Consider the following 144,179-nt stretch of genomic DNA (forward strand, 5'->3'; position numbering starts at 1 on the left):
ATGTTGTGGGGCTATGTATGTTGTGGGGCTATGTATGTTGTGGAACTGTTGGGTAACTGGGGTATGTTGTGGGGCTATGTATGTTGTGGAACTGTTGGATAACTGGGGTATGTTGTGGGGCTATGTGTGTTGTGGAACTGTTGGGTAACTGGGGTATATTGTGGGGCTATTTTTGTTGTGGAACTGTTGGGTAACTGGGGTATATTGTGGGGCAATGTATGTTGTGGAAATTGTTGGGTAACCGGGGTATGTTGTGGGGCTATGTATGTTGTGGGGCTATGTATGTTGTGGGGCTATGTATGTTGTGGAACTGTTGGGTAACTGGGGTATGTTGTGGGGCTATGTATGTTGTGAAAATTGTTGGGTAACCGGGGTATGTTGTGGGGCTATGTATGTTGTGGAATTTTTGGGTAACTGGGTATATTGTGGGGCTATGTATGTCGTGGAACTGTGGTATGTTGTGGGGCTATGTATGTTGTGGAACTGTTGGGTAACTGGGGTATGTTGTGGGGCAATGTATGTTGTGGAATTGTTGGGAAACCGGGGTATGTTGTGGGGCTATGTATGTTGTGGGGCTATGTATGTTGTGGGGCTATGTATGTCGTGGAACTGTGGTATGTTGTGGGGCTATGTATGTTGTGGAACTGTTTGGAAACTGGGATATATTGTCGGGCTATGTTTGTTGTGGAACTGTTGGGTAACTGGGGTATGTTGTGGGGTAATGTATGTTGTGGAACTGTTGGATAACTGGGGTATGTTGTGGGGCTATTTGTGTTGTGGAACTGTTGGGTAACTGGGGTATATTGTGGGGCTATGTATGTTGTGGAATTGTTGGGCAACCGGGGTATGTTGTGAGGCCTTGTTTGTTGTGGAACTGTTGGGTAACTGGGGTATGTTGTGGGGCTATGTATGTTGTGGAATTGTTGGGTAGCGGGGGTTTCTTGTGGGGCTATGTATGTTGTGGAACTGTTGGGTAACTGGGGTATATTGTGGGGCTATGTATGTTGTGGAATTGTTGGGAAACCGGGGTATGTTGTGGGGCTATGTATGTTGTGGTTCTGTTGGGTAACTGGGGTATGTTGTGGGGCTATGTATGTCGTGGAATTGTTGGGTAACCGGGGTATGTTTTGGGGCTATGTATGTTGTGGAACTGTTGGGTAACTGGGGTATGTTGTGGGGCTTTGTATGTTGGGTAACCGGGGTATGTTGTGAAGCTATGTATGTTGTGGGGCTATGTATGTTGTGGAACTGTTAAGTAACTGGGGTATATTGTGGGGCTTTGTATGTTGTGTAACTGTTGGGTAACTGGGGTATGTTGTGGGGCTATGTATGTTGTGGAACTGTTGGATAACTGGGGTATGTTGTGGAGCTATGTGTGTTGTGGAACTGTTGGGTAACTGGGGTATATTATGGGGCTATGTATGTTGGATAACTGGGGTATATTGTGGGGCTATGTGTGTTGTGCAACTGTTGGGTAACTGGGGTATATTGTGGGGCTATGTATGTTGTGGAATTGTTGGGTAACCGGGGTATGTTGTGGGGCTATGTATGTTGTGGAATTGTTGGGTAACCGGGGTATATTGTGGGGCTTTGTGTGTTGTGCAACTGTTGGGTAACTGGGGTATATTGTGGGGCTATGTATGTTGTGGAATTGTTGGGTAACCGGGGTATATTGTGGGGCTTTGTGTGTTGTGCAACTGTTGGGTAACTGGGGTATATTGTGGGGCTATGTATGTTGTGGAATTGTTGGGTAACCGGGGTATGTTGTGGGGCTATGTATGTTGTGGAACTGTTGGGTAACTGGGGTATGTTGTGGGGCTATGTATGTTGTGGAATTGTTGGGAAACCGGGGTATGTTGTGGGGCTATGTATGTTGTGGAATTTTTGGGTAACTGGGTATATTGTGGGGCTATGTATGTCGTGGAACTGTGGTATGTTGTGGGGCTATGTATGTTAAGGAACTGTTTGGTAACTGGGATATATTGTCGGGCTATGTTTGTTGTGGAACTGTTGGGTAACTGGGGTATGTTGTGGGGTTATGTATGTTGTGGAACTGTTGGATAACTGGGGTATGTTGTGGGGCTATTTGTGTTGTGGAACTGTTGGGTAACTGGGGTATATTTTGGGGCTATGTATGTTGTGGAATTGTTTGGTAACCGGGGTATGTTGTGGGGCTATGTTTGTTGTGGAACTGTTGGGTAACTGGGGTATATTGTGGGGCTATGTATGTTGTGGAATTGTTGGGTAACCGGGTATGTTGTGGGGCTATGTATGTTGTGGTACTGTTGGGTAACTGGGGTATGTTGTGGGGCTATGTATGTCGTGGAATTGTTGGGTAACCGGGGTATGTTTTGGGGCTATGTATGTTGTGGAACTGTTGGGTAACTGGGGTATATTGTGGGGCTATGTATGTTGTGGAACTGTTGGGTAACTGATGTATATTGTGGGGCTATGTATGTTGTGGAACTGTTGGGTAACTGGGGTATATTGTGGGGCTATGTATGTTGTGGAAATTGTTGGGTAACTGGGGTATGTTGTGGGGCTATGTATGTTGTGGAACTGTTGGATAACTGGGGTATATTGTGGGGCTATGTATGTTGTGGAATTGTTGGGTAACCGGGGTATGTTGTGGGGCTATGTATGTTGTGGAACTGTTGGGTAACTGGGGTATGTTGTGGGGCTATGTATGTTGTGGAATTGTTGGGAAACCGGGGTATGTTGTGGGGCTATGTATGTTGTGGAATTTTTGGGTAACTGGGTATATTGTGGGGCTATGTATGTCGTGGAACTGTGGTATGTTGTGGGGCTATGTATGTTGTGGAACTGTTGGGTAACTGGGGTATGTTGTGGGGCAATGTATGTTGTGGAATTGTTGGGAAACCGGGGTATGTTGTGGGGCTATGTATGTTGTGGGGCTATGTATGTTGTGGGGCTATGTATGTTGTGGGGCTATGTATGTTGTGGAACTGTTGGGTAACTGGGGTATGTTGTGGGGCTGTGTATGTTGTGGAATTGTTGGGTAACCGGGGTATGTTGTGGTGCTATGTATGTTGTGGAACTGTTTGGTAACTGGGGTATGTTGTGGGGCTATGTATGTTGTGGAACTGTTGGGTAACTGTGGTATGTTGTGGGGCTTTGTATGTTGGGTAACCGGGGTATGTTGTGAAGCTATGTATGTTGTGGGGCTATGTTTGTTGTGGAACTGTTGGGTAACTGGGGTATATTGTGGGGCTATGTATGTTGTGTAACTGTTGGGTAACTGGGGTATGTTGTGGGGGTATGTATGTTGTGGAACTGTTGGATAACTGGGGTATGTTGTGGGGCTATGTGTGTTGTGGAACTGTTGGGTAACTGGGGTATATAATGGGGCTATGTATGTTGGATAACTGGGGTATATTGTGGGGCTATGTGTGTTGTGCAACTGTTGGGTAACTGGGGTATATTGTGGGGCAATGTATGTTGTGGAATTGTTGGGTAACCGGGGTATGTTGTGGGGCTATGTATGTTGTGGAACTGTTGGGTAACTGGGGTATGTTGTGGGGCTATGTATGTTGTGGAATTGTTGGGAAACCGGGGTATGTTGTGGGGCTATGTATGTTGTGGGGCTATGTATGTTGTGGGGCTATGTATGTTGTGGGGCTATGTATGTTGTGGAACTGTTGGGTAACTGGGGTATGTTGTGGGGCTGTGTATGTTGTGGAATTGTTGGGTAACCGGGGTATGTTGTGGTGCTATGTATGTTGTGGAACTGTTTGGTAACTGGGGTATGTTGTGGGGCTATGTATGTTGTGGAACTGTTGGGTAACTGGGGTATGTTGTGGGGCTGTGTATGTTGTGGAATTGTTGGGTAACCGGGGTATGTTGTGGTGCTATGTATGTTGTGGAACTGTTTGGTAACTGGGGTATGTTGTGAAGCTATGTTTGTTGTGGAACTGTTGGGTTACTGGGGTATATTGTGGGGCTATGTATGTTGTGTAACTGTTGGGTAACTGGGGTATGTTGTGGGGCTATGTATGTTGTGGAACTGTTGGATAACTGGGGTATGTTGTGGGGCTATGTGTGTTGTGGAACTGTTGGGTAACTGGGGTATATTATGGGGCTATGTATGTTGGATAACTGGGGTATATTGTGGGGCTATGTGTGCTGTGCAACTGTTGGGTAACTGGGGTATATTGTGGGGCTATGTATGTTGTGGAATTGTTGGGTAACCGGGGTATGTTGTGGGGCTATGTATGTTGTGGAACTGTTGGGTAACTGGGGTATGTTGTGGGGCTATGTATGTTGTGGAATTGTTGGGAAACCGGGGTATGTTGTGGGGCTATGTATGTTGTGGGGCTATGTATGTTGTGGGGCTATGTATGTTGTGGGGCTATGTATGTTGTGGGGCTATGTATGTTGTGGGGCTATGTATGTTGTGGAACTGTTGGGTAACTGGGGTATGTTGTGGGGCTGTGTATGTTGTGGAATTGTTGGGTAACCGGGGTATGTTGTGGGGCTATGTATGTTGTGGAACTGTTGGGTAACTGGGGTATGTTGTGGGGCTATGTATGTTGTGGAATTTTTGGGTAACTGGGTATATTGTGGGGCTATGTATGTCGTGGAACTGTGGTATGTTGTGGGGCTATGTATGTTGTGGAACTGTTAAGTAACTGGGGTATATTGTGGGGCTTTGTATGTTGTGTAACTGTTGGGTAACTGGGGTATGTTGTGGGGCTATGTATGTTGTGGAACTGTTGGATAACTGGGGTATGTTGTGGAGCTATGTGTGTTGTGGAACTGTTGGGTAACTGGGGTATATTATGGGGCTATGTATGTTGGATAACTGGGGTATATTGTGGGGCTATGTGTGTTGTGCAACTGTTGGGTAACTGGGGTATATTGTGGGGCTATGTATGTTGTGGAATTGTTGGGTAACCGGGGTATGTTGTGGGGCTATGTATGTTGTGGAACTGTTGGGTAACTGAGGTATGTTGTGGGGCTATGTATGTTGTGGAATTGTTGGGTAACCGGGGTATGTTGTGGTGCTATGTATGTTGTGGAACTGTTTGGTAACTGGGGTATGTTGTGGGGCTATGTATGTTGTGGGGCTATGTATGTTGTGGAACTGTTGGGTAACTGGGGTATGTTGTGGGGCTGTGTATGTTGTGGAATTGTTGGGTAACCGGGGTATGTTGTGGTGCTATGTATGTTGTGGAACTGTTTGGTAACTGGGGTATGTTGTGAAGCTATGTTTGTTGTGGAACTGTTGGGTTACTGGGGTATATTGTGGGGCTATGTATGTTGTGTAACTGTTGGGTAACTGGGGTATGTTGTGGGGCTATGTATGTTGTGGAACTGTTGGATAACTGGGGTATGTTGTGGGGCTATGTGTGTTGTGGAACTGTTGGGTAACTGGGGTATATTATGGGGCTATGTATGTTGGATAACTGGGGTATATTGTGGGGCTATGTGTGCTGTGCAACTGTTGGGTAACTGGGGTATATTGTGGGGCTATGTATGTTGTGGAATTGTTGGGTAACCGGGGTATGTTGTGGGGCTATGTATGTTGTGGAACTGTTGGGTAACCGGGGTATGTTGTGGGGCTATGTATGTTGTGGAACTGTTGGGTAACTGGGGTATGTTGTGGGGCTATGTATGTTGTGGAATTGTTGGGAAACCGGGGTATGTTGTGGGGCTATGTATGTTGTGGGGCTATGTATGTTGTGGGGCTATGTATGTTGTGGGGCTATGTATGTTGTGGGGCTATGTATGTTGTGGAACTGTTGGGTAACTGGGGTATGTTGTGGGGCTGTGTATGTTGTGGAATTGTTGGGTAACCGGGGTATGTTGTGGTGCTATGTATGTTGTGGAACTGTTTGGTAACTGGGGTATGTTGTGGGGCTATGTATGTTGTGGAACTGTTGGGTAACTGGGGTATGTTGTGGGGCTATGTATGTTGTGGAATTTTTGGGTAACTGGGTATATTGTGGGGCTATGTATGTCGTGGAACTGTGGTATGTTGTGGGGCTATGTATGTTGTGGAACTGTTTGGAAACTGGGATATATTGTCGGGCTATGTTTGTTGTGGAACTGTTGGGTAACTGGGGTATGTTGTGGGGTTATGTATGTTGTGGAACTGTTGGATAACTGGGGTATGTTGTGGGGCTATTTGTGTTGTGGAACTGTTGGGTAACTGGGGTATATTGTGGGGCTATGTATGTTGTGGAATTGTTGGGCAACCGGGGTATGTTGTGAGGCCTTGTTTGTTGTGGAACTGTTGGGTAACTGGGGTATGTTGTGGGGCTATGTATGTTGTGGAATTGTTGGGTAGCGGGGGTTTCTTGTGGGGCTATGTATGTTGTGGAACTGTTGGGTAACTGAGGTATATTGTGGGGCTATGTATGTTGTGGAACTGTTGGGTAACTGGGGTATATTGTGGGGCTATGTATGTTGTGGAAATTGTTGGGTAACCGGGGTATGTTGTGGGGCTATGTATGTTGTGGAACTGTTGGGTAACTGGGGTTTATTGTGGGGCTATGTATGTTGTGGAATTGTTGGGCAACCGGGGTATGTTGTGAGGCCTTGTTTGTTGTGGAACTGTTGGGTAACTGGGGTATGTTGTGGGGCTATGTGTGTTGTAGAACTGTTGGGTAACTGGGGTATATTGTGGGGCTATGTATGTTGTGGAATTGTTGGGAAACCGGGGTATGTTGTGGGGCTATGTATGTTGTGGTTCTGTTGGGTAACTGGGGTATGTTGTGGGGCTATGTATGTCGTGGAATTGTTGGGTAACCGGGGTATGTTTTGGGGCTATGTATGTTGTGGAACTGTTGGGTAACTGGGGTATGTTGTGGGGCTTTGTATGTTGGGTAACCGGGGTATGTTGTGAAGCTATGTATGTTGTGGGGCTATGTATGTTGTGGAACTGTTAAGTAACTGGGGTATATTGTGGGGCTTTGTATGTTGTGTAACTGTTGGGTAACTGGGGTATGTTGTGGGGCTATGTATGTTGTGGAACTGTTGGATAACTGGGGTATGTTGTGGAGCTATGTGTGTTGTGGAACTGTTGGGTTACTGGGGTATATTATGGGGCTATGTATGTTGGATAACTGGGGTATATTGTGGGGCTATGTGTGTTGTGCAACTGTTGGGTAACTGGGGTATATTGTGGGGCTATGTATGTTGTGGAATTGTTGGGTAACCGGGGTATGTTGTGGGGCTATGTATGTTGTGGAACTGTTGGGTAACTGAGGTATGTTGTGGGGCTATGTATGTTGTGGAATTGTTGGGAAACCGGGGTATGTTGTGGGGCTATGTATGTTGTGGGGCTATGTATGTTGTGGAACTGTTGGGTAACTGGGGTATGTTGTGGGGCTGTGTATGTTGTGGAATTGTTGGGTAACCGGGGTATGTTGTGGTGCTATGTATGTTGTGGAACTGTTTGGTAACTGGGGTATGTTGTGGGGCTATGTATGTTGTGGGGCTATGTATGTTGTGGAACTGTTGGGTAACTGGGGTATGTTGTGGGGCTGTGTATGTTGTGGAATTGTTGGGTAACCGGGGTATGTTGTGGTGCTATGTATGTTGTGGAACTGTTTGGTAACTGGGGTATGTTGTGGGGCTATGTATGTTGTGGAACTGTTGGGTAACTGGGGTATGTTGTGGGGCTATGTATGTTATGGAATTTTTGGGTAACTGGGTATATTGTGGGGCTATGTATGTCGTGGAACTGTGGTATGTTGTGGGGCTATGTATGTTGTGGAACTGTTTGGAAACTGGGATATATTGTCGGGCTATGTTTGTTGTGGAACTGTTGGGTAACTGGGGTATGTTGTGGGGTTATGTATGTTGTGGAACTGTTGGATAACTGGGGTATGTTGTGGGGCTATTTGTGTTGTGGAACTGTTGGGTAACTGGGGTATATTGTGGGGCTATGTATGTTGTGGAATTGTTGGGCAACCGGGGTATGTTGTGAGGCCTTGTTTGTTGTGGAACTGTTGGGTTACTGGGGTATGTTGTGGGGCTATGTATGTTGTGGAATTGTTGGGTAGCGGGGGTTTCTTGTGGGGCTATGTATGTTGTGGAACTGTTGGGTAACTGAGGTATTTTGTGGGGCTATGTATGTTGTGGAACTGTTGGGTAACTGGGGTATATTGTGGGGCTATGTATGTTGTGGAAATTGTTGGGTAACCGGGGTATGTTGTGGGGCTATGTATGTTGTGGAACTGTTGGGTAACTGGGGTATATTGTGGGGCTATGTATGTTGTGGAATTGTTGGGTAACCGGGTATGTTGTGGGGCTATGTATGTTGTGGTACTGTTGGGTAACTGGGGTATGTTGTGGGGCTATGTATGTCGAGGAATTGTTGGGTAACCGGGGTATTTTTTGGGGCTATGTATGTTGTAGAACTGTAGGGTAACTGGGGTATGTTGTGGGGCTTTGTATGTTGGGTAACCGGGGTATGTTGTGAAGCTATGTATGTTGTGGGGCTATGTATGTTGTGGAACTGTTGGGTAACTGGGGTATATTGTAGGGCTATGTATGTTGTGTAACTGTTGGGTAACTGGGGTATGTTGTGGGGCTATGTATGTTGTGGAACTGTTGGATAACTGGGGTATGTTGTGGGGCTATGTGTGTTGTGGAACTGTTGGGTAACTGGGGTATATTGTGGGGCTATGTATGTTTTGGAATTGTTGGGAAACCGGGGTATGTTGTGGGGCTATGTATGTTGTGGTACTGTTGGGTAACTGGGGTATGTTGTGGGGAAATGTATGTCGTGGAATTGTTGGGTAACCGGGGTATGTTTTGGGGCTATGTATGTTGTGGAACTGTTGGGTAACTGGGGTATATTGTGGGACTATGTATGTTGTGGAACTGTTAGGTAACTGAGGTATATTGTGGGGCTATGTATAGTGTGGAACTGTTGGGTAACTGAGGTATATTGTGGGGCTATGTATGTTGTGGAAATTGTTGGGTAACCGGGGTATGTTGTGGGGCTATGTATGTTGTGGAACTGTTGGGTAACTGGGGTATGTTGTGGGGCTATGTTTGTTGTGGAACTGTTCGGTAACTGGGGTATGTTGTGGGGCTTTGTATGTTGGGTAACCGGGGTATGTTGTGGGGCTATGTATGTTGTGGAACTGTTGGGTAATTGGTGTATGTTGTGGAACTGTTGGGTAACTGGGGTATATTATGGGGCTATGTATGTTGGATAACTGGGGTATATTGTGGGGCTATGTGTGTTGTGCAACTGTTGGGTAACTGGGGTATATTGTGGGGCTATGTATGTTGTGGAATTGTTGGGTAACCGGGGTATGTTGTGGGGCTATGTACGTTGTGGAACTGTTGGGTAACTGGGGTATGTTGTGGGGCTATGTATGTTGTAGAATTGTTGGGAAACCGGGGTATGTTGTGGGGCTATGTATGTTGTGGGGCTATGTATGTTGTGGGGCTATGTATGTTGTGGGGCTATGTATGTTGTGGAACTGTTGGGTAACTGGGGTATGTTGTGGGGCTGTGTATGTTGTGGAATTGTTTGGTACCCGGGGTATGTTGTGGTGCTATGTATGTTGTGGAACTGTTTGGTAACTGGGGTATGTTGTGGGGCTATGTATGTTGTGGGGCTATGTATGTTGTGGAACTGTTGGGTAACTGGGGTATGTTGTGGGGCTATGTATGTTGTGAAAATTGTTGGGTAACCGGGGTATGTTGTGGGGCTATGTATGTTGTGGAATTTTTGGGTAACTGGGTATATTGTGGGGCTATGTATGTCGTGGAACTGTGGTATGTTGTGGGGCTATGTATGTTGTGGAACTGTTTGGTAACTGGGATATATTGTCGGGCTATGTTTGTTGTGGAACTGTTGGGTTACTGGGGTATGTTGTGGGGTTATGTATGTTGTGGAGTTGTTGGATAACTGGGGTATGTTGTGGGGCTATTTGTGTTGTGGAACTGTTGGGTAACTGGGGTATATTGTGGGGCTATGAATGTTGTGGAATTGTTGGGTAACCGGGGTTTGTTGTGGGGCTATGTTTGTTGTGGAACTGTTGGGTAACTGGGGTATGTTGTGGGGCTATGTATGTTGTGGAATTGTTGGGTAACGGGTTTTCTTGTGGGGCTATGTATGTTGTGGAACTGTTGGGTAACTGGGGTATATTGTGGGGCTATGTATGTTGTGGAAATTGTTGGGTAACCGGGGTATGTTGTGGGGCTATGTATGTTGTGGGGCTATGTATGTTGTGGAACTGTTGGGTAACTGGGGTATATTGTGGGGCTTTGTATGTTGTGGAACTGTTGGGTAACTGGGGTATGTTGTGGGGCTATGTATGTTGTGGAACTGTTGGATAACTGGGGTATGTTGTGGGGCTATGTGTGTTGTGGAACTGTTGGGTAACTGGGGTATATTGTGGGGCTTTGTATGTTGTGGAATTGTTGGGTAACCGGGGTATTTTGTGGGGCTTTGTATGTTGTGGAATTGTTGGGTAACTGGGGTATGTTGTGGGGCTATGTATGTTGTGGAATTGTTGGGTAACCGGGGTATGTTGTGGGGCTATGTATGTTGTGGAACTGTTTGGTAACTGGGGTATGTTGTGGGGCTATGTATGTTGTGAAACTGTTGGGTAACTGGGGTATGTTGTGGGGCTATGTATGTTGTGGAATTGTTGGGTAACTGGGGTATGTTGTGGGGCTATGTATGTTGTGGAATTGTTGGGTAACCGGGGTATGTTGTGGGGCTATGTATGTTGTGGAACTGTTGGGTAACTGGGGTATGTTGTGGGGCTATGTATGTTGTGGAACTGTTGGATAACTGGGGTATGTTGTGGGGCTATGTGTGTTGTGGAACTGTTGGGTAACTGGGGTTTGTTGTGGGGCTATGTATATTGTGGAACTGTTGGGTAACTGGGGTATATTGTGGTGCTATGTTTGTTGTGGAACTGTTGGGTAACTGGGGTATGTTGTGGGGCTTTGTATGTTGGGTAACCGGGGTATGTTGTGGGGCTATGTATGTTGTGGAACTGTTTGGTAACTGGGGTATGTTGTGGGGCTATGTATGTTGTGGAACTGTTGGGTAACTGGTGTATATTATGTGGCTATGTATGTTGGATAACTGGGGTATATTGTGGGGCTATGTGTGTTGTGGAACTGTTGGGTAACTGGGGTATATTTTGGGGCTATGTATGTTGTGGAATTGTTGGGTTACCGGGGTATGTTATGGGGCTATGTTTTTTGTGGAACTGTTGGGTAACTGGGGTATGTTGTGGGGCTATGTATGTTGTGGAATTGTTGGGTAACCGGGGTATGTTGTGGGGCTATGTATGAAGTGGAACTGTTTGGTAACTGGGGTATGTTGTGGGGCTATGTATGTTGTGGGGCTATGTATGTTGTGGAACTGTTGGGTAACTGGGGTATATTGTGGGGCTATGTATGTTGTGGAAATTGTTGGGTAACCGGGGTATGTTGTGGGGCTATGTATGTTGTGGAACTGTTGGGTAACTGGGGTATATTGTGGGGCTATGTATGTTGTGGAATTGTTGGGTAACCGGGTATGTTGTGGGGCTATGTATGTTGTGGTACTGTTGGGTAACTGGGGTATGTTGTGGGGCTATGTATGTCGTGGAATTGTTGGGTAACCGGGGTATGTTTTGGGGCTATGTATGTTGTAGAACTTTTGGGTAACTGGGGTATGTTGTGGGGCTTTGTATGTTGGGTAACCGGGGTATGTTGTGAAGCTATGTATGTTGTGGGGCTATGTATGTTGTGGAACTGTTGGGTAACTGGGGTATATTGTGGGGCTATGTATGTTGTGTAACTGTTGGGTAACTGGGGTATGTTGTGGGGCTATGTATGTTGTGGAACTGTTGGATAACTGGGGTATGTTGTGGGGCTATGTGTGTTGTGGAACTGTTGGGTAACTGGGCTATGTTGTGGGGCTATGTATGTTGTGGAACTGTTGGGTAACTGGGGTATGTTGTGGGGCTATGTATGTTGTGGAACTGTTGGATAACTGGGGTATGTTGTGGGGCTATGTGTGTTGTGGAACTGTTGGGTAACTGGGGTATATTGTGGGGCTATTTTTGTTGTGGAACTGTTGGGTAACTGGGGTATGTTGTGGGGCTATGTATGTCGTGGAATTGTTGGGTAACCGGGGTATGTTTTGGGGCTATGTATGTTGTGGAACTTTTCGGTAACTGGGGTATGTTGTGGGGCTTTGAATGTTGGGTAACCGGGGTATGTTGTGGGGCTTTGTATGTTGTGGGGCTATGTATGTTGTGGAACTGTTGGGTAACTGGGGTGTATTGTGGGGCTATGTATGTTGTGGAACTGTTGGGTAACTGGGGTATGTTGTGGGGCTATGTATGTTGTGGAACTGTTGGATAACTGGGGTATGTTGTGGGGCTATGTGTGTTGTGGAACTGTTGGGTAACTGGGGTATATTGTGGGGCTATTTTTGTTGTGGAACTGTTGGGTAACTGGGGTATATTGTGGGGCAATGTATGTTGTGGAAATTGTTGGGTAACCGGGGTATGTTGTGGGGCTATGTATGTTGTGGGGCTATGTATGTTGTGGGGCTATGTATTTTGTGGAACTGTTGGGTAACTGGGGTATGTTGTGGGGCTATGTATGTTGTGAAAATTGTTGGGTAACCGGGGTATGTTGTGGGGCTATGTATGTTGTGGAATTTTTGGGTAACTGGGTATATTGTGGGGCTATGTATGTCGTGGAACTGTGGTATGTTGTGGGGCTATGTATGTTGTGGAACTGTTGGGTAACTGGGGTATGTTGTGGGGCAATGTATGTTGTGGAATTGTTGGGAAACCGGGGTATGTTGTGGGGCTATGTATGTTGTGGGGCTATGTATGTTGTGGGGCTATGTATGTCGTGGAACTGTGGTATGTTGTGGGGCTATGTATGTTGTGGAACTGTTTGGAAACTGGGATATATTGTCGGGCTATGTTTGTTGTGGAACTGTTGGGTAACTGGGGTATGTTGTGGGGTAATGTATGTTGTGGAACTGTTGGATAACTGGGGTATGTTGTGGGGCTATTTGTGTTGTGGAACTGTTGGGTAACTGGGGTATATTGTGGGGCTATGTATGTTGTGGAATTGTTGGGCAACCGGGGTATGTTGTGAGGCCTTGTTTGTTGTGGAACTGTTGGGTAACTGGGGTATGTTGTGGGGCTATGTATGTTGTGGAATTGTTGGGTAGCGGGGGTTTCTTGTGGGGCTATGTATGTTGTGGAACTGTTGGGTAACTGAGGTATATTGTGGGGCTATGTATGTTGTGGAACTGTTGGGTAACTGGGGTATATTGTGGGGCTATGTATGTTGTGGAAATTGTTGGGTAACCGGGGTATGTTGTGGGGCTATGTATGTTGTGGAACTGTTGGGTAACTGGGGTTTATTGTGGGGCTATGTATGTTGTGGAATTGTTGGGCAACCGGGGTATGTTGTGAGGCCTTGTTTGTTGTGGAACTGTTGGGTAACTGGGGTATGTTGTGGGGCTATGTGTGTTGTAGAACTGTTGGGTAACTGGGGTATATTGTGGGGCTATGTATGTTGTGGAATTGTTGGGAAACCGGGGTATGTTGTGGGGCTATGTATGTTGTGGTTCTGTTGGGTAACTGGGGTATGTTGTGGGGCTATGTATGTCGTGGAATTGTTGGGTAACCGGGGTATGTTTTGGGGCTATGTATGTTGTGGAACTGTTGGGTAACTGGGGTATGTTGTGGGGCTTTGTATGTTGGGTAACCGGGGTATGTTGTGAAGCTATGTATGTTGTGGGGCTATGTATGTTGTGGAACTGTTAAGTAACTGGGGTATATTGTGGGGCTTTGTATGTTGTGTAACTGTTGGGTAACTGGGGTATGTTGTGGGGCTATGTATGTTGTGGAACTGTTGGATAACTGGGGTATGTTGTGGAGCTATGTGTGTTGTGGAACTGTTGGGTAACTGGGGTATATTATGGGGCTATGTATGTTGGATAACTGGGGTATATTGTGGGGCTATGTGTGTTGTGCAACTGTTGGGTAACTGGGGTATATTGTGGGGCTATGTATGTTGTGGAATTGTTGGGTAACCGGGGTATGTTGTGGGGCTATGTATGTTGTGGAACTGTTGGGTAACTGAGGTATGTTGTGGGGCTATGTATGTTGTGGAATTGTTGGGAAACCGGGGTATGTTGTGGGGCTATGTATGTTGTGGGGCTATGTATGTTGTGGAACTGTTGGGTAACTGGGGTATGTTGTGGGGCTGTGTATGTTGTGGAATTGTTGGGTAACCGGGGTATGTTGTGGTGCTATGTATGTTGTGGAACTGTTTGGTAACTGGGGTATGTTGTGGGGCTATGTATGTTGTGGGGCTATGTATGTTGTGGGGCTATGTATGTTGTGGAACTGTTGGGTAACTGGGGTATGTTGTGGGGCTGTGTATGTTGTGGAATTGTTGGGTAACCGGGGTATGTTGTGGGGCTATGTATGTTGTGGAACTGTTGGGTAACTGGGGTATGTTGTGGGGCTATGTATGTTGTGAAAATTGTTGGGTAACCGGGGTATGTTGTGGGGCTATGTATGTTGTGGAATTTTTGGGTAACTGGGTATATTGTGGGGCTATGTATGTCGTGGAACTGTGGTATGTTGTGGGGCTATCTATGTATGTTGTGGAACTGTTGGGTAACTGGGGTATGTTGTGGGGCAATGTATGTTGTGGAATTGTTGGGAAACCGGGGTATGTTGTGGGGCTATGTATGTTGTGGGGCTATGTATGTTGTGGGGCTATGTATGTTGTGGGGCTATGTATGTTGTGGAACTGTTGGGTAACTGGGGTATGTTGTGGGGCTGTGTATGTTGTGGAATTGTTGGGTAACCGGGGTATGTTGTGGTGCTATGTATGTTGTGGAACTGTTTGGTAACTGGGGTATGTTGTGGGGCTATGTATGTTGTGGAACTGTTGGGAAACTGTGGTATGTTGTGGGGCTTTGTATGTTGGGTAACCGGGGTATGTTGTGAAGCTATGTATGTTGTGGGGCTATGTTTGTTGTGGAACTGTTGGGTAACTGGGGTATATTGTGGGGCTATGTATGTTGTGTAACTGTTGGGTAACTGGGGTATGTTGTGGGGGTATGTATGTTGTGGAACTGTTGGATAACTGGGGTATGTTGTGGGGCTATGTGTGTTGTGGAACTGTTGGGTAACTGGGGTATATAATGGGGCTATGTATGTTGGATAACTGGGGTATATTGTGGGGCTATGTGTGTTGTGCAACTGTTGGGTAACTGGGGTATATTGTGGGGCAATGTATGTTGTGGAATTGTTGGGTAACCGGGGTATGTTGTGGGGCTATGTATGTTGTGGAACTGTTGGGTAACTGGGGTATGTTGTGGGGCTATGTATGTTGTGGAATTGTTGGGAAACCGGGGTATGTTGTGGGGCTATGTATGTTGTGGGGCTATGTATGTTGTGGGGCTATATATGTTGTGGGGCTATGTATGTTGTGGAACTGTTGGGTAACTGGGGTATGTTGTGGGGCTGTGTATGTTGTGGAATTGTTGGGTAACCGGGGTATGTTGTGGTGCTATGTATGTTGTGGAACTGTTTGGTAACTGGGGTATGTTGTGGGGCTATGTATGTTGTGGGGCTATGTATGTTGTGGAACTGTTGGGTAACTGGGGTATGTTGTGGGGCTGTGTATGTTGTGGAATTGTTGGGTAACCGGGGTATGTTGTGGTGCTATGTATGTTGTGGAACTGTTTGGTAACTGGGGTATGTTGTGAAGCTATGTTTGTTGTGGAACTGTTGGGTTACTGGGGTATATTGTGGGGCTATGTATATTGTGTAACTGTTGGGTAACTGGGGTATGTTGTGGGGCTATGTATGTTGTGGAACTGTTGGATAACTGGGGTATATTGTGGGGCTATGTGTGTTGTGGAACTGTTGGGTAACTGGGGTATATTATGGGGCTATGTATGTTGGATAACTGGGGTATATTGTGGGGCTATGTGTGCTGTGCAACTGTTGGGTAACTGGGGTATATTGTGGGGCTATGTATGTTGTGGAATTGTTGGGTAACCGGGGTATGTTGTGGGGCTATGTATGTTGTGGAACTGTTGGGTAACCGGGGTATGTTGTGGGGCTATGTATGTTGTGGAACTGTTGGGTAACTGGGGTATGTTGTGGGGCTATGTATGTTGTGGAATTGTTGGGAAACCGGGGTATGTTGTGGGGCTATGTATGTTGTGGGGCTATGTATGTTGTGGGGCTATGTATGTTGTGGGGCTATGTATGTTGTGGGGCTATGTATGTTGTGGAACTGTTGGGTAACTGGGGTATGTTGTGGGGCTGTGTATGTTGTGGAATTGTTGGGTAACCGGGGTATGTTGTGGTGCTATGTATGTTGTGGAACTGTTTGGTAACTGGGGTATGTTGTGGGGCTATGTATGTTGTGGAACTGTTGGGTAACTGGGGTATGTTGTGGGGCTATGTATGTTGTGGAATTTTTGGGTAACTGGGTATATTGTGGGGCTATGTATGTCGTGGAACTGTGGTATGTTGTGGGGCTATGTATGTTGTGGAACTGTTTGGAAACTGGGATATATTGTCGGGCTATGTTTGTTGTGGAACTGTTGGGTAACTGGGGTATGTTGTGGGGTTATGTATGTTGTGGAACTGTTGGATAACTGGGGTATGTTGTGGGGCTATTTGTGTTGTGGAACTGTTGGGTAACTGGGGTATATTGTGGGGCTATGTATGTTGTGGAATTGTTGGGCAACCGGGGTATGTTGTGAGGCCTTGTTTGTTGTGGAACTGTTGGGTAACTGGGGTATGTTGTGGGGCTATGTATGTTGTGGAATTGTTGGGTAGCGGGGGTTTCTTGTGGGGCTATGTATGTTGTGGAACTGTTGGGTAACTGAGGTATATTGTGGGGCTATGTATGTTGTGGAACTGTTGGGTAACTGGGGTATATTGTGGGGCTATGTATGTTGTGGAAATTGTTGGGTAACCGGGGTTTGTTGTGGGGCTATGTATGTTGTGGAACTGTTGGGTAACTGGGGTTTATTGTGGGGCTATGTATGTTGTGGAATTGTTGGGCAACCGGGGTATGTTGTGAGGCCTTGTTTGTTGTGGAACTGTTGGGTAACTGGGGTATGTTGTGGGGCTATGTGTGTTGTAGAACTGTTGGGTAACTGGGGTATATTGTGGGGCTATGTATGTTGTGGAATTGTTGGGAAACCGGGGTATGTTGTGGGGCTATGTATGTTGTGGTTCTGTTGGGTAACTGGGGTATGTTGTGGGGCTATGTATGTCGTGGAATTGTTGGGTAACCGGGGTATGTTTTGGGGCTATGTATGTTGTGGAACTGTTGGGTAACTGGGGTATGTTGTGGGGCTTTGTATGTTGGGTAACCGGGGTATGTTGTGAAGCTATGTATGTTGTGGGGCTATGTATGTTGTGGAACTGTTAAGTAACTGGGGTATATTGTGGGGCTTTGTATGTTGTGTAACTGTTGGGTAACTGGGGTATGTTGTGGGGCTATGTATGTTGTGGAACTGTTGGATAACTGGGGTATGTTGTGGAGCTATGTGTGTTGTGGAACTGTTGGGTAACTGGGGTATATTATGGGGCTATGTATGTTGGATAACTGGGGTATATTGTGGGGCTATGTGTGTTGTGCAACTGTTGGGTAACTGGGGTATATTGTGGGGCTATGTATGTTGTGGAATTGTTGGGTAACCGGGGTATGTTGTGGGGCTATGTATGTTGTGGAACTGTTGGGTAACTGAGGTATGTTGTGGGGCTATGTATGTTGTGGAATTGTTGGGAAACCGGGGTATGTTGTGGGGCTATGTATGTTGTGGGGCTATGTATGTTGTGGAACTGTTGGGTAACTGGGGTATGTTGTGGGGCTATGTATGTTGTGGAACTGTTGGATAACTGGGGTATGTTGTGGGGCTATGTGTGTTGTGGAACTGTTGGGTAACTGGGGTATATTGTGGGGCTATTTTTGTTGTGGAACTGTTGGGTAACTGGGGTATATTGTGGGGCAATGTATGTTGTGGAAATTGTTGGGTAACCGGGGTATGTTGTGGGGCTATGTATGTTGTGGGGCTATGTATGTTGTGGGGCTATGTATGTTGTGGAACTGTTGGGTAACTGGGGTATGTTGTGGGGCTATGTATGTTGTGAAAATTGTTGGGTAACCGGGGTATGTTGTGGGGCTATGTATGTTGTGGAATTTTTGGGTAACTGGGTATATTGTGGGGCTATGTATGTCGTGGAACTGTGGTATGTTGTGGGGCTATGTATGTTGTGGAACTGTTGGGTAACTGGGGTATGTTGTGGGGCAATGTATGTTGTGGAATTGTTGGGAAACCGGGGTATGTTGTGGGGCTATGTATGTTGTGGGGCTATGTATGTTGTGGGGCTATGTATGTCGTGGAACTGTGGTATGTTGTGGGGCTATGTATGTTGTGGAACTGTTTGGAAACTGGGATATATTGTCGGGCTATGTTTGTTGTGGAACTGTTGGGTAACTGGGGTATGTTGTGGGGTAATGTATGTTGTGGAACTGTTGGATAACTGGGGTATGTTGTGGGGCTATTTGTGTTGTGGAACTGTTGGGTAACTGGGGTATATTGTGGGGCTATGTATGTTGTGGAATTGTTGGGCAACCGGGGTATGTTGTGAGGCCTTGTTTGTTGTGGAACTGTTGGGTAACTGGGGTATGTTGTGGGGCTATGTATGTTGTGGAATTGTTGGGTAGCGGGGGTTTCTTGTGGGGCTATGTATGTTGTGGAACTGTTGGGTAACTGGGGTATATTGTGGGGCTATGTATGTTGTGGAATTGTTGGGAAACCGGGGTATGTTGTGGGGCTATGTATGTTGTGGTTCTGTTGGGTAACTGGGGTATGTTGTGGGGCTATGTATGTCGTGGAATTGTTGGGTAACCGGGGTATGTTTTGGGGCTATGTATGTTGTGGAACTGTTGGGTAACTGGGGTATGTTGTGGGGCTTTGTATGTTGGGTAACCGGGGTATGTTGTGAAGCTATGTATGTTGTGGGGCTATGTATGTTGTGGAACTGTTAAGTAACTGGGGTATATTGTGGGGCTTTGTATGTTGTGTAACTGTTGGGTAACTGGGGTATGTTGTGGGGCTATGTATGTTGTGGAACTGTTGGATAACTGGGGTATGTTGTGGAGCTATGTGTGTTGTGGAACTGTTGGGTAACTGGGGTATATTATGGGGCTATGTATGTTGGATAACTGGGGTATATTGTGGGGCTATGTGTGTTGTGCAACTGTTGGGTAACTGGGGTATATTGTGGGGCTATGTATGTTGTGGAATTGTTGGGTAACCGGGGTATGTTGTGGGGCTATGTATGTTGTGGAATTGTTGGGTAACCGGGGTATATTGTGGGGCTTTGTGTGTTGTGCAACTGTTGGGTAACTGGGGTATATTGTGGGGCTATGTATGTTGTGGAATTGTTGGGTAACCGGGGTATATTGTGGGGCTTTGTGTGTTGTGCAACTGTTGGGTAACTGGGGTATATTGTGGGGCTATGTATGTTGTGGAATTGTTGGGTAACCGGGGTATGTTGTGGGGCTATGTATGTTGTGGAACTGTTGGGTAACTGGGGTATGTTGTGGGGCTATGTATGTTGTGGAATTGTTGGGAAACCGGGGTATGTTGTGGGGCTATGTATGTTGTGGAATTTTTGGGTAACTGGGTATATTGTGGGGCTATGTATGTCGTGGAACTGTGGTATGTTGTGGGGCTATGTATGTTAAGGAACTGTTTGGTAACTGGGATATATTGTCGGGCTATGTTTGTTGTGGAACTGTTGGGTAACTGGGGTATGTTGTGGGGTTATGTATGTTGTGGAACTGTTGGATAACTGGGGTATGTTGTGGGGCTATTTGTGTTGTGGAACTGTTGGGTAACTGGGGTATATTTTGGGGCTATGTATGTTGTGGAATTGTTTGGTAACCGGGGTATGTTGTGGGGCTATGTTTGTTGTGGAACTGTTGGGTAACTGGGGTATATTGTGGGGCTATGTATGTTGTGGAATTGTTGGGTAACCGGGTATGTTGTGGGGCTATGTATGTTGTGGTACTGTTGGGTAACTGGGGTATGTTGTGGGGCTATGTATGTCGTGGAATTGTTGGGTAACCGGGGTATGTTTTGGGGCTATGTATGTTGTGGAACTGTTGGGTAACTGGGGTATATTGTGGGGCTATGTATGTTGTGGAACTGTTGGGTAACTGATGTATATTGTGGGGCTATGTATGTTGTGGAACTGTTGGGTAACTGGGGTATATTGTGGGGCTATGTATGTTGTGGAAATTGTTGGGTAACTGGGGTATGTTGTGGGGCTATGTATGTTGTGGAACTGTTGGATAACTGGGGTATATTGTGGGGCTATGTATGTTGTGGAATTGTTGGGTAACCGGGGTATGTTGTGGGGCTATGTATGTTGTGGAACTGTTGGGTAACTGGGGTATGTTGTGGGGCTATGTATGTTGTGGAATTGTTGGGAAACCGGGGTATGTTGTGGGGCTATGTATGTTGTGGAATTTTTGGGTAACTGGGTATATTGTGGGGCTATGTATGTCGTGGAACTGTGGTATGTTGTGGGGCTATGTATGTTAAGGAACTGTTTGGTAACTGGGATATATTGTCGGGCTATGTTTGTTGTGGAACTGTTGGGTAACTGGGGTATGTTGTGGGGTTATGTATGTTGTGAAACTGTTGGATAACTGGGGTCTGTTGTGGGGCTATTTGTGTTGTGGAACTGTTGGGTAACTGGGGTATATTTTGGGGCTATGTATGTTGTGGAATTGTTTGGTAACCGGGGTATGTTGTGGGGCTATGTTTGTTGTGGAACTGTTGGGTAACTGGGGTATGTTGTGGGGCTATGTATGTTGTGGAATTGTTGGGTAACGGGGGTTTCTTGTGGGGCTATGTATGTTGTGGAACTGTTGGGTAACTGAGGTATATTGTGGGGCTATGTATGTTGTGGAACTGTTGGGTAACTGGGGTATATTGTGGGGCTATGTATGTTGTGGAAATTGTTGGGTAACCGGGGTATGTTGTGGGGCTATGTATGTTGTGGAACTGTTGGGTAACTGGGGTTTATTGTGGGGCTATGTATGTTGTGGAATTGTTGGGTAACCGGGGTATGTTGCGGGGCTATGTTTGTTGTAATACTGTTGGGTAACTGGGGTATGTTGTGGGGCTATGTATGTCGTGGAATTGTTGGGTAACCGGGGTATGTTTTGGGGCTATGTATGTTGTGGAACTGTTGGGTAACTGGGGTATGTTGTGGGGCTTTGTATGTTGGGTAACCGGGGTATGTTGTGGGGCAATGTATGTTGTGGGGCTATGTATGTTGTGGAACTGTTGGGTAACTGGGGTATATTGTGGGGCTATGTATGTTGTGGAACTGTTGGGTAACTGGGGTATGTTGTGGGGCTATGTATGTTGTGGAACTGTTGGATAACTGGGGTATATTGTGGGGCTTTGTATGTTGGGTAACCGGGGTATGTTGTGGGGCTATGTATGTTGTGGAACTGTTGGGTAATTGGTGTATGTTGTGGAACTGTTGGGTAACTGGGGTATATTATGGGGCTATGTATGTTGTATAACTGGGGTATATTGTGGGGCTATGTGTGTTGTTCAACTGTTGGGTAACTGGGGTATATTGTGGGGCTATGTATGTTGTGGAATTGTTGGGTAACCGGTGTATGTTGTGGGGCTATGTATGTTGTGGAACTGTTGGGTAACTGGGGTATGTTGTGGGGCTATGTATGTTGTGGAATTGTTGGGAAACCGTGGTATGTTGTGGGGCTATGTATGTTGTGGGGCTATGTATGTTGTGGGGCTATGTATGTTGTGGGGCTATGTATGTTGTGGAACTGTTGGGTAACTGGGGTATACTGTGGGGCTATGTATGTTGATGAACTGTCTGGTAACTGGGGTATATTGTGGGGCTATGTATGTTGTGGAAATTGTTGGGTAACCGGGGTATGTTGTGGGGCTATGTATGTTGTGGAACTGTTGGGTAACTGGGGTATATTGTGGGGCTATATGTATGTTGTGGAATTGTTGGCTAACCGGGGTATGTTGTGGGGCTATGTTTGTTGTGGTACTGTTGGGTAACTGGGGTATGTTGTGGGGCTATGTATGTCGTGGAATTGTTGGGTAACCGGGGTATGTTTTGGGGCTATGTATGTTGTGGAACTTTTCGGTAACTGGGGTATGTTGTGGGGCTTTGAATGTTGGGTAACCGGGGTATGTTGTGGGGCTTTGTATGTTGTGGGGCTATGTATGTTGTGGAACTGTTGGGTAACTGGGGTATATTGTGGGGCTATGTATGTTGTGGAACTGTTGGGTAACTGGGGTATGTTGTGGGGCTATGTATGTTGTGGAACTGTTGGATAACTGGGGTATGTTGTGGGGCTATGTGTGTTGTGGAACTGTTGGGTAACTGGGGTATATTGTGGGGCTATGTATGTTGTGGAATTGTTGGGTAACCGGGGTATGTTGTGGGGCTATGTATGTTGTGGTACTGTTGGGTAACTGGGGTATGTTGTGGGGCTATGTATGTCGTGGAATTGTTGGGTAACCGGGGTATGTTTTGGGGCTATGTATGTTGTGGAACTGTTGGGTAACTGGGGTATATTGTGGGGCTATGTATGTTGTGGAACTGTTGGGTAACTGAGGTATATTGTGGGGCTATTTTTGTTTTGGAACTGTTGGGTAACTGGGGTATATTGTGGTGCGATGTATGTTGTGGAAATTGTTGGGTAACCGGGGTATGTTGTGGGGCTATGTTTGTTGTGGGGCTATGTTTGTTGTGGGGCTATGTATGTTGTGGAACTGTTGGGTAACTGAAGTATGTTGTGGGGCTTTGTATGTTGGGTAACCGGGGTATGTTGTGGGGCTATGTATGTTGTGGAACTGTTGGGAAATTGGTGTATGTTGTGGAACTGCTGGGTAACTGGGTATATTATGGGGCTATGTATGTTGGATAACTGGGGTATATTGTGGGGCTTTGTGTGTTGTGCAACTGTTGGGTAACTGGGGTATATTGTGGGGCTATGTATGTTGTGGAATTGTTGGGTAACCGGGGTATGTTTTGGGGCTATGTATGTTGTGGAACTGTTGGGTAACTGGGGTATGTTGTGGGGCTATGTATGTTGTGGAATTATTGGGAAACCGGGGTATGTTGTGGGGCTATGTATGTTGTGGGGCTATGTATGTTGTGGGGCTATGTATGTTGTGGGGCTATGTATGTTGTGGAACTGTTGGGTAACTGGGGTATGTTGTGGGGCTGTGTATGTTGTGGAATTGTTGGGTAACCGGGGTATGTTGTGGTGCTATGTATGTTGTGGAACTGTTTGGTAACTGGGGTATGTTGTGGGGCTATGTATGTTGTGGAACTGTTGGGTAACTGGGGTATGTTGTGGGGCTATGTATGTTGTGAAAATTGTTGGGTAACCGGGGTATGTTGTGGGGCTATGTATGTTGTGGAATTTTTGGATAACTGGGTATATTGTGGGGCTATGTATGTCGTGGAACTGTGGTATGTTGTGGGGCTATGTATGTTGTGGAACTGTTTGGTAACTGGGATATATTGTCGGGCTATGTTTGTTGTGGAACTGTTGGGTAACTGGGGTATGTTGTGGGGTAATGTATGTTGTGGAACTGTTGGATAACTGGGGTATGTTGTGGGGCTATTTGTGTTGTGGAACTGTTGGGTAACTGGGGTATATTGTGGGGCTATGTATGTTGTGGAATTGTTGGGTAACTGGGGTATGTTGTGGGGCTATGTATGTTGTGGAATTGTTGGGTAACGGGGGTATGTTGTGGGGTTATGTATGTTGTGGAACTGTTGGGTAACTGGGGTATATTGTGGGGCTATGTATGTTGTGGAACTGTTGGGTAACTGGGGTATGTTGTGGGGCTATGTATGTTGTGGAATTGTTGGGTAACCGGTGTATGTTGTGGGGCTATGTATGTTGTGGAACTATTGGGTAACTGGGGTATGTTGTGGGACTGTTTGGTAACTGGGGTATGTTGTGGGGCTATGTATGTTGTGGAAATTTTTGGGTAACCGGGGTATGTTGTGGGGCTATGTATGTTGCTGGGCTATGTATGTTGTGGAACTGTTGGGTTACTGGGGTATATTATGGGGCTATGTATGTTGTGGAACTGTTGGGTAACTGAGGTATGTCGTGGGGCTATGTACGTTGTGGAACTGTTGGGTAACTGGGGTATGTTGTGGGGCTATGTATGTTGTGGAATTGTTGGGTAACGGGGGTATGTTGTGGGGTTATGTATGTTGTGGAACTGTTGGGTAACTGGGGTATATTGTGGGGCTATGTATGTTGTGGAACTGTTGGGTAACTGGGGTATGTTGTGGGGCTATGTATGTTGTGGAATTGTTGGGTAACCGGTGTATGTTGTGGGGCTATGTATGTTGTGGAACTATTGGGTAACTGGGGTATGTTGTGGGTCTATGTATGTTGTGGAGCTTTTGGGTAACTGGGGTATGATGTGGGGCTGAGGGAAGGAGTAGGGGATAAGAAGGATTTGTAAATAATTGACTTATCAGAGCAGAATTTTATTTATAACATTTTTACTATAAACAATATAACATTAGTAATATTATTTTAATAATACTTGCACATAATTTATCACACCAGTGTAAGCTGGTAATAGCTACGACTAGAATAAGAATATCAAAAGAAACAAAGGTTACCCTCATTCAACATAAATATAATTACATAACATATAATTTTGAAATATACATGTATATACAGTGTACTTATAAGTTCCAAAGTGTGATCTAAAAAAAATTTAAGTTTTGAGTTGAGTATGAGGAAATGGTTAGAATACGGATATGTTCCAATTCAAAAATGTTCCAAGTGGTAAACTGTAGTTATTTTAGAATGACAGTAATTACTATCATTTAGAATTATAAGTTTAAACATGTATTATTTACCAGTTCCATACTATAATAATTCTAAATCACCACCATACACCAAACTAAAACCTCCGAAAACTCATTATACAAAAATAAACACAGGGTGTTAAGGAACGTATTTGACTTAATTATTGAAGACAATATTAGCGATTTCTAAACGAAAATCTGAAACAAAAAAATCAGAAAAGGATACGGTCACATCTAGGACTAGATGTGACCGTATACTTTTCTGATTTTTCTGTTTCAGATTTTCATTTAGAAATCGCTAATATTGTCTTCAATAATTAAATATTACAATTTGAGGTTTTACTCAATAAAGTTATTCCGAAAAATAAGTATTTGACTTACTTTAACCAGTGATTCCTGACATTATTTGGAGTAAAAAATGTTAAAGGAATTTTGGAATCCGGTCACTATTTTGATTATTTTTTATCGAAACCAAATTTTAATAAAATAACTCGTCATCATTGGTAACCGTCCAATCCTCACCATGCCTCAACTATCCAACACCTACTGTTTTTTTATGATTCAATATTTATGTTACCTGAGACCAACATTTTTTTAGTCCAAATTAGGTTGGGAATCACTGGTTAAAGTAAGTCAAGTATGTCCCTTAACACCCTGTATATTTATAATATTATATATTTTTTTAGAAAACCTATCATAGAAAAAAATAGATGTACAGCAGAAGATTAAACATGTTTAAAATCGTGTTTCCTAATTATTTCAGGACTACGATTTTTGAGTGGTTACACTTTGGAACTGAGGTATCGCTATGTATGTATATACAAATTCATGTGCACATTTGGGCATGTTGCAAATATGTATTGTGTATAAAACGAAAATAGTTAATAAATGAGCAATTGGAGAGACTGGCTGAGGGAGATCTTTTTACTTCTCGATCAGGACTCTCGACCCATCGCCTTGCACCGCAGCGGGAGAGATGAATTCAAACATCCGTGACTCCTGGACACACTGACCCCCAGATTTCTACCCACCCCTCATACCTTCTTCCTTCCCAGATCTTCTGTCTGAAATGAAAAAATCTGCACGACAAGACTTCCATTGACGTCCTCGGGAGCAAAATATATCTTTACACCCTCAGGCCGTCGGAAGGTCAGAAAATTCGTGTGTATTTCTGCTTTACAATAAAATCCGAAAAAATGGAATATTTCAGAATGAAACACATTTCATTAGACAAATGTTTTATAAACATTATTGTCACCTTACTATTTTGTCATTTCATATAAAAATAATTAATAAACAATTTACCTTCATAAATTTTTCACAAATTGTTGTTGAAATCTTTGGTTTCATAAATGTTCACATTTTAATTCTTTTTAACTTAACTTCTAGATTTAAACACAAAGCGTGTTGTTGTCTCTTTCTAACACTCTTTAGATAGTATTTCTCACCATGACAGTATGGGAGACACAACCCTTTCCATGAGACTATATGAGATGTTCCCAAAAGCGAACAAATTGACAACGGTTAATAACTGTTTGTACGAAAAAATTATCCCGAGCGGTTAAATATGTAGTAAACATGTAGTATATGTATATTTTTTTTATTTTTTCAAAGAAAGACAAACATTCCCGGGTTACGAATAACCTGATAATATTTGAAAATCTCCTACTACCACCACGGCAAGCTGAAAATGTTGCTTGTGTTGTGATGGAGGACTTAACCAGCCGAGGAATTGAACACACTACGCCTGGGTGGGACCCAAACGCGATGTCAACTCGGCCACCGACTATTATATATTATTAGTTATGGTTACATAATGCAAATATGTATCAATATAATATCCAAAAGAGTAATGCACGTCGAATTATGTTTCCTACAAATTACATAAACTGGATTATTTATAAATCCGTCGAACTGAAGAAAACTTCTCGAGAACATAAATAAAAACAATAATTCCGATGGAACTCATTAAAAAAAAAAGTGGGTGTGTCAAGCCTACGCAAGACAGAAGTGAAACTTCTAGTATTCCTCTCTCTCTATTTTCAAATTTAATTTATTCCTCTCTCTCTATTTTCAAATTAACCGTATGAACCACAATCAATTACGTATTTCACTCGTATTACACTCACGACGCAGTATACTAACCAAGCAGCTGATGCTTGGCGTGGCGCAGTTCGCTGGTGTCTGAGAGAGAGGAAAGAAGAGAAGAGAGAGAACGTTCGTGAGCGGCTCCCCCACCTCAACAAGCGCATATGGTGAGAGAGGGACAGTGAACGGTGAGCGGTGGTGGGGGTACCCGCATTTTCGTGTCGATCCTGACTCGGTTTTACTCCGTCCCCGAATCCATTACGCGCCTAAAGAAGTTTCACTTCAAAAAAATATATATATTTTTGCTTTATTGAAAAATGCACTTTATTTTAATATTATAAAATATTTGTAAGCTAGTCTGTCTCGGCACAGAATTTCTAGTGAGACAGGCAAAGCCAAAAAAAATATATAAACCTTTTTATATAGATGCACATAATAAATAAAAATATCACCTGAAATAATCAAAACACAAATTAAATAAAACAGTATCTCAGAAAATTGACCAAAAATAATTTCCGGTACCGGGAATCGAACCCGAGCCTCCTGGGTGAGAGCCAGGTATCCACTATGAGAGCCAGCTAGCCACTAGACCATACTGGACTTGCGAAATTGTGCGAAAATACGTTATTTAACTTGTTTAATAATTACAACGAATTTTGTACACCATTTTTCTGAACGGTGAGCGGTGGTGGGGGTATATGAATATAATATGAAATAAAAATTTATTTCATACTACTGGAGCTAAAATACAATATCAAAAATATCCTTCCTTTGAAAAATAATGATTCTCCATAAAAAAGGAGTGCACTGCCCGGGAATCGAACCCGGGTCGCAAGAATGGGAATCTTGCATGATGTGCTTCCGCATTCCTAAAATAATTGTGAAATTATAAATACATCCCGGCTGCCAAAAGTCCATATTGAAAAATTAACAATTTTATGATTTTTTTCAAGTCACTGCTTGTATTTAATAAAATGAATTCTTAAAAATATCACCTGAAATAATCAAAACACAAATTAAATAAAACAGTATCTCAGAAAATTGACCAAAAATAATTTCCGGTACCGGGAATCGAACCCGAGCCTCCTGGGTGAGAGCCAGGTATCCTAGCCACTAGACCATACTGGACTTGCGAAATTGTGCGAAAATACGTTATTTAACTTGTTTAATAATTACAACGAATTTTGTACACCATTTTTCTGAACGGTGAGCGGTGGTGGGGGTACCCGCTTTTTCGTTTCGATCTTGACTCGGTTTTACTACGTTCCCGAAAATTCATTACGCGGCTAAAGAAGTTTCACTTCAAAAAGTAATTGATTGTGAAAAATCCACAATCATCACTCATTAAGGACGGGTTGTTTCGGAGAATTTGAATAATTCATCAAATTTCAACGTTCATTTCCGGGTTCTGTGAAAGTCCTGTTCAAGTTCTGTTATTATATCATTATAGGCTAGTTGCTTGACAAAACTGAAATTAAAACAGAACTTGAAAAAATCTTTCACAGAACTGGAAAATGAACGTTGAAATTTGATGAATTTGTCAAATTCTCCGAAACAACCCGTCCTTAATCTCTCGGAAAGTGATTCCGAGTCCCGACTGCATGAAGCCAGTGGGACTGTGGCATCCCCAATCTGGGCTATGTTGTAAGGCTGAAGCAAGTGAGGAGGAAAATTATGGGGGAAAAAGGAAGTACCTCTGGCTATTCGATTTAATCACTAAATGCGACTAATGTAGTTTTAAATCTTAACCGGTCAGCAACGTAAGCAGATATACACGATAAAATAACGATAGCAGTCAAGTACAATAAGCGTGTTTACACGTCAACGCGTGTGTTTCCACAAAAATCGTCATAACTCCGTTATTCTTCTAGTGACATCCCTAAAACAAGAAGTAGAATATTCGTATTGAATGAAGCTTCACATCTCTATTCAAAGTTATCCATAGAAACCCGTAAAAAGACCTACTCAGTGGAAGCAAATTTTACCCGCCAAATCGTAAAACGACGCCAAGAAAGCCGTTTGACGTGCCGACCCGCCTCGCAAGTTTAATTATTTTTTTAAAAATATATTTTGTATGAAATGGTCAAAAAGTGAAGTGACAGAATTGTTTATTGTACATGTGTACGATGAAATAAGTGTTTTTTTTTTACATTATCCGTGATTTTAGTATCGTTTTTACATAAAACATTACAGGTGAGTCATTTTTACAATTTTTTCATGTTTCCATTCTAAATTTAAATATTTACAAATGTTAATATTTATTTATGATACAACAATTTGAAAGCCTATTTTGTAACCTTTCTAAAACAGTTTTTACTATTCGGCTCCGTTCAGTAATGTTTCATTTATAGAGCTTTGATTGTGAGGCGGTAATAACACAACGTTTTCGTGAAATTGACATTTCAATAAAGACATCTTAGCTTCAAGTTCGCGAAAAGTCGGAGGGGTTAATGGTGGTCTGGAACCATGGAACGTGCTACAAATTCTATACTAAGTATTATTTTATTAGAAATAACATATATTTTATTATATAAATTGAATTTATTTGGAACGGAGGTCGTCTAACCCAAGTTAACTTATTGAGATTACAACGATATTGGATTCCTCATCTGCAGCATGTTACTGATGACTTCTGAAGAGATCGTTGAATCTCCTTGTGTCATCTGGCGACTTGGATGCATCCGCAGTTCTCCAATCTCCACCAAACTCCCCCCCTTTCATCATTATATCGTCATACCGCTCACACTCCATCTCCTTACCGACTTCCATCACAATATCTCCATTACCGTTCGACTCTTCACTTACAATGTCCCCGACCTTTCCATCGATAATTCCATCACTTCTCTGCACCACCAACATGGTGCCTTGATCATTCAATTCTCCAATAATTTCCTCGCCATCGTTCAAGATAAACTCGCCAGAAACCACAACGTCTTCGTCCTGTAAAAATACAGCGTCGTTTATTTCAATTGTATTTGATTTATTTTCATATTGGTTTCTTCCATTATCGAATATCGCCGTGTATATTTCGACATCATTTTGCAACATCAAATCATTGCTTTTGTGTGCTTTCAATGTCATTTCTGAATTTGATATAGAAGAGCTGATTTCTATGGAGTTATTTGTTTCTCTAGTTTCAATTCCATTTTCGTTAAACATTACTATTTCATCGCCTCCCTCGGAGTACAAAATTGTCTCTGAATTCTGCTCGGGTGTACATTGTACAAAGTTATCTTTTTGTTTGTTTTCAACGACTGGTTCTGTGGAGAAAAAGAAAAAAATGTCAATTTAATGGTGGTAAATGGTTATATATGAAATTGTGCCCCAATTGGTGCTGTATTTTTGTGTGCAAAAATTTATAAAATATAAAAGGTTTATACTAGGTGAACTGCGGGGTAGTGAAATTTGCACAGGTTTATTTGTCTTGAATCTTGTAATTAGTTTCAGTTTGTCGGCTATTTCCACCATGAGCTATGGAGCCTTAAATGAAAATTTCGCTATCAAAAAATAAGACAAAAGCCATTTAGTTTGTTATATATTAACCAGTTGAACGATGGCTACCCAAATTTAGGTCTCATCGCTCAAGGCCTTGAGCGATGGCTGCCTAAATTTAGGTAGACAATTTTTTCAATTAAATTCCCGCAAACAACTCGTTCGTAAAACCTATAAATATGGGATAAACAAAAACATAATGGTAGATTCATTGGCCTTAAACAACGGTAAGCAGTTTATATGTTTCCATATTAATATTAGGAGATATGAGTTTTTGAATAAGCGAGGCCGAATCAAAAAACCGAAATCTTTTTGTAAATACCCCATCGCTCAAGTGACTTTGATAAATCTGGGCAGTTACTACAAGTATTGAATTAAAATAAAATTTTATAATATTTAAACTGCTGGAACTATTAGTCGATCCACTCAGGGGGAGACTGAAAAAAAAAACCAGTTGGCTCGTCTCCTGTATGTTACTATCCTGTGTATTTCAATGGCGTTCCGCACAAGGCGCAACTTACCAAAAACCAGTTTTCAACGGCGATGCAACCAGTCCCTTGCAACTCTGTCTACGTGTTTTCAGTTGCCCATAGATATGTGAGTTTTCAAGAAATTTGCGATTTGTCCATACCCCAAGAGCTGTCAGATTACGATATGTCCGAGCAGGAAAACATTAAATTTGTTCAGGAGGTAGAAAAATTATGATGATAGATTTATTTGTAACTAATTTAATTTTTTTTTAAAGCGGAGACGGTTTACACGTAGTTCCCGTGAGCACTTAGGCCATAGGCCCATTGTACTATCTCCCATTTTACCTCAATCCTTTAACAACAACCCAGTCCCTTTAATAAAGTTCACCAGGGTTGTTATTGGGTATGTGGCTATGTCTTCTGGTTCTACTGTATGTCTCCCCAGGTATCTGAGCCTAGTTCCCACCAGGGCGGGACATTGGCACCATAGGTGAATTGGAGTCTCTTCATCCTCTTTACATTTCCTGCATCTGTTGGTGTTTTCCACTCCCAATATCTGCATGTGTCTCCTGAGATGGCAGTGTCCTGTTAGTAGTCCTACCAGTTCCCTCAGCGAGTTTCTGTCCATATCGAGTAGTTTCTTGGTTCGTTTAGGGTCTGGTCCTTTTATGAGTACTTTGGATTGTCTCATTCCAGGTGCCCTCTCCCATTCTTTGCGGAAGGATATATAAAATAATGACTTTTATTCAAGATTTCACAGTATACATTCGTTTTTCTATGGATACAAATAAATCACAGTGCGTTGTCTTTTGACATATTACGATGTTTATGAATGAAAAAGTAACCGCAGTTTTTTAAATTTTTTAACATAACTAATTTTTAAATTTTTAAATGGCGAAGAATGCCACACGTTTTTATTGTACGCAGTTTCCTATTTTTATAATTTTCTGCTTCATTACCTACTATTATTATTCCAGCTCTGCACTTTTTATGTTAGTCACTCTTCTGGTGTATTTTTAATAAACAAGTTTGTTTCTTCAATGTAGTTTAAAAAAAATGTAACCAATTATAAGAGTAAAACTTTATATGGCCAAGATTACCTCTAAACAACTCACACTCACACTCCTTGCTATATTGCATTCAAATATAATTTGGAAAAATTAACTAACATGCGGGATTGAATGCCGTACGACAATGTGAAATCTATAATGTACTTACCAAGACCGTGAGTGTGGCGCAGATGGGTGTTCAGCTCGGCTCTCAGCCGGAAGGGCCTTGCGCACGCGGGGCACGTGTGCTTCCTGCCCCCCTGGTGGATCAGCAGGTGGCTCTTAAGGGCGTAGGGGCGGCGGAAGGCCAGACCGCACACGGTGCAGGGGAAGGGGCGCTCGCCTGTGTGGATTCTGGAAAACAGAATGGGATGGCGCATTAGTGGTGATATTCTGGATCTAATGGACTATAAAGTTCTGTTTTAACTTGACCATTTTGCATTTCGTCCATCTGTAAATTTGTTAACACACCGTTTCCGTTTCAATATTAACTAATATCTAATAAGTATGGTGGCTGAACGCTGGAATATTGTGTTCCAGTGATATTTAATAATATAACAAATAACTTGGCACTTGAGGAAAATGAACAACCTACAACACTAAAAAAGTTAAAATGTGGATATTAAATGTATCTGCAATATTATTTTTTTAATATTATCACAATCTAAAACATAAATTGATAACTTTTAATATGTAGACTGTTAGTTTTCTGATGTTACCACAGTACAAACAAAATTTTTCACATTTCTATGAATGTAATATGTAAAATTCTGCTTTAATAATTAAGACAAAATGTTAAGGGAGAACTGGGAGACAAGCATAAATAAACCACTCACTAGATCGATAACTTCGGGCTTTTTGTGTGAAAAAAATTGGTCCTAAAAAAACCATAGATATGCGAATATATAGACAGTCAAATTCTCATTCGGAGCCTACTTATTATACTATACACCAATGAAAAACTCTGAAAGTTTATTCCATAGACTTTCAGAGTTTTTCATTGGTGGTTATAGTTAGGCAATTATATGACGTTGCAATATTTCGGTTCAAATTTTCGATCATAGTTATGCCCCCCTGCAGACAAGCAGCCATGTGGCAGCTTTGCTGGACTACCTCTATTTTGTATTACACATTTATGTATTATTATTAAATAAATAAATAAAAATAAAGACTGGCAGTTTTAATGGTTCAGTAAAGATTCTTTTTTCAATTATTGTGAAATAATTATATATATGTTTTATGTACTTTCTTATTTGCATTTTTTCAATATTATGGTACCTACCCACCTAAAGAAAATTTGAAAAAAGAATTGTCATTGAGATAGTGCCGATAGCGACATTTCTTTGGTCAAATACATAGTATGATTCCTTATTTGAAATAAAACAATGTAACATTAAATATATGATTTAAAATTAAGTAGATAAGTATTAAAGAACCTACTTATAAATCTTATGATTTCAGGGGAAATTTTGAATTTGATTAATTAAAATTGGAACATTTGGACGTGGGGCCTACTGTACATAGAACAACTAGTAATATGTTCCATGTCATTTAATGGAAGGTCGCCAACACAGCCTTTTGATACGTCAGGGACCTTGGACAAACCATCGATAATACCTGTAACTTTTCATCAATCCCAAGCACGACTGCAGATAATATTTTTGAGGAAAAGAAGGTGTGAACTTGGGTCTTGAGGAGACCCATGTTGTAAGAAGGAGGAAACACAGATGTCGGCACAAGAACTATTCGTAAGCGACCTGTTCTCATATGACAAATGTCAACTATATACAAATTTTGGGAGCGGGTTTGGCGTCAATCCTAGTTCTTCGGAGGATCTTCCACTGAAATACTGAAATTAATTTATAAAAATTGTGAATCTATCCGACAGACTACCTGTCGCCTGATAGGCCCGGGAGGCTTGATCGATAAAACCTCCATCGATGTTTTGTGCTAGGGGGCAGGTAGGAAAAAGTTACATAGAATAAACAATACCTTAGGTGTTCATTACGCATGCCCTTAGTCCTGAAGCACCGTCCGCACGCTTCACAGGGGAAGGGCCTCTCCCCCGTGTGCCGCCGTGCGTGACTCTGCAGGTCGCTGGCCGAGTAGAAGGCCTTGTCGCACTGCACGCACGAGAAGTTTGTCTCGCGCATGTGGACACGTCTGTCAAAATTAATAAAATCATTGTTTGTCAGTTTAAATGGCGAGAGTGACAGATAAAAATGCTTATTTTAAGGTACAGATTATAATTATTAGCTTTAGAATGGTTTCATTTCTTCATTTGTCTAGAATAATAGAACATGTTGTGTGTTTGAATTCACCCCAAGTTGGGCAGCTATTTCTTTCATGACCTATATCATCTTTGGGAATGCTGTGTGAAAAAGGAAACAGCACAACTGTTTAACATTATATAAGTTCAGTTGTAGAAGAGACCCTTTTCTATGTGACAACTGTATGCAAAAGTTGGGTGCGTGTTTGACGCCTTTTCCGATTGTGACCCTTTCCTTCACTTGCTTCGAATAACACTTGCGTGCCGATAATTGCTCTACAGCAAAGGACCACAATAAGTGTTAGACATTGTTGGAAATACTGGGAATATTTATTTTTCGGAATAACTTTGTTGAGTAAAACCTCAAATTGTAATATTTAAATATTGAAGACAATATTAGTGATTTCTAAGCGAAAATCTGAAACAGAAAAATCAGAAAAGGAAACGGTCACATCTGGGACTCAAACCCAGGAGTTCGAGTTGTTCGAGTCCCAGATGTGACCGTTTCCTTTTCTGATTTTTCTGTTTCAGATTTTCGTTTAGAAATCACTAATATTGTCTTCAATATTTAAATACTGGGAAGTTTGTAATATCAATTTGTTGGGAACAAGGCTCAGATACCTTGGAAGACATACTGTAGAACCAGAAGACATAGGCACATATCCAATGACAACCCTGGTGAACTTTATCAAAGGGATCCGGCTACTGTTAAAGGAATGAGGTGAAATTTTTTGAAAACCTCACTAATGCATAACATTTAAAATTCATTGAGAGCCAGAAAATACTTTCAAAAAATCAATATGGTTTTCAAAAAAAACAAAAGTACCTCAAATGCCATTGCCAGTGTGACAGACGACATTGTAAAAAGCCTTGATAAAGGAAATAAATGTATTTCAATCTTTTTAGACCTCTCTAAGGCTTTTGATACAATATCACACATTAAACTAATTCAAAAACTTGAAAAAATCGGCATTACGGACAAAGAGCTAAACTTCTTTAAAAGCTACCTAAATGGACGCAAACAACAGGTTGAAATACAGAATACCCTCAGTAACCAGCGCTCAACTGACTATGGAATTTCACAAGGAAGCGTATTGGGACCAACTCTGTTCTTACTGTATATAACTTTTGCAACCTTGAAATTGAGGGAAGCATTGTTAGCTTTGCTGACGATATGTCTTACTGTTTGAAGGCAACAATTGGTCAGCTTTATTTTAAAAAGCTGAAAAAAATATTAACTTGAAAAATGGTTAGATATAAACACGCTTACCCTTAAAACGAAAAAAAAAAAAAAAATGAAATAGATTGACGGGAACTATATGTAAACCGTCTCCGCTTTATAATAAAAAAAATATCAATTCATATAGACACCAGGCAGGCGGCGTGGATATGACTTATATTTACAGTTTTATTCCGAGACTGAAAACAAGAGAAAGGTCGTTGTCTAGATTAGAATTCAAAAAACTCTGAAAAAAGTTTACCTTGTGTGAGTATTAAGCCCAGTAGCATGAGCGAAGGTCTTCCCACATTCCTCACAATGGTGATGTTTGTCTTTCAATGGTTTTTCATGGGTCCTGCGATAAACAACACATGGGTTAGTGTCGCGAAGCATTTTTATAACATAGAATGATAGTAGAATCTGTGGCTCTATCCCACTGACTTTCTTTTGGGTATGCTCGGAATGAACTATCTACGAGTTAGGAGAGATGTGCGCATTGCTACACATTTCTTTAGACTGATTCGTGGATGGTTTGAGAAAACTCGGTCATCATGGAGAGCATTCATTTCTATATTCCCGATGGTTATCTACGTCACCGACAACAGACTATTTTATCTCCCGGCCTGCAGAACTAATTTGCCAATGGTCATGCCTGTGGGGAGGGCAATCTTGCTACTGAACAGAATCAATTCGGATATCGACATATTTAGCATCAATGAAGCTTACTTTAAAACGCAAGCTCTATTATTACTGGTATAGTTGATATACACACTGTTAACCTCTCAGACAAAGACTTTTATTTACTGTGTGTTCCTTTGAGAACTGTCAAATAGTGAAAATTTGTGTTATTTACGAGTTTTGCTAAAAGCTTCATAACTCACGTTTTGGGAAACGTAGCCTCATTCTAAAAAATGTTTTGGAAAGATTATGAAATTCACTATCATATTGTGTTGTTATACGTAAATATTTGCGTTTCTAAATATACATTTTATGAAAACGTCAAAAATATGTAAAAATCGCTGACCATTATTTCAAAGCCGTGAAAAATGTACTTTTTTCTGAGTATCATAAAGAAATAACACTTTATATATTGAAGAAATATAATTAAAAACTATTAGTCACCTCAAAATATTAACCGTCCAAACTAAAATATTTTTAATAAATTATTTAGAAACGCAATAAATTATGAACGAATAAGATGACGGATCCAATCGGCTTAGATAATGCACCTCTACGTTCCATAGATATTCTTGAATACAGACGCGTAGCGTTATTCATTATCGATACTCTGTTTTTTAAATCATGGCAATCCGTATACTAGTGATGGAAATAAATCGATTTTTGTAAAATCTCGCGCGTTTACGTGAAAAGACGTTCTAATGTCTTGACCGCTATTATCATATTTACGTCTTTTGACGTTCTAATGTTCTGAGTGGTTAATATTAATCTAAGAATTCTTATTACAAAAATATTTTAAAAACGCATTGAAATTAACAATTTTGTAATGTTTTTGAAATGAATAAACAGAATTGAATTAAGTATAGAAATATTATAAAATAAACGAAACTCACTTCATATGTCCTTTCAGACCGACTTTGGTTAAATATCGTTTATCACACTGGGCACAGGAATACAAGCCTAGAACAAACAGGTTTATATGGTTAAAGGTATCACAGCCAGAGCTGACACCAACACAGTACTCTGCGTACATAAAGCATGTGTCAAACTTGTTATTCGACATCAGAAAAGAAAATTTCAGTCAAAAATTGAAAAAAAAATCATTTTTAATATGCACGGTGTCCAAGAACTCTAGAACAAGAGGAAAACCGGTGAATCTAAATCACATTTGGAGTCGATTTTGTAGAATAACTTTTTTTTATTTGAGCTTTTGTTTTCGAGTAAATCTAACTGACAAAAATCGACCGCAAGGGTTAATATGTATCAGTGGTTTAATGTCTTTTAAAATGCGTCGAATACGACCCGGCTCCGAGGGTTTAGTTAACACTTGGGAAGTTTTTTTTTTTTTTTTTTAATTATGTATATCGAAATATACAAAGAATGTTGATTAGCAATGCCCTAATGGTGTTATCTATACATACCTTGTTTTGGAGGAGACGAAGGAGGTGGATGCTCCGCTCTTCTATGAAGAAATAATTGCGCTTTTGTTTTTAAAACTACACCGCACTCAGGACATGAATAGTGAAATCTATAAATTAAATAACAAATAAATATAAGTGAAATTCATACATACTAATTTCAGTTGTCTTTGATGGTGGGTTTAATGTGAAATATTCCTGTGCAATGCGATGTAATGCATAAAATTATTCATGTTCAAGATTGAAAGTGATTGTGCGAACCAAACGACAAAGCAGGTACCAAAATTATTTTATTTTAACCCTCCGAAGAGCGCCAAGGTCTGGCCAGACCGATTTTAAAAGTTGCATTACTTTTTTTTGGCTTGTTAGAATGGAACAAAGGCGTTGCGTGGTGAACGTAACGGCCGCAGAAACAGCTCGATTTTGTTTATTTCTTAGTGGATATTTTTTATCAAAACCGGTTTCATATAGAAACTCAACAAGGTCTGACTTAACAAATATTTTGCAGGTACTTGGTGTTGGATTCACGTGATAGGATGCTTGATAGAATGTGTTTTAGAGATAGTTGTTTTGGTTGTGTATAAAATTGAATTGAGTTTAGTTTTGCAGTTCATCTTAACAACAGCGTTCAAGCTATTCTCAGGTATCAGCAAACCATCCGTTGTGTGCATTGTGCAAAAATGAAGGTAAAAAGCAACGCAAAGCATTTTTACTAAACACACTCAAGCGCAGACATACATACACTCAGGCGCACACATCCATACACTCATACACATACCCACACATCATAGTAAACATATGCGCACCTAAATTCACACCTTTGGCATACCTGGCCCTACCTAATGCGAAATTATAAGGTCTGCACAGACCTTGTTGCACCACTTTCAGCTTCCTGGATGTCACTCGTATGTAAAAATTTTCAGTTATCATTATTTTTCACAAATTCACTATAGTCCAGTCAAGATGTACATCCGTGCTTGCAAAAGGTCCAGTCATTCTGAATTTTTTATATGTTGTTAGGACCTAAACCAGTATTAAAAAAAAAAAATTGCAACTTCGAAAGTGCTGTGCGAGCGGCGGTGGACCTAAAAAACCAGAAAATTTTCGGATTTTTTTCAGTTTTTGCTCAATATCTCAGTAAAGGAAGGGTCTGACCGGTGTAGTCGTTAAACATACTTTTAAAGTAGACTAAATTTGCTATAATTTGAGATCAAAGCAAGCTATATAAAGCCATTGGTTTTCAAGATACAGTTCTTCAAAAATAGGCAATTTTTTCCAAAAAGTGAAATTTTTTCGAAATGGTCACTTATTTTGTAAAATAATTTCTAAAATACGCATCTCACGTCAAATATTATATGAAATAAAGTTGTTGTAAATTTAATAAGCTTTTATTTGAGACTAGATTGATATCTGTAGACTAAACGGTTATCTCAAAAATGGCAGATAACCAAAAACAGTCATAAGTGGGTTTTGGGTGAAATGCAAATAAACTGTTCTCGCGTCTTTTTATGGTTTTATTGGGCTGTGAAGTAAATCCATTAATCATCGTGGGTTTATCCTAGGGTTATAATATAATTACGACTATTTCAAATTTCAAGTACCCATTAGTACCTATACCCATGGGTACCCATATGAATGGGCACGCATATTCACGAGCTGTTCGAGCCCACATTTTGGCAAACCTCACACTGGCCAGCATTGTTTTTTATGAGGTTGACATAACTCCTGAGGAGCGAGACGAGACTGAAAAATTGCTGCGAGACACTGAAAGGTCTCTCACTATATCAGCAGAAGAAATTGATACCTACCAAATACTAAAGGCAAAATTTAAAAGTGCCTTGGAGAAAATTAAAGTGAATGGTCCAACATCACAGTTGTGGGTCCAATACTTTCGTATGACCACTTTGATAAAACTATTCATCCAGGCAGAGCGTGCTGGTTATTGGAACCTTTATTTGTACACTGTCCACAAGATGCTCCCTTTTTTCCACGCAGCTGGACATTTTTTGTATGCTAAGAGCGCGCACCTCTATCTTCAGGATATGATGGCTCTATAAGATCGGATGGATAAAAGTGAATACGACATGTTCACAAAAGGATCCTTCACCATTTGCCGGTCTGACAAATTTCGGTCTGGGTTGTGGTCAGACCTAACAATTGAGCAGAAGCTGATGCGATCCATGAAAACCTATGGTGGGTTGACCCAAGGAAGAAGAATCTCCGAAAGTGTTCTGGCAAGGTGGACAACAGGAATGGTGTTTATGTTGAACATTTGTGAAGAACTGGAAAGTTTTTGCAGCTTATCATGTCATACTGGAGAGCAGCATGTAGACATGAGACCTTCTCGAATCATCCGAGATAATAGTGATGTGGAAAAACTAAAAAAACTGGTTTGCTCTCCACCCTCCATTTCCCAAAACTGACAGTTTAATTTCTATCAGTAGTGGTTTACTGACAGGTCCTGAAATTAATTGCCACACAGCCCAGAGAGTTGGAACGGAAGGAGTAATGAAAATTGTGGGGAAAATCTACGACAAGGTAGTAATAAAACAGAAAAATAAAGTTACCACGCTGGCATCGATCACCTCAACCGTTAAACTGCCGGACAAAAACAGAAGAGTGGATGTGGATCCGCTCACAATTTTTCAGCGAGTGTGTATTGCAAAGAAATCTGAACAGGATTTACAGGATGACTTCAAGTATGACTTGGCCCCGTTCCCGATGTCTCTGTTCAATGAACAAGGGATGCGCAAGGGCACAAAATCTACTCTGCACTCTCCCTTCACTCCTCTTTCCAGCCACACGCCGATAGATGCCAGCACTCACGTCATTTTGGATGTTGGCTACCTCTTGCACAAGGTCGTGTGGCAGCGGAAAAGCACGGTTCGAGCACTTTTGGCGCGTTATACCACCTACGTCCGAAACCACTTTGGGAAGAACGTCTCCATCGTTTTTGATGGCTACCCGAAGATGCTACCAAAAAAAACACCAAAACAGCGGAACGACTCCGGCGCTAAGCAGCTCATTCCAGCTACGAATTGACTTTCGATGAATCCACAGTAATTCAAATTGCTCAAGAGCATGTTTTGGGCAATGAAAACAATAAGAGACGCCTTATAACCCTTCTCTGTGACGCCTTTCAGAAGGAGGGAGTAGAAGTGGCTGTTGCCGAAGAAGATGCTGATCGAGAGATCGTCATGATGGCGTTATCAAAAATAGCAGATGCCGATCGGGTCGTCATAGTGGGAGAAGATGTCGACCTGCTCGTTCTTCTCAATGGTTTAGGCGCTGAAGAGACAAACGTCTATCTTCAGAAGAGCACGAAGGGTGAAGCTGGTTGCTGTCACTACTCTACGACCTCCTACAACAACCAGGACTCCCGACAATTACCAGGAACGGTACTATTTACACACGCGTTTGCCGGGTGCGATACCACCTCAGCACCGTTTGGCCAAGGAAAGACCAAAATCAGCACACTTCTGAGCAAGAGTGAACCACTTGCTGAGCAAGTGGAGGTCTTCCTTCGGCCAGACTCTACCCCACAAGTCGTGAGTGAAGCAGGCATCAAGTGCTTCGTGGCTCTATATGGGGGTGACATCGCGAGGGATACTTTGGATTTCCTGAGGTATAAGACGTTTGTCACTACAACAAACATAAAGCTCGCCCGTTTGCCACCGACGGAAGATGCTGCAGGCCACCATGCAGCAAGGTGCTACCTCCAAGTGCAGAAGTGGCGGGGAGTCAACTTGAATCCCACTGAATGGGGGTGGAAGCTGTCTTCTCAAGGACTCACCCCCATCCCCACCACGATGGATCCCGCACCTCCTGCCTTTTTGCGAAAAATTTCGTGTAAATGCAATAAAGGATGCTCTGGGAGCTGCTCGTGTAGAAAGGCTGGGCTCCACTGCTCAGTCCTCTGTCAGTCATGCGGTGGCAAATTTTGCATTAACGTCCCAGATGTGGAATGCTCGGACGATGAAGATGACCCGACTACAGACTGGGCGCCTCTCCCAGCTAAGATAAAAAGAAATACATGATTTGGCAACCAAAACACAATACCTACATGATTTATATTAGTTTTATTTTTTGTGTACATGTAATTTGTCCTTATAGTAGGTACCATGATGTTTGTACAAGCATTTTGGTATGTAGGTATATAAAACAATGTTTGAAGATGACGTAATTCCCGATAGATGTAATATCTTTTCTTTTTTCATCAAAAATCTGTTAACTGTTTGATACATAAAACCATAAAAAGACGTGAGAACAGTTTATTTGCATTTCACCCAAAACCCACTTATGACTGTTTTTGGTTATCTGCCATTTTTGAGATAACCGTTTAGTCTACAGATATCAATCTAATCTTAAATAAAAGCTTAATAAATTTACAACAACTTTATTACATACAATATTTGACGTGAGATGCGTATTTTAGAAATTATTTTACAAAATAAGTGACCATTTCGAAAAAAATTCACTTTTTGGAAAAAGTTGCCTATTTTTGAAGAACTGTATCTTGAAAACCAATGGCTTTATATAGCTTGCTTTGGTCTCAAATTATATCAAATTTAGTCTACTTTAAAAGTATGTTTAACGACTACACCGGTCAGACCCTTCCTTTACTGAGGTATTGAGCAAAAACTGAAAAAAATCCGAAATTTTCGTGGTTTTTTAGGTCCACCGCCGCTCGCACAGCACTTTCGAAGTTGCAAATTTTTTTTTTTAATACTGGTTTAGGTCCTTACATCATATTAAAAATTCAGAATGACTGGACCTTTTGCAAGCACAACCCCCTTTTCATGTTTAACTTGACTGGACTACTAATGGTGTTTATACGAAAGGTTAATTTCTGACGTCTCTCTAATTTGTCAACAAAAAATAGTTGATTTTCAAAGACAATGATCCTGAGACAAATATTTTAAACATACTTTTAGCCTCACAATTCCCACAATTATATAATATCCTGTTATTTTTCACGGGTCTGCACTAGTGTGATGTACACTTAATTGTTCGAGCCAAAATGGATTTAATTGACTCACTTTTCTACTGCAGGAAGAACAAGTTCGCCCGTGGGTGCTGAGCCGCTCCTCTGGCCATGAACCTTCTTTCTGTGGTAGGCAATACCCCAACTAGAAGAAGAAAAAAAAAGTACAAACTTCAATGTCAAGCACATGGTCGAAAGAAATATTTTTACATTAAATATAAAATAAAACAAATACCTGTTAGGAAATTCGTCACCACAAGAGTTACACTTGTACATGTGGACATTGTCCGAGTGTTTTTGTCTCCGGTGCACTTGAAGATAAGTCCAATGCAGGTAAGATTTTCCACACACCTGCAATACATATTTTTTTAACCTTTATCATTTCTCTAAATAGTATGAAATAAAGTTGCTATCCGTGTCTGTCTGTTTGTGCGCTTAGTTCTTCTAAGCTATGCAACACATTTTGATGGGGTTTTCACAATCATTTAGAGATTTTCTCGGATTTTCCATGATAACTCAACACAGTGACAATTCAACACACTTTTAAAAAGTGATATAGTTATTAGAAACGATGAAAAAAAAATAAAATTTTAACCTAACATACTTAACCCAGTTAATAAAGTTTTTGTTTCATCACTTTCCATGATTTTATATAACTTTTTAAAGATGTGATGAATTATCATTGTGATGATTTATCCCGTCACCCTACTTACATATTCATATTGATAGAATTTTTTAAAATTAATTTTAATGATAAACTAATGTTTATAAGACAAGGTTTTTTTATGCATAACACAAAGAATAAGAAATTATTATAATAATTTGTTATGTTTTTTGCTCTCTAATGTTATAAAAAAATATAATATAATGAAGAAATACGAAAATATTCTTGAGTTTTATTATATTTTCCACCTAAATAAGTATAATGAGAATTTGCGACATACTTTTTCACGGATAAAAAATCAACGATTGCAAGTGACGAAACGGCAAACACGAATAATATGTAGATGCATTATTTCCTTGCTAAGTGAATAAAATTTATTTTAGTGTACTAGGAGCATTTTTAAGGTTCAAAATACCGTAAAATCGAGACAATTGCGGGTGAGTTATTAGAAAATCCAAAGTTGATTTCTTGGCACACTAGAAGTTAGGCCACATACATTTTTCAATCACTTTCCACACATTTCCTTCATGCTGAACTTCTATTCTATTTCCTTCTATTCCGAATAACTTCTTCTTTCTCACGTTCTTTAATTTGTTGCGCTCTAACTATGTCCTTTTATTTACCTCACAAAGAAAATGCTTCACCACTGGGAAACTGTCGTATTTGGGAGGGGAATGCTTGGAGCGATAGAAGCCATGGGTTGTTTTATGTGTTGTGCAGCTGAGGAAAAAAGGAAAATGTACATAAAATTAGTATGATTTCTACATTACAAAATTAGCATACAAGATGTGCAAGACGTAGGTACCAGACAAATTTAAATAAAAAGCGATTTCGGAATTTATTTGAAATAAATAATGGCATTTTGGCCTACAGCAAGGGTAGCCAACCCGCGACCCGCGGGCATATGCACACATTTTCTTCTTTTAGTGTTCATAAAACCACCAAAAAAACATTCCAACATTCGTAGTTCGTATCATATCTCGTATATGGAAGTATTTCAGTATATTGATTCAACTATCAGTATTGCCCATTGTCTTGCGAATATTGTGCTTCTTGCGAATATTGCGAGTCTTAGGAGTATTGTATGTTTTGCGAGCATTGCGCTTCTTGTGAGTACTGCGAGTCTTTCTAGTGTTGGACGTCTTTGCGTCCCGCATATGCAATACTTGCCAGTCGCAAGATGCTGAGAAGAGTGTTCCTCTGTTGTGGGGAATCATACATCCGAAATGTTTGTGGGGAATTACCCTTCACAGAAATTCTCTAACAACCCCTCTCCCCCATGGATTCGAAAAAAAATAGTGAGGAATCCAGCAGCGAGTAAGCAATACCCCCATATAATAATTCCTTTCGGCACACCATTACTTGTAAAAGTAAGTACAAGTGCGAAATAATAGGGAACCATAGACATATGAATATTAGTAGACCTGCCCTAAGTGATTAAAAGCGTATTATCCCCACTCCCCATACCGGTTCCATTAAGCCGGCTGGGGGCCTCAAGTGAAATTTGAAAACGTGACGTCATCATTCTTGTGCGAACTATGGTCGAGGCATCATCGGTTCATTTTACGAAATAACACGGCAAAATGTTGACTTGTGATATGAAAACTTGTAAAAATAGATGTGAAAAAGAGAATAAACCCAATTGTCGTATTACATTCCATAAGTAAGCATTATTTTACTTTATTTTAAGCTTATTCACACCGTATTATATGGATCAGTTTTAGAAACATATACTATCACATCACAATGTAGCGATTCTCAAGTGTGCTCATCTTTGTTTACTGGGGTAAGTAAATTATGAGACATTTGTAAAAGTGTCTTAACTAAATACTCTGAAACTAACTACGACTCTGAAAATAGAAGCTGCCTTACTTTGCCGAATTTGGACTTCGCAAATTAGTTCATAACGTGGCGAGTAATTTGCGCTCCCTTGTAGAAATGTCTATTCATTCAAAAGCAGATTTTACTTTTAAGAACTAAATGGTGATATTATAATGCGAGATGCCTATTTACTGTCAGATTGATTTATTGACGAATCACAGTCAGCCTTACTCCCTTCGTTCTTCAACAGTTGATTTTACCCCTCGCCATTATCTTCTCGTCTATTAATTCCTATGTCTGTGTAGGGAACAGATATTTATTCATACTTGTACCAGTTGTTCCAAGTTTCAAGACGAGCTAGTACGACTCACCTCTAGTACGGCCTGGTAGGAAATCTCATTTCATCACGGAAAAGGTTGGCCACCCACGGTCTACAGTGTTTACAGATATTTTTTTACAACAAAAACTTAATTTCTTTTATATATGTCATTGTTGACAAAAACATAAAGCCAGCATGATTGTACCATGTGATATGAAATGTCCCGTTTCCACAGCATCTGATAGAAAGGGCTTGGGAACATTGATCCAAATATAGCAAACAAGTTAAATTGTTACAAAAGTGACCACTTACCGGGAGTACGTAGTGAAGGTGGCCCCACACACGTGGCAAATAAATGGTTCAGTCTGTCCCTGGTGACTTCCTCGGTGCAGGTTCAAGGATTGCTGGCTCGAGTACACCCTGAACAGAAAATTATCATATTATCTCATCACTATAGAAAAATAAAGATAATGATTTGCTTGACATCTAGTGAATTCTTTAACCTTGACATAGCTGAAGATAAAAATCACATATCAAACGAAGTGGGGTCACTAGTGTCCCCCGTATATTGCGGAGCGATCATATCTGTTTACAATCCTAGTAAGGCGTAGAGATATCTACATACTCATGCATATATTTTACGACCGGAATGTCAAGTGTTTGTTAAAATTATTAAATGTGCATAATAATGTTCACCGTGAAACATGAGCATAATTGACTGAGCGTAGCGAAGTCGGTTTTTAACCCGACTATTTGGCATGATATCAATTTGTTTGTTATATTCCGTTTCAGGTTCGTTTCTTGTTGCCGTGTTGGATACTACCTTTTTATCTTATCAGCTGTCAAAAAAGGAATAGTTGATATTATGGTACTTACTGGTCTGAAGAAAGTTTGAAAAAAGAATTATTTGAGATGGTGAAATTTCTTTGGACAAATTGTATAATTCCTTATTTGAAGTGAAAAATGTAACGTAAAATAATTATGGTTTATAATTATATTATGTAGGTATCTAAATATGTACCTACTTACAAATCTTAATTATGATTTCACAGGAAATTTTGGTTTAAATATATATAAATAAATAAAAATTGGAAACACATTTGGACGCGATGTCTACTGTTCACAGAACTACTCGTTTATAACTCGTTACAAATTGTCATCCACTGCGGAACTTTATTATTAAAAAACAGCAGTTACAATATGATTATTTCTTACCTTTCGCAATATTCGCACCGATAGGCTTTATCAAGTTCCACGATAGTCATACAACTCTTCACACTGTCGGAAAGATTGTCCAGCAAATCTTCATCAGTTGGATTCTGAACCAGGACTTGAACTGACAGATCCTGCCTGTCAGTCCAGCCATTTTCATCAAAATTCAAACTCTCCAAAATGATTTCTGATCCATTCTGACCGGAACGCATGATGTTTTGTTGAACCAAATGGTCTCCATTTTTTGATTCCACATCTTCCAAAGTTTTTAATTGTAAAATGTGATTATTTGAAGAATTTTCAATTGGTGATATATTTTCATCAGCGTCAGTGTTAATTTTCATTTTTATGCAAGGATCATCTGCATTAATTTCAGTGTTTTCGGGACACACTCCTGCATCGTTTATGTGTTGCTGAAATAAAAATACTATATTTTTAAATCGTTAAGAAAAAAATCATAATTATTACCTACACTTGTGCCGTATCAATCACCTTTGCAGTAGACAAGAAGAAATTGTATTTTCCTTCAGAAACAAAAGAGCCTGCAATTCAATTTATACTATGATACTGCACTACGAATGCACTCTGTCTTTTTTGAAGTATGTTTCAAAATTAAACCGTTTTCCAGAGTAATGGTTTGCAGCTTGCACACGTCACTATTTTTTTCTCATATGCAAAAAAAGCCAGTACTCTGGGTGATGATGCAACACTGAACTCACCATGTCCTTAGGAATGTGTTTATCAAAATTATATTATTTTCACCGACCGCCGTGGCCGCATCAGTAATGAATCGAGAGTTGCACTGAGTGGCAGCCAAATTTTGATATAAGACTATTCATAATTAATAACATACGTATTATTCATTTCATTATTTGGTTTTTAAACTGGCATTCGCAAATATCAAATTACATCTTTTTGCAATAATGTTGCACAAAAAACAAAAATTGGTTGCTTTATACAGGGTTTTCCAATAACAGGTGTTATTTTGAATAGCCCGCTATTTCGGTAGATGTTACTTTTGAAGCTGTCATTTTTTGACATTTGAAAAGTAGAAACTACTCCATTAATAAAAATGGAACGATACACGCTTCAACAACGCATTGAAATTATTAAAATTCACTTGAGTGAATCAAATGCAAATCATCTTGAGTGATGAGGCCCATTTCGACCTCGGTGGCTTCGTCAACAAGCAAAATTGTCGCATCTGGGGCTTGGAAAACCCAAGAGTTATTGTTGAAAAGCCTCTCTATTCTCAACGTGTGACTGTTTGGTGCGGTTTATGGTCCGGCGGAGTCATTGGACCTTACTTTTTCGAAAATGAGGCTGGAGCAACAGTTGCGGTGAATGGATCGCTATCGAGAGATGATTAATGATTTTTTTATGGCCGGAATTGGATGGTATTGATCTGGAAAGGGTTTATTTTCAACAAGATGGCACTACGTGCCACACAAGCAACGAAACCATTGATATTTTACGATTGAATATCAAAATAACACCTCTTATTGGAAAACCCTGTATTGAGCGCTCCTGAGGTGATGTCTCACAAAATCGGCGCTGTACAAATTATCCAAGAAATAAATAAATATGCAAGAAGTTTTTAGTTTTGAATTTGTGATCTTTTTAACATGAACATGACTCCTACAAACCACCGCAAAATATACGCAGCCGCGGCTACCACGAAATTTCGCATTTGTGTTGGCAATGAAATTCAACTCACTTCAGCTTGTGATTGGTCCTTGAAGGCCATGTGACAGTGGGTGCAGGCCAGCAAGCGCGCCGCGATGGGCTCAGATTGGTGCGTCAGAAGGTGCATCCTCAGGCGGGACCGCCTGTTCAGATATTTCAGGCAAATGTGGCACTGGAAGGGTTTGACCTGGAAAGAAAAATATTGATTATTTTACGCTCTTTCATGGACTGCTGCAGTGTTTCCCAAACTTACAGGGGTCACCGCCCACTTTAAAGCACATTTTTCTTCAACTCCCCTTCTCCACAATTGAATGAATGGAGTGAATAACGGGTTGAAACATGCTGTATGCAAGCAATTCATGTGTGAGTAGGTATTGTGTTCGTATCAACTCTGGCTGTGATACCTATACAAAAGTTTGCAGTATCTACAAACTTTTCCTTTAACCTCTAAGTTTCTGAAGGTAAAAATCACGTATCACCCGAAGGGGGGTCAAAAGGGTCCCCCATATACAGGATGTCCAAAAAAAATGTATACACACTTTAATACCTCATTCTTCGTAATTTATTTTTTCTTTCCAAGTACAGCCCATTAAAAATAATGTCTGATATTAGGATAGGCTTTGTGATCGTGATGTCAGAGCTTATCTCCGTGAAAATCTGCCGAACAGATGGATTAGGTGAGGAGGTGCCGAATGGCCCCTGCGGTCACCATACCTCACGCCACTGGAAGGCGGAAATAGATTAAAATTGCAACAAAACTTCCAAGTAAATCATTTGCCTCGCTTGCAATTCCATTGCTTCGCATTATCAGCAATGTTTGGATAAAAATAGGCATCAATTTAAACATTTGTCCTGATTAAAAGAATTCTACATCTGTTTTCTTTAATTTGTATTTTTAATCTGTAATACATCTAAATCAATACTGTCCTTACAACCGCGCAGTGTATATATTTTTTTTGGACAGCCTGTATTGAGGAGCGTTTGTGTTTCTTAATACTATTTTTTTTTTACTAACAGTCATCTTCGCCCAGCAATCAATCATTAAGTAATGCAAAATGGTAAACGATAGCACAAAACGGAGCATAACTCAAAACACATATTTTTGTAGCCCTTTCCAGTAAAATGCACTTGTTACATCCGCACCCGCAGCTTGTTTGCGGCGAGGATTTTCTAAAATAAGTAATTTTGTCCCAATTGGATAGAGATATTATTTAATATCTTAAAAATAGTAACGGGGAAATTTATTTTTTAACCTCTTGTGTATAAACATATTATCAATAAATCATTTCTCTGAATAACTAGCTATTCTGGGGAAACCACTTATGGCAGATTAGATCCTATTTTTTTAAATATACTAGCTGAAACCAAAACCAGCCACGACTTGCTGTGGCTCTGTCGTTCTGTGCAGATAGAGAAACAATAGCTCATGTTACTTTTACGTCCAACAGATGGCGCTGTTTTAAAACAAAAGCATTTTTGTCCAACAAAGGGCGCTGTTTTTCAAAAATAGTATGTTTAAACTTATCACTGATAATAAAGGTATATAAAAACACACACATATTCAAATGCAAAGTTGTGTCAACATTTCAAAGCAACCGGTGAATATCTTTAGGTCAATTTAAGATTTTGAACAAATGAACATTTAGATTTTTGTTTATATATATAAACACATTATCTATTGTTATTGTTACCCAGAATTCAATCACATTTATAGGCGCGTACACGCACGGTTCAGACTCTCAGCAACAAAATTATTACCATTTGGTTGTGAAATTAAAGGATGACATTGGCATTTACGCAAAGATCACGCAAGTAAAAAAACAACGTAGATATCGCATAAAACTCTACTTTCGAGGATGTATGTTATTATCCTTCAAATCGGGAGGGTTAAGGAGCAAAGAGTGGTACATACCGAAATTAGTGAAACGGGTGTGAAAGTCTGAAGATGTATGAGATATTTGTGGCTGACGACGTGAGGACAAGGAGAAATTTGATGGTCACCATAATTCTTTGAAGGTAAAAAAAAATTGGGATTACCTTGAGATGGGTGACTCTATGTTCCATCAGTGTTTGTCTGTCGAGGAACATCTTCCCGCACTCCTCACACTTGTGGCTCCTCTCTCCAGCGTGGCAGCGCAAGTGGGTAGTAAGAGAGGCTCTGCAATGACAATATGTACATAATAATGCATGGGCATGTTGTCTATGGACAAGTGAAAACAACAGCTGATTCTGACAGATCCATATTTAATGACAAAAGTAGTGAAATTTAAGCAAATTTAGCAAGTAATCAAAGTTGAAACATATAAACTAGTGAAAAATTAATCAAAATAATAGTGTATTTCGTGTTGACAGTGCGAAACAACTTTACATATTGCCCTGAAAAATTACGCATAACGAATTCACTGTCATTGTAAGCTATAACCACAGACAATTTATGTTTTTGAATTTTTGAAATCTTTTTGAATTTGTGAAGAGGTTTTTTTTTGTCATAGACAAATAAGTTAAATTAGTTTTAACTCAATAAGGGGTATTTCTGAACAACTATAAGAAACCTACCTACAAACTAAGATATAAATCAACCAAAATGTCTAAAACTCGCAAGGTTTGCAGTGCAAAGAAAGATACATCTTCACCTTTAGCAACCACGTCTGGCCCTATTGATTCACCGTCGGCGCATCAGTCAATGATTAACATTGACACTGACTCATTAATCAATTTTTTTGAGTCGAAACTTGAAATCATGCGCACTGAAAACAAGAAAGCAATTGACGCTGTTCAGTTAAAATTAGATGCGCTATCTAACGAGTGGAAGGACCAATACACAAAAATTCTGGGATGTGTGAGCGTTCTCCAAGAAGAAAACTCAAACCTCCGGCAAGAAGTCCAGTCACTCCGAGATGCACAAGATGAGATGGAGCAGCGCAGCAGAATATGCAATGTAGACATCCATGGGATTCCCGAAGCAAAGGGCGAAAATTTGATGACATTAATAGAGAAAATAGGATCCAACATTAACGTCCCGCTTCCAAGTAGCTATGTGGTTTCTGCGCATCGCGTCGCTCGCGGCCACTCCTCGCCCTCCAACCGTCCGCGCAATATAGTCGTACAGCTATCCACAAAACGACTTCGTGATGATGTCATCGCTGCAGCAAGGACTCGCCGCGGCCTTACCACGGAACAATTAGGATTTGGTGCTCCCACCACCAATTTTTATATAAACGAGCACCTTACATTGAAAAATAAAATCCTATTTGCCAAAACACGAGCCGCCGGAAAAGCTAACGGCTTTAAATACATATGGGTGCGGAACGGCAGTATTCTGGCGAAGAGAAACGATCTCTCTCGGGTTTTCACCATTCGCCGTGAGGGAGACCTTCAAAAGATAATCACACATGATCAGCAAAACATGTGACTACAAACATGTTACTGCTGTCTTTGGTATCCGCTTTCTCACAGTATTCTGTATCCTGTAATTTGTTTCTTTCAAAGCTACTTTATATTTTTGTTTAGCGCGCAATATCCCTATAACTTTAAACCAATACCATGTTTCTCACATATTCATTCACATTCTAAAATGTCAACATATTTCACATTCATTGATCTAATAAGTAGTCTATGTTTTTTATGTAATTTCGAAGCCTCATATGCCCTGCATAATGTATCACTCGTGCGATTGTGGAATATGTCAAACGGCACTCCCACTCTGGTGAAATGATCTCATCATCATCTATAACCGTTTATTACCAGAACTGTGGTGGTATTAGGACCAAAACCCAGGAGCTACTAATTAATGTATTATCGAATAACTACGACGTTATAGTTATAGTTGAAACATGGCTTGTAGCAAATATAAATACTGCTGAATTCATAGATTCGCGTTACACGGTATTCCGACGTGACAGGGACCGTACACTCACTGGTAAAATGGATGGAGGCGGTGTTTTGGTAGCAGTGCGCAAGGAGCTTGCATCTTCCCGGCTCGATGACTGGGAAAATGGTCAAATCGAACAAATCTTCATTTCTATTCCGGTAAGGTCTTTCAATCTCATCATATGTGCAGTATACATACCTCCTGCCTCACAACCTACGGTCTATGATACGTTCTCCAAAAACCTGGAATCTGTATATTCATCACAACCAAATAATACTTTTTGTGTACTAGGAGATATGAATCTACCAACTCTGACTTGGTCATTTTCCGAAAACAGCAGTCAAGGTCTCGCCTCCTCAAATACGGCTGCATCGAAAACGTTGCTTCAAGCAATGTCATTGATGGACTTATTCCAATATAACTGTATACCTAACCATAATGAAAAATACTTAGACCTCGTATTCTACAGTCGTGAAACAAATGTTACACGTAGCAACAACCCTCTCATCTCAGAGGATAGACACCACCCAGCCCTTGAATTTGATATATCCTTCGTAATTCAACCAAAAATCAAAAACAAAATACAGCGTAGGCGCAATTTCAGGAAAGCTAATTATGCTCAGATTAATGAGGACATTAATTGTATTGATTGGTTATCTGAAATCGCAAATTTATCAGCCGAAAAAGCAGTAGATCGATTCTATTTAAAAATAAACAATGTAATTGATAAGCTTATTCCAGTATTGGCACGACGAAATGACAAATTCCCCATATGGTTTACTCCAGAACTTATTAGGTTATCAAGGAAAAAAGATAAAGTCTGGCTCAAATGGAAGACATATAAAGGTCTTTCTGATTATCGTGAATTTTCCTTCTTACGTGCTACATACAAAAAATTGACTTATGAAACCCGAAGGTTATTTTTTGACAACATCGAAAGTTCATTTCAAAATAACATCAAAAGCTTTTGGTCATACATATCCTCATTAAAATCGTCTGATGGATACCCTGCTGCAATGTCCTTCGAAGGGCGCAAATCTGACGATGCCCAGGAAATTTGTGATATGTTCTCTGAATTCTTTAAGTCAACATTTGAACCTTCCTCTATCAATGACCCAATTATTAACATTGACCAACTTGAGGAAGTTCAGGACTCTGGACTTGCGCACATTCACACAATTAAACTAACGGAAAAAGAAGTGCACTCGAGTTTAAAATCGATGGACATAAACAAGGGTGCGGGTCACGATGGAATACCGGCGTTTTTCCTTAGATCTGCTGCGTCGTCACTGTGTGTGCCGCTTACCATAATATTTAATAAATGCCTGAGTGATGGAGTTTTCCCTGATAGGTGGAAGTTGGCATATATTATACCGGTCCACAAGGGTGACTCGCGTCAAAGAGTGGAAAACTATAGACCAATATCCATTCTCTCGGCGATCCCTAAACTATTGGAAAGACTTGTCCATAACAATATATATCCCCAGCTTGCTGCCAAAATTACTGAACAACAACACGGGTTTGTAAAAGGCAAATCTACCATGAGTAATTTACTTATTTACTCAAATTTCTTATTTACTAGTATGGATCGAGGCCACCAGGTAGATGCAATATATTGCGATTTCAAAAAAGCTTTTGACAAGGTTGACCACCTTATTCTTATCAAAAAAATTATGTACAACGGAATTAGAGGAAATTTATTACGTTGGTTTATCTCATATTTAACAAAAAGACAACAAGCCGTATCATTACGAGGACACACTTCTACATGGGAACCAGTTACTTCTGGCGTGCCTCAGGGGTCAATCCTGGGTCCGCTGTTGTTTATTCTTTTTATTAACACTGTTACTAAATGTTTCGTGCATTGTTTATATCTTTTGTACGCTGATGACATAAAAATATTTGCCATTGTTCGGAATCTAAACGATTGTCTGCTCATACAAAGCGACTTAGTAAGGTTCGAAACGTTTTGCAATGAAAACAAAATTTACCTAAGCTACAATAAATGTAAACAAATAAGTTTTACTAAAAACCACAACGCTATCAAACACAATTATTGTATTGGTAATTATTTACTCGAGCGCGTTTACTGTATAAGAGATCTAGGCGTTCTTTTTGATTCCAAACTCCACTTCGATGCGCACATTGATAATATTGTGAATAAAGCTTACAGCATGCTAGGATTTGTCATCAGAAACAGCCGTGAATTTCGAAAACCTGAAACATATCTTCTTCTTTACCACACTCTGGTCCGTTCTCAACTTGAATACTGCACCTCCATATGGAATCCACTTTACGATATCTATAAAGAAAATATTGAAAGTATTCAAAAGAAATTTCTGCGTTGCCTCAATTACAGAATGAGCGCACCCAAACGCGGGTACATAAATATGCTCTCGAGTTATAAAGTCTCCACTCTATCTAACCGGCGAACATACCTTGATCTCATGACTCTGTATAAAATCTGTAACAACGTTATTGACTGTCCCGACTTACTGAAATTAATAAACTTCAAAGTACCACCCAGAGTAACAAGGCTTAACGACTTATTCCACATTAGCAGGACGCGTACAAATGCTGGTGTCAGGGATCCAATCAGAAGAATGTGCGAATCACTTAATCAGAACCAAAACCTCAAGGACTCTGACTTATTCTTTGATACACGCACTACTTTTAGTAGAAAAATGAAGACTGTTTTCCTACAAAGTTCACAGTAAAAAACTTAGACATACTTGTTTAAATATGTATATATTTTTTAATTTCTGTTTAACATTGTTTATCTATTTATATATATATATATATTTTTTTTTTTTTTTTTGTTTTACTCTCTAAATTTTTTCAAAAATAATTTGTAAATTCTTATAAGGATATTGCGCATTTCTTTCATATCTCTATTGTAAAATAATATTCTTATGTATATATTTTTCCCCTATTTATAAGTCAAAATATTTGTAAATGTTTTTAACTGCTGTTTAAGTTAATTCGTGAGAAATAGTTTGGATGCAGGTAAATTCTCTAGTTGATGTTTTGTATATTCTTGTCAATTGATATCTGTATCTGTTTTTTCTCCTAAATAAAAAAAAAAAAAAAAAAAAAAAAAATAATGAAATACTATCATTCAAAATATCACATCTAATTTATCCATGTAGTGCTCCATCAAAGTCAAGTCAGAGCCTCTCAGAAGCTGGGCGTACAGTACAGGGCATGCGGATACTTTAATAGTACACAACTGCTGACCCTGTACAAATCCCAAGTGCGCCCCACTGTTGAATTTGGCTGCCAACTCTGGTCTGGAGCCCCAAAATACATGAAAAAACCCTCGACTCTGTGCAGAAACGGGCGGTCTGTTTGATAGATTCCCCTCTCTTAACAAACGGGTTGCAACCCTTAGAGCACAGGTATCAGGTGGATAGAAGATGCTTTGAGGAATTAGAGTCAATGATCCCTTCGACACCAGTGCATAGTCAGGAAACACGCCAAACGCGCGCCCAACATACACGGTTGACGTTTGTCATACGAGAATGAGTAGCTTCTACGACTTGTTCTTGAGTTTAACAGCTCTGCTGTGGTACGATTTTTCGGCCTCTGTATTTCATCCCTCCTACAACACTCTTTCCTCTCCTTAAAAAGCCCCACACAGCATCCCCAAAGATGACATAGGCCCCGAGGGAAGTTATTTTCCTCAGGGCCTATTGTGTGGAGTTGATGAAAGCATCTCATCATCATCATTAGAGTGCTACATCCAAGGGTGGAATATAACCAGTGGCGGCTGGTGGTCAAAATATGTAGGTGTTCGCCATGTCAGACAATAAACTGAATATTATGTACCTACATACCTATTTATAAAGAAGTTCTGATAAGATTGCCTGAAAAAGAGTATTGGAGTCACAATATCGACAACCGTACCGTTTAACATGCCATTAAATCCGTTCCTTCCGATGTGGTGGTAAAAGTTCTAATGCTGAGGGTAATAAGGTAAATTTTGCAAAGCAATGTATGTACCTATGCTTTTGAATGTTCACATAATATGCAAACATTCTCGTAAAATGTAAGCGATATATAAATCGAACTGCTGCTCTGAATATAGCTACAAGTCGCTCTGAATTTGTTACACACGCATATACAGATACCTATTGCAATGCGTTATATAATAACAGGATCGAGTTTCGTATTTTGATGAGGCATGTCGGATTTTGTAGGTTCTTCGGCGCTTGGGAATTTTAAGATTGTCCTAAATTCACCGAGTGCGTAGCTCCACCGCTCCTTAGAGCTAGACGCCACTGGATATGATCTGCTACATAAATGTTTTCCATTGGCCATGGCCTTTAATCATTCGTTTCCAGTCCTCAGGCCTTCCCGTCCTGCTCCAATCTTCATCTGGGTACAATGGGGAGTCAAGGACGTGAATTTTAAAAAGGTGGGAAGGAACGGAACAATGTCCGATCCTCATTCGTTATTCAGCAAAATTAATTTATTGTGAAGAAATTTCTTTTTTGGAAAAATGGGGGAATTTTTGAAACCACAGTTTTGATGGGAGAGTCCTTTGTATTGAGGCATAGTAGGCTCCCTTGGATTGAGTAGCAATGTGCCAATACTCTGCCCAAACATTGCAGGATCTATCTTTGATGTTGGAAAAAATGTCAGATAGGGGAATGTGGTTTACGAGGGTAACAACAGGGTTGGACGCTCCTTGTTTTGCCAAGGCATCCGCAATATCATTACCCATGACACCAACATGTCCAGGAATCCAAATCAGAGTTACACTTTTTCCAGAGCTTTGAATGGAGACTATCATCTCTCGAATAAGGCATACAAAATGATCATCAGGATGAAGAAGGGGACTGGATTTAAGTTTTTGGAGGGAACTGAGAGAGTCAGAGAGAACGAGGGAATGTTCAAAATTATTTTTGATTATGTATTTGAGAGATTCTAATATTGCAATGCTGAGAATATTGAAAATTGATTTGAAATTGAATGAAATATTCTGTCATTAGAATTATTGTGGTAAACGTTAATACCTATACCACAGTTAGGAGAGTCGGGAGATTTGGATCCATCAGTATATTATTGACAATACGGGCCGGGAGATTGGAATGACTTTTAAGGATTCCGATCCCTTCTAAAATTGTTGGGGATAGGGTGACGAGACCATATTTTAATTTGTACAAGGGAAGTAGATCATTTTGGATAATTTGAAGCTCTGAGAGAGACATAAAATTTTTACAGATGGCAGGAAGAGGTTTAGTTGAAGCTCAGATTGTAGATGAATGGGTTAAGTCAATGAATAACAAGACTCTGGGGATAATCTGATGACATTTAGAATTTAAACATTTAAGAACAAATTTGTCAGCAAATAGTTGACACTGTTAAGATTTCAGGTACTGAAATCTTAATATTGGTGCTTGTCACCCTAATGGGTGTGGCAACATTTATTTTGTGTTAGCGATTGCCGGGGCAATTTCGTATTGCCACGGATTTTTAATCCTTCTTCTCTTGTTACCATCCGTCTTGGGCGGGTCGTTTTTGGCAAAACGGCAGAGCTGCCAGGTTTTCACTTACATGTGGTTTATAAAACCGCGGAGAGAGATAGCAATATTGGGCTCACCAAATGAGACCAATATTCAAGAGCGGGAGTTATTATTGAAGAGTTACTCCAGTCACACTTCCCTTTGGAATCTGGTGGTACCACGCCGGATTGCTCTGTCAGGAGAGTGAAGTTGAGATCCTGAACAGACGCCTTAAATAAAGAGGAGGATCAGAGCATTCTACTTGAAGGGAATTGATGGGTGACGGTTGCATCGCTCCAGTTATTATTCGCAAAGATTTAGATTGAATTTTGTCTAATTTATCAAGTACATTTTTTGAAGCAGTACTAAAAAGTGGGCAGGCATAGTCGAGATGGCTTCGAATAAGTGCGTTGTAAAGCAACTTAATGCAAGTAGGGTGAGCTCCCCACCAAACGCCAGATAATGATCTGATGATATTTAAATTTTTTTCACTGTGATGTTAGGTGTCATAATATTGGCTGGCATTTTCCTCGATGAGCAAATTATGAAAACTTTTAAGTATACCCTTAAGGCTAACATGATGCTTCTAATACGACATGATAATCTGATAACTGTACAAATTTGGTGTACATAATAATATTATGCATGTTTCACCAAAATGTAGGTAAAAAGGAGAACTTCAATCACGTTTGGTTAGTTATTCTACCGTTAGAGCGCAGTAGCGCTGCTTTCACTATTGTCAGAAAAAAGGACAACTCTGTTAGTATAAAGGAGGACTACATTAACTTTAATTCAATCCAAACCATCCATAACCCTGAGCAATGCCTGGTCCACAACAGCTGGTCTATTATTTATCAGGAGATCGTGAAATATTGTATATATATCAGAGCACACTGACTTGAGTAAGAACTCCCTGGTGCAGCCCTCGACGGTGCACGGATGTCGCCGTACTCGGGGGTGCGCAAAATGGATGTGATCGTACAGCTCCGCCTCAGTAGGGAAGGACAGTGCCGGGCAGGCGGAGCACCGCAGGATCTTAGTAGAGGAGTCACAGTGGAGGTGACGCCTGGAGGACAACATAAAACACACTTTATATGGGTGGAAAAATAAGATAAAAAAAGGTTACTGTTTAGAGTTTTGGAGGGATTGTTTTACTAAAAGCATGTCAAACTCAGAGACTTTTATAGGCCAAAATAACAACGTCTAAGTTTATTAACTTCTAATGTGGACAGCATAGTAACCTGAAAATCTATTATGATAATATTTTGGCCGTAAAAATTTCAAATCATATCTCACTTAGGTATTATGTTAATTATTTTACAATATTTCCATGTTGAAGATCTTTACAGTCGTCGAAGTGCTGTGCCCTATGCCTTCATGTGAGTGGAATCAGATGGAGCCAAGTCCGGGCTGTACGGGGGACGGGGGATGATTTCCATATGTTCATTCACATGAAGAAGTAGCTTGGGGCCAAGCACTTCGATGACGATGAATATCTTCAAGATGCTATGACAGGTTGGCTACATTCATTGGTGGCCGAAATGTATGCAAGGATTTGCAAATTGGTGAAACGATATCACAAGCACTTGAATTTAAATGGCGACTATGTTGAAAAATAGTTGAAAGCTGTAGTTTTAAGAAAACCCACTTACTTGCAAATGAATCTACAGATATATTATCTTGATGAGGAGTATTTGCTGGTACATGAATCACAAAACACATCGTTTTTAAAACTGGCACCAAGAGTAAGCCATGTTGAACTCCAGTTCCCGGTTCAAAAATAAATCTACTCACACATGAAACTGTAGCCGTTTATAAGCTGAGCATGTAAAAGTTAATAAATTTTAAAAGTGGTCCCAAGACAGAGCCTTGTTGTACATCGAGGTCAAAATTGAATTCGCTTACATATGAAACTGTAGGCGTATCTTAGTATGGAAAGTCTGCTGGCACGTGGGGCAGGCGTATTGGCCTCCTTGTAAAGAACCAGCAGAGTCCTCGGGCTTCTTTCTAATCCTCTGCTGTCGATTGTTGCAGGCATGACGGGCTAAACGGGAAGGGGAACCGTAGCGTTTTCTGTAGAATAGATGAATAAGAAATGTTATAAAAGTTACAGAACCAAAACTAATATTCTTAGGTAGCTAACTAACCAACTCTTCATGTATTATTTCCAGAACAAAAGTTACAGAGGAAAAAGGAGAACCAAAGCTAATATTCTTACCTAGTTAACTACCTGTACCATTCATGCATTCTTTCCGGATCTCTTCATTTGTAACATGGTCAAACATATGGTTGTACATACAATGTGGGAGCAATTTTAGGATGTAAATTTGTATTTTTGAAGAAGTTTTGGATAGTGAATTATCAAAATTCTCTCGATCTGTCGGCAATACATGGTATATAAAACAAAGTGTACATCCATTAGTATAAACTACAAGACATAATTCACCAATAGTTCACAAATCAAAGAAACCAAATTAGCAGACTGAGATTGCGATGGAATGAATGATATGGAAAGAATGTCAGATGACAGGACACTTAAAATTATGACCAAATAGGTGTAGGAGTAAAAGCGACCCAGAAGAAAAGAAAAGGCGGAAGAATTGGTTGACTGACAGCATGGAAGAATACTGGAGCAGGATGGGAAGGCTTGAGGACTGGAGGTGAATGACGAGGGACTACTTACTTGCACACATCGCACTGAAACATTCGAGGAGAGACAAATGTTCCATCCAGTTCTTCAACCGTTCCAATAATGGGCTGCGTATCCTCATCAACATCTCCATACTCAGCCTGGACTATCCACAATCCGCCTTCAGAGTCAGAATCATCATCCTAGAATTAGAGTTTAGGATTTTTAGTGAAGTTTTGAACCTTTCAAGAAGGGGGTAATTAAAATGCTCAATAAACGTACCTTCTGATAGTTGAATTCAGGGCGTGATTGTGTTCTGTTAGGCTGATCTGGAATAATATAAATTTGAGGACTTTTAATAAAAACAGAACGCTATAGACTTAAAAGGGAAGATAGGTGACAAAAGCGTGGTTTCACTATAGTATCGCACATTAGTTCGTCGGTCAGTCAAGCTGTTACCAGCTGCCACAAACAAGGCGCTCTAGTTGCAGTGATTTGTTTTTGGGGTATTATGCTGTGTTAGGGTCGCTCTTAAGTCGCTCTAGGGTCTTTTTTGTATAAAAATGCCTTCCTATGCTTTTGAGATATGCTAAAATCATTCTTGAGCAAAAACAAAATGTGACTTTCTTTCCACACAAAAATTGCTTATTATTTCAATAAATACTATAATTATTCACAATGCTTTTTGCTACTCGAAATCATTAAATGTCAAATGAAATAAAGTGAGATAGCGAATGCAGAAACACATAAGTGAATGAAGGACAACATAGTGACAGTACGTAGGTCGTATTTTACTACTTTGCTCGCTCGTTTGTTTATCGAAAAGTAGGGTAAAAGCGGCCTACTGACGGGCGAGCAATGCGAGCATGTCCGTAGCGAGCAGTCTGAGCATGACGTCAAGCGATTTATCCAGTGGATATCCATACAAAAATGCTAGTCGTTCGTCTGTGACATGCTTGCCCGTCAGTGGGCCGTTTAAGCTCGCAACTGGTGTCGTGAAGAACAATTAAAAACGAAGGACGTTCATAATAATATAGCTGCTTCATCCGTACACATATTCTTTAAATGGCTCTCTCTAATGCGTTCCGTTCCATTTAGCTATGAATGACGTTATTTGTAGCCATTTGATTCATTCACGCATATTCGTTGTGGGTATTCTTTTCTTATGTGTTTCGTTATTCGATTTCAATCTATATACAGGAACGTGCTATAATTTTTTTTCGATTAGTATGAACATAACACGTCTTTGTATTTATGTCAATGGTTATGGATGATAAATTGTACAATGAGTCAGTGATACAGCTGGGAAAAAATCATTCTAGCTTCTTTTTTATATAAAAAAAATCAGAATGTTTCACTACACAAAAATAAAAATAAATTGTAAGAATAACCCAAGGAGTCCCAACTGCTCCCAGTGGATGTGTCTATCCAGTGAGACTATGGCATCCCAATTAAGGTATGTTTTGAGGCTCAAGGTAGTGGGGAGGGGAAGTAAGGGGAAGAGGAAGGTTGGGAAGGACCTGGCTATTCAGATCTGATTACCAAACATGGCCAAAGCCATTTAAAGTAACGTTTTGATTCCGAACAGTGGTCTTGGTCATTTGAGAGTATCTATCCCTAGAATAAATAATATTAAAAAAATCTTAAAACAGAGTTCCACCGCATTATAGCATAACTATCCCCACCTTCCTTCCTGGAAACGGTGAGGAAGACCCCGGTGCCCTCGTCTAGCCACACCTGCTCCCCGGTCTGCTGCTCCCCTGCCCCCGCCCCCGCCTGGGCGCTCAGCACCCTCTGCAGCAGCTCCAGATCCTCGCGGTTGTCTCCGTGGTTGGAGTGCATGTGCTCCTCCAACTCTCTGTAGGAGGTGTATCCTATGGAAAAAAAGGTGTGAAATTTTGCAGGAAATTGAAATAATAACACACCAAAATGAATGAAGAAAATGGACATACAAGAATAAATTCAATCCACGAAATAGTTAAGTAATGCCAATTTCCTGTCCATTATCAAACTGGCATGTTCAGGAGTAAATCATAACCTCACATTCGAATCTACTATATTTGTTCTAAAATCGCTTTTGCCATAGAAATGAAAAAAAATTGTTTCATTTTGGACATTCTGTACTTTCTTAACGTATTTGTTAAATATGCACCATTACACCTAACGCGTTGATTCATAAAGACAAGGTTTAAAAAATTACAGAGTTATAAATATTTGAAAAATTTATTAAAAAAGTATTTTATTTAAACTAAAAAAAACATATCTGAATACTCCACTGCGAAACATAAATACTCAAGCAGAGTAATAAGCCATAAAATACTGGTTATTCCCAGTTCGAATACATCTTTTGGACAGAGAAATATTAAATTCCATGCCATGAAATTATACAATGCTCTACAAAATCAAACAAAAAATAATGGAAATGAATATATTTGAAACAAAAGTAAAAGCATGGCTGAGAGTGAAAGTGATATTCAACTTACAAAACATTATGAAGACAAGTTGAAACTAAATACAAAAGTTAAAAAAACTACAGGCAGCCTCAGAACAGGAAACGTATGGTTATATTATACTTTATACCTATATCATGTAAAAACTTTGCCATTGAAACTAATTAAAAAATATATATATTTTGCTAAATATAAATTTGCCAAAAACCTTGGCTTTAAGCTCTACCCCTGATAAAACAAGTGGGCCCAAATGTAGAGAAATGGAAAAGAATGTTACAGATAGTAGTTAAAAATAGGTATTTGTACAACATTCAACAGGAATTCTTCAAGGGAAGGAAAAGAACTTACCGAATTCACACAATACACAAGGGAATATCTTTTGATCTGCTGTAGTGAGGATATGTTCCAAACTATGGAGTAACGGAAGCTGGTTTGATTCCAGACCGCATAACCTACAAAACAATTATGACACATTAAAGATGGTGCAATCGATTGATTAAATGCCTGTGTTGAACACGAATGAAACGATCGGCAAACAAAATTATCACAGGTGCTAAAAGTTTGGGGAACTACAAAGAAACATTTTTCTCACCTACAAGAATAGAGAGATCCTTCTTCTTTGACTATGACTTCAACATTTTCTCTTTTAACAAGTTCAGGGATCCCTTTAAAAGATTGCTTGATGTTCTGATCAACGACAATATCAAAGTTTCCATCTTCCTTCTGCACAATAAAAGGCTCATTTTCTTCCATCAGGTCTTCGTCTCTTTCCCGGACCAATTCATTTAAATACTTTGGAATCGTCATTGCTTCCTTTGCATTTCTATTTGCAAGAACTCTTTTATAAATCATTTGTATATTGTTTTTGATAACCAGGTAGTCGTTTTCTCCTAAGGCTTTTGGCATTTGGTCATATTTGGTATAGTCTCTATTCAAGCAAGCGGAACAGATGATTTTTGGAGGTTCTGTTGATTTTTTGGACTTCTGAATTTTACGCATGTCTTTCTGGTCACTAGCGTCGAAAATATATGTCAGAAATGCACTGGACGGGAAGAGCACACAGCAAAAATGACATTTGTTTGAGTTCTTATTGTTTTTCTTAGCCAGATGTTTATCTTTTGATGGCATTCCTTGCAAACCGATATCTCCATTTACAGCTGGATGATTTGAATGACCAAGTTTTACAACTACGCATTCTTTGGATTCGGTGACATTGTAATGCGATATCTCATCGTTAACAATCTCAAACATGTTATGTTTTTGCATTGCAGATACGATGGCGGTCTCTGTGTTTTGCCTTATACCATTATCAACTATATCATCATAACATTCGCTTTTAGAAATTTGCTGAATATTTGATTCTTGGAATTCTGTAGAATCTGGACAATATGCAAAAATTTCATTGCAGTCATCATTGACATACAATGCTTGTCCATCACTCACTACGTAGACGATTTCTTCTACATTTTGGTTTGGGACATGTTCTTCATCTGGTAGTAACAGCTGTTGCGACTGCATTGTGAAATTATGCATGCCGGCAGGGTTCTGTATTTCTGAATTTACAATAAGTTGAGAGTGCAGAATGAATTGGTGGATATTGTCGCTTAAGGAGACATCCTCGCCCCCTGTGATGGTGGATATGTCAACATCTTTACCGAGAACAGATCTGTGGAAAAAAATATTGTTAGAAATACGAAGTACAACTCATTAACCTTTATTTAATGACCAGTCATGTTTGTTGGTCTAATGACAATGAAAACAATGTTGGTCATTATAGGTTATACCAAATACCATATAATATTGATAAAACGCCCACCACCAGTAAAATACTGGCAGGATCATAAACGCTGGCTGCTAGAGGTGCTAGCATAGCATGTTGTCGTTGACATTCCTTTCAATGGCGAGAAATTGAATTATGTAGTTCTTGGTGTCAATGTTTTGCACTTTCTAATTTGTATTTTGATCAATATTGATAAAAAAATATATATACGTTCTGTTCTGTTCTGTGTGTGCAGTTTACAGATGTAATAATTATAAACAACAAAAAGACTCTTAAGGCGATGCCATACGTAGTAATGCAAAATCATGTGTTATTGGTTTGAAAATTTGGTCGCCTAGAAATGTTTCAGATGCTTTAATTAAATACTGCGAGTAGAATACATCTTGACCTTTGAAATAATTGAGTATTTTTTGAATAAGTTTTTTTATAAGCCCAGAAAAAAATAATGTATAAGGCCTATGAAAACTGCTTTAAAGTTCAAAATCTACTACTTACGAACCCATTTTCGGTTATGATTTTATTGTATAATGTGGCAAATTAAGTTATCTATAAAATGATCGAAAAAAAAATTAAATATTTATGCCTGAACATCCACAAAATAAAAAAATAAAAACACTTTTTAGCCATGTTTTTTTCTTGCATAAATCAAAACAGGCGGATGGTGTTAAGCGGGAATTTAAACCTTATCGCCATCTACGTAAGGGTTGTTATTGATAGCGGCTCAATTTAAAATATTACACGATGTAGTGCATCGCCTTAAGTCATTTCTCAGGATGCCACAAAATTTTGATAAGTTAATTGGTGGTTATAATTAATTTAATTAATTATAATTATAGTTAAATTAAAAATATACGTTCGTTAAATTCTTTACATATTTTTGTGTAAAACTATATATTCATATTCTGTACTTACATGGGCAAAAAAAACAAACCATCTTAATTATTTTAAAGGATAACATGAAAGAAAACCAAGCCGCACAACTCGCCCTATTAGGAGGCGCTAGTGTAGCACAATAGCATCAGAATGTTTGAGGATTTTTCGAAGTTGAAGGTATTATTATTATATTAGGGGGTAGGTATTTGGTTTTACCATTTTAACTTTGTTGCCTTTTCTATTCATAGGATTTATTTGACAGGTTTGTCTCACTTTGGTTGGTTACAAAAATAAAAATCTTTGCCGAAGCAGATCTCTTTATATGACTGCTAAACTAACTCTTTTACCTGCTAAGTAAATGTGGTCCTGTCACTGAGAACTCAGTTCTTTCTGATACATGCTTTGTTCATGAGAAAGAGGGAGGTAACAACAGATCCTTCAGCTGTATCAATTTATGTAGTGACATTTACAATGACCATGAAACTGAGAGTTGGGGAAAGCAAAGTCAGAGGCTGTGCGGGGAGAAACGGGGCCCGCAAAATGGATGGAGGCTGCTGAAGTAGCCCAGGTCGGGTATGTCTGGAGGTGCCGTATCGAAACAATAGGTATCCGAATAGGACAAGGGGGAGGAGAAGAGAAAATGGTAAAGTTACCTTAACCTTCTTACTTCTTAAGATTCTGCGGAGAAAAGTTCCACAATGAAGTGCGCTGTAACCGTTACCTTAAAAAAGGGCGAACTTAATTTTCTTCACAGCGTCTTACAGCACTCGGTTTATGTCGATTGCTTACCGACACGTAGAACGGGTTGAGTTAACAAATTACTGCAGTAAAATTGCATTATTCCGATGCATGCTTAGTAAGAAACCTTTTTTTAGTAACATTTGATTTCAGATCAAACTAACATTACTATGGAGATGAAAAAATATGCGCACAAAAAAGATGATTAGGTTCTTACTTTGGGTTATTTTAACTAAAAATTATTGCATATTTCCAAACCTTAAAACTTAACCTACAAACCTACAAACCTACTGAACCTACTACTTAACCGACAAATGTCGGATCAAAAATATGGTGATTGAATCTCTCAATAATACATATGAAATTTTGAACTTTGAAAAAAAACGAACTTTAATGCATCTTTTACCATCTCCCCCTAAATAAATAGTCATATCTTGTAGTAATGAAGCTGAAACAAAGTGTTATTTATTTTTAATTTCTTACTAAGAGTGCAGCTGAATTCTGCAATTATACCTAAGAAACAACTATTTATGTCGGAGGACATGATAAAATATGCATTAAATTATAATCAAATGATAATACAGGGGAGGAATAGTGGAAAATGATAAAGGAAGCTGCAATCAGAAGGGACCAGTGCATTACAGATAGGCACTGTCGTGAAATTAAATTGAAGTAAATTTGCTAACAAAATGTGTTGTGAAATTAAATTGAAATAAATTTACTAACAAAATGTGTTATGTTTATAAAATTAGAAAAATGGTAGAACCTGCAGACAAACTGCCTTGTGGCAGCACAGCATGACTACTTTTTTGTTATTATTAACATTCTAGTAATATCAATGTTTTATAACAAAAATAATAAATAAATAAAATAAAAAGTTTTACATTTGTTGTTGTAAAATTCTCTTAATTTTTTTCTTTTCCCTCCATCGCGGAACCATGTTTACAGCATTATTTTTTTTAATGATAAACTAATGTTTATAAGACAAGGTTTTTTATGCATAGCACAAAGGATAATAAATTAGTATAAGCAATTATTAGTCGCCTGTAATATCAATACAAATTGAAAATATTTTTGTTGTTTGTTTTTGGGGTGTTATGCCGTGTTGCGCTAACTCCTTCTTTAGCCGACGTTTCGGACGGCGTTGCAGTGTCCATCATCAGGGCAGATCCGATAGATCCGAAGATGTAATAGAATCTAAAAACAAATTGAAAATATCTCCCTAGTAAAAATAAATGCCGCCGACGGGAATTGAACCCGCGCCTTCTGATGTCAGGTCAGACGCTCTGGACCAATGAGTCAAAATATTTCACCAACAAATGTAGATATAATATGTCTCGACGCCATCTAGTGGGAAATTTAGCAATAACAAAGCCTCTCCTACAAAAATAAAGTTGGTTGTTTACAGGTGGAAAAAAAAAATAATAAGCAGTAATTGTTGATAGAAGTACTAGTACATTTTTGTTGTTTGTTTTTGGGGTGTTATGCCGTGTTGCGCTAACTCCTTCTTTAGCCGACGTTTCGGACAGCGTTGCAGTGTCCATCATCAGGGCAGATCCGGTAGATCCGAAGATGTGTTATGAATATTAAAAATATTGAATTATTTGGCGGGTTGGAAATAAGCCGACGTGGCTTATTGCTAAGACTGTTTACAGCACTTTAAACTAATTTCAATGAACTGACTCGCCCACTTTCTCTGCTACATGTGATCACCTCTACTATCAGTAAAATGCTCGGTCGAGTAACAAAGGAGTGACACGGCCGAGCACTCGGCAGATGTAATTCAGCCTTAAGGAAACTTTACCGAGAAGAGACAAAACTGGTCTTACCTGGCATTTTCCAAGAATGTATGGAAATCATCGCCCGGTTCCACAGGAATGAGGGTATCCTCACCCAGGTTATTTTGGAGGCACAGGATTATTGAAGATGAAGAAGTCATGATGAACCACCCGTCGTACAACGTTTATTGTACAAAACTGATGGTGATTATTTGTCTGTAACAAAAGTACACCATTAGGCATAGATGAATTAATAGAGCAAGATACGTTACAGAGTCCAGTGGACATACTTTAGCGGGCCGTTCATATAGCTGTTTCATTTGTACACACATTCTTCGAATGGCCATCCTTATCACAAGCGGTGTAACATTTTTTGTTCGATTAGTATGAATATAATGTGTCTTGTATTTTTATAAATGCCGTTAGGTATTATTTAATTTTTTTAAAAATGTGAATATCGCACAAGGGTCCTAACTGACCGGAGCCAATGGGACTATGTCAACATATGGTATGTTGTGAGACTGAAGATACTGGGGAAGGGAAGAAGGTGGGACAGCACCAGGCTATTGAGATCTGGTCTCCAAAAACGGGCAAAGTTAGTGAGCGGTATTAAAAAAAATAAAAATAGAAATAGGCCTTTCAATAGGGTGATACTGAGAGTATATTTCTCTCTGCTTATATACTATTAGTATTTATACCACTCCGGACACTAAACTCGGCGTAGAATTAACGAAAAACGAAATATGTAGATATTATTTGAGATTTTCACAGCCAAGTATTATAAAAAACCTCACAATACTACTAAATAATATTGAAATCATCGTTTTTATTGTCCACCCGTCAATTTGTGTATTCTGCAACTTTACTAAATTTTCTACTACATAGATAATTTTGTTGATTTCTTTCATTTTGTGCAAACTTCAAGTACAGAGAAAATATTTTTCATTGCTAGAAAAATACATAAGTAGGTAGATGGGAAAATATTGACAGATCATTTTATTCCAAACAGAAATTATGTTTTACAAAATATTAGTATTTCATAAAAGTATTATGGCAAAAACAAACATATAATATACAATAGAATATATTATATACTACAACATCATAAACATGTACCTATACACATGTTTTCAAATTTCGGAAACGAAATGAAAATTTTGTTAGCGGCCTGTTATAGACCATCGCCTGTCATGGCTGACATTAGACGGCCTGTGCATTCAACATTATTATGGCGGCAGGCATTGAGCGCGAAAACACCGCACTCACAATTCAACTAACTCAATTATTGGACATGATACTTACCCCGTTAGTAGGCTACATTGTTTTATTTAGACACTGCCAATAATTACATGACCAGGAAGCCGTAAGTCGTAAAACAATAATTTAGCGAAAAATTGTGATCATTTTGAAAATGAATCAAGTACAGTGCTTAGATTTTCTCAGGAGTAATCAACCAAGTTTGACAAAAATGTTAAATAGAAAAAGTACTAAACGAAGAATAGAAAAATAATTGATAACATCTTCAGTATTTTTTATGGATTTTAAATAAAGATTTTATTCTAAACGATGTAAATAATTCATATTTTTTGTTTGTACGAATACTTAAAATGACTCTGTGCCTATTACTTAACTGGTAAATCGACGTGATTAATTTGACGTTGATACTGTGTTTCACTTTTTTGGGTACAAAGAGGGAGATGCATTCATAAAACGTACGCGTGCTCTTGTTTTGTACATGAGAAACGTCATATTATTTTGACGCTTGCGCATTGTAAACACAAACACTGTCTTTCGGCCGTCGCAGCCGGTAAAATGTTTGGGTGTATTTATAAACAAACGAGCAAAAATGATTCCCGTGACATATTATTATTGGTAATAATTTAAATGTCTTCGAATTCTAACTGCTAATCGAATCAATCGAGATGGTTGACCTGGGGAGTGCAAGGGACGATGGTCTTTTCGAGCACGCATTTTCCAACTCCGTCTTCATCGTTCCGGGGATCATCGTATTGGGACTTTCAGGTGATTATTTCAATTAGCACCAATTAAATTATTCTTTGAATCCCCCTTTCCACTTGAACGTTTACGGGTTCAGACGTATTATGTTCTACAATGGGTTTTTTTCGATGTTATTTGCTGCAATATGTTTCGATGTTTTCTAACATAAGGATGACCTATCTGTTAATTGCACTAACTAACCATCACGCCGTTTCGGAGAGGTATGCATAGAGGATGGACAGCGACTCGACTCTGTCTTGGCACACACTCCTTGCTTCGGTAATTATTCACCTAACCACCGCACTTTTAAGCATAGATTATGGAAATTACACTTCATTCAACAATTTCTACAAGAAACTACTATTTATATGCTCAAAATAGATTCTTAGAGTGGGTTAATTGAGTAATTTGTTCGTATTTAGGTACCACTCTTCTGTTATTCTGACGCAACTATACAGGGTGTATCGGCACGTACCCGACAAACTTTAACCAGCTATTCCTTAGCATATTTGGAGTAAAAAATCTTATGTGCACTTTGCTGTCCGGTAACGTTTTTTAATAAAAAAAATATTATTTATATTTTCACCACATGTCACCACTGTTTTATCCTTTGAAAACCCATCTGACAATATTTTATTCGAATTTCATTGAATAATGCACGTGTGTACCTATATTGGCGCACTTTTACAATCACAACGAAATGGCACGGCACCATTCGTCTCATTTTTAACTATTATTATTTAGTGTGTGCGAAAGAGCGAAGACGCTTTTCGACATACTTGCTTATAACAGCTGTTGAACACGAAAAGCAAAGCCAATGACAGTGATGTAGTGTGGAAATTTTTAATTTTTTTGTTTTTAATTGAAAAAAAAAATGCTACCGGACAGCAAAGTGCCCATAACATTTTTTACTCCAAATATGCTAAGGAATAGCTGGTTATAGTTTGTCGGGTTAGTGCCGATACACCCTGTATAGAGAGTGGGAGGGAAAGGATATGGGGGAGAGGAAGGTTGGGAAATTCCAATAATATTTATAATAATATTTGGCTAATTTATATAGCGCCGTTTTCGTGAGAAATCACCTCAAGGGCGTTCAACATGGCTAAAGCCATTCCAAGCAAAGTTTTGAATCTGAATGGTAATCTTTAGCCAGGGTGATACTGAGATTGTCTACCACTCTGTTGCAAATATACCATATTATGTTAATTTATACTAATTAACCCATTGGGCAATTTTGCGAGATATTCTTCATAGACAGCCAACAACTGTAGTCTTTAAGGAAGATATATATCCCAGCCTTACATGGTCTCGTAAAAGTTATGCCATCTCATTTTGTATTACGGTGAGAAATATGATTTAAACAGTATTAGAAAGAGAGAATACCGCGCTTTCAGTTTGCATTATAAAAATTACAATAAAAGCTCCCGAAAAAATAAAAATCATTCTTTGACCCAATATTATGCATTTGAATAATATTTTTCAAGGCTTGAAAATTTATTTAAATATTTTTATATTAACCGTTAGAGTGCTATTCTCGCCAGCTTGTGCTGCAAGAGTTACTCACGAAAATTGCTATACGGCGCTTTAAATCGCATTTGTCGGTCCTCGGAAGAGCGCATGTTTTATTTGAGTGCGGTGTATTGCGTTTGGCGCGTGTCTTGATAACTGTATTTTCACCACCTATTTATACCACCTATACAGGGTGTATCGGCAAGTACCCGACAAACTTTAACCAGCTATTCCTCAGCACATTTGGAGTAAAAAATGTTATGGGCACTTTGCTGTCCGGTAACATTTTTTTTCCATTAAAAACAAAAAATAAATAAAAAATCCACACTCCGTCACTGTCATTTGCATTGTTTCTCGTGTTCAACAGCTGTTATTAGCAAGTGTGTCAAAAAGTGTCCTCGCTCTTTCGTACACACTAAATAATAATAGTTAAAAATGAGACGAATGGTGCCGTGCCATTTCGTTGTGATTGTAAAAGCGCGCCAACGTAGGTACGTACGTACATTATTCAACAAAACTCGAACAAAATATTGCCAGACGGGTTTTCAAACTTTGACAAAGGATAAAACATTGGTGACATGTGGTGAAAATATGAATAGTAAATTTTTTATTAAAAAAAAATGTTACAGGACAGCAAAGTGCCCATAACATTTTTTACACCAAATGTGCTAAGGAATAGGTGGTTAAAGTTTGTCGGGTACGTGCCGATACACCCTGTATATTGTTCGCGCAATGTATCAAATGACAGCGACACTACGGACGACAAAACCTTTGTGCGACAAAAAAACAGCCTATTTCAATTTATTTTTCACCTCGTTACTTCTTGAAAATATTGTCAAAGAAATCAATCGTTATGCTGCACAATTTTTGAACACAGGAAATTTGAAGCCGAATTCACAGGCAAAAAAGTGGACACCAACAACTGTCAATGAATTAAAGCAATCATTGCCATTTTACTGGAAATGGGGATAGCAAGACGAGCCAACATTTTTTTTATTAGAAATGGATTCCAATGAGATAAGGCGAACCAACCTCATATGCCCTCGCTTTAAAAGGGGACAACATGGATTTTGTACGGGAAATCACGATTGTGAAGAGACAGTTTTTTATATATAAATATTTTTTGTAGTTATAAATGTGTAATTTTTCAACTTTTACTAGGCAAAATAAGTTGGTGACGCCCGAGAAAGACTACGGTCGAGTGAAGTCAAATACTTGAGCCGTGGCGGTCGTGCCGAGTCAGGCCATGTCAAGAGTCAGAATAACAGATGGATATGTATGAATGTGAATGAAGCAAGAAGTATGTGCCAAGACCGAGTTGGTTGGCAGTTCGTCCTCTCTACCTACCCGTGTGGATAAATGACGTGATGATTACTTAGTTTAGTTGTGTTAGAATTATGCATTTGCATTTTGAAAACATAAAGCAAAATATTGTATGCCTCATTTGTCTTGGATTAGTTCCGCAAAAGGCTTTGTCCTTCAAGTCTTTGTTATCAGATCATTTGCCGCCAGCCTCTGTAGCGAAATAATCTGCACATTTGATAATTTCTCAAGAGTGAAATATACTCCCAGTATCGCCCTGGTGAAAGACCACCTTCAGAATCGAAAAGTTCTTTGAAATAGTTTTAGCTGTGTTTGGTGAACAGATTTGAATAGCCAGGTAATTCCCCACCTTACTCTTCTCCATCTCTTTCCCCTCCCCACCAACGTTCCATCTAATTTTTCATCGTTGTGTGCGGCACATCAACTGATCTACGCAAGATATTATAGAAAGAAAGAAGCGAGTGCGCAAATATGAACATTTGTGTAAGTGTATCACCAAATAATAAATTACATTTTTAAAATATGTAGGTTATAAAAAACTATTTTAACCCAAATATTATTATAACAAAAATCCTGTTTTATTCGAATATTCCATCAATAACATAGCTTTAGAAAGAGTCACGGAAATGAGAGATCTTGGAATTATTTTGGACGAAAAACTAAGTTTGACCAATCATATCCATCAAATTGTGAACAAAGGTATGAAAACACTAGGCTTCGTATTAAGAACAACTAACAACTTTAATTCTTTACAAGCCATTAAACTATTATACGTATCTCTAGTAAGAAGTCTAATTGAATATAACTCAGTAGTTTGGTCTCCATCTTATAAAATTCACATTAACAACATTGAGCGAATACAAATAAAATTTCTACGTTTTATAAATTTTAAATTAAATATCCCTGCCGAAGACTTAAAATACAATTTCTTATTAAATACTCCAAAAATACATACATTAGAAGATAGACGTAAAATAAACGATTTAACGTTCTTATTCAAAATACTTAACTTTAAATTCGACTGTTGTGAACTCCTGCAACTTATAAACATACATACAACCACAGTATCAACACGACAAAATACAATATTCTACAGCAGCACACATAAGCGTAACTACATTGCCCACTCTCTGATACAACGACTTCACACCATGGGAAATCATTACTTGGGTGATGTTGACATATTCAATACCAACTTAGCAAGTTTTGTGGATCATTTAAAACATTTATTTCAACAATACTCCTAAACCACAGACATAGGAATTAATAGACGAGAAGATAATGGCGAGGGGTAAAATCAACTGTTGAAGAACGAAGGGGGTGAAGCTGACTGTGATTCGTCAATAAATCAATCTGACAGTAAATAGGCATCTCGCATTATAATATCACCATTTACTTCTTAAAAGTAAAATCTGCTTTTGAATGAATAGACATTTTTACATGGGAGCGCAAATTACTCGCCACGTTATGAACTAATTTGCGAAGTCCAAATTCGGCAAAGTAAATTTCTTCTGTTTGCAGAGTCGTAGTTAGTTTCAGAGTATTTAGTTAAGACACTTTTACAAATGTTTCATAATTTACTAACACCAGTAAACAACGATGAGCACACTTGAGAATCGCTACATTGTGATGTGATAGTATATGTTTCTAAAACTGATCCATATAATACGGTGTGAATAAGCTTAAAATAGAGTAAAATAATGCTTACTTATGGAATGTAATACGACAATTGGGTTTATTCTCTTTTTCACATCTATTTTTTCATATCACAAGTCAACATTTTGCCGTGTTATTTCGTAAAATGAACCGATGATGCCTCGACCATAGTTCGCACAAGAATGATGACGTCACGTTTTCAAATTTCACTTGAGGCCATACGCGAGCCCAGCCGGCTCCAATGGAACCGGTATGGGGAGTGGGGATAATACGCTTTTAATCACTTAGGGCAGGTCTACTAATATTCATATGTCTATGTCCTAAACACATCATGTAAACCAACAAATAGCTGTAATTTTCTGTTTTTGTTTCTTGTGTTTGTATGACTTGTTGCATAGCTTTTATCAAATGTAATTTTATTTTTATTTTGTATGTTTCAAAGTATTTGTCAAATTAAAATTATACTACCAACCATGTAAAAGCCCTCTGGGCGTTAAATAAATAAATAAATAAATAAAATATTGTTCCTTCATTAGAGTTCGTTAGGTTAATAAATGGTGATATACATAGACAGGTCAATGAATTTGATAATCTGTTTGATAAAGAATTCTGGTATTTGAAAATATCTAATAAGATTAAATTAACCATATTTCGGTTGGGCCGAAACTTCCACAATATACTTCTATCTGTTCTTTTCTTCACTGGTTTTTAATTTTAATTTTTTTTTGCTCTTATTAACACCACGCTTTAAAATATCCATTCAACTCTAAAAAAATAAGATATGTTTTCAATATTGTTGTTTGTTCCATATTTTTTAATAAAATAACACAACAATATAAAAATAACATAACACAAATACTCACACCATTCAGAATCGAAAAAATTGAAATAGCTGTGTTTAGTTGACCAGATCTGAATAGCCGGATACTTCCCAACCTTCCTCTAACCCATCTCCTTCTCCTCTTTCCTCTCCCCCATCTTTTTCCCTCCCGCCTCCCTTGAGCCTCACAACATTACATCGCACAATCGGGCGATGTAATAGTCCCACTGACTATTGTGCGGTATTCACCTCAGGATCCCAAGTCAATTGTTTTAACCACTACTCCACTTAGATACATCCCATATGGTGGCAGGTGGCACTGTCAACATTGTACGCGTGGAACATGTTTGTATTATGTATCGTCACCTTTATACAAAGTGTGTTACGTAGGTACATATTGCTATCTACAATTTGAGATAAACTCCCTATCAGTGAAGTATAGACACATTCACACTATATTTTTCCATACCGGGGCGATACTGGATTTACTTACATTTTTTTTATTTAATGTTTGAATATATATGCCTAAAATGTGTATATTGTTAGTGTTAATTCTTAGTGTGCCTTGTATCACCATGAATCTATATTCATATACACCTATGTAATATACATGAAAATTGATTGGTTCTAGAAACAATCGATATAAAGTACAAATGTGGTTTTTATTTATTTTGTTAATGTTCGTTTGTTCAAAATCCGAATGTTCTTCACCAATTGTTTTTATATACTTATACTATATAGATGTCGTCTGTGACAGGTAAAAACATGCTTTTTTATGCAACACTAAAACAACCGGGTACTGCTCCATACCTATAAAGACTGCGACCGTCGTATTGACGGCTGATTACACGTGAGTGTAATTTTTGGTATAATATAAAACAATAATTAATGAAATAATGCTTACTTTATTCAATTAGATCCACATTTGGTAGAATACAATCTACAAAATCACAAACAAAACGAATATTCGGCGACTTGAAATACGTTAGCAGAGATTAGAATATTAACCGTTTGAGTGCCGAAAAAATTCATACAGTTGCTTGTAAAATGCCACCAAAAAAACATTATTTTTTATGAAACTATATATTTTTTTAAAACCCCATAAATTCTTTGAATTTTCAAGGATTTCGATGATTTTTTCGGTGTTTTATTAAAGAATATTGGTTTAGAATCACGCGGAGGAGGATCCTGAAGTCCAGGCGTTTCGAAAAAATGAGAATTTTACGTACCGACGTACGCGCGAATCAGAACACGACTGACGCAATCGACGGAAATTGACGATCGGCAATCTTCGTTAAAACACGAATCGACGAAAATCGACGATTGGCAACCAAACGGTTAATAACTGACACCAAACGACATTGACCAATCAACATAAAGATCTAGTTCGAATGATGTGCGATACTGAAAGAAAGAGACAGACAGATTAGTACTATCATTTTGGGAGGTGGAATGGATACTCAATGTCCCTGATTATCACATTGACGGCGCGGTCTTTGTAGGTATAAATCATTATATTTCGTTACATGCAGGTTCTTTTTTCACCATAGTCGTTAAATCAAGAATCGCGGAAAGTAAAAAAAAAAATTCAATAAACTTTAAGCAAAATATCGTCACATTACATCGGGCAGCCGTCAAAATGACGGCTACGGTCTTTCTAGTTTTAAGATAGGAGAATCCATCAAACGGACCGCCCATTTCTTTTTCATTTGTTAAATTTTAATTTGTTAAATTTTAATTTGTTACATTTTAATTTGTTAAATTTTTTATTTTGCTAATTTTTAATTTGTTAAATTTTAATTGTTAAATTTTAATTTGTTACATTTTAATTTGTAAAATTTTTTATTTTGCTAAATTTTAATTTGTTAAATTTTAATTTGTTAAATTTTAATTTTTTAAATTTTATATGTTAAATTTTAATTAATTAAATTTTTAGTTGTTAAATTTTAATTTGTTAAATTTTAACTTGTTAAATTTTAATTTAATTTGTCAAAAATACTTTTACTTGTATACTATTTATTAATATGATAATATATAAGTTATATGTAACAAGTAATTTGGTTTTCAAAATACAGAGTTCATTTATTTATTTTTCTTTGTTCAGGTTCTGAAAGTGTTATCGCCCACATTGATAAACTTTGTATTGAGTACTTCATACCTTTTTAGTTGAAGTCTTGGCTTCACTAGACACACTGTAATTTATTTAGTGAAATAGTGACTGCATAAATATTTAATTAATCGGTAAATTGTTAATTCATGAATGAAATAAAAATAATATTCACCTTCACATTTAAAAAAATATAATCAATAATAATTAAAGTTCGTAAATGTCATTTTTACATAAAAAATTGTGATGAAATAAATACATAATAATATTCAAATCCTTAGGCTGTGTTTTCAAAGGGATTCAGCCATAGTGAAATTTTTTTTCTTATTATTTATATATTTACAATAGTGTTAGGGGGTATTTCACTATCTCTGATTATGTTCTGACTAAGCACTAATCCGCGGATTAGTCATTTTTTCGTTTTCACTATATCTGAATAACGCTAACGCTCGGGTTAAAGTTCGATTTGACTAATCAGTGCTCGAACCTCACGTTAGGCGCTATTCCTCGAATCAAAGTAATATGGCGTCAAAACATTCCGAGTTTGACAGCGGAGAAGTGAGTCGAATTTTGTTGAATGAATTTGAATGCTTGTATGATCCATCCTGAATTATTTGATTGTGTTCAAAATAAGAAACAATGTATTAATTCGACACGAATCTATCTAAAATGACCTGATAATCAACATAACATAACCAAACAAATGCACACTTTGCAGTGTGCGGACTGTGACGCATGACAGCCGTGGCAGTAGATGGAGTAACTGCAAACATTTTGCGATGTTGCCAGACTATTTCGAGTGTTATCTATCCGGAAGCTCGGAAACAATGGTGAAACGGTCGCCGTTGAATAACGAAGTTATTCTGATCTTTAAAGCCAGCCAACGGATAGCTAGTCAGATATTTAGCCTGACATAATGAAATACCCCCTTATAGTGATAAGTAGCGCCCTGGTGAAAGACCACTATTCAGTATCGAAAGGTTGCTTGAAATGGCTTAAGCTATGTTTTAAAAAAAAAAAATTGTAGAGCGGAGACGGTTTACACGTAGTTCCCCTGAGCACTTATGCCATAGGCCCATTGTGCTTTCTCCCATTTTACCTCAATCCTTTAACAGTAATCCGGTCCTTTTAATGAAGTTCGTCAGGGTTGTCATTGGATATGTGGCTATGTCTTCTGGTTGTACAGTGTGTCTTCCCAGGTATCTGAGCCTTGTTCCCAACAGTGCGGGACAATGGCACCAAAGGTGAATTGGAGTCTCTTCATCCTCTTCACATTTCCTGCATCTGTTGGTGTTTTCCATCAAGCTATGTTTAATGACTAAATCTGACTAGTTAGATAGAATTCTAAACCCCCCTCTTATCCAGTTCATTCCTCTCCTTACTTTCTTCGAACTTGCAAAATACCCTAGTTGGAGATGCCATATGTTTCGATTCTGAATAGTGGTCTTTGACCAAGGCTATACTGAGACTATCGCTATCGCTATCTATCGCTATGGAAAGCCACAAATATAATACATCTTGGATTATTTAAATTTTATGTGAAATAAGAAATAATTTTAATAAAATTAGTTGCACTCGCCATGTATTGAATCGGAGACTTCTAGTTCCGTAACTGAGGATCCTAAATGCTCCACCTTGGAGCATTTGATTGTGTTTTTTAATGATAGTCAATAGAAAATGAAAATAGAATAATTAATGAATGGGTACTTCACGATAGACGAGGAAAATGCAATTGACATAATAATGGCTGAACTGTGATTTTTGGCGCTCTATTCCTACTGCTTATCGTTTTGGAGACTCTACTTTGGAATATAAGTCTTCTGCACGTCATTGATAATAGAAACAAAGGGAGAAGTGGCATGGAAGTGTGCCGACTATCAAAGCGACTATGCAATCAAAGCTGCGTATTTTGTGTGTGAAAACTCATCTCGCACATGACCCCACTGAGAGACAGCCTGGATTCTCACTGCTTTGTTAATTCTGGTCCGCCATCAATAGGATAAGGTGCCCCCATAGCTGCTGTACCCACATGATGCATAGGTGTGGCCTCAAAGAGTCGGTGATGTGTGAATGTATGCGGTGCAGATCACCGACATGTTGTCAACGAATGCCCGCTCCATTCATTCTCCGGCTGGATTGATGAGGTCACTAGGTCTAGACTGGCTCTCAGACCTAGACGTCCCCCTTGACCCTCCCAACATACAAAAGAAGAAGAAAAAACTGTGCAAAGACGCGATTGGCAATAGGGTTGAACAATGTTAGCGGCAACCTTTTTGTGCATGCGGTTTCATACTAATAATGGCTCATGGTTCGCGGCCCATCTCCTTTCTTTCTGTTATTTGTGCCTGGCGTAGCTTACACGTTTTTTGTTCTCTTATCTGTAATGTACATTCGTATTTCGACATCATGTCTTTACGTTGAAGATAAAGTAATATAATCTTCATTGGATTATCTCTGTCGAGGATGTGAATCTAAAGCCTTTCTGATCCCATATTAAATGTTTGGTTAAACTATGGCACTCTTGTACCCTGGTAGCCGGAAAGTTGTAACAAGTTATCTAGATTTTACAACAAGGTATCAAGTTATTCAGTGCCTTTGTGTAAAAGGAGTAACAATATAAAAAAAAAAAAATTGTGCTATAGCTACCATTAGATCATATTTTGATAATTTATAATGTAACATCAGTAGATAAAAAAAATATGAAGGCAACAATATGGCAAAGATAAATTGATATTCCATAGCTCCGCAGCACATTATTGAAAATGTTGAGTTTTTACTGCTTAACTTTAAAATAATTTTTTTTGGATTTCTTATTTTATCAAAAAAAATTGCTCGTTGGGGAACACTTTTATGAGACCTTCCAAGAGCGCCCTTGTCTGTACGGTGTACAGACAGGTGAACTATATTGCCACCCGGATGGGCAACTTTCTGAGTCAGGTTAAAGAAGGGGCTGTAGGAATACACTGTTACCAAATTCTTGATAGCCTGTGACAATTTTCCGATAGCCGGAGAGAAAACACATGAAAATTTATGATCTTAACTTTTTTTAAATCTAAAATAGCGTGTTTAGCGAAAAAAAAACATTTTAACATAAAACAAAGTGAAACAAACGAAAAAGTTCCAAAATGTCTGAAGAAGCCGATACTATCGCAAAGGTGATTGAGGATTCATCGGAGATGCCAATGGACATGCCGGATTTCGATCCCTCGAAGATGCCCACCCGAGACCAACTCCTCGAGATGCTGGACTCGATGGGGCTCGGGGACCAGGAGAAGGAAGAGCTGAGGGCTGCCTTGATGGAAGATGACCCCTTCTTGGCCCCCGCCGTTTCCATCTTCAGCTCGCAGTTTCTGATCCTGGCCTCATTCCTGCTGCTGATCGCTTTGATCTTTGGTTATTACTATTTTTGCGTTCTTTCATTCACACATTTCAAATCTTAACTTTTTAAAATTTTTCTTTATTCAGTCCATCGTTCATTACAGTCATTCAGAATTATTCGACTGCCATGCTAGGCACATGCCCGTGTTGTGGTGGTTTAACTAACTAAACATCACGCCTTTTTCACTGTAGGGGTTGGCAGAGAGGACGGACCACTAAACAACACATTCCTCGCTTCATTTACATTTATTTATCGTCCCATACACACCTTTCTGTTATTCTGACTCTTGACATGGCCCGACCCAAGTATTTGGTTCACTTGATCATGCCATGTCTTACAAGGACATTCCCTACTTCTTCTACCGCTCCCATTCGCGTTGTATACTCTCCTTACACTCCTTTCTTCGTTCATTCATTCTAGATACCTAAACCATCTATGCGTCCCTTTTTTAATCTTAATTATTACGCTTATCATCCTTGCATTCTTTCTCTAGATTTCTCACTCAGGCTTCACTACACATACGCCTCAGGGATCTCATTTATTCTAAGTCATCCAAAAGGGTTCCATGACAAAACAATAAACAAAAAAAAAATGCACACTTAACCTAACCTAACCTAAATTAACCCAATCAATCTATCTTTAACGAACATAACGTAACCTAACCCAATCAATATTAACCTATTATTTTATCATTTTCTGTTTTGTCACTGTTCTGTTGAGACCAAAAGTGCCAACATAATTTTTTTAATATATTAACTCCAAATGTTGGGTGCGTATTAAGCTGCATACTCATCTGCGTGCTGTAACCATTGCCGTTGCAGACACAGTAAGGTGTAAGAAGTTTACGGAACGGCGACACTAACGAATCATGATTTTTGGTTACGGTAACATGTTACGGTTAAGGTTACAGCTACAATCATGATTTTTGGTTACGGTAACATGTTACGGTTAAGGTTACAGCTACAGCTCGCAGATAAGTACGTGGTGTGTTTCCCGACTATGCAACGATGCCAAAGGGATCAGTGACGCTAGTTCCTCGCAGCATCTTCCATTGAAATACCAGTAGAACAAGGATAGTAGTCTGACCTTGAGGACATCAATCTGTCTTTTTTCGACGGTATTTCAATGGAAGATGCTCTGAATAACTGGCGTCATTCAGCACCAGTGCACACCTGGGGAACACGACAAACGCATACCCGAAATCTGCAACATGTGTATTTGTGTTTTATTTTTTACACTTTATAGCTTAGATTTTCTTTTCACAAGAATCTGCTATTATATAGTGTGGCACGTGAATAATGTGCAAGGTTACATAATGTTAAGTTGACCGTTTCAAATATAAGTGTGGTTTTAAAGATTATGCAGTTTCTATATAATTTCTTTTGATAAGACTCTCTGATAACTTATTAAGTCCTCTGGTGTTAGTAGCCGTTATCACAACTCTTAAAATGTTTTTTTTAGTTATTCATAATACAAACCAAATTGTGAACTCGTCTTTTATCAAATTATTTCTTTATCTTATAATAATATATTATGAAGGAAGATAATCTCGAAGCAGCGTTTCTCAATATATTTTTTGTATTATCTATCTTCTATATAAATAAAAATGTTCGTTTGTTCGAAATCTTAAATCTCTGAAAGTTCTTCGCCGAACGCTTTGAAATTTTGACACAACGTTGCATTCGAATATGCATGTGTTTTTATATACCTATGGATGTCACCTGTGATAGGTAAAAACATGTTTTTTTTTATTTTTTAAACAATGCCATCTGTTGGACATAAAAGCAACAAGTGCTATTGTTTCTCTATTTGCACAGACAGACAAATCCACAGCAACGTGTGTCGGGGAACAGCTAGTTCAAAATAAATTCACTCCATTCAGCTATTGTACAAAGTTAATTTAACCTTCCAGCAGACGCGCCTTATCGCTTCCCCCACTCTTACCACTTAGTGGTAAGCATCGAGCTTTGAGCTATGCTATAGTCAAATCAAATCAAATGTCAAACATTTACCGCAAGATAGAAGTGCTTTTCTCCAAGTGAATTACGGTCGGGAAGTTGAACCGATAACAGAAGAAGAAAATAGAAGCCTTCCAAAACGCGGTGTTTGTCGGTTATGTGCACTGGATAAGAAAAGATCCTCAGCATCAATGAAGTGTTGCCGTTGCCAGTCCTTTACATGCAAGAACCATTCTTCAGTTGAGGTGGTTTGTAATAATTGTAAGGATGAGAATATTGATTCTGACTAAACAGGTTGATAAAATATTTTGTTTTGAAATTCTAACATGTTAAGAGTGTTGCTTCGTTTTTTTAAAGAAAGTCAAATTTTTTTTTTTAAGTACTGCCTATTATCATTTTTCATAACCTTAAAGAAATTCCCTAACATTTATATAAAGTAAACACCACTTACATGGAGAAAACTCGATGACGTAAAATTTACGACAAGCGCCCGCTCAAGGAAAATTTCTCTACGCGCCCGCTGGAAGGTTAAAAAAGAGAAATTCGTGATCACACTTTGGAAACGGCTTTTATTTTTTTTTTGGTGAAACATCACAAAGCTTTGCTACAAAAATGAAATTTTATTTCACTATTCCTCTCTTGAGTTATTCTCTGTAGATATTACACTTTCCCAACAATTCAGAATAGAAATGTTGCTTGAAAAGGCTTTAGCTGTGTTTGATGACCAGATTTGAACAGCCAGGTACTTTTCCCACCTTCCTTCTCCCACCAGGCGCGTTCGCTGCTTGAAATGTTTGATGGTTCACTGAGCACCAAATCAAAAACATAATATTGTGTCGAAGCTACTTACAATAAATCGTTTTTACAAAGGTCAAGGATATTCAACTACATAATATCAAAAGCCTAAAACAAACGATAAATGTTGTACTTTGCGATGCGCAAGTGTTTGAAGTTTGCAAATGAGAAACGCACCCAAAAGATCACCACTGTTAAAAAAAATAGCTACAATGAAAAAATAGGTTCCCTAAATATAATACGTGCATGATAATAACGCAAGAGATATTAGCTGACCTGATGATGGTTGCATTTTGCAAGCAAAATATTATTATCTCGTTCAAACTCTATGTTAATTTGAGTTCTTTCTCCGGAATGGTTCGAATAATTCCGACGCTGTTCGTATTATCCCACGGCGTTGTAAGGTTGCCGCGTTTGTTTATCGTTTGTCTATGTTTGCCATGTTATCATACAAAATGACACAATCCAGCCGTGCGTTTCACTCCATCGCTCGGATTGGAACCTACCTCGGTTCTGCCAGTATAGCTCTTGCTCAGGAGGCCACTCTTCAAATCCAGCCGTGCGTTTCACTCCATCGCCCGGATCGGAACCTACTTTGGTTCTGCCGGTACAGCTCTTGCTCTCTCTTTGAGGCCACTATTCAAAATTAATATCTATCTATTTTAATACATTAAAAATACTGTCTAAGATTGTGATGAGATTTAAAATATTTAAATAAAATAATTTTGTTGACGATTCGGTGCACGAGTGAACGTTAAGACGAGCCACACCTGATTCCCACTCCCATCAGCATCACAACATCCCACAAATTGAGTAAGTCCCATTAATTCCAAGCAGTTGGATTCAGTTTCAGTAGAAGTAGTTTGTTGAGCTGCAGGTACCTATCAATAAATCCGTTAACTGACATGTATCCATTAACCAATTGTATGTGCACAGATAGGGGCAATACAATTAAACTGTTTGGGAAAGTACACACTCCGTTATCTCGTTCACCTGTCTTTATAAAGTAATCTATCATTACTAAATTTATATCTCTTTTTAAGTCAATATTTAATTTATAATACATATAATAATAATTATTGCCGTTTGTATCTTTACAACGTGGCAATAGACGACAACGAGTCGGTGTTGGCATTTGTCTTGTTAGATAACAAAAAAATCAATACGTATTGAAGAATCGGCTTAAAAATTCTTTGTAGAAAGTTTAGTGATAATAGTATAGGGTATAGTACGATTAGTGAGTAGATTTTACTGCATAAACAACCGTTAAGTTAAACCTGTTTTCTGTGACATTGTCACTATGGAGGACGACGCCAAACTAACCGTCGACACATTGGTCAACGTGGTCAGCAAGATGGGAGAAGAGGCGCAAAGACTGAAGGTGATATCCAATCAGATGCAGATCGAAAAGGAGAACGGAGATCCCGCAGCGAGCATGAAGACCCTCGAAGGTTTGGTCCAGCAGCTCGGCGGCGAAAACAAACTGTTCGACCTGTCGGACAAGCTTAAGTCCATATCGGCCAAGTACGATCTGCTGACGCCCGAGGAGAAAAAAGAGTTTGAGCAGAAGGCCCGTAGTCAGCTCGGAAGCAGGATGGAACAGATCAAGAAGTTGGCTGGAGGACTCATGGATCAGGTGCAAGAAAAGCTACAGGAGGAAAAGGAGGGAGTTCTTCAGCCATACAGTTATCTTACCATCGGGATTTGTACTCTGGTTGTGCTGGCAATATTTGGTAATTTATATACATATCAAGATTTGGAGTGTTTTCAATTCTGTTTTTACACTGCCTGTACACGATTTTGAACAAGAATAAGAATAAGCTATTAGAATCCTATATTATTCCCACCTCATACAGACTCCAATAATATTGAAGAAATAAATCACAATGTGTTTTATTGTTTGACATACGGGACTGATTTTCATACAATAGAACCAAAGATATTATAAGAACGAGATGTGCTATGAGCAGTTCATACTGTGTGAAATTGTTTTGCCCAGTGTCGCCGGTTTTGTTCAACAATACTACTGCACACTTTCGCTTACGCTAAGGTATCCGCACTAATACATAGAACAGATTTCTGTGCGTACACGTCCCGATAGTATTCAAAGTACTCTAATTAGGTAGTACTCCGCCTACGGTCCGGCGGCCAACATAGCATATCTCGTTCTTCCAATATCTTTGAATAGAACCTATCTTTTATTTTCCTGTGTTCTCCATTCTAATTTCCATTCTGTAGTACTGTATTTTTTTACATGGTATTTGTGGAGCATATCCCTGTGTAAAAACAATGAAGTGTATTGTTGTCTATTTTTGTGTACTAAACTAGTTTTGGGTAGTGATGATTTTTTTATAATAAAGTCTGGAGTTGTGCAAAAAAAATGTTATCAGTGTAAATAAAACTGTGGGAAATGTATTTTAAACAGATAATTCAAACAAAGACCAATCTGCATCGACTATCAAATCAGTTATGCAATGCGTTTGGTGTGTTTGTGGCATAGACATATGAATATTAGTAGACCTGCCCTAAGTGATTAGAAGCATATTATTCCCCACTCCCCATACCGGTTCCATTGGAGCCGGCTGGGCTCGCGTATGGCCTCAAGTGAATTTAGAAAACGTGACGTCATCATTCTTGTGCGAACTATGGTCGAGGCATCATCGGTTCATTTTACAAAATAACACGGCAAAATGGTGGCTTGTGGTATGAAAACTTGTAAAAATAGATGTGAAAAAGAGAATAAACCCAATTGTCGTATTAAATTCCATATATAAGCATTATTTTACTTTATTTTAAGCATAATCATATCGTATAATATGGATCAGTTGTAGAAACATATATACTATCACATCGAGATACGTCTGGACGCGAAACACAAAACTGGTTGGTTGCTGGGAAGTAAATTATGAACATTTATAAAAGTGTCTTAACTAAATACGTAAACGAAATATTCGACTCTGAAAATAGAAGAAATTTATTTTGCCGAATTTGGACTTCGCAAATTTGTTCATAACGTGGCGAGTAATTTGCGCTCCCATGTAAAAATGTCTGTTCATTCAAAAGCAGATTTTACTTTTAAGAACTAATTGGTGATATTATAATGCGAGATGCCTATATACTGTCAGATTGATTTATTGACGAATCACAGTCAGCTTTACCCCCTTCGTTCTTCAACAGTTGATTTTACCCCTCATCTTTAATTTCTAATCTATATATTCATATGTCTGTGGTTAGTGGCATGTTTGGTAGAACAGGCATGGATGCAATCTGCAGATGTTCTGGTGGACGATATTGGCAACACTGTTATATTTTATGTTTCTGTTACTGTCACACTGTTATATTTTATGTTTCTGTTACTGTCACACTGTTATATTTTATGTTTCTGTTACTGTCACACTGTTATATTTTATGTTTCTGTTACTGTCACACTGTTATATTTTATGTTTCTGTTACTGTCACACTGTTATATTTTATGTTTCTGTTACTGTCACACTGTTATATTTTATGTTTCTGTTACTGTCACACTGTTATATTTTATGTTTCTGTTACTGTCACACTGTTATATTTTATGTTTCTGTTACTGTCACACTGTTATATTTTACCTTTGTTAGGAGACAGCTCGAGTACATTTCTCCCGTCTAACGTTTCTAACTCTAATTCTAACGTTTTTCTATGTTTTAAAACAGGTATTCCAGCGATTTTGTTGGACTATAAAAGTCTTTTAAATGATTTGAATATGCTTAAATTGAGCAGAATTTTTTTTACTGAATTGTTATTTTTATATAAAATTCTAAATGATGCATTTAATAGTCCAGAATTTCTTGCATTGATTAAACTTTCAGATTCCACTACGTATAACTAGAGGCCGGAATTTTTTCCGGTGAAGAAATTCTGGAACTAACTACCATATGTATTCCTCATTGCCTTGAATGCTTCAATTTATAACTAAAAAGGGCTTACTAAATCAACACATTTGTGTGAGGTTTCATAATGATAATGGTTCATAGTACATCTCCGTTGTTTCAAATATTTATGGTGCGATCCAACCCATAATGTGATTTTCTCATTACTGTGCTTTATATGTCATTTCTTACACAAAAGACATTTTTATGCTGTGCGTGTGTATTTTTTTATTTGGCATTTTCTCAAACATTTTTGTTTTTCTCAATTTTCAGTATTCTTTGGCTACAAGCTGTACAAATCCCTGAGGGACAAGGAGGTGAAGAGAGAAGAAAAGAGGAGATTGAAACAGCTGAAGAAGAAGAAGTAGAGGGACAACATTGTGAGAAAGAGAAGAAGAGTGAGGATGGTGCAGTTACAAGAGGGGGGAGAGAAAAAAGGACCAACGTGAAGGATGAAGAATGACAAGATAAAGCACGGTGGAAAGTGAAAGAGAAATTAAGAAGGAAAAACATTTTCAAATAAAGCAAATTTTGTGCAACAGATTTAAAAATCTGTAAAGATATTATATAGTATATGAAGTATATTGTTAATTTAGGGAGAAAAACATATATTTAAAATATTGAAACAATATTAATACAAATCAAATATTTTAAAAACGCACAGAAAATAAAAATGTCCGGACACATTGATAGGTAAACTAATAAATTAGTGGCAGAAAATTAAAGCAGTATCACCCTGGTGAAAGGCCGCCAATTAGAATCGAAACGTTGCTTTAAAAGGCATTTACCTAAATTTTTTCTTTCCCATCTCCTTCACACTTTCTTCATCCTTGCAGCGTAACCCCAATTGAGGATGCCGTAATCGCACTGTAATCGTATTATCGTGTTAATCATAAAGATTTGATTATGATTAATATTATTTCAATATTTAATATCATCATGGAGCTCTCTGTGCTTTAAAAATCTTGTCGGTGAAAAGATAACTTTACTATAAGGGAGTATCTTTAGTAAATTGCCGATAAGCACTACTCATTGAGTAGCGTATGTTGTCTGTTTCGTCACCGCTGAGTAATGCTATCTATCTATTAAAATTTCTGTTTTTACCGCCATGTTAATCTTATGATTAAAGTTATTTAAAGAATAGTTACTCGAAAGTTTAACCAGGGGTGGTGAAATAGGTACATACTAAGTCAAATATAATTTTCTTCTAAGACTCGATTCTTCCGACTGATTTTAACCAAACGTTATCTTATTATAAATGTTTTAGGATGATGACTTCTGTATTTTGTTGTGAAAAGTGTCTAATTTTAATTTGTCTATCTCGTGACAAATAATACCTGTATATATATCGATGTTGTTTGTTAAAATGCATAATATTTGATAACATCTCTCTTTGAAAAGGTCATGATCCCAAATGATGACTTTCTGACCTCAAAAGAGATCAGTTTTTAATTATTTTAAACATTATCATTCGAGAAATTGTCTTTTTATAACTGTCATTACGTAACCTCAAAAAAAAAAATTTTTTTTTTTTTACTAAACATAATGTACATTCCAAATCTTATTGTTTTTCTTTCTGAATCATTTCGATTTAGGGTTATTACTTCACATTTTCTGATTAAACTGTCGATTAGTACTAATCGTCCAGTAGCGTATATTATCTATTTCACCACCGCTGAGTAATGCTACCCAAGTAGCTTGCTACTGCAAGTAGATGACTGTACATTGTAATCCTATGATTAAAGTTACTTGATGAGCAGTTACTCGACAGTTTACAGATTTTTGAAATACCCCTGTATATTTTAATTTACACTAGACTCTACTTCTTCAGGGTGATGCGCAAACAAATTGATATTAATGTACTATGAAATCTGGAAAATAAAAACCCCAAATCATTCTCCATCTTTTTACTTACAATAAAGTCTCTAATAAATCAAACTTTACGCACACATACGCATAAATAAATAAATAATATTATTTTGAGATATAATTTTTTTTGCTGTCAAATAAAATAATCTCCCCTTTGATTGATTCCTATACACGGTGTCCGGAAACTCGTAGTACAAGCGGGAAACTGGAGAATCTACACCACATGGGGAACCCAAAAAAACATAAAGTTTTTTGATTTGAGCATTTTCAAAAAAAAAAAAAAATCAAAAAAATATATTTTTCGGCTATTTTAGGGTTAAAGTTTTTTCTGGTGTTTAGGGTTGAATAACAGATGTTTTAACCCTGCAGAGCAGAAATATTTTATGATTACACCGGGTTAAATGCAGGATGATTTCAAAATAATGCTTCAAATCCGAGTTTCTTCATTTGTTTTACTTTCAAATAGTTTTAATTAGGTGGGCACTTTGATCTTCAGTAATAATTTATAAGAATTTGATTAAAAAAAAAAAAAAAAAAAATCAACTTCAAACTCGATTTACTCGATAACGAAAGCTCAAATAAAAAAAATATATACTACAAAATCGACTCCAAATGTGATGTAGATTCACCAGTTTCCCGCTTGTACTACGAGTTTCCGGACACCCTGTATAATTGGTTTTTGTAAATTAACAGATTTTGGCATTGTGTTTATCGTAATCGTTACCTTTTCATACATTAATTAAGACCTTTTGTAAAATCAAGCAAAAGCAAGCATTTTTTAAAATTATCAATATACAGGGTTTTCCAATAAGAGGTGTTATTTTGATATTCAATCGTAAAAGATCAATGGTTTCATTGCTTGTGTGGCACGTAGCGCTGTCTTGTTGAAAGTAAACGTTGTCCAGATCAATACCATCCAATTCCGGCCATAAAAAATCATTAATCATCTCTCGATAGCGCAATCCATTCACCGTAACTGTTGCTCCAGCCTCATTTTCGAAAAAGTAAGGTCCAATGACTCCGCCGGACCATAAACCGCACCAAACAGTCACACGTTGAGGATAGAGAGGCTTTTCAACAATAACTCTTGGGTTTTCCGAGCCCCAGATGCGACAATTTTGCTTGTTGACGAAGCTACCGAGGTGGAAATGGGCCTCATCACTCAAGATGATTTTCATTTGATTAACTCAAGTGAATTTTAATAATTTCAATGCGTTGTTGAAGCGTGTATCGTTCCATTTTTATTAATGGCGTAGTTTCTACTTGTCAAATGTCAAAAAATGACAGCTTCAAAAGTAACATCTACCGAAATAGCGGGCTATTCAAAATAACACCTCTTATTGGAAAACCCTGTATAATTAGGATGCTCCAGAAAATTGGGTGGGCGGGTGGGCGGGTGGTTAGTGGAACAAATATTTAATTGCTTTAAATTACTCAACTGGGAAATATATCTTTTAAAAATGACGTCATACAGAAGTGAACCATCACGACGTAAACACTTTAATCCTGGACTAGCAGTGATTTAGAAGCTGTTTCTTCCCGAATGCAACTGGGAAATTGTGGTTGGATTATTTCAGTAAACTCAACTTTTAATATATCGCCAGAAAAAAAATTTGTCAGGGATAGTCAGGTCTGGACTTCTGGGGGGCCATGGTCAAACATCTTGTAAATGACTGCCAATGACACATTCGACAGATGACAAGTCGCGCCGTCTTGTTGAAATCAAGTCCTGCTTCAAATTCTTGCACCTTGGGAAGAAAAAATTTCGTAACATTGTTGTGTAGAATTTACGGTTACAGATTGACCTCACCAATAGCAGTAATAATACCAATCTTCAGTACTGGTGCACCGCTCACACCATACTGTCCGGGTGCAGTGGTGATTTTAAAATTGCACACCCTATATAAGTCCAACCGACAAAACATCGTTATGTGGGTACAGGGAGTATTTCACTATGTCGGGCTAAATATCTGACTAGCTATCCGTTGGCTGGCTTTAAAGATCAGAATAACTTCGTTATTCAACGGCAACCGTTTCACCATTGTTTCGAGCTTCCGGATAGATAACACTCGAAATAGTCTGGCAACATCGCAAAATGTTTGCAGTTACTCCATCTACTGCCACGGCTGTCATGCGTCACAGTCCGCACACCGCAAAGTGTGCATTTTTTTGGTTATGTTATGTTGATTATCAGGTCATTTTAGATAGATTCGTGTCGAATTAATACATTGTTTCTTATTTTGAACACAATCAAATAATTCAGGATGGATCATAGAGGCATTCAAATTCATTCAACAAAATTCGACTCACTTCTCAGCTGTCAAACTCGGAATGTTTTGACGCCATCTTTGATTCGAGGAATAGCGCCTAACGTGAAGTTCGAGCACTGATTAGTCAAATCGAACTTTAACCCGAGCGTTAGCGTTATTCAGATATAGTGAAAACGAAAAAATGACTAATCGGCGGATTAGTGCTTAGTCAGAACATAATCAGAGATAGTGAAATACCCCCACAGTCTGTTAAAAATTGTAGTATTAAATATAGGGTTATCATTTAAATGGCAACACCAAGATGGTTCAAAGGAAATAATAATTTTTAAAAACTGGTGTTGCCATAGTAAAAAAAGTTCAATTTTATTAAATTTCTACTCTTTCACAACAGATTGCACCTTAATTGTCAATATGGTAACTGTAGAATATATAGAAATAAATTTTCTATCCTTACCCGACCTAACCTATCCTAACATCCATCTCTTCGCTCCAGCACAAGCAGATCCTAATTTTTAAATAATATTATTTATGTTTTACCTAAATTATTTTTATACATTATTTTACCAAACAAAACTATTGTGCGAGACTTTCGCCAGCCAAAATAGTATTAATGTCTATATGTTATAGCATATTGTTAATAATTTAAATAAATATGTATTCTATTGATTAATAAAATATCTTTGTTTGAATACCACTTTATTATATATATTTCTAACCAACCGGTTTCAGTACAACGCGAACCTTCATCAGGGTTTATAAAAATATATTAAATTAATTATAGAGGTGTATGGGGGTGTGAGGTAAGAGAGAGTAAACATAGGTGCGGGAAGGGAAAAGTCTTCTAAATTGTTGAGACGTAGACCTATCCCGTTTCTACGTAATACATCTATACCTGAAGACTGCTTAAATTAGTGATCTGAGAGATGAGAGACTTGGGTTCGAAATTTAAAAGCAATTTTTTCAGGCTCTATATTGAAATCGTGGTAAGAATTATGGTCTTAAGCGAAATCAGTAACAAAATCTGCATGAAGCTGAATTTCTGGAAAAATTGTCTTATGGGCATTAATGCAAGACTTGGGTTCGGACTTTGATAGCCATCTTTTAAGGCTCTATGGCGCCAGACGGGCTGAAATTATGGAATCGTGAATAAGAATCATGATCTTAAGCGAAATCAGTAACAAAATCTACATAAGGTTGCATTTCTGGAAAAATCATCATTCCTATGGACACTAATTTCAGACTTGGGTTCGAACTTGTAAAGCCATTTTTTCAGGGTCTATGGTACCATACGGGCTGAAATCTTGGAATCGTTATAAAAATCATGGTCCAAAACGAAATCAGTTACCAAATCATCATAAAGTTGTATTTTTAGAAAAATCGTTATTCCTATGGACGCTAATTTCAGACTTGGGTTCGAATTTTTAAAGCCATTTTTTCAGTCTCTATGTTACCAAACAGGCTGAAATCTTAGAATCGTGATAAAAATAAGGGTACAAAACGAAATCAGTCATTAAATCTGCATAAAGTTATAATTTTAGAAAAATCATCATTCCTATGGACACTTATTTCAGACTTGGGTTCGAACTTTAAAAGCCATTTTATCATTCTCTCGGTACTTAACGGGCAGATATCTTGGAAACGTTATAAAAATAATGGTCCAAAACGAAATCACTCATAAAATCTGCTTTTAATTGTATTTTTAGAAAAATCATCATTCCTATGGACACTAATTACGGACTTGGGTTCGAACTTTTAAAGTCATTTTTTCAGGCTCTTGTACCAAACGAGCTGTAATTTTAAAATCGTGATAAGAATCAGGGTCCAAAACGAAATCATTCACCAATTGCATTTAATTCTATTTTTAGAAAAATCATCATTCCTAAAAATACTCATTTCAGACTTGGTTTCAAATTTCAAGCCATTTTTTCAGGCTCTATGGTACCAAACCGACTGAAATTTTGGAATCGGGATAATAATTATGGTTCAAACCGAAATCAGTCACAAAATCTGCGTAGAGTTGCATTTGTGGAAAACTCATCATTCCTGTGGACATATTAATTTAAGACTTGGGTGCGAACTTTAAAAGCCATTTTTTCAGGGTCTATGGTATCAAAAGGACTGAGATTTTTGAATCGTGATGAGAAACATAGTCCAAAACCAAATCAGTCAATAAATCTTCGTAATGTTGCCTATCTGGAAAAATCATTATTCTTATGGGCACTAATTTCAGACTTGGTTTCGAACTTTTAAAGCCATTTTTTAGCACACCGAAAAAATTCAGTTGTGATTCTTAAAATATTTTTTGTGACATTTTTTAAATTATTATTTTTTTGATTGGGAATCAAATGATAAGAGTAAGTTTTTTCCAATATTTACGTCGTAAAATCATAATAGAAAACTTACCTTTTCAGACGTCCAAAAAATAATATATCAGGCGGCGTTGCATTTATCGGGCGATTCATTGCATTTGATTGACGAGCAGCAACCGAGTGCGGATGAATGCAATCAGTGTATCAAGTAGGTCAACAATCGTTAACTAGATCTTACTTAAGCCTGTGTTTTCATTATTATTGTAAAACGCCTTAAAGGTAATTTTACACTTAAACGGCGCCACACAAATTTTCAAAATTTTATTATTTTGATCATATTATGGCATATAAATATTCTTTGGAGCTTTAAAAATAGTAAGATAATTCAAAGGATCTCGAAACACAATAGATACCTACAAGGTCTTCAGAAATGTGTAAAACAATATACGACGAGTCCTTTTTAAAAATGATTTGACATTAGAAAACATGGAGTAGGATTTATATCTATTACACAATAAAGGCTACCTTGTAAAAGGAGGTCATAAAACCTTCTAACCACATTTAGCTCCGTTACAAGTGTTCCAGAGTTTGGGATATCGGCTAACCATTGTGTATTACCATTACCATTCTGTTGGGCATGGGTTACAAAAGTGTCTGAATGAAGGGATTGGAAATAGATGTAGGTAAATAAACAAAATACGAAAAAAAAACGTTTTTCTGAAATTATATTAGCTCTGCGATAAATACTTTTTATAAATCACAATTCCTGAACAACAAAAAAGGAACAGGTAAGAAACAAACTAACCCATGAGAAATGTTAGGTACTAAATGAGAAAAACCTTTCATTGTCATTCCATTACGTTTTTGATAATAACTGTCTTGTTTTAAACATCACAAGTACAATCTCTCATTAAGAATTATTTATTGCATGGTTTAAACAAACAGCAGCTTCGTCTGCTGCTATGTCAAAGATCCAAATCCTTTTTACTTTTTCAACTCTATAACAAACAACAACACAACTTTTCACTTCTTCAATAATTGCAAAATTATTCTGTTGTTTTAAAATTTCAATTAAATTATATTAAAATCATTTTTATAGTAAAATAAATCATTGTTTACAATATACCTTTACCGTTCTTTGATGTACATTTATTTATTTATAAGTACATGTTACATGATTAATAAATTTATTTAGAGAAGATACATTAGAACACCATACTAGGCAGCTGCCTGTTTCATGGTGCCCAATGCAGGAATGGTTAGTTAGAATTTAAGTCTAGTGTAAACATATTTTGGTAGAATTATTAAAAAAAAGAATTTGAAAATTGGTAAAAAAATGTTTTCAATAACTCACAAAGTTTTCTATATATATAGATATAGACAAATATATAAAATAGTACACATATGTACATACATACACATGTACAGGCAAGTATATATACATACATACATGTATATATGCATATACATATACATACACATACACAACATACATATACTTACATACATGTATCTTATTCCTCACACATGTAAACAATATATATACACCTCTATCTAGAGTACGAGAAGCAGGTTACCGACACTATCCCATTTACTCATCAAGAAATCCCCAAGCGCCTTCCTGAAACTGTCGTATTTGTCAATTGATTTTATTTCTATTGGTAAATTGTTGACGATTTTAGGAGCAAGAAAATTAAATAAGGAAGTTGAGTGAAAAATATTTTGACTTATAAAAAATATGTTCGTGTAAATAAAAAAATATCGATTCTAAATATATAAATATATTTCTATATTATTATTCTTAGAATTAGTTAAACGTTCTTGAAAAAGCATTCAATAGCAATAGACTGTATACGCTCCACGATTGGTCGAAAGAATTCTGACGTCACATGTGTCGTGGCTTGTACGTACAACGGATCACCTATGGTGCATCTCTTTCTATTACATGAGAGATGGTCGGTTTAGATGAGAGAGGTGTATAGGCCAAAGGTTTATTTGGGTTTGTCAAATATATGTACGTATTTGTTGTTATTATTATACGAAATGGATTTCTAAAGATACATATTCGTATAGTGCTTTATAATAATATGTTGTTTATTGCATAACTTAGAAGTTTTTATTATTATACATGTCACATAGCATGTGATACACTTCAGGCCGCCGGCCGCCCAGAAAAGTCTCACAGTGAACTGGGCTGTAAACCGTTATTTTACTTTTGGTCTTTACTTTTCTGCGCGGTGGTCCTGAATTCGCGCGGGGAACGTCAACAAGTAGCGACGGCAATACCGTACAAGTACCGTACCGGGCGGGAAAAGCAAATATTCTAACTTAAAATATTAATTTAACTATGAAATCTTAATCAATTTTCTTTTTTTTTAATAACATCAATTCTAATAGACGGTTAACATTGGTAAAAAAATTACTGGAATTCCTTGTTGAAGAATTAAAATTTTTTCCATACAAAATGCTTGAGCGTCGTGGTTTTCACAGTTCTAATGACGTCACACCACACCCCGCCTCTTACCGCTCGGATTCCGCTCGTTTTGGCGGGCTTAGTAAAATTTAAACTTTGAGAATTAATTTAATTATGAAAACAAACTTTAAAAAAAAAAATACCAGTATTTAAGTTTGAATGCGAACATTGATAAAAAAAAATAAAAAAAATGGACTCAACTTCCTTATTGTGACTGCACCATTGAGGTTCTTGTTGTTGGAATAGTATAGTTGGATTGGTTGGAATTTCTTGTGTTATAGGTTGATTCAAAAATGTTTTTTTTTCGTATGTTTGAATTTGTAGTAGGAGGATAAGTGTTTGATGTATAGGGATTTTATATGTAGTACTTTGAAGTCCTTAAATAAGTCCTTCGTGGGGTGAATGTAGTGTACTTTGTAGATTGTCCGCATAATCAATTTATGAGCTTTAATTAATGTATCTTATATAGTTTTAGAGCATCCACCCCAGACTACTATACCGTAAGATATGCGAGTAATTGATTGACATAAGGAAAAGTATACCGTCTTTAGTGTGTTTTTATTCAGAATATTTCGTAATGATCTGAATGATTATGGACCATTAAATTACTTATAATACGATGACTAAGATTCTCTAACTATAATGATGATAAATGAACCATCACGCCGTTGCTCCTCAGGAGTAAGTAGAGTGGATGGATGGACAAGCAATTGTGTTTTGGCCCCCAATCCTTGCTCCATCCATATTCGAACATCATCTCAGAAACTCTTTCATTATTACAACTTTTAACATGATCCACAACAAGTGTTCATTTTTGCGTCATACATTCTCCCTGACACAGCATGTGGCCAAGTATTTTCACCCCTTTCCTTATATTTTTCACTATCGGCAATGCATTCCTTTTATAAGTCTTGCTGAACTGCCAGTGGATGGGTGTAATACTCTCCGGTAAAATTAATATATCTCCAAATGTAGATTCCTACAGTGTCATGAATGTATGTAATGTGTTTTCTTTTTCATTATAATTATTTTTTGTTATATCTACTTAAGAAGCTGTTTCGTTCTTCATTATTTTTAGATTTTTTTTTTATTTTAACCTTACCTGTTGTGTTTTTGTGTATATTGTAGGCATCCTGCAGCCTAACCACTATGCAGGGATATTGGAGATCAAGATTATATGTTTGGGGATCTTGGTGAGGAGGCACGAAATGAAAGAGGTCGTGAAGGTCACAGAGTTTTATTGAGTCAGGTTGCCGTGTGAGATGACTTAGGACCGATGTTGAACACTCCGGATGCAGGCGGTGATGAGTTGGTCAAGCGCGGGTCAGTGAGTCGACGCCGCTGCTGGTGACCGGACTCGTTGACGGTCAGGAACTGGTGAAGAACGTGGGTTTTCAGATACTCCAGTGCTGACAGGAAATCCTAAGGTGTGGTGGACCTTGTAGGCGGTTGTACGGGAGGTGCATAGACCAGGAAGGATGCTGCGTGGTCTAGGGTGCTATGATGACATCCCGATGGAGTCGATGGTTGAATCCGTGCGGAGCCGGGAATGTTGTCCTGGTACACATTGAATTCAATCACAAAATTTTAATAAAATTGGATTTTTAGAAAAATAATGATTCTTATGGACGCTAATTTAAGACTTGGGTTCGAACTTTCGATGCAGTTTTTTCAGGCTTTATGTGACCTAACGGGCTGAAAATCTGGAATAATGATAAGAATCGGTGACCAAATTGAATTCAGTAACTAAATCTACAAAAAGATGGATTTTCAAAAAAATAATCTTTTTCATGGACGTTAATGTCTGACTCGGGTTCGAACTTTAGATGCAGTTTTTTCAGGCTCTATGTGACCAATCGGGCTGAAATTTTGGAAAAATCATAAGAATCGGTGACCAAATTGAATTCAGTCACAAAATCTGCAATAAGATGGATTTTCAGAAAAATCATGATTTTTATGTACGCTTATTTCAGACTTGGGTTCGAAACCATGACCAAACGGGCAGAAATTTTGGAATAATGATCCAAAACGAATTTCTTCACAAAATCTGCATAAAGATGGATTTTAAGAAAATAATCATTTTTATTAGCGCTATATTAAGACTTGGGTTCGAACGTTTAAAGGCAGTTTTCAGGTTCTATAATACCAAACTGGCTGAAATTTTCAAAAAGTGATAAGAATTTTGGTAAACGTCGAATTCAATCACAAAATTTCAATAAAATTGGCTTTTTAGAAAAATCATGATTTTTATGGACGCTAATTTAAGACTTGGGTTCGAACGTTAGAAGCAGTTTTTTCAGGCTCTATGTTAACAAACGGGCTGAAATTATGGAATAGTGATAAGAATCGGTGACCAAATCGAATTCAGTCACAAAATCTGCAAAAAGATGGATTTTCAGAAAAAATATGATTTTTATGGACGCTTATTTCAGACTTGTGTTCGAACTTTTGATGCAGATTTTTCAGGTTCCATGTGACCAAACGGGCTGAAACTTTGGAATTATGATAAGAATCCTGCGAGAAAACGATTTTCTTCGCAAAATCTTCATAAAGATGGATTTTAAGAAAATAATCATTTTTATTAGCGCTATTTTAAGACTTGGGTTCGAACGTTTAAAGGCATTTTTCAGGCTCTATCGTACAAAACTGGCTGAAATTTTCAAAAAGTGATAAGAATTGTGGTACACATTGAATTCAATCACAAAATTTCAATAAAATTGGATTTTAGGAAAAATAATGATTCTTATGGACGCTAATTTAAGACTTGGGTTCGAACTTTCGATGCAGTTTTTTCAGGCTTTATGTGACCTATCGGGCTGAAACTCTGGAACAATGATAAGAATCGGTGACCAAATTGAATTCAGTAACTAAATCTACAAAAAGATGGATTTTCAAAAAAATAATCTTATTCATGGACGCTAATTTCTGACTTGGGTTCGAACTTTAGATGCAGTTTTTTCAGGCTCTATGTGACCAATCGGGCTGAAATTATGGAATAATGATAAGAATCGGTGACCAATTCGAATACAGTCACAAAATCTGCAAAAATATGGATTTTCAGATAAATAATGCTTTTTATGGACACTAATTTCAGACTTGGGTTCGAAATTTAGATGCATTTTTTTCTCGATCTATGGGACCAAATTGGCTGAAATTTTCAAAAAGTGATAAAAATTGTGGTACACATTAAATTCAATTAAAAAATTTCAATAAAATTGGATTTTAAAAAAATCACGATTTTTATGGACGCTAATTTAAGACTTGGGTTCGAACGTTAGAAGCAGTTTTTTCAGGCTGTATGTTACCAAACGGGCTGAAATTATGGAAAAGTGATAAGAATCGGTGACCAAATCGGATTCAGTCACAAAATCTGCAAAAAGATGGATTTTCAGAAAAAATATGATTTTTATGGCCGCTTATTTCAGACTTGGGTTCGAACTTTTGATGCAGCTTTTTCAGGTTCCATGTGACCAAACGGGCTGAAACTTTGGAATTATGATAAGAATCCTGTGAGAAAACGATTTTTTTCACAAAATCATCATGAAGATGGATTTTTAGAAAATAATCGTTTTTATTAGCGCTATTTTAAGACTTGGGTTCGAACGTTTAAAGGCATTTTTCAGGCTCTATCGTACAAAACTGGCTGAAATTTTCAAAAAGTGATAAGAATTGTGGTAAACGTCGAATTCAATCGCAAAATTTCAATAAAATTGGCTTTTTAGAAAAATCATGATTTCGAAATTATGGAATAGTGATAAGAATCGGTGACCAAATCGAATTCAGTCACAAAATCTGCAAAAAGATGGATTTTCAGAAAAAATATGATTTTTATGGACGCTTATTTCAGACTAAGGTTCGAACTTTTGATGCAGCTTTTTCAGGTTCCATGTGACCAAACGGGCTGAAACTTTGGAATTATGATAAGAATCCTGTGAGAAAACGATTTTTTTCACAAAATCATCATGAAGATGGATTTTTAGAAAATAATCGTTTTTATTAGCGCTAATTTAAGACTTGGGTTCGAACTTTCGATGCAGTTTTTTCAGGCTTTATGTGACCTAACGGGCTGAAACTCTGGAATAATGATAAGAATCGGTGACCAAATTGAATTCAGTAACTAAATCTACAAAAAGATGGATTTTCAAAAAAATAATCTTTTTCATGGACGTTAATTTCTGACTTGGGTTCGAACTTTAGATGCAGTTTTTTCAGGCTCTATGTGACCAATCGGGCTGAAATTATGGAATAATGATAAGAATCGGTGACCAATTCAAATTCAGTCACAAAATCTGCAAAAATATGGATTTTCAGATAAATAATGCTTTTTATGGACACTAATTTCAGACTTGGGTTCGAAATTTAGATGCATTTTTTTCTCGATCTATGGGACCAAATTGGCTGAAAGTTTCAAAAAGTGATAAAAATTGTGGTACACATTAAATTCAATTAAAAAATTTCAATAAAATTGGATTTTTAAAAAATCACGATTTTTATGGACGCTAATTTAAGACTTGGGTTCGAACGTTAGAAGCAGTTTTTTCAGGCTGTATGTTACCAAACGGGCTGAAATTATGGAAAAGTGATAAGAATCGGTGACCAAATCGAATTCAGTCACAAAATCTGCAAAAAGATGGATTTTCAGAAAAAATATGATTTTTATGGACGCTTATTTCAGACTTGGGTTCGAACTTTTGATGCAGCTTTTTCAGGTTCCATGTGACCAAACGGGCTGAAACTTTGGAATTATGATAAGAATCCTGTGAGAAAACGATTTTCTTCACAAAATCATCATGAAGATGGATATTTAGAAAATAATCGTTTTTATTAGCGCTATTTTAAGACTTGGGTTCGAACGTTTAAAGGCATTTTTCAGGCTCTATCGTACAAAACTGGCTGAAATTTTCAAAAAGTGATAAGAATTGTGGTAAACGTCGAATTCAATCACAAAATTTCAATAAAATTGGCTTTTTAGAATAATCATGATTTTTATGGACGCTAATTTAAGACTTGGGTTCGAACGTTAGAAGCAGTTTTTTCAGGCTCTATGTTAAAAAACGGGCTGAAATTATGGAATAATGATAAGAATCGGTGACCAAATCGAATTCAGTCACAAAATCTGCAAAAAGATGGATTTTCATAAAAAATATGATTTTTATGGACGCTTATTTCAGACTTGTGTTCGAACTTTTGATGCAGATTTTTCAGGTTCCATGTGACCAAACGGGCTGAAACTTTGGAATTATGATAAGAATCCTGCGAGAAAACGATTTTCTTCGCAAAATCTTCATAAAGATGGATTTTAAGAAAATAATCATTTTTATTAGCGCTATTTTAAGACTTGGGTTCGAACGTTTAAAGGCATTTTTCAGGCTCTATCGTACAAAACTGGCTGAAATTTTCAAAAAGTGATAAGAATTGTGGTACACATTGAATTCAATCACAAAATTTCAATAAAATTGGATTTTAGGAAAAATAATGATTCTTATGGACGCTAATTTAAGACTTGGGTTCGAACTTTCGATGCAGTTTTTTCAGGCTTTATGTGACCTATCGGGCTGAAACTCTGGAATAATGATAAGAATCGGTGACCAAATTGAATTCAGTAACTAAATCTACAAAAAGATGGATTTTCAAAAAAATAATCTTATTCATGGACGCTAATTTCTGACTTGGGTTCGAACTTTAGATGCAGTTTTTTCAGGCTCTATGTGACCAATCGGGCTGAAATTATGGAATAATGATAAGAATCGGTGACCAATTCGAATACAGTCACAAAATCTGCAAAAATATGGATTTTCAGATAAATAATGCTTTTTATGGACACTAATTTCAGACTTGGGTTAGAAATTTAGATGCATTTTTTTCTCGATCTATGGGACCAAATTGGCTGAAATTTTCAAAAAGTGATAAAAATTGTGGTACACATTAAATTCAATTAAAAAATTTCAATAAAATTGGATTTTTAAAAAATCACGATTTTTATGGACGCTAATTTAAGACTTGGGTTCGAACGTTAGAAGCAGTTTTTTCAGGCTGTATGTTACCAAACGGGCTGAAATTATGGAAAAGTGATAAGAATCGGTGACCAAATCGAATTCAGTCACAAAATCTGCAAAAAGATGGATTTTCAGAAAAAATATGATTTTTATGGACGCTTATTTCAGACTTGGGTTCGAACTTTTGATGCAGCTTTTTCAGGTTCCATGTGACCAAACGGGCTGAAACTTTGGAATTATGATAAGAATCCTGTGAGAAAACGATTTTTTTCACAAAATCATCATGAAGATGGATTTTTAGAAAATAATCGTTTTTATTAGCGCTATTTTAAGACTTGGGTTCGAACGTTTAAAGGCATTTTTCAGGCTCTTTCGTACCAAACTGCTGAAATTTTCAAAAAGTGATAAGAATTGTGGTACACATTGAATTCAATCACAAAATTTTAATAAAATTGGATTTTTAGAAAAATAATGATTCTTATGGACGCTAATTTAAGACTTGGGTTCGAACTTTCGATGCAGTTTTTTCAGGCTTTATGTGACCTAACGGGCTGAAAATCTGGAATAATGATAAGAATCGGTGACCAAATTGAATTCAGTAACTAAATCTACAAAAAGGTGGATTTTCAAAAAAATAATCTTTTTCATGGACGTTTTAATGTCTGACTCGGGTTCGAACTTTAGATGCAGTTTTTTCAGGCTCTATGTGACCAATCGGGCTGAAATTTTGGAAAAATCATAAGAATCGGTGACCAAATTGAATTCAGTCACAAAATCTGCAATAAGATGGATTTTCAGAAAAATCATGATTTTTATGTACGCTTATTTCAGACTTGGGTTCGAAACCATGACCAAACGGGCAGAAATTTTGGAATAATGATCCAAAACGAATTTCTTCACAAAATCTGCATAAAGATGGATTTTAAGAAAATAATCATTTTTATTAGCGCTATATTAAGACTTGGGTTCGAACGTTTAAAGGCAGTTTTCAGGTTCTATAATACCAAACTGGCTGAAATTTTCAAAAAGTGATAAGAATTTTGGTAAACGTCGAATTCAATCACAAAATTTCAATAAAATTGGCTTTTTAGAAAAATCATGATTTTTATGGACGCTAATTTAAGACTTGGGTTCGAACGTTAGAAGCAGTTTTTTCAGGCTCTATGTTAACAAACGGGCTGAAATTATGGAATAGTGATAAGAATCGGTGACCAAATCGAATTCAGTCACAAAATCTGCAAAAAGATGGATTTTCATAAAAAATATGATTTTTATGGACGCTTATTTCAGACTTGTGTTCGAACTTTTGATGCAGATTTTTCAGGTTCCATGTGACCAAACGGGCTGAAACTTTGGAATTATGATAAGAATCCTGCGAGAAAACGATTTTCTTCGCAAAATCTTCATAAAGATGGATTTTAAGAAAATAATCATTTTTATTAGCGCTATTTTAAGACTTGGGTTCGAACGTTTAAAGGCAGTTTTCAGGTTCTATAATACCAAACTGGCTGAAATTTTCAAAAAGTGATAAGAATTTTGGTAAACGTCGAATTCAATCACAAAATTTCAATAAAATTGGCTTTTTAGAAAAATCATGATTTTTATGGACGCTAATTTAAGACTTGGGTTCGAACGTTAGAAGCAGTTTTTTCAGGCTCTATGTTAAAAAACGGGCTGAAATTATGGAATAATGATAAGAATCGGTCACCAAATCGAATTCAGTCACAAAATCTGCATAAAGATGGATTTTCATAAAAAATATGATTTTTATGGACGCTTATTTCAGACTTGTGTTCGAACTTTTGATGCAGCTTTTTCAGGTTCCATGTGACCAAACGGGCTGAAACTTTGGAATTATGATAAGAATCCCGTGAGAAAACGATTTTCTTCACAAAATCATCATGAAGATGGATTTTTAGAAAAAAATCATTTTTATTAGCGCTATAAGAATCCTGTGAGAAAACGATTTTCTTCACAAAATCATCATGAAGATGGATATTTAGAAAATAATCGTTTTTATTAGCGCTATTTTAAGACTTGGGTTCGAACGTTTAAAGGCATTTTTCAGGCTCTATCGTACAAAACTGGCTGAAATTTTCAAAAAGTGATAAGAATTGTGGTAAACGTCGAATTCAATCGCAAAATTTCAATAAAATTGGCTTTTTAGAAAAATCATGATTTCGAAATTATGGAATAGTGATAAGAATCGGTGACCAAATCGAATTCAGTCACAAAATCTGCAAAAAGATGGATTTTCAGAAAAAATATGATTTTTATGGACGCTTATTTCAGACTTGGGTTCGAACTTTCGATGCAGCTTTTTCAGGTTCCATGTGACCAAACGGGCTGAAACTTTGGAATTATGATAAGAATCCTGTGAGAAAACGATTTTCTTCACAAAATCATCATGAAGATGGATATTTAGAAAATAATCGTTTTTATTAGCGCTATTTTAAGACTTGGGTTCGACGTTTAAAGGCATTTTTCAGGCTCTATCGTACAAAACTGGCTGAAATTTTCAAAAAGTGATAAGAATTGTGGTAAACGTCGAATTCAATCACAAAATTTCAATAAAATTGGCTTTTTAGAAAAATCATGATTTTTATGGACGCTAATTTAAGACTTGGGTTCGAACGTTAGAAGCAGTTTTTTCAGGCTCTATGTTAAAAAACGGGCTGAAATTATGGAATAATGATAAGAATCGGTCACCAAATCGAATTCAGTCACAAAATCTGCATAAAGATGGATTTTCATAAAAAATATGATTTTTATGGACGCTTATTTCAGACTTGTGTTCGAACTTTTGATGCAGCTTTTTCAGGTTCCATGTGACCAAACGGGCTGAAACTTTGGAATTATGATAAGAATCCCGTGAGAAAACGATTTTCTTCACAAAATCATCATGAAGATGGATTTTTAGAAAAAAATCATTTTTATTAGCGCTATAAGAATCCTGTGAGAAAACGATTTTCTTCACAAAATCATCATGAAGATGGATATTTAGAAAATAATCGTTTTTATTAGCGCTATTTTAAGACTTGGGTTCGAACGTTTAAAGGCATTTTTCAGGCTCTATCGTACAAAACTGGCTGAAATTTTCAAAAAGTGATAAGAATTGTGGTAAACGTCGAATTCAATCGCAAAATTTCAATAAAATTGGCTTTTTAGAAAAATCATGATTTCGAAATTATGGAATAGTGATAAGAATCGGTGACCAAATCGAATTCAGTCACAAAATCTGCAAAAAGATGGATTTTCAGAAAAAATATGATTTTTATGGACGCTTATTTCAGACTTGGGTTCGAACTTTCGATGCAGCTTTTTCAGGTTCCATGTGACCAAACGGGCTGAAACTTTGGAATTATGATAAGAATCCTGTGAGAAAACGATTTTCTTCACAAAATCATCATGAAGATGGATATTTAGAAAATAATCGTTTTTATTAGCGCTATTTTAAGACTTGGGTTCGACGTTTAAAGGCATTTTTCAGGCTCTATCGTACAAAACTGGCTGAAATTTTCAAAAAGTGATAAGAATTGTGGTAAACGTCGAATTCAATCACAAAATTTCAATAAAATTGGCTTTTTAGAAAAATCATGATTTTTATGGACGCTAATTTAAGACTTGGGTTCGAACGTTAGAAGCAGTTTTTTCAGGCTCTATGTTAAAAAACGGGCTGAAATTATGGAATAATGATAAGAATCGGTCACCAAATCGAATTCAGTCACAAAATCTGCATAAAGATGGATTTTCATAAAAAATATGATTTTTATGGACGCTTATTTCAGACTTGTGTTCGAACTTTTGATGCAGCTTTTTCAGGTTCCATGTGACCAAACGGGCTGAAACTTTGGAATTATGATAAGAATCCCGTGAGAAAACGATTTTCTTCACAAAATCATCATGAAGATGGATTTTTAGAAAATAATCGTTTTTATTAGCGCTATTTTAAGACTTGGTTTCGAACGTTTAAAGGCATTTTTCAGGCTCTATCGTACAAAACTGGCTGAAATTTTCAAAAAGTGATAAGAATTGTGGTACACATTGAATTCAATCATAAAATTTCAATAAAATTGGATTTTTAGAAAAATAATGATTCTTATGGACGCTAATTTAAGACTTGGGTTCGAACTTTCGATGCAGTTTTTTCAGGCTTTATGTGACCTAACGGGCTGAAACTCTGGAATAATGATAAGAATCGGTGACCAAATTGAATTCAGTAACTAAATCTACAAAAAGATGGATTTTCAAAAAAATAATCTTTTTCATGGACGTGAATTTCTGACTTGGGTTCGAACTTTAGATGCAGTTTTTTCAGGCTCTATGTGACCAATCGGGCTGAAATTATGGAATAATGATAAGAATCGGTGACCAATTCAAATTCAGTCACAAAATCTGCAAAAATATGGATTTTCAGATAAATAATGCTTTTTATGGACACTAATTTCAGACTTGGGTTCGAAATTTAGATGCATTTTTTTCTCGATCTATGGGACCAAATTGGCTGAAATTTTCAAAAAATGATAAAAATTGTGGTACACATTAAATTCAATCAAAAAATTTCAATAAAATTGGCTTTTTAGAAAAATCATGATTTTTATGGACGCTAATTTAAGACTTGGGTTCGAACGTTAGAAGCAGTTTTTTCAGGCTCTATGTTAAAAAACGGGCTGAAATTATGGAATAATGATAAGAATCGGTGACCAAATCGAATTCAGTCACAAAATCTGCAAAAAGATGGATTTTCATAAAAAATATGATTTTTATGGACGCTTATTTCAGACTTGTGTTCGAACTTTTGATGCAGATTTTTCAGGTTCCATGTGACCAAACGGGCTGAAACTTTGGAATTATGATAAGAATCCTGCGAGAAAACGATTTTCTTCGCAAAATCTTCATAAAGATGGATTTTAAGAAAATAATCATTTTTATTAGCGCTATTTTAAGACTTGGGTTCGAACGTTTAAAGGCATTTTTCAGGCTCTATCGTACAAAACTGGCTGAAATTTTCAAAAAGTGATAAGAATTGTGGTACACATTGAATTCAATCACAAAATTTCAATAAAATTGGATTTTAGGAAAAATAATGATTCTTATGGACGCTAATTTAAGACTTGGGTTCGAACTTTCGATGCAGTTTTTTCAGGCTTTATGTGACCTATCGGGCTGAAACTCTGAAATAATGATAAGAATCGGTGACCAAATTGAATTCAGTAACTAAATCTACAAAAAGATGGATTTTCAAAAAAATAATCTTATTCATGGACGCTAATTTCTGACTTGGGTTCGAACTTTAGATGCAGTTTTTTCAGGCTCTATGTGACCAATCGGGCTGAAATTATGGAATAATGATAAGAATCGGTGACCAATTCGAATACAGTCACAAAATCTGCAAAAATATGGATTTTCAGATAAATAATGCTTTTTATGGACACTAATTTCAGACTTGGGTTCGAAATTTAGATGCATTTTTTTCTCGATCTATGGGACCAAATTGGCTGAAATTTTCAAAAAGTGATAAAAATTGTGGTACACATTAAATTCAATTAAAAAATTTCAATAAAATTGGATTTTTAAAAAATCACGATTTTTATGGACGCTAATTTAAGACTTGGGTTCGAACGTTAGAAGCAGTTTTTTCAGGCTGTATGTTACCAAACGGGCTGAAATTATGGAAAAGTGATAAGAATCGGTGACCAAATCGGATTCAGTCACAAAATCTGCAAAAAGATGGATTTTCAGAAAAAATATGATTTTTATGGACGCTTATTTCAGACTTGGGTTCGAACTTTTGATGCAGCTTTTTCAGGTTCCATGTGACCAAACGGGCTGAAACTTTGGAATTATGATAAGAATCCTGTGAGAAAACGATTTTTTTCACAAAATCATCATGAAGATGGATTTTTAGAAAATATTCGTTTTTATTAGCGCTATTTTAAGACTTGGGTTCGAACGTTTAAAGGCATTTTTAAGGCTCTATCGTACAAAACTGGCTGAAATTTTCAAAAAGTGATAAGAATTGTGGTAAACGTCTAATTCAATCGCAAAATTTCAATAAAATTGGCTTTTTAGAAAAATCATGATTTTTATGGACGCTAATTTAAGACTTGGGTTCGAACGTTAGAAGCAGTTTTTTCAGGCTCTATGTTAAAAAACGGGCTGAAATTATGGAATAATGATAAGAATCGGTGACCAAATCGAATTCAGTCACAAAATCGGCAAAAAGATGGATTTTCATAAAAAATATGATTTTTATGGACGCTTATTTCAGACTTGTGTTCGAACTTTTGATGCAGATTTTTCAGGTTCCATGTGACCAAACGGGCTGAAACGCTATTTTAAGACTTGGGTTCGAACGTTTAAAGGCATTTTTCAGGCTCTATCGTACAAAACTGGCTGAAATTTTCAAAAAGTGATAAGAATTGTGGTACACATTGAATTCAATCACAAAATTTCAATAAAATTGGATTTTAGGAAAAATAATGATTCTTATGGACGCTAATTTAAGACTTGGGTTCGAACTTTCGATGCAGTTTTTTCAGGCTTTATGTGACCTATCGGGCTGAAACTCTGGAACAATGATAAGAATCGGTGACCAAATTGAATTCAGTAACTAAATCTACAAAAAGATGGATTTTCAAAAAAATAACCTTATTCATGGACGCTAATTTCTGACTTGGGTTCGAACTTTAGATGCAGTTTTTTCAGGCTCTATGTGACCAATCGGGCTGAAATTATGGAATAATGATAAGAATCGGTGACCAATTCGAATACAGTCACAAAATCTGCAAAAATATGGATTTTCAGATAAAAAATGCTTTTTATGGACACTAATTTCAGACTTGGGTTCGAAATTTAGATGCATTTTTTTCTCGATCTATGGGACCAAATTGGCTGAAATTTTCAAAAAGTGATAAAAATTGTGGTACACATTAAATTCAATTAAAAATTTCAATAAAATTGGATTTTTAAAAAATCACGATTTTTATGGACGCTAATTTAAGACTTGGGTTCGAACGTAAGAAGCAGTTTTTTCAGGCTGTATGTTACCAAACGGGCTGAAATTATGGAAAAGTGATAAGAATCGGTTACCAAATCGGATTCAGTCACAAAATCTGCAAAAAGATGGATTTTCAGAAAAAATATGATTTTTATGGCCGCTTATTTCAGACTTGGGTTCGAACTTTTGATGCAGCTTTTTCAGGTTCCATGTGACCAAACGGGCTGAAACTTTGGAATTATGATAAGAATCCTGTGAGAAAACGATTTTTTTCACAAAATCATCATGAAGATGGATTTTTAGAAAATAATCGTTTTTATTAGCGCTATTTTAAGACTTGGGTTCGAACGTTTAAAGGCATTTTTCAGGCTCTATCGTACAAAACTGGCTGAAATTTTCAAAAAGTGATAAGAATTGTGGTAAACGTCGAATTCAATCGCAAAATTTCAATAAAATTGGCTTTTTAGAAAAATCATTATTTCGAAATTATGGAATAGTGATAAGAATCGGTGACCAAATCGAATTCAGTCACAAAATCTGCAAGAAGATGGATTTTCGGAAAAAATATGATTTTTATGGACGCTTATTTCAGACTAAGGTTCGAACTTTTGATGCAGCTTTTTCAGGTTCCATGTGACCAAACGGGCTGAAACTTTGGAATTATGATAAGAATCCTGTGAGAAAACGATTTTTTTCACAAAATCATCATGAAGATGGATTTTTAGAAAATAATCGTTTTTATTAGCGCTAATTTAAGACTTGGGTTCGAACTTTCGATGCAGTTTTTTCAGGCTTTATGTGACCTAACGGGCTGAAACTCTGGAATAATGATAAGAATCGGTGACCAAATTGAATTCAGTAACTAAATCTACAAAAAGATGGATTTTCAAAAAAATAATCTTTTTCATGGACGTTAATTTCTGACTTGGGTTCGAACTTTAGATGCAGTTTTTTCAGGCTCTATGTGACCAATCGGGCTGAAATAATGGAATAATGATAAGAATCGGTGACCAATTCAAATTCAGTCACAAAATCTGCAAAAATATGGATTTTCAGATAAATAATGCTTTTTATGGACACTAATTTCAGACTTGGGTTCGAAATTTAGATGCATTTTTTTCTCGATCTATGGGACCAAATTGGCTGAAATTTTCAAAAAGTGATAAAAATTGTGGTACACATTAAATTCAATTAAAAATTTCAATAAAATTGGATTTTTAAAAAATCACGATTTTTATGGACGCTAATTTAAGACTTGGGTTCGAACGTAAGAAGCAGTTTTTTCAGGCTGTATGTTACCAAACGGGCTGAAATTATGGAAAAGTGATAAGAATCGGTGACCAAATCGGATTCAGTCACAAAATCTGCAAAAAGATGGATTTTCAGAAAAAATATGATTTTTATGGCCGCTTATTTCAGACTTGGGTTCGAACTTTTGATGCAGCTTTTTCAGGTTCCATGTGACCAAACGGGCTGAAACTTTGGAATTATGATAAGAATCCTGTGAGAAAACGATTTTTTTCACAAAATCATCATGAAGATGGATTTTTAGAAAATAATCGTTTTTATTAGCGCTATTTTAAGACTTGGGTTCGAACGTTTAAAGGCATTTTTCAGGCTCTATCGTACAAAACTGGCTGAAATTTTCAAAAAGTGATAAGAATTGTGGTAAACGTCGAATTCAATCGCAAAATTTCAATAAAATTGGCTTTTTAGAAAAATCATTATTTCGAAATTATGGAATAGTGATAAGAATCGGTGACCAAATCGAATTCAGTCACAAAATCTGCAAAAAGATGGATTTTCAGAAAAAATATGATTTTTATGGACGCTTATTTCAGACTAAGGTTCGAACTTTTGATGCAGCTTTTTCAGGTTCCATGTGACCAAACGGGCTGAAACTTTGGAATTATGATAAGAATCCTGTGAGAAAACGATTTTTTTCACAAAATCATCATGAAGATGGATTTTTAGAAAATAATCGTTTTTATTAGCGCTAATTTAAGACTTGGGTTCGAACTTTCGATGCAGTTTTTTCAGGCTTTATGTGACCTAACGGGCTGAAACTCTGGAATAATGATAAGAATCGGTGACCAAATTGAATTCAGTAACTAAATCTACAAAAAGATGGATTTTCAAAAAAATAATCTTTTTCATGGACGTTAATTTCTGACTTGGGTTCGAACTTTAGATGCAGTTTTTTCAGGCTCTATGTGACCAATCGGGCTGAAATTATGGAATAATGATAAGAATCGGTGACCAATTCAAATTCAGTCACAAAATCTGCAAAAATATGGATTTTCAGATAAATAATGCTTTTTATGGACACTAATTTCAGACTTGGGTTCGAAATTTAGATGCATTTTTTTCTCGATCTATGGGACCAAATTGGCTGAAAGTTTCAAAAAGTGATAAAAATTGTGGTACACATTAAATTCAATTAAAAAATTTCAATAAAATTGGATTTTTAAAAAATCACGATTTTTATGGACGCTAATTTAAGACTTGGGTTCGAACGTTAGAAGCAGTTTTTTCAGGCTGTATGTTACCAAACGGGCTGAAATTATGGAAAAGTGATAAGAATCGGTGACCAAATCGAATTCAGTCACAAAATCTGCAAAAAGATGGATTTTCAGAAAAAATATGATTTTTATGGACGCTTATTTCAGACTTGGGTTCGAACTTTTGATGCAGCTTTTTCAGGTTCCATGTGACCAAACGGGCTGAAACTTTGGAATTATGATAAGAATCCTGTGAGAAAAAGATTTTCTTCACAAAATCATCATGAAGATGGATATTTAGAAAATAATCGTTTTTATTAGCGCTATTTTAAGACTTGGGTTCGAACGTTTAAAGGCATTTTTCAGGCTCTATCGTACAAAACTGGCTGAAATTTTCAAAAAGTGATAAGAATTGTGGTAAACGTCGAATTCAATCACAAAATTTCAATTAAATTGGCTTTTTAGAATAATCATGATTTTTATGGACGCTAATTTAAGACTTGGGTTCGAACGTTAGAAGCAGTTTTTTCAGGCTCTATGTTAAAAAACGGGCTGAAATTATGGAATAATGATAAGAATCGGTGACCAAATCGAATTCAGTCACAAAATCTGCAAAAAGATGGATTTTCATAAAAAATATGATTTTTATGGACGCTTATTTCAGACTTGTGTTCGAACTTTTGATGCAGATTTTTCAGGTTCCATGTGACCAAACGGGCTGAAACTTTGGAATTATGATAAGAATCCTGCGAGAAAACGATTTTCTTCGCAAAATCTTCATAAAGATGGATTTTAAGAAAATAATCATTTTTATTAGCGCTATTTTAAGACTTGGGTTCGAACGTTTAAAGGCATTTTTCAGGCTCTATCGTACAAAACTGGCTGAAATTTTCAAAAAGTGATAAGAATTGTGGTACACATTGAATTCAATCACAAAATTTCAATAAAATTGGATTTTAGGAAAAATAATGATTCTTATGGACGCTAATTTAAGACTTGGGTTCGAACTTTCGATGCAGTTTTTTTAGGCTTTATGTGACCTATCGGGCTGAAACTCTGGAATAATGATAAGAATCGGTGACCAAATTGAATTCAGTAACTAAATCTACAAAAAGATGGATTTTCAAAAAAATAATCTTATTCATGGACGCTAATTTCTGACTTGGGTTCGAACTTTAGATGCAGTTTTTTCAGGCTCTATGTGACCAATCGGGCTGAAATTATGGAATAATGATAAGAATCGGTGACCAATTCGAATACAGTCACAAAATCTGCAAAAATATGGATTTTCAGATAAATAATGCTTTTTATGGACACTAATTTCAGACTTGGGTTAGAAATTTAGATGCATTTTTTTCTCGATCTATGGGACCAAATTGGCTGAAATTTTCAAAAAGTGATAAAAATTGTGGTACACATTAAATTCAATTAAAAAATTTCAATAAAATTGGATTTTTAAAAAATCACGATTTTTATGGACGCTAATTTAAGACTTGGGTTCGAACGTTAGAAGCAGTTTTTTCAGGCTGTATGTTACCAAACGGGCTGAAATTATGGAAAAGTGATAAGAATCGGTGACCAAATCGAATTCAGTCACAAAATCTGCAAAAAGATGGATTTTCAGAAAAAATATGATTTTTATGGACGCTTATTTCAGACTTGGGTTCGAACTTTTGATGCAGCTTTTTCAGGTTCCATGTGACCAAACGGGCTGAAACTTTGGAATTATGATAAGAATCCTGTGAGAAAACGATTTTTTTCACAAAATCATCATGAAGATGGATTTTTAGAAAATAATCGTTTTTATTAGCGCTAATTTAAGACTTGGGTTCGAACTTTCGATGCAGTTTTTTCAGGCTTTATGTGACCTAACGGGCTGAAACTCTGGAATAATGATAAGAATCGGTGACCAAATTGAATTCAGTAACTAAATCTACAAAAAGATGGATTTTCAAAAAAATAATCTTTTTCATGGACGTTAATTTCTGACTTGGGTTCGAACTTTAGATGCAGTTTTTTCAGGCTCTATGTGACCAATCGGGCTGAAATTATGGAATAATGATAAGAATCGGTGACCAATTCAAATTCAGTCACAAAATCTGCAAAAATATGGATTTTCAGATAAATAATGCTTTTTATGGACACTAATTTCAGACTTGGGTTCGAAATTTAGATGCATTTTTTTCTCGATCTATGGGACCAAATTGGCTGAAAGTTTCAAAAAGTGATAAAAATTGTGGTACACATTAAATTCAATTAAAAAATTTCAATAAAATTGGATTTTTAAAAAATCACGATTTTTATGGACGCTAATTTAAGACTTGGGTTCGAACGTTAGAAGCAGTTTTTTCAGGCTGTATGTTACCAAACGGGCTGAAATTATGGAAAAGTGATAAGAATCGGTGACCAAATCGAATTCAGTCACAAAATCTGCAAAAAGATGGATTTTCAGAAAAAATATGATTTTTATGGACGCTTATTTCAGACTTGGGTTCGAACTTTTGATGCAGCTTTTTCAGGTTCCATGTGACCAAACGGGCTGAAACTTTGGAATTATGATAAGAATCCTGTGAGAAAACGATTTTCTTCACAAAATCATCATGAAGATGGATATTTAGAAAATAATCGTTTTTATTAGCGCTATTTTAAGACTTGGGTTCGAACGTTTAAAGGCATTTTTCAGGCTCTATCGTACAAAACTGGCTGAAATTTTCAAAAAGTGATAAGAATTGTGGTAAACGTCGAATTCAATCACAAAATTTCAATTAAATTGGCTTTTTAGAATAATCATGATTTTTATGGACGCTAATTTAAGACTTGGGTTCGAACGTTAGAAGCAGTTTTTTCAGGCTCTATGTTAAAAAACGGGCTGAAATTATGGAAAAGTGATAAGAATCGGTGACCAAATCGAATTCAGTCACAAAATCTGCAAAAAGATGGATTTTCAGAAAAAATATGATTTTTATGGACGCTTATTTCAGACTTGGGTTCGAACTTTTGATGCAGCTTTTTCAGGTTCCATGTGACCAAACGGGCTGAAACTTTGGAATTATGATAAGAATCCTGTGAGAAAACGATTTTTTTCACAAAATCATCATGAAGATGGATTTTTAGAAAATAATCGTTTTTATTAGCGCTATTTTAAGACTTGGGTTCGAACGTTTAAAGGCATTTTTCAGGCTCTTTCGTACCAAACTGCTGAAATTTTCAAAAAGTGATAAGAATTGTGGTACACATTGAATTCAATCACAAAATTTTAATAAAATTGGATTTTTAGAAAAATAATGATTCTTATGGACGCTAATTTAAGACTTGGGTTCGAACTTTCGATGCAGTTTTTTCAGGCTTTATGTGACCTAACGGGCTGAAAATCTGGAATAATGATAAGAATCGGTGACCAAATTGAATTCAGTAACTAAATCTACAAAAAGGTGGATTTTCAAAAAAATAATCTTTTTCATGGACGTTAATGTCTGACTCGGGTTCGAACTTTAGATGCAGTTTTTTCAGGCTCTATGTGACCAATCGGGCTGAAATTTTGGAAAAATCATAAGAATCGGTGACCAAATTGAATTCAGTCACAAAATCTGCAATAAGATGGATTTTCAGAAAAATCATGATTTTTATGTACGCTTATTTCAGACTTGGGTTCGAAACCATGACCAAACGGGCAGAAATTTTGGAATAATGATCCAAAACGAATTTCTTCACAAAATCTGCATAAAGATGGATTTTAAGAAAATAATCATTTTTATTAGCGCTATATTAAGACTTGGGTTCGAACGTTTAAAGGCAGTTTTCAGGTTCTATAATACCAAACTGGCTGAAATTTTCAAAAAGTGATAAGAATTTTGGTAAACGTCGAATTCAATCACAAAATTTCAATAAAATTGGCTTTTTAGAAAAATCATGATTTTTATGGACGCTAATTTAAGACTTGGGTTCGAACGTTAGAAGCAGTTTTTTCAGGCTCTATGTTAACAAACGGGCTGAAATTATGGAATAGTGATAAGAATCGGTGACCAAATCGAATTCAGTCACAAAATCTGCAAAAAGATGGATTTTCAGAAAAAATATGATTTTTATGGACGCTTATTTCAGACTTGGGTTCGAACTTTTGATGCAGCTTTTTCAGGTTCCATGTGACCAAACGGGCTGAAACTTTGGAATTATGATAAGAATCCTGTGAGAAAACGATTTTCTTCACAAAATCATCATGAAGATGGATATTTAGAAAATAATCGTTTTTATTAGCGCTATTTTAAGACTTGGGTTCGACGTTTAAAGGCATTTTTCAGGCTCTATCGTACAAAACTGGCTGAAATTTTCAAAAAGTGATAAGAATTGTGGTAAACGTCGAATTCAATCACAAAATTTCAATAAAATTGGCTTTTTAGAAAAATCATGATTTTTATGGACGCTAATTTAAGACTTGGGTTCGAACGTTAGAAGCAGTTTTTTCAGGCTCTATGTTAAAAAACGGGCTGAAATTATGGAATAATGATAAGAATCGGTCACCAAATCGAATTCAGTCACAAAATCTGCAAAAAGATGGATTTTCATAAAAAATATGATTTTTATGGACGCTTATTTCAGACTTGTGTTCGAACTTTTGATGCAGCTTTTTCAGGTTCCATGTGACCAAACGGGCTGAAACTTTGGAATTATGATAAGAATCCCGTGAGAAAACGATTTTCTTCACAAAATCATCATGAAGATGGATTTTTAGAAAATAATCGTTTTTATTAGCGCTATTTTAAGACTTGGGTTCGAACGTTTAAAGGCATTTTTCAGGCTCTATCGTACAAAACTGGCTGAAATATTCAAAAAGTGATAAGAATTGTGGTACACATTGAATTCAATCATAAAATTTCAATAAAATTGGATTTTTAGAAAAATAATGATTCTTATGGACGCTAATTTAAGACTTGGGTTCGAACTTTCGATGCAGTTTTTTCAGGCTTTATGTGACCTAACGGGCTGAAACTCTGGAATAATGATAAGAATCGGTGACCAAATTGAATTCAGTAACTAAATCTACAAAAAGATGGATTTTCAAAAAAATAATCTTTTTCATGGACGTTAATTTCTGACTTGGGTTCGAACTTTAGATGCAGTTTTTTCAGGCTCTATGTGACCAATCGGGCTGAAATTATGGAATAATGATAAGAATCGGTGACCAATTCAAATTCAGTCACAAAATCTGCAAAAATATGGATTTTCAGATAAATAATGCTTTTTATGGACACTAATTTCAGACTTGGGTTCGAAATTTAGATGCATTTTTTTCTCGATCTATGGGACCAAATTGGCTGAAATTTTCAAAAAATGATAAAAATTGTGGTACACATTAAATTCAATCAAAAAATTTCAATAAAATTGGCTTTTTAGAAAAATCATGATTTTTATGGACGCTAATTTAAGACTTGGGTTCGAACGTTAGAAGCAGTTTTTTCAGGCTCTATGTTAAAAAACGGGCTGAAATTATGGAATAATGATAAGAATCGGTGACCAAATCGAATTCAGTCACAAAATCTGCAAAAAGATGGATTTTCATAAAAAATATGATTTTTATGGACGCTTATTTCAGACTTGTGTTCGAACTTTTGATGCAGATTTTTCAGGTTCCATGTGACCAAACGGGCTGAAACTTTGGAATTATGATAAGAATCCTGCGAGAAAACGATTTTTTTCGCAAAATCTTCATAAAGATGGATTTTAAGAAAATAATCATTTTTATTAGCGCTAGCGACTTGGGTTCGAACGTTTAAAGGCATTTTTCAGGCTCTATCGTACAAAACTGGCTGAAATTTTCAAAAAGTGATAAGAATTGTGGTACACATTGAATTCAATCACAAAATTTCAATAAAATTGGATTTTAGGAAAAATAATGATTCTTATGGACGCTAATTTAAGACTTGGGTTCGAACTTTCGATGCAGTTTTTTCAGGCTTTATGTGACCTATCGGGCTGAAACTCTGGAACAATGATAAGAATCGGTGACCAAATTGAATTCAGTAACTAAATCTACAAAAAGATGGATTTTCAAAAAAATAACCTTATTCATGGACGCTAATTTCTGACTTGGGTTCGAACTTTAGATGCAGTTTTTTCAGGCTCTATGTGACCAATCGGGCTGAAATTATGGAATAATGATAAGAATCGGTGACCAATTCGAATACAGTCACAAAATCTGCAAAAATATGGATTTTCAGATAAATAATGCTTTTTATGGACACTAATTTCAGACTTGGGTTCGAAATTTAGATGCATTTTTTTCTCGATCTATGGGACCAAATTGGCTGAAAGTTTCAAAAAGTGATAAAAATTGTGGTACACATTAAATTCAATTAAAAAATTTCAATAAAATTGGATTTTTAAAAAATCACGATTTTTATGGACGCTAATTTAAGACTTGGGTTCGAACGTAAGAAGCAGTTTTTTCAGGCTGTATGTTACCAAACGGGCTGAAATTATGGAAAAGTGATAAGAATCGGTGACCAAATCGGATTCAGTCACAAAATCTGCAAAAAGATGGATTTTCAGAAAAAATATGATTTTTATGGCCGCTTATTTCAGACTTGGGTTCGAACTTTTGATGCAGCTTTTTCAGGTTCCATGTGACCAAACGGGCTGAAACTTTGGAATTATGATAAGAATCCTGTGAGAAAACGATTTTTTTCACAAAATCATCATGAAGATGGATTTTTAGAAAATAATCGTTTTTATTAGCGCTATTTTAAGACTTGGGTTCGAACGTTTAAAGGCATTTTTCAGGCTCTATCGTACAAAACTGGCTGAAATTTTCAAAAAGTGATAAGAATTGTGGTACACATTGAATTCAATCACAAAATTTCAATAAAATTGGATTTTAGGAAAAATAATGATTCTTATGGACGCTAATTTAAGACTTGGGTTCGAACTTTCGATGCAGTTTTTTCAGGCTTTATGTGACCTAACGGGCTGAAACTCTGGAATAATGATAAGAATCGGTGACCAAATCAAATTCAGTCACAAAATCTGCAAAAAGATGGATTTTCTGAAAAAATATGATTTTTATGGACGCTTATTTCAGACTTGTGTTCGAACTTTTGATGCAGATTTTTCAGGTTCCATGTGACCAAACGGGCTGAAACTTTGGAATTATGATAAGAATCCTGCGAGAAAACGATTTTCTTCGCAAAATCTTCATAAAGATGGATTTTAAGAAAATAATCATTTTTATTAGCGCTATTTTAAGACTTGGGTTCGAACGTTTAAAGGCATTTTTCAGGCTCTATCGTACAAAACTGGCTGAAATTTTCAAAAAGTGATAAGAATTGTGGTACACATTGAATTCAATCACAAAATTTCAATAAAATTGGATTTTAGGAAAAATAATGATTCTTATGGACGCTAATTTAAGACTTGGGTTCGAACTTTCGATGCAGTTTTTTCAGGCTTTATGTGACCTATCGGGCTGAAACTCTGGAATAATGATAAGAATCGGTGACCAAATTGAATTCAGTAACTAAATCTACAAAAAGATGGATTTTCAAAAAAATAATCTTATTCATGGACGCTAATTTCTGACTTGGGTTCGAACTTTAGATGCAGTTTTTTCAGGCTCTATGTGACCAATCGGGCTGAAATTATGGAATAATGATAAGAATCGGTGACCAATTCGAATACAGTCACAAAATCTGCAAAAATATGGATTTTCAGATAAATAATGCTTTTTATGGACACTAATTTCAGACTTGGGTTAGAAATTTAGATGCATTTTTTTCTCGATCTATGGGACCAAATTGGCTGAAATTTTCAAAAAGTGATAAAAATTGTGGTACACATTAAATTCAATTAAAAAATTTCAATAAAATTGGATTTTTAAAAAATCACGATTTTTATGGACGCTAATTTAAGACTTGGGTTCGAACGTTAGAAGCAGTTTTTTCAGGCTGTATGTTACCAAACGGGCTGAAATTATGGAAAAGTGATAAGAATCGGTGACCAAATCGAATTCAGTCACAAAATCTGCAAAAAGATGGATTTTCAGAAAAAATATGATTTTTATGGACGCTTATTTCAGACTTGGGTTCGAACTTTTGATGCAGCTTTTTCAGGTTCCATGTGACCAAACGGGCTGAAACTTTGGAATTATGATAAGAATCCTGTGAGAAAACGATTTTTTTCACAAAATCATCATGAAGATGGATTTTTAGAAAATAATCGTTTTTATTAGCGCTATTTTAAGACTTGGGTTCGAACGTTTAAAGGCATTTTTCAGGCTCTTTCGTACCAAACTGCTGAAATTTTCAAAAAGTGATAAGAATTGTGGTACACATTGAATTCAATCACAAAATTTTAATAAAATTGGATTTTTAGAAAAATAATGATTCTTATGGACGCTAATTTAAGACTTGGGTTCGAACTTTCGATGCAGTTTTTTCAGGCTTTATGTGACCTAACGGGCTGAAAATCTGGAATAATGATAATAATCGGTGACCAAAGTGAATTCAGTAACTAAATCTACAAAAAGGTGGATTTTCAAAAAAATAATCTTTTTCATGGACGTTAATGTCTGACTCGGGTTCGAACTTTAGATGCAGTTTTTTCAGGCTCTATGTGACCAATCGGGCTGAAATTTTGGAAAAATCATAAGAATCGGTGACCAAATTGAATTCAGTCACAAAATCTGCAATAAGATGGATTTTCAGAAAAATCATGATTTTTATGTACGCTTATTTCAGACTTGGGTTCGAAACCATGACCAAACGGGCAGAAATTTTGGAATAATGATCCAAAACGAATTTCTTCACAAAATCTGCATAAAGATGGATTTTAAGAAAATAATCATTTTTATTAGCGCTATATTAAGACTTGGGTTCGAACGTTTAAAGGCAGTTTTCAGGTTCTATAATACCAAACTGGCTGAAATTTTCAAAAAGTGATAAGAATTTTGGTAAACGTCGAATTCAATCACAAAATTTCAATAAAATTGGCTTTTTAGAAAAATCATGATTTTTATGGACGCTAATTTAAGACTTGGGTTCGAACGTTAGAAGCAGTTTTTTCAGGCTCTATGTTAACAAACGGGCTGAAATTATGGAATAGTGATAAGAATCGGTGACCAAATCGAATTCAGTCACAAAATCTGCAAAAAGATGGATTTTCAGAAAAAATATGATTTTTATGGACGCTTATTTCAGACTTGTGTTCGAACTTTTGATGCAGATTTTTCAGGTTCCATGTGACCAAACGGGCTGAAACTTTGAAATTATGATGAGAATCCTGTGAGAAAACGATTTTCTTCGCAAAATCTTCATAAAGATGGATTTTTAGAAAAAAATCATTTTTATTAGCGCTATAAGAATCCTGTGAGAAAACGATTTTCTTCACAAAATCATCATGAAGATGGATATTTAGAAAATAATCGTTTTTATTAGCGCTATTTTAAGACTTGGGTTCGAACGTTTAAAGGCATTTTTCAGGCTCTATCGTACAAAACTGGCTGAAATTTTCAAAAAGTGATAAGAATTGTGGTAAACGTCGAATTCAATCGCAAAATTTCAATAAAATTGGCTTTTTAGAAAAATCATGATTTCGAAATTATGGAATAGTGATAAGAATCGGTGACCAAATCGAATTCAGTCACAAAATCTGCAAAAAGATGGATTTTCAGAAAAAATATGATTTTTATGGACACTTATTTCAGACTTGGGTTCGAACTTTTGATGCAGCTTTTTCAGGTTCCATGTGACCAAACGGGCTGAAACTTTGGAATTATGATAAGAATCCTGTGAGAAAACGATTTTCTTCACAAAATCATCATGAAGATGGATATTTAGAAAATAATCGTTTTTATTAGCGCTATTTTAAGACTTGGGTTCGACGTTTAAAGGCATTTTTCAGGCTCTATCGTACAAAACTGGCTGAAATTTTCAAAAAGTGATAAGAATTGTGGTAAACGTCGAATTCAATCACAAAATTTCAATAAAATTGGCTTTTTAGAAAAATCATGATTTTTATGGACGCTAATTTAAGACTTGGGTTCGAACGTTAGAAGCAGTTTTTTCAGGCTCTATGTTAAAAAACGGGCTGAAATTATGGAATAATGATAAGAATCGGTCACCAAATCGAATTCAGTCACAAAATCTGCAAAAAGATGGATTTTCATAAAAAATATGATTTTTATGGACGCTTATTTCAGACTTGTGTTCGAACTTTTGATGCAGCTTTTTCAGGTTCCATGTGACCAAACGGGCTGAAACTTTGGAATTATGATAAGAATCCCGTGAGAAAACGATTTTCTTCACAAAATCATCATGAAGATGGATTTTTAGAAAATAATCGTTTTTATTAGCGCTATTTTAAGACTTGGGTTCGAACGTCTAAAGGCATTTTTCAGGCTCTATCGTACAAAACTGGCTGAAATATTCAAAAAGTGATAAGAATTGTGGTACACATTGAATTCAATCATAAAATTTCAATAAAATTGGATTTTTAGAAAAATAATGATTCTTATGGACGCTAATTTAAGACTTGGGTTCGAACTTTCGATGCAGTTTTTTCAGGCTTTATGTGACCTAACGGGCTGAAACTCTGGAATAATGATAAGAATCGGTGACCAAATTGAATTCAGTAACTAAATCTACAAAAAGATGGATTTTCAAAAAAATAATCTTTTTCATGGACGTTAATTTCTGACTTGGGTTCGAACTTTAGATGCAGTTTTTTCAGGCTCTATGTGACCAATCGGGCTGAAATTATGGAATAATGATAAGAATCGGTGACCAATTCAAATTCAGTCACAAAATCTGCAAAAATATGGATTTTCAGATAAATAATGCTTTTTATGGACACTAATTTCAGACTTGGGTTCGAAATTTAGATGCATTTTTTTCTCGATCTATGGGACCAAATTGGCTGAAATTTTCAAAAAATGATAAAAATTGTGGTACACATTAAATTCAATCAAAAAATTTCAATAAAATTGGCTTTTTAGAAAAATCATGATTTTTATGGACGCTAATTTAAGACTTGGGTTCGAACGTTAGAAGCAGTTTTTTCAGGCTCTATGTTAAAAAACGGGCTGAAATTATGGAATAATGATAAGAATCGGTGACCAAATCGAATTCAGTCACAAAATCTGCAAAAAGATGGATTTTCATAAAAAATATGATTTTTATGGACGCTTATTTCAGACTTGTGTTCGAACTTTTGATGCAGATTTTTCAGGTTCCATGTGACCAAACGGGCTGAAACTTTGGAATTATGATAAGAATCCTGCGAGAAAACGATTTTTTTCGCAAAATCTTCATAAAGATGGATTTTAAGAAAATAATCATTTTTATTAGCGCTATTTTAAGACTTGGGTTCGAACGTTTAAAGGCATTTTTCAGGCTCTATCGTACAAAACTGGCTGAAATTTTCAAAAAGTGATAAGAATTGTGGTACACATTGAATTCAATCACAAAATTTCAATAAAATTGGATTTTAGGAAAAATAATGATTCTTATGGACGCTAATTTAAGACTTGGGTTCGAACTTTCGATGCAGTTTTTTCAGGCTTTATGTGACCTATCGGGCTGAAACTCTGGAACAATGATAAGAATCGGTGACCAAATTGAATTCAGTAACTAAATCTACAAAAAGATGGATTTTCAAAAAAATAACCTTATTCATGGACGCTAATTTCTGACTTGGGTTCGAACTTTAGATGCAGTTTTTTCAGGCTCTATGTGACCAATCGGGCTGAAATTATGGAATAATGATAAGAATCGGTGACCAATTCGAATACAGTCACAAAATCTGCAAAAATATGGATTTTCAGATAAAAAATGCTTTTTATGGACACTAATTTCAGACTTGGGTTCGAAATTTAGATGCATTTTTTTCTCGATCTATGGGACCAAATTGGCTGAAAGTTTCAAAAAGTGATAAAAATTGTGGTACACATTAAATTCAATTAAAAAATTTCAATAAAATTGGATTTTTAAAAAATCACGATTTTTATGGACGCTAATTTAAGACTTGGGTTCGAACGTTAGAAGCAGTTTTTTCAGGCTGTATGTTACCAAACGGGCTGAAATTATGGAAAAGTGATAAGAATCGGTGACCAAATCGAATTCAGTCACAAAATCTGCAAAAAGATGGATTTTCAGAAAAAATATGATTTTTATGGACGCTTATTTCAGACTTGGGTTCGAACTTTTGATGCAGCTTTTTCAGGTTCCATGTGACCAAACGGGCTGAAACTTTGGAATTATGATAAGAATCCTGTGAGAAAACGATTTTCTTCACAAAATCATCATGAAGATGGATATTTAGAAAATAATCGTTTTTATTAGCGCTATTTTAAGACTTGGGTTCGAACGTTTAAAGGCATTTTTCAGGCTCTATCGTACAAAACTGGCTGAAATTTTCAAAAAGTGATAAGAATTGTGGTAAACGTCGAATTCAATCACAAAATTTCAATAAAATTGGCTTTTTAGAAAAATCATGATTTTTATGGACGCTAATTTAAGACTTGGGTTCGAACGTTAGAAGCAGTTTTTTCAGGCTCTATGTTAAAAAACGGGCTGAAATTATGGAATAATGATAAGAATCGGTGACCAAATCGAATTCAGTCACAAAATCTGCAAAAAGATGGATTTTCATAAAAAATATGATTTTTATGGACGCTTATTTCAGACTAAGGTTCGAACTTTTGATGCAGCTTTTTCAGGTTCCATGTGACCAAACGGGCTGAAACTTTGGAATTATGATAATCGTTTTTATTAGCGCTATTTTAAGACTTGGGTTCGAACGTTTAAAGGCATTTTTCAGGCTCTATCGTACAAAACTGGCTGAAATTTTCAAAAAGTGATAAGAATTGTGGTAAACGTCGAATTCAATCACAAAATTTCAATAAAATTGGCTTTTTAGAAAAATCATGATTTTTATGGACGCTAATTTAAGACTTGGGTTCGAACGTTAGAAGCAGTTTTTTCAGGCTCTATGTTAAAAAACGGGCTGAAATTATGGAATAATGATAAGAATCGGTGACCAAATCGAATTCAGTCACAAAATCTGCAAAAAGATGGATTTTCATAAAAAATATGATTTTTATGGACGCTTATTTCAGACTTGTGTTCGAACTTTTGATGCAGATTTTTCAGGTTCCATGTGACCAAACGGGCTGAAACTTTGGAATTATGATAAGAATCCTGCGAGAAAACGATTTTCTTCGCAAAATCTTCATAAAGATGGATTTTAAGAAAATAATCATTTTTATTAGCGCTATTTTAAGACTTGGGTTCGAACGTTTAAAGGCATTTTTCAGGCTCTATCGTACAAAACTGGCTGAAATTTTCAAAAAGTGATAAGAATTGTGGTACACATTGAATTCAATCACAAAATTTCAATAAAATTGGATTTTTATAAAAATAATGATTCTTTTGGACACTAATTTAAGACTTGGGTTCGAACTTTCGACGCAGTTTTTTCAGGCTTTATGTGACCTAACGGGCTGAAACTCTGGAATAATGATAAGAATCGGTGACCAAATTGAATTCAGTAACTAAATCTGGAAAAAGATGGATTTTCAAAAAAATAATCTTTTTCATGAACGTTAATTTCTGACTTGGGTTCGAACTTTAGATGCAGTTTTTTCAGGCTCTATGTGACCAATCGGGCTGAAATTATGGAATAATGATAAGAATCGGTGACCAATTCAAATTCAGTCACAAAATCTGCAAAAATATGGATTTTCAGATAAATAATGCTTTTTATGGACACTAATTTCAGACTTGGGTTCGAAATTTAGATGCATTTTTTTCTCGATCTATGGGACCAATTTGGCTGAAATTTTCAAAAAGTAATAAAATTTGTGGTACACATTAAATTCAATTAAAAAATTTCAATAAAATTGGATTTTTAAAAAATCACGATTATTATGGACGCTAATTTAAGACCTGGGTTCGAACGTTAGAAGCAGTTTTTTCAGGCTGTATGTTACCAAACGGGCTGAAATTATGGAAAAGTGATAAGAATCGGTGACCAAATCGAATTCAGTCACCAAATCTGCAAAAAGATGGATTTTCAGAAAAATCATGTTTTTTATGGACGCTAAATTCATACTTGGGTTTGGACTTTAGAAGCAGTTTTTTAAGGTTCTATGGGACCAAACGGGCTGAAATTATGGAATAATGATAAGAATCGGTGACCAATTCAAATTCAGTCACAAAATCTGCAAAAATATGGATTTACAGATAAATTATGGTTTTATGGACGCTAATTTCAGACTTGGGTTCGAACTTAAGATGCAGTTTTTTCAGGCTCTATGAGACCAAACGGGCTGAAACTCTGGAATAATCATAAGAATCGGTGACCAAATTGAATTCAGTCACAAAATCTGCAATAAGATGGATTTTCAGAAAAATCATGATTTTTATGGACGCTTATTTCAGACTTGGGTTCGAAACCATGACCAAACGGGCTGAAATTTTGGAATAATGATCCAAAACGAATTTCTTCACAAAATCTGCATAAAGATGGATTTTAAGAAAATAATCATTTTTATTAGCGCTATTTTAAGACTTGGGTTCGAACGTTTAAAGGCAGTTTTCAGGCTCTATCGTACAAAACTGGCTGAAATTTTCAAAAAGTGATAAGAATCGTGGTAAACATCGAATTCAATAACAAAATTTCAATAAAATTGGATTTTTAGAAAAATCATTATTTTTATGGACGCTAATTTCAGACTTGGGTTTGAAATTTAGATGCATTTTTTTCTCGATCTATGTGACCAATCGGGCTGAAATTATGGAATAATGATAAGAATCGGTGACCAATTCATATTCAGTCACAAAATCTGCAAAAATATCGATTTTCTGATAAATTATGCTTTTTATGGACGCTTATTTCAGACTTGGGTTCGAACTTAAGATGCAGTTTTTTCAGGCTCTATGTGACCAAACGGGCTGAAACTCTGGATTAATCATAAGAATCGGTGACCAAATTGAATTCAGTCACAAAATCTGCAATAGAATGGATTTTCAGAAAAATCATGATTTTTATGGACGCTTATTCCAGACTTGGGTTCGAAACCATGACCAAACGGGCTGAAATTTTGGAATAATGATCCAAAACGAATTTCTTCACAAAATCTGCATAAAGATGGATTTTAAGAAAATAATCATTTTTATTAGCGCTATTTTAAGACTTGGGTTCGAACGTTTAAAGGCAGTTTTCAGGCTCTATCGTACAAAACTGGCTGAAATTTTCAAAAAGTGATAAGAATCGTGGTAAATATCGAATTCAATAACAAAATTTCAATAAAATTGGATTTTTAGAAAAATCATTATTTTTATGGACGCTAATTTCAGACTTGGGTTTGAAATTTAGATGCATTTTTTTCTCGATCTATGTGACCAATCGGGCTGAAATTATGGAATAATGATAAGAATCGGTGACCAATTCAAATTCAGTCACAAAATCTGCAAAAATATCGATTTTCTGATAAATTATGCTTTTTATGGACGCTTATTTCAGACTTGGGTTCGAACTTAAGATGCAGTTTTTTCCGGCTCTATGTGACCAAACGGGCTGAAACTCTGGGATAATCATAAGAATCGGTGACCAAATTGAATTCAGTCACAAAATCTGCAATAGAATGGATTTTCAGAAAAATCATGATTTTTATGGACGCTTATTCCAGACTTGGGTTCGAACTTTCGATGCAGTTTTTTTCAAGCTTTATGTGACCAAACGCGCTGAAACTCTGGAATAATGATAAAAATCCTGTTCCGAAACGAATTTCTTCACAAAATCTGCATAAAGATGGATTTTAAGAAAGTAATTTCTTCACAAAATCTGCATTAAGATGGATTTTAAGAAAATAATCATTTTTATTAGCGCTATTTTAAGACTTGGGTTCGAACGTTTAAAGACATTTTTCACGCTCTATAGTACCAAACTGGCTGAAATTTTCAAAAAGTGATAAGAATTTTGGTAAACGTCGAATTAAATCACAAAATTTCAATAAAATTGGATTTTTAGAAAAATAATGATTTTTATGGACGCTAATTTAAGACTTGGGTTCGAACTTTCGATGCAGTTTTTTCAAGCTTTATGTGACCAAACGGGCTGAAACTCTGGAATAATGATAAGAATCGGTGACCAAATTGAATTCAGTGACTAAATCTGCAAAAAGATGGATTTTCAAAAAAATAATATTTTTCATGGACGCTTATTTCAGACTTGGGTTCGAAACCATGACCACACGGGCTGAAATTTTGGAATAATGATCCTAAACGAATTTCTCCACAAAATCTGCATTAAGATAGATTTTATGAAAATTATCTTTTTTATGAGCGCTTTTTTAAGACTTGGGTTCGAAAGTTTAAAGGCAGTTTTCAGGCTCTATAGTACCAAACTGGCTGAAATTTTCAAAAAGTGATAATAATTGTGGTAAACATCGAATTCAATCACAAAATTTCAATAAAATTGGATTTTTAGAAAAATAATGATTTTTATTGACGGTAATTTAAGACTTGGGTTCGAACGTTAGAAGCAGTTTTTTCAGGCTCTATGTTAACAAACGGGCTGAAATTATGGAATAGTGATAAGAATCGGTGACCAAATCGAATTCAGTCACAAAATCTCCAAAAAGATGGATTTTCAGAAAAATTACGAATTTTATGGAGGATAATTTCAGACTTGGGTTCGAAATATAGATGCATTTTTTTCTCGATCTATGTGACCAAATAGGCTGAAATTTCTAAAAAAGTGATAAAAATTGTGGTACACATTAAATTCAATCAAAAATTTCAATAAAATTGGATTTTTAAATAATCTTGATTTTTATGAACGCTAATTTCAGACTTGGGTTCGAAAGTTTAACCCTAGAAGCCTTATTTACGCCTGCGAGGCGTACACACAATTTTAATTTCTCTTTCTAACGGTTGAAGTTAGCGCCTCGTGCTCTTTAACCAACCCAGTGGCCGACCAGAGCTCGCCGATGGTACCTGTATCACTAAGGAAAGTCTAGCCATTTTTGAGTTTTTGAGGTATGGTACGCCTGCGAGACGTATGTTTAGGCTTTGTGTAACTTTTAACTAAGATTATGTGGTTTTACTTTCGTGAATTTTTTGTCCATTTTATGTTTATTTTGGCATTGTTTCAGATACCAACATGTCATTGTCTAATATATTAAACAGTTATGATATTTTGAAAATCTTAGACCAAGAAGGTAGTCTTTTTCTGGGAAAATCAGCTTCTGAAGACGAGGACAGCCAGTTTGTGGACGACATTCAAAGGGAAATGAAAATAACTATGTAACTGAATAGGCTTTCCCTTTACATGAATCTGCTCCCACTGAAGAAGCCGACTCAAAATTGCAGAACAGCTTCTGCAATTTTTTTTTTTGCTAGGTCAGCACCTAGCATCTGTTTCTGCTCATGTTTCGCAATCTGCCAACTTAGGGCGAATGTATCGTGTTCCTGGAAATAATCTTAGCAGTAAAAATGGACCCGGGATGTTTGGTCAACTAATAAGGGTCAATCATCTCACAAAATTTCAGCTATGAATAAAGTCCGCACCTTTCGAGGACCAGCTCAAATTAAAAATTAAATCTAGTGGGCACTTAACGAACAAATAGGCGGGAAATCCACGAACAATTGAAGAATTCGAGATCTTGACCGGTTGGCAGTTCTACGTTTTGTTTTGATGGCCCTCTGACACTTCTATCTCACAAGCCAAAACTTGCAAATATGGTTTAACTTTTATTCTGTTGTGATGAAAATGCAATAATTAATAATTCAAGTGGCAAACCAGACATGATTTATTTCTAGAACCAAACAAAAGGAGGAAAAGATTGATTTGATCAAAGTGCGCCTGAATGTCGTGCAACCGCAAAACTAAAAAATGGTCAGTGGCTATGGCATCTTAAACATGGCTTTTGTTAATTCTGCTGTAATTTATGGCCACAACATGATCAAATAAACTCTCAAAACAAAAGAGAATTCATTAAACAACTCAGCACAGATTCGGTAAAGTCTTGGATTCAGACTTGAAGCTCCGACTTCAAAATATAGGCCAAATTCTCGCAAAACCTACTGATTCAGGTAATAAACTTCAGGCAGGAGAACTAGAGCCCAAAAATCGTAAATACTGCGCTTTTTGCTGCTAAAAAAAGAAAATGTCGAAATTAGTGTGCTGAAAGTGCAAAAAATCAGGATTTTCTTAGCACAAAGTTGATTTCCGTGTAGATTGCTCTAAAATTATATCTAGTAATAAAAAGCCTGATTACTTTTACTGTTTGCCCTAAGAATAAGAAATTTATCTTAAAAAAATTATGATTATTTAAAAAAAACATATGTTCAAGTTGATTTTTAAACAGATGATTTTTATGTTTGAATATAAGACTACTATTTTGATTCGTTGTAATAAATACCTGTGATAGTAGTTTTCATTGATAAAACTGTGTTTTATTATTAGTTTACATACCAACCTAAACTTTCCATCGGAAAATAGGGCACAAGTAGGTATATTTTAGCCTACTGGCTGTCATTTACATGTGTACGCTTCTGAGACGTATGTTAAGGCTTTATGTACCTATAAAATAGACTAGGCTTCTAGGGTTAAAGGCATTTTTCAGGCTCTATCGTACCAAACTGGCTGAAATTTTCAAAAAGAGATGAGAATTGTGGTAAACATCGAATTCAATCACAAAATTTCAATAAAATAGGATTTTTAGAAAAATAATGATTTTTATGGACGCTTATTTAAGACTTGGGTTCGAGCTTTAGAATCAGTTATTTCAGGCTCTATGTGACCAATCGGGCGGAAGTTATGGAATAATGATAAGAATCGGTGACCAAATTGATTTCAGTTCCAAAATCTTCAAAAAGATGGATTTTCAGAAAAATTACGAATTTTATGGACGCTAATTTCAGACTTGGGTTCGAAATTTAGATGAATTTTTTTCTCGATCTATGTGACCAAATGGGCTGAAATTTTTAAAAAGTGATAAAAATTGTGGTGCACATAAAATTCAATCAAAAAATTTCAATAAAATTGGATTTTTAAAAAATCTTGATTTTTATGAACGCTAATTTCAGACTTGGGTTCGAACGTTTAAAGGCATTTTTCAGGTTCTATCGTACCAAACTGGCTGAAATTTTCAAAAAGTGATAAAAATTGTGGTAAACATCGAATTCAATCACAAAATTTCAATAAAATTGGATTTTTAGAAAAATAATGATTTTTATGGACGCTAATTTCAGACTTGGGTTCGAACTTAAGAAGCAGTTTTTTCAGGCTCTATGTGACCAATCGGGCTGAAATTTTGGAATAATGTTAAGAATCGGTGACCAATTCAAATTCAGTCACAAAATCTGCAAAATTATGGATTTTCAGATAAATTATGCTTTTTATGGACGCTAATTTCAGACTTGGATTCGAACTTAAGATGCAGTTTTTTCAGGCTCTATGTGACCAAACGGGCTGAAACTCTGGAATAATCATAAGAATCGGTGACCAAATTGAATTCATTCACAAAATCTGCAAAAATATGGATTTTCCGATAAATAATGCTTTTTATGGACGCTAATTTCAGACTTGGGTTCGAAATTTGGATGCATTTTTTTCTCGATCTATTTGACCAAATGGGCTGAAATTTTCAAAAAGTGATAAAAATTGTGGTACACATTAAATTCAATCAAAAAATTTCAATAAAATTGGATTTTTAAAAAATCATGATTTTTATGGACGCTAATTTAAGACTTGGGTTCGAACGTTAGAAGCAGTTTTTTCAGGCTGTATGTTACCAAACGGGCTGAAATTATGGAAAAATAATAAGAATTTGTGAAGAAAATCGAATTCAGTCACCAAATCTGCAAAAAGATGGATTTTCAAAAAAATAATGTTTTTTATGGACGCTAAATTCAGACTTGGGTTCGTACTTTAGAAGCAGATTTTTCAGGTTCTATAGTACCAAACTGGCTGAAATTTTCAAAAAGTGATAAGAATTTTGGTTAACGTCGAATTCAATCACAAATTTTCAATAAAATTGACGCTAATTTAAGACTTGGGTTCGATTTTCAGAAGCAGTTTTTTCAGGCTCTATGTTTCCAAACGGGCTGAAATTATGGAATAATGATAAGAATCGGTGACCAAATCGAATTCAGTCACAAAATCTGCAAAAAGATGGATTTTTCAGAAAAATTATGATTTTTATGGACGCTTATTTCAGACTTGTGTTCGAACTTTAGATGCAGTTTTTTCAGGCACTATGTGACCAAACGGTCTGAAACTCTGGAATAATGATACGAATCGGTGACCAAATCGAATTCAGTCACCAAATCTGCAAAAAGATGGATTTTCAAAAAAATAATGTTTTTTATGGACGCTAAATTCAGACTTGGGTTCGTACTTTAGAAGCAGATTTTTCAGGTTCTATAGTACCAAACTGGCTGAAATTTTCAAAAAGTGATAAGAATTTTGGTTAACGTCGAATTCAATCACAAATTTTCAATAAAATTGACGCAAATTTAAGACTTGGGTTCGATTTTCAGAAGCAGTTTTTTCAGGCTCTATGTTTCCAAACGGGCTGAAATTATGGAATAATGATAAGAATCGGTGACCAAATTGAATTCATTCACAAAATCTGCAAAAAGATGGATTTTCAGAAAAATCATGATTTTTATTGACGCTAATTTCAGACTTGGGTTCGAAACCATGACCAAATGGGCTGAAATTTTGGAAAAATGATAATAATCCTGTTTTTAATCGAATTTCTTCACAAAATCTGCATAAAGATGGATTTTAAGAAAATAATCATTTTTATGAGCGCTTTTTTAAGACTTGGGTTCCAACTTTAGAGGCAGTTTTTTCAGGCCCTATGCTTCCAAATTGACTGAAATTTTCAAAAAGTGATAAGAATTATGGTCTACATCGAATTCATTCAAAAAATTTCAATAAAATTGGATTTTTAGAAAAATCATGATTTTTATGAACGCTAATTTTTGGCTTGGCTTCGAACTTTAGATGCAGTTTTTTCAGGCTCTATGTGACCAAACGGGCTGAAACTCTGGAATAATGATACGAATCGGTGACCAAATTAAATTCAGTCACAAAATCTTCAAAAAGATGGATTTTCAGATAAATTATGCTTTTTATGGACGCTAATTTCAGACATGGGTTCGAACTTTAGATGCAGTTTTTTCAGGCTCCATGTGACCAAACGGGCTAAAAAATCTGGAATAATGATACGAATCGGTGACCAAATTCAATTCAGTCACAAAATCTGCAAAAAGATGGATTTTCAGAAAAATAATGATTTTTATGTATGCTTATTTCAGAATTGGTTTGAACTTTTGAATCAATTTGTTCAGGCTCTATAGTACTAATCTGTTCTTGAACGAATTTCTTCACAAAATCTGCATAATGATGGATTTTAAGAAAATTATCATTTTTATTAGCGCTATTTTAGACTTGCGTTTGAACTTTTAAAGGCATTTTTCAGGCTCTATAGTACCAAACTGGCTGAAATTTTCAAAAAATGATGAGAATTTTGGTTAACGTCGAATTCAATCACAAAATTTCAATAAAATTGACGCTAATTTAAGACTTGGGTTCGATTTTCAGAAGCAGTTTTTTCAGGCTCTATGTTACCAAACGGGCTGAAACTCAGGAATAATGAAAAGAATTGGTGACCAAATTGAATTCAGTCACAAAATCTGCAATAAGATGGAATTTCAGAAAATCATGATTTTTATGGAGGCTAAATTCAGACTTGGGTTCGAACTTAACAAGCAGATTTTTCAGGTTCTATGGAACCAAACGGGCTGAAATTTTGGAATAGTGATAAGAATCATGATCAAAAACGAATTCAATCAGAAAATCTGCATAAAGCTGAATTTAAAGAAAATCATCATTTTTAATGGCGCTATTTTAAGATTTGGGTTCGATCTTTGGAAGCACTTTTTCAAGCTCTATGCTACCTAACGGGCTGAAATTTTGGAATAATGAAAAGAATTGGTGACCAAATTGAATTCAGTAACAAAATTTACAAAAAGATGAAATTTCAGAAAATCATGATTTTTATGGAGGCTAAATTCAGACTTGGGTTCGAACTTTAGAAGCAGATTTTTCAGGTTCTATGGGACCAAACGGGCTGAATCTCTGGAATAATGATACGAATCGGTGACCAAATTGAATTCAGTCACAAAATCTGCAAATAGATGGATTTTCAGAAAAATAATGATTTTTATGTATGCTTATTTCAGACTTGGTTCGAACTTTAGAATCAATTTTTTCAGGCTCTATAGTACCAATCTGGTTCAAATTCTCAAAAGGTGATAAAAATTGTGGTAAACATCGAAATCAATCACAAAATTTCAATAAAATTGGATTTTTTGAAAAATCATGATTTTTATGGACTAATTTAAGACTTAGGTTCGAACTTTACAAGCAGTGTTTTCAGGCTCTATGAGACCAAACGGGCTGAAACTATGGAATAATGATGAGAATCGGTTACCAAATTGAATTCAGTCACAAAATCTGCAAAAAGATGGAATTTCAGAAAAATCATGATTTTTATGGACGCTAATTTCAGACTTGGGTTCGAATTTTAGAATCAGTTTTTTCAGGTTCTATGGGACCAAACGGGCTGAAATTTTGGAATAATGATAATTATCCTGTTCTTGAACGAATTTCTTCACAAAATCTGCAAAAAGATGGATTTTAAGAAAATTATCATTTTTATTAGCGCTATTTTAAGATTTGGGTTCGAACTTTTAAACGCATTTTTCAGGCTCTATAGTACCAAACTGACTGAAATTTTCAAAAAGTGATTAGAATTTTGGTTAACGTCGAATTCAATCACATTATTTCAATAAAATTGACGCTAATTTAAGACTTGGGTTCGATTTTCAGAAGCAGTTTTTTCAGGCTCTATGTTACCAAACGGGCTGAAACTCAGGAATAATGAAAAGAATTGGTGACCAAATTGAATTCAGTCACAAAATCTGCAAAAAGATGGAATTTCAGAAAATCATGATTTTTATGGAGGCTAAATTCAGACTTGGGTTCGAACTTTAGAAGCAGATTTTTCAGGTTCTATGGGACCAAACGGGCTGAAACTCTGGAATAATGATACGAATCGGTGACCAAATTGAATTCAGTCACAAAATATGCAAAAAGATGGATTTTCAGAAAAATAATGATTTTTATGTATGCTTATTTCAGACTTGGTTCGAACTTTAGAATCAATTTTTTCAGGCTCTATAGTACCAATCTGGCTCAAATTCTCAAAAGGTGATAAAAATTGTGGTAAACATCGAAATCAATCACAAAATTTCAATAAATTTGGATTTTTTGAAAAATCATGATTTTTATGGACTAATTTAAGACTTAGGTTCGAACTTTACAAGCAGTTTTTTTAGGCTCTATGAGACCAAACGGGCTGAAACTCTGGAATAATGATAAGAATCGGTTACCAAATTGAATTCAGTCACAAAATCTGCAAAAAGATGGAATTTCAGAAAAATCATGATTTTTATGGACGCTAATTTCAGACTTGGGTTCGAACTTTTAAACGCATTTTTCAGGCTCTATAGTACCAAACTGGCTGAAATTTTCAAAAAGTGATAAAATTTTGGTTAACGTCGAATTCAATCACAAAATTTCAATAAAATTGACGCTAATTTAAGACTTGGGTTCGATTTTCAGAAGCATTTTTTTCAGGCTCTATGTTACCAAACGGGCTGAAACTCAGGAATAATGAAAAGAATTGGTGACCAAATTGAATTCAGTCACAAAATCTGCAAAAAGATGGAATTTCAGAAAAATTATGATTTATATGGACGCTTATTTCAGACTTGGGTTCGAACTTTTGATGCATCTTTTTCAGGCTCCATGAGACCAAACGGGCTGAAACTTAAGAATTATGATTAGAATCGGTGACCAAATTGAATTCAGTCACAAAATCTGCAAAAAGATGGACTTTCAGAAAAATAATCATTTTTATGTATGCTTATTTCAGACTTGGGTTCCAACTTTAGAGGCAGTTTTTTCAGGCTCTATAGAACCAATCTGTTCTTGAACGAATTTCTTCACAAAATCTGCAAAAAGATGGATTTTAAGAAAATTATCATTTTTTTAGCGCTATTTTAGACTTGCGTTTGAACTTTTAAAGGCATTTTTCAGGCTCTATAGTACCAAACTGGCTGAAATTTTCAAAAAATGATAAGAATTTTGGTTAACGTCGAATTCAATCACAACATTTCAATAAAATTGACGCTAATTTAAGACCTGGGTTCGATTTTCAGAAGCAGTTTTATCAGGCTCTATGTTACCAAACGGGCTGGAACACAGGAATAATGAAAAGAATTGGTGACCAAATTGAATTCAGTCACAAAATCTGCAAAAAAATGGAATTTCAGAAAATCATGAATATTATGGAGGCTAAATTCAGACTTGGGTTCGAACTTAACAAGCAGATTTTTCAGGTTCTATGGGACCAAACGGGCTGAAATTTTGGAATAATGATAAGAATCATGATTAAAAATGAATTCAGTCATAAAATCTCAACACATTCTATTTTTATAAAAAATATATTTTTATGGACACTAATTTCAGACTTGGGTTCGAACTTAAGAAGCAGTTTTTTCAAGCTCTATGGGACCAAAGGGGCTGAAATTCTGGAATAGTAATAAGAATCATGATCAAAAACGAATGCAATCAGAAAATCTGCGAAAAGTTGGATTTTTAGAAAAAATATGATTTTTATAGACGCTATTTTCATACTTGTGTTCGAATTTTAGGAGCAGTTTTTTCTGGCTCTATGGGACCAAACGGGCTGAAATTTTGGAATAGTGATAAGAATCATGATCAAAAACGAATTCAATCAGAAAATCTGCATAAAACTGAATTTTAAGAAAATCATCATTTTTAATGGCGCTATTTTAAGATTTGGGTTCGATCTTTGGAAGCACTTTTTCAGGCTCTATGCTACCTAACGGGCTGAAATTTTGGAATAATGAAAAGAATTGGTGACCAAATTGAATTCAGTAACAAAATTTACAAAAAGATGAAATTTCAGAAAATCATGATTTTTATGGAGGCTAAATTCAGACTTGGGTTCGAACTTTAGAAGCAGATTTTTCAGGTTCTATGGGACCAAACGGGCTGAAACTCTGGAATAATGATACGAATCGGTGACCAAATTGAATTCAGTCACAAAATCTGCAAAAAGATGAATTTTCGGAAAAATAATGATTTTTATGTATGCTTATTTCAGACTTGGTTCGAACTTTAGAATCAATTTTTTCAGGCTCTATAGTACCAATCTGGCTCAAATTCTCAAAAGGTGATAAAAAATGTGGGTTCGATTTTCAGAAGCAGTTTTTTCAGGCTCTATGTTACCAAACGGGCTGAAACTCAGGAATAATGAAAAGAATTGGTGACCAAATTGAATTCAGTCACAAAATCTGCAAAAAGATGGAATTTCAGAAAAATTATGATTTATATGGACGCTTATTTCAGACTTGGGTTCGAACTTTTGATGCATCTTTTTCAGGCTCCATGAGACCAAACGGGCTGAAACTTAAGAATTATGATTAGAATCGGTGACCAAATTGAATTCAGTCACAAAATCTGCAAAAAGATGGACTTTCAGAAAAATAATGATTTTTATGTATGCTTACTTTAGAGGCAGTTTTTTCAGGCTCTATAGAACCAATCTGTTCTTGAACGAATTTCTTCACAAAATCTGCAAAAAGATGGATTTTAAGAAAATTATAATGATAAAAAAATGTTTTTAGCGCTATTTTAGACTTGCGTTTGAACTTTTAAAGGCATTTTTCAGGCTCTATAGTACCAAACTGGCTGAAATTTTCAAAAAATGATAAGAATTTTGGTTAACGTCGAATTCAATCACAAAATTTCAATAAAATTGACGCTAATTTAAGACTTGGGTTCGATTTTCAGAAGCATTTTTTTCAGGCTCTATGTTACCAAACGGGCTGAAACTCAGGAATAATGAAAAGAATTGGTGACCAAATTGAATTCAGTTACAAAATCTGCAAAAAGATGGAATTTCAGAAAATCATGATTTTTATGGAGGCTAATTTCAGACTTGGGTTCGAACTTAACAAGCAGATTTTTCAGGTTCTATGGGACCAAACGGGCTGAAATTTTGGAATAATGATAATAATCCTGTTCTTGGACGAATTTCTTCACAAAATCTGCATAAATATGGATTTTAAGAAAATTATCATTTGTATTAGCGCTATTTTGAGACTTGGGTTCGAACTTTTAAACGCATTTTTCAGGCTCTATAGTACCAAACTGGCTGAAATTTTCAAAAAGTGATAAAATTTTGGTTAACGTCGAATTCAATCACAAAATTTCAATTAAATTGGACTTTTAGAAAAATCATGATTTTTATGGACGCTAATTTAAGACTTGGGTTCGATTTTCAGAAGCAGTTTTTTCAGGCTCTATGTGACCAAACGGGCTGAAATTATGGAATAATGATAAGAATCATGATTAAAAATGAATTCAGTCATAAAATCTCAACACATTCTATTTTTATAAAAAATATATTTTTATGGACACTAATTTCAGACTTGGGTTCGAACTTAAGAAGCAGTTTTTTCAAGCTCTATGGGACCAAAGGGGCTGTAATTCTGGAATAGTAATAAGAATCATGATCAAAAACGAATGCAATCAGAAAATCTGCGAAAAGTTGGATTTTTAGAAAAAATATGATTTTTATGGACGCTATTTTCATACTTGTGTTCGAATTTTAGGAGCAGTTTTTTCTGGCTCTATGGGACCAAACGGGCTGAAATTTTGGAATAGTGATAAGATTCATGATCAAAAACGAATTCAATCAGAAAATCTGCATAAAGCTGAATTTTAAGATAATCATCATTTTTAATGGCGCTATTTTAAGATTTGGGTTCGATCTTTGGAAGCACTTTTTCAAGCTCTATGCTACCTAACGGGCTGAAATTTTGGAATAATGAAAAGAATTGGTGACCAAATTGAATTCAGTAACAAAATTTACAAAAAGATGAAATTTCAGAAAATCATGATTTTTATGGAGGCTAAATTCAGACTTGGGTTCGAACTTTAGAAGCAGATTTTTCAGGTTCTATGGGACCAAACGGGCTGAAACTCTGGAATAATGATACGAATCGGTGACCAAATTGAATTCAGTCACAAAATCTGCAAAAAGATGGATTTTCAGAAAAATAATGATTTTTATGTATGCTTATTTCAGACTTGGTTCGAACTTTAGAATCAATTTTTTCAGGCTCTATAGTACCAATCTGGCTCAAATTCTCAAAAGGTGATAAAAATTGTGGTAAACATCGAAATCAATCACAAAATTTCAATAAAATTGGATTTTTTGAAAAATCATGATTTTTATGGACTAATTTAAGACTTAGGTTCGAACTTTACAAGCAGTTTTTTCAGGCTCTATGAGACCAAACGGGCTGAAACTCTGGAATAATGATAAGAATCGGTTACCAAATTGAATTCAGTCACAAAATCTGCAAAAAGATGGAATTTCAGAAAAATCATGATTTTTATGGACGCTAATTTCAGACTTGGGTTCGAATTTTAGAATCAGTTTTTTCAGGTTCTATGGGACCAAACGGGCTGAAATTTTGGAATAATGATAATTATCCTGTTCTTGAACGAATTTCTTCACAAAATCTGCAAAAAGATGGATTTTAAGAAAATTATCATTTTTATTAGCGCTATTTTAGACTTGCGTTTGAACTTTTAAAGGCATTTTTCAGGCTCTATAGTACCAAACTGGCTGAAATTTTCAAAAAATGATAAGAATTTGGGTGAACGTCGAATTCAATCACAAAATTTCAATAAAATTGACGCTAATTTGGGTTTTGACTTGGGTTCGATTTTCAGAAGCAGTTTTTTCAGGCTCTATGTTACCAAACGGGCTGAAACTCAGGAATAATGAAAAGAATTGGTGACCAAATTGAATTTAGTCACAAAATCTGCAAAAAGATGGAATTTCAGAAAAATCATGATTTTTATGGAGGCTAAATTCAGACTTGGGTTCGAACTTTTGATGCATCTTTTTCAGGCTCCATGAGACCAAACGGGCTGAAACTTAAGAATTATGATTAGAATCGGTGACCAAATTGAATTCAGTCACAAAATCTGCAAAAAGATGGACTTTCAGAAAAATAATGATTCTTATGTATGCTTATTTCAGACTTGGGTTCCAACTTTAGAGGCAGTTTTTTCAGGCTCTATAGAACCAATCTGTTCTTGAACGAATTTCTTCAAAAAATCTGCAAAAAGATGGATTTTAAGAAAATTATCATTTTTTTAGCGCTAAATTAGACTTGCGTTTGAACTTTTAAACGCATTTTTCAGGCTCTATAGTACCAAACTGGCTGAAATTTTCAAAAAATGATAAGTATTTTGGTTAACGTCGAATTCAATCACAAAATTTCAATAAAATTGACGCTAATTTAAGACTTGGGTTCGATTTTCAGAAGCAGTTTTTTCAGGCTGTATGTTACCAAACGGGCTGAAACTCAGGAATAATGAAAAGAATTGGTGACCAAATTGAATTCAGTCACAAAATCTAGAAAAAAAATGGAATTTCAGAAAATCATGATTATTATGGAGGCTAAATTCAGACTTGGGTTCGAACTTAACAAGCAGATTTTTCAGGTTCTATGGGACCAAACGGGCTGAAATTTTGGAATAATGATAATAATCCTGTTCTTGAACGAATTTTTTCACAAAATCTGCATAAAGATGGATTTTAAGAAAATTATCATTTGTATTAGCGCTATTTTAAGACTTGGGTTCGAACTTTTAAACGCATTTTTCAGGCTCTATAGTACCAAACTGGCTGAAATTTTCAAAAAGTGATAAAATTTTGCTTAACGTCGAATTCAATCACAAAATTTCAATTAAATTGGACTTTTAGAAAAATCATGATTTTTATGGACGCTTATTTAAAACTTGGGTTCGATTTTCAGAAGCAGTTTTTTCAGGCTCTATGTGACCAAACGGGCTGAAATTATGGAATAATGATAAGAATCATCATCAAAAATGAATTCAGTCATAAAATCTCAACACATTCTATTTTTATAAAAAATATATTTTTATGGACACTAATTTCAGACTTGGGTTCGAACTTAAGAAGCAGTTTTTTCAAGCTCTATGGGACCAAATGGGCTGAAATTCTGGAATAGTAATAAGAATCATGATCAAAAACGAATGCAATCAGAAAATCTGCGAAAAGTTGGATTTTTAGAAAAAATATGATTTTTATGGACGCTATTTTCATACTTGTGTTCGAATTTTAAGAGCAGTTTTTTCTGGCTCTATGGGACCAAACGGGCTGAAATTTTGGAATAGTGATAAGAATCATGATCAAAAACGAATTCAATCAGAAAATCTGCATAAAGCTGAATTTTAAGAAAATCATCATTTTTAATGGCGCTATTTTAAGATTTGGGTTCGATCTTTGGAAGCACTTTTTCAAGCTCTATGCTACCTAACGGGCTGAAATTTTGGAATAATGAAAAGAATTGGTGACCAAATTGAATTCAGTAACAAAATTTACAAAAAGATGAAATTTCAGAAAATCATGATTTTTATGGAGGCTAAATTCAGACTTGGGTTCGAACTTTAGAAGCAGATTTTTCAGGTTCTATGGGACCAAACGGGCTGAAACTCTGGTATAATGATACGAATCGGTGACCAAATTGAATTCAGTCACAAAATCTGCAAAAAGATAGATTTTCTAAAAAATAATGATTTTTATGTATGCTTATTTCAGACTTGGTTCGAACTTTAGAATCAATTTTTTCAGGCTCTATAGTACCAATCTGGCTCAAATTCTCAAAAGGTGATAAAAATTGTGGTCAACATCGAAATCAATCACAAAATTTCAATAAAATTGGATTTTTTGAAAAATCATGATTTTTATGGACTAATTTAAGACTTAGGTTCGAACTTTACATGCAGTTTTTTCAGGCTCTATGAGACCAAACGGGCTGAAACTCTGGAATAATGATAAGAATCGGTTACCAAATTGAATTCAGTCACAAAATCTGCAAAAAGATGGAATTTCAGAAAAATCATGATTTTAAATGACGCTAATTTCAGACTTGGGTTCGAATTTTAGAATCAGTTTTTTCAGGTTCTATGGGACCAAACGGGCTGAAATTTTGGAATAATGATAATTATCCTGTTCTTGAACGAATTTCTTCACAAAATCTGCAAAAAGATGGATTTTAAGAAAATTATCATTTTTATTTGCGCTATTTTAGACTTGCGTTTGAACTTTTAAAGGCATTTTTCAGGCTCTATAGTACCAAACTGGCTGAAATTTTCAAAAAATGATAAGAATTTTGGTGAACGTCGAATTCAATCACAAAATTTCAATAAAATTGACGCTAATTTAAGACTTGGGTTCGATTTTCAGAAGCAGTTTTTTCAGGCTCTATGTTACCAAACGGGCTGAAACTCAGGAATAATGAAAAGAATTGGTGACCAAATTGAATTCAGTCACAAAATCTGCAAAAAGATGGAATTTCAGAAAAATTATGATTTATATGGACGCTTATTTCAGACTTGGGTTCGAACTTTTGATGCATCTTTTTCAGGCTCCATGAGACCAAACGGGCTGAAACTTAAGAATTATGATTAGAATCGGTGACCAAATTGAATTCAGTCACAAAATCTGCAAAAAGATGGACTTTCAGAAAAATAATGATTTTTATGTATGCTTATTTCAGACTTGGGTTCCAACTTTAGAGGCAGTTTTTTCAGGCTCTATAGAACCAATCTGTTCTTGAACGAATTTCTTCACAAAATCTGCAAAAAGATGGATTTTAAGAAAATTATCATTTTTTAGCGCTATTTTAGACTTGCGTTTGAACTTTTAAAGGCATTTTTCAGGCTCTATAGTACCAAACTGGCTGAACTTTTCAAAAAATGATAAGAATTTTGGTTAACGTCGAATTCAATCACAAAATTTCAATAAAATTGACGCTAATTTAAGACTTGGGTTCGATTTTCAGAAGCAGTTTTTTCAGGCTCTACGTTACCAAACGGGCTGGAACTCAGGAATAATGAAAAGAATTGGTGACCAAATTGAATTCAGTCACAAAATCTGCAAAAAAATGGAATTTCAGAAAATCATGATTATTATGGAGGCTAAATTCAGACTTGGGTTCGAACTTAACAAGCAGATTTTTCAGGTTCTATGGGACCAAACGGGCTGAAATTTTGGAATAATGATAATAATCCTGTTCTTGAACGAATTTTTTCACAAAATCTGCATAAAGATGGATTTTAAGAAAATTATCATTTGTATTAGCGCTATTTTAAGACTTGGGTTCGAACTTTTAAACGCATTTTTCAGGCTCTATAGTACCAAACTGGCTGAAATTTTCAAAAAGTGATAAAATTTTGCTTAACGTCGAATTCAATCACAAAATTTCAATTAAATTGGACTTTTAGAAAAATCATGATTTTTATGGACGCTAATTTAAGACTTGGGTTCGATTTTCAGAAGCAGTTTTTTCAGGCTCTATGTGACCAAACGGCTGAAATTATGGAATAATGATAAGAATCATGATCAAAAATGAATTCAGTCATAAAATCTCAACACATTCTATTTTTATAAAAAATATATTTTTATGGACACTAATTTCAGACTTGGGTTCGAACTTAAGAAGCAGTTTTTTCAAGCTCTATGGGACCAAAGGGGCTGAAATTCTGGAATAGTAATAAGAATCATGATCAAAAACGAATGCAATCAGAAAATCTGCGAAAAGTTGGATTTTTAGAAAAAATATGATTTTTATGGACGCTATTTTCATACTTGTGTTCGAATTTTAGGAGCAGTTTTTTCTGACTCTATGGGACCAAACGGGCTGAAATTTTGGAATAGTGATAAGAATCATGATCAAAAACGAATTCAATCAGAAAATCTGCATAAAGCTGAATTTAAAGAAAATCATCATTTTTATTGGCGCTATTTTAAGATTTGGGTTCGATCTTTGGAAGCACTTTTTCAAGCTCTATGCTACCTAACGGGCTGAAATTTTGGAATAATGAAAAGAATTGGTGACCAAATTGAATTCAGTCACAAAATCTGCAAAAAGATGGAATTTCAGAAAATCATGATTTTTATGGAGGCTAAATTCAGACTTGGGTTCGAACTTAACAAGCAGATTTTTCAAGTTCTATGGGACCAAACGGGCTGAAATTTTGGAATAATGATAATAATCCTGTTCTTGAACGAATTTCTTCACAAAATCTGCATAAAGATGGATTTTAAGAAAATTATTATTTTTTAGCGCTATTTTAGACTTGCGTTTGAACTTTTAAAGGCATTTTTCAGGCTCTATAGT

General features: G+C 36.6%; 2 protein-coding genes and 1 non-coding gene across 5 annotated transcripts; 1 reads left to right on the forward strand and 2 right to left on the reverse strand.

Annotated features, from left to right (window-relative positions):
- Nucleotides 1-28,073: 28,073 nt before the first annotated feature.
- TRNAE-CUC (transfer RNA glutamic acid (anticodon CUC)) lies at nucleotides 28,074-28,145 on the reverse strand. The gene has a single exon. It is a non-coding gene; the product is annotated as a tRNA-Glu (tRNA).
- A 224-nt stretch (nucleotides 28,146-28,369) lies between these two features.
- Nucleotides 28,370-69,336, reverse strand: LOC149410682 (uncharacterized). Its single transcript, XM_089648307.1, has 22 exons — nucleotides 69,227-69,336; nucleotides 67,976-68,140; nucleotides 63,348-64,421; nucleotides 63,104-63,207; nucleotides 61,991-62,179; nucleotides 60,588-60,634; nucleotides 60,360-60,508; nucleotides 59,582-59,749; nucleotides 58,575-58,742; nucleotides 50,336-50,456; nucleotides 48,330-48,485; nucleotides 46,616-47,025; nucleotides 45,713-45,820; nucleotides 43,884-43,980; nucleotides 42,832-42,947; nucleotides 42,652-42,741; nucleotides 37,616-37,722; nucleotides 37,088-37,154; nucleotides 35,779-35,871; nucleotides 34,021-34,191; nucleotides 32,198-32,382; nucleotides 28,370-30,277 (listed from the first exon to the last, which is right to left on the reverse strand). The coding sequence occupies exons 2-22, from the start codon at nucleotides 68,083-68,085 to the stop codon at nucleotides 29,637-29,639; spliced, it is 4,371 nt and encodes a 1,456-aa protein (XP_089504433.1). The 5' UTR covers nucleotides 68,086-68,140; nucleotides 69,227-69,336; the 3' UTR covers nucleotides 28,370-29,636.
- Nucleotides 69,337-77,403: 8,067 nt separating this feature from the next.
- Nucleotides 77,404-88,270, forward strand: LOC149410683 (uncharacterized). 3 transcript variants are annotated; one of them, XM_089647743.1, is made up of 3 exons: nucleotides 77,404-77,471; nucleotides 80,399-80,730; nucleotides 87,645-88,270. In XM_089647743.1, exons 2-3 carry the CDS (start codon nucleotides 80,463-80,465, stop codon nucleotides 87,737-87,739), a joined length of 363 nt encoding a protein of 120 aa, XP_089503869.1. In that variant the 5' UTR covers nucleotides 77,404-77,471; nucleotides 80,399-80,462; the 3' UTR covers nucleotides 87,740-88,270. The 3 variants fall into 3 exon arrangements, with proteins under 3 accessions (XP_089503869.1, XP_089503871.1, XP_089503868.1); XM_089647745.1 differs by having other exon boundaries at nucleotides 77,412-77,471; nucleotides 80,343-80,730; XM_089647742.1 differs by lacking the exons at nucleotides 77,404-77,471; nucleotides 80,399-80,730 and adding an exon at nucleotides 84,588-85,202.
- Nucleotides 88,271-144,179: the final 55,909 nt, after the last annotated feature.

Source organism: Hesperophylax consimilis, chromosome 27 (genome assembly GCF_061612785.1).
Source record: "Hesperophylax consimilis isolate HC1 chromosome 27, BYU_Hcon_1.0, whole genome shotgun sequence".
Lineage (NCBI taxonomy): Eukaryota > Metazoa > Arthropoda > Insecta > Trichoptera > Limnephilidae > Hesperophylax > Hesperophylax consimilis.

What these genes read in the sequence shown, in the direction of transcription:
- LOC149410682 (XM_089648307.1), bottom strand. Translation starts at nt 68,085, where the DNA reads ATGACTTCTTCATCTTCAATAATCCTGTGCCTCCAAAATAACCTGGGT. An exon ending in AGGACCAATCACAAGCTGAA is followed by an intron (nt 47,026 to 48,329) that starts GTGAGTTGAATT and finishes TTTTTATTTCAG; the next exon opens with CAACACATAAACGATGCAGG. An exon ending in GGTGACGAATTTCCTAACAG is followed by an intron (nt 42,742 to 42,831) that starts GTATTTGTTTTA and finishes TTCTTCTTCTAG; the next exon opens with TTGGGGTATTGCCTACCACA.
- LOC149410683 (XM_089647742.1), top strand. Translation starts at nt 84,770, where the DNA reads ATGGAGGACGACGCCAAACTAACCGTCGACACATTGGTCAACGTGGTC. An exon ending in GGTTGTGCTGGCAATATTTG is followed by an intron (nt 85,203 to 87,644) that starts GTAATTTATATA and finishes CTCAATTTTCAG; the next exon opens with TATTCTTTGGCTACAAGCTG.